We start from the raw sequence: 141,891 nt of genomic DNA, 5'->3' as shown, positions 1-141,891 counted from the left end.
CCCTGAAGCCCCCTATAAGACCCCCTGCAGCTCTCCACAGCACAGGGATTTCCTGGGAGACCCCCCCGAACCCAGGGAGCCCAGGTGTGTGGGGAGAAAGTAGATCATTTCCGAAGGATGGTACGCTCCCCAAAACCAAGAAAAAGGGGTCTGCACCCTGGCATGCAAAACTGTCTTCCTGCAGATGTGCGCGCGCGCATGTGTGTGTGTGTGTGTGTGAATGACTTGTGCATGTGTCTGTGTGCACCTACACATCCTGGTGCATGCTTGTGTTTCCAGTGTGAGCTTGCAGCGGGCTGCATGAATGGTGACCCCTGCTCAGAAAGACCACCGGTGTTTCCTCAAGAAAGGGAGTTGGCCCGCTGCCCCCTCCTGCACCTTGGCCCCTCACTATCTTGTAGGGCAGAGACAGTTCTACCAACTCAAAACTATTGTTTTCTACCTGGTCCTTAATAGAGTTGCTCAAGGATAGTAGTTAATTCAACTGGGAAAAAAAATCTAAGAAATCTGGGGAAAATCTTGGAAAAATGCAAGATCTGCAGCTGAGCATGCTGTTTCTTTCAATGGAGTCCAGATTCAGTCTCCTCCTCCTACTTGAAAAATTTCAGCCAAAGCCTCTGCTCTCTATGCTATCTCATTGTTTCCATTTCTACACTTTTGACTCCATAGTCCCACTTCATTTCACTCCTGGGTAGGGTTTTTTTGGATATATATTTTTACTTTTTATGGTATTTAATAGGCGCTTACTATGTGCCAGGCACTGTTCTTAGAGCTGCTAATCAGGTTGGGCACAGTTCATGTCCCACATGGGGCTCACGGTTTTCATCCCCATTTTACAGATGAGATAAATGAGGCCCAGAGAAGTGAAATAAATTGCCCAAGGTCACACAGCAGACAAGTGGCAGAGCGGGGATTAAAACCCAGGTCCTTCTGACATCCGGGTCCGTGCTCTAACCATTAGACACCCCCTCTGCCGTCTCATTCATCCTCCACTAACCCTGGTCTGGAAATCAGAACTGTTTTGTTCTCACCTGCGTATTCTTCCCCAGTGTTCAGTAAAGCGCTGCACACAGTAAAAATATATTAAATACCATTACCTCCATTTGGGTTCTAATCCTGGCTCTACCTGTAGCTGACAAAAGTCACCAAGCATCTTTCCTGCAGTTGGGCAGGTGATGTTCCTCTGCCTCAGTCAATCTGTCAGTCAGTCCAAGGTTTCTTATTGATGCAGAGCACTGTGGTAAGCACTTGGGAGAGGACAATAAAGCCTAGTTGGGAGAACCGTTCCCCGCCCACAACAAGCTTACAGTCTACAGGGAGGATTTTATAGATGAGGTAACTGAGGCACAGAGAACTGAAGTGACTTGCCCAAGGTCACATAGCGGATGTCGGGATTGGAACCCGGTTCTTTCTGACACCCAGACGCCTGGTCTATCTACTCACTATGCTCCACTGCTTCTAATCTGCTGTTGGTTTGGGGGTTGGGAGCCAGGGGCAAAGAGGGTGGGTTCAGAAACCCCAGTCTGAGAGGAAGAGGAGGAGGCCTTGGGGGGAATGGGGGGAGGGGTTGCCTAAAGTAAGGAAGGGGAGTGGGAAGCTGGGAAAACCTCTCTCCTCTCTCACTCACCGGGAAGACTTCCAAGTGTGTTGCCAGGTCAGCTTTCCTCAATTAAATTTTGACTTGGCTGAGTTGAATAGATTTAGATCCTTTCACGCCTCCCCATAAATCAGTTCCTCCGATTCACTAATTTTTTTAATGCCCGTCTCGTCTCAGGATTCCTTCCAGGATATTTCACTTAGGCAATTTATGCACAGCAGTCCTGCAGATTGGTTGATGATGCTGCGTCACTGAGCTCTCATCCATGTAACTGTCTTTGAAATGATAGCATCTTCCACCCAGGTTACACAAATGCCAAGTAGATGAAGACAATCCATCCATCAGCAGCCTTCCCATCCTTCCATCCAGCCACCTACCTACTGACTCATCCATTGTCCCATCCATCCGTCCATCCACCCACACTTCTATTCATCCATCCATTCACCCACCCACCCACCCAACTATTCATCCATCCACCCATCCACCCATCCACCCACCCATCCATCCATCCAACTACCCAACCTCCTATTCATCCATCCATCCACCTACCCATCCATTCATTCATTCAATCGTATTTATTGAGCACTTACTGTGTGCAGAGCACCACACTAAGCGCTTGGGAAGTACAAGTTGGCAACATATAGAGATGGTCCCTACCCAACAACGGGCTCACAGTCTAGAAGACTATTCATCCAACCATCCATCCAGCCTCCCACCTATTCAGTCATCCACCCACCCATCCATCCATCCATCCATCCATCCATCCATCCATCCATCCATCCATCCATCCATCCATCCATCCACCCACCAATCCAGCCAGCTAGCCACCACGTATTCTGCTTCCAAAAAAAGACACTGAAATATGCTTGATGAAGATAGGTAGATTGTAAATTTAAGAGAGTTTGTAAATTTCTCGAGAGGAGGGATCATGTCAATGAATTGTACTGTACTATCCCAAGAACATAATGCAGTTCTCAACTTATGGTAAATGCTCAACAGATATTATTGGTAATGATGATGATGATGATTATGGTGATTATGGGTTGGGATGGTTGCCCTCCTTGCCAAATGTCCTCATAGGATTTGAGTGCACCTACATTCCTGCTCCACAGTCCCCCCAGAAGGAAACAATTGGCCAAGGAATGAGGGAGAGAAAGATCTCGGCTATCCAAGGAAGGAAGTGAAGATGTGAGGGAAATCTAATATGCCTCAGATCAGTAGCAGAGCTAGGACTAGAACCTAGGCATTCTGAATCAGGAGTCCTGGATTCTAATCCCAGCTCTGTCACATGCCTGCTGTGTGACTGTGTGACTCTTAACTTCTCAGTGTGTCAATTTCCTCATCAGCAACATGGGGATTCGATACCTATTCTCCTTCTCCCTTAGACAGGGATAGAGACTGTGTCTGATATAATTATTCAGTTTCTACTCCAGGGTTTAGTACACTGCTTGGCACATAATAACCATTTAACAAATACCCCGATTATTATTACTTACTATTATCATTATCATTATTATACCATCTCTCCCTTCATTAATTTCTTGTCTCTCCCAACTCCCACACCATTAATCAACCAATCGATCAATTGTATTTAATGAGTGCTTATTTGCAGAGCCCTGAATTAAGCACTCAGGAGAGTACAATACAGTAAGTAGACATGATCCTTGCCCTTAAGGAATTTACAACCTAACAGGGGAGGCAAGCATTAAAATAAATTACAGGTAGGGGAAGCAAATAAGCGTGTCTTGTCTTATGCGGTCGAGTCACCTCCAGCCCAGAGTGATGCCATGAGCACTTCTCGCCCATAATGCCCCACCTCCATCTGTAATTATTCTGGTAGTGGATCCATTGAGTTTTCTGAGTAAAAATCTGGAAGTGGTTGACCACTGCCTCCTTCCACACAGTAAACTTGAGTCTTCATCTTCGACTCTCTCCCATGCTGCTGCTGCCCAGCACAGGGGAGTTTTGACACATAGCAGATGGCCTTCCACTCGCTAGCCACTGCCCAAGCTAGGAATAGAATGGGTAGGCCTCTGCTTGACTCTCCCTCCCGTAGTCGAGACTGGTAGAGGACAAGAAACCCTCCAGGTGAAACCCTGAGATGGGCAAACAAGTATAAAGATATGGAATACTCACAACTCCCTATAGCACTTATCCACCTATCTTGTACATCTGCTTATTTCCTTCACTCTCCCCTGCTAGGCTGTAAGCTCCTCAAGGGTAGGAATCATGTTTGCTCACTCTATTATACTCTCCCAAGCATCTAGTACACTGCTTGGCATCCAGTAAGTGCCCACTAAATGCTACTGATTGATTGCTTAGGCGATTGACTTGAGTCTCCAAATCATAGTTATAATTATCGCATCATAAAGGGGATTTGAGGGGTGAGGGGTGAGTGAGGGGTGTGGAATGAGACCTCAAGATATCATCACCTGAGCCAGCCCTACTCCTGGCAGGCATAATCTAAAAAGTGAGGCCCAGGTTGGTCACATCTCCTCCAAGAGGCCTTCCTGGATTTAACTCTCTTTTCCCCAGATCCCTTTCCTTTCTGCATTGGCTATGCCTTTGGTTATGTGATTTTGGGGCATTTGATATTCACCCTACCCTCAGCCCTACAATACTTAAGTACATATTGGTAATTTATACTGATGTTTGTCTGCCCCTCTAGACTGTATGCTCTCTGTGGGCAGGGCCATAATTATACATCCCCAAGTGCTCACTACAGTGTTCTACACACAGTATGCCCTTGGTAAATATCACTGATAATGATGACCATGATGAGGTGGGGCCGGTAAAACATTTTTTATTCAGAGATGCCTGTTTTCAAGCTGCTTTTATTGGGTTTGCTCAACATTGAAAAAAAAATTTCCCTCATCCGCTGAACTTTGTTTTTCATCATAGGCTCTCGAATGGAATTTGTGCAGTTTTTGTACTTTGGGGTTAATTATGATATACCAGTAGACAAATAATTTAAAATGAAAAAAATCCAGCTTGAAAATAAAAATTCCCATTCCAGAAGTTGCCCTCAGTATTGTCACATAGGTAGCCCTCTAGCCTGTAAGCTCATGTGGGCAAGGAACGTTTCTGCTAATTTCTCTTGTAATGTAGTCTCCCAAGAGTTTAGAACAGGGTTCTTACCTTGGCTCTGACGCTTGTCTGCTGTGTGACCTCGGGCAAGTCACTTCACTTCTCTGGGCCTCAGTTACCTCATCTGGAAAACGGAGATGGAGACTGTGAGCCCCACACGGGACAGGGACTGTGTCCAACCCAATCTGCTGTATCCACCCCAACACTTAGCACAGTGCCTGGCACATAGTAAGTGCTTAACAAATACCATAATTATTATTATTACTATTATTATTAACAGTGTTCTATGTGTAGTAAATGCTCAATAAATGCTACTGATTGATCGATTGATCCCGATTTCACTTCCCTGTCTCAACCCACAGGTCACCAAAATGCTGGCCGTGGTGGTGATCCTGTTCGCCCTGCTCTGGTTGCCGTACCGCACTTTGGTGGTGGTCAACTCCTTCCTCAACAGCCCCTACCTGAACATCTGGTTCCTGCTCTTCTGCCGGATCTGCATCTACCTGAACAGCGCCATCAACCCCATCATCTACAACCTGATGTCTCAGAAGTTCCGGGCGGCCTTCCAGAGGCTTTGCAGGCGCGATGGTGGGCGGCGGAGGCGGCAGCCCGAGACCCCGGCCCAGTGCGACGTCCCCGTCCTCTACAGCGTCACGAAGGGGGGTTCTCACCACAGCTCTGGCCACGACCTCCCTCCTGACCTCAAGGGGCCCGACGGCTTCCCGGAGACCACCCCGGCCGAGAGCCGGGCGTTCAGATAGGACGGAGCCCGGGGGGCCTTGGGGCCGGGGAGGGATGGGGTTCGTTGACCGTTTCCTTCCTCCCTTCCTCCCCCCTGTGCCGTCCCAAGTGAACCTGATGAATCCACGGAACGGTCCCCTCTCCCACCCTCCTCAACGGGTGAGCAGGAGCAGCATGGAAATGTATCTAATTCATGCATGAAATGAGAATGTCGGGGTTGGGGCTTTAGGGAGGTGGGAGGAAGGACTGTGGTAAAAAGGGTACGTTGGGTGACTGGGAGTCCCCTGTCAGTGTAAAATTTCCTTCTGGGAAGACCAGGGTGGGGTCAATAGGCAGGGAAGACCTCTATCTGTCCATTAATACGATCTAGTGGATAGAGCCAGGACCCTGGGAGTCCGAAGTTTTCGGTTCTAATCCCATCTCTGTTACTCACTTGTCTGCTGTGTGGCCTTGGGCCAGTCACTTAACTTCTCTGTGTCTCAGTTATCTCATCTGGGGGTTAAGAACTGTGAGTGCCATGTGGAACAGGGGCTATGTCCAACCTGATTATCTTGAACCTGCCCCAGAGCTCAGTACAGTTCCTGGTACACAGTAAGTGCTTAACAAATGCCATTTATTTTTATCAGTGTGCATTGCTGGATGATGCTGAGCAGTTTCTGAATAGACATCTTTCCAGTTGCAGAGGAGACTTGCAGTGATAGTAATGGTGGTGTTTGTTAAGTGCTTACTTCGTGCCAAGTGCTGTAGTAAGTGCTAGGGTAGATATACTAAAAGGAGATGGGACCTGCCCATGGCCCACACGGGGCTCACAGTTGAGGAGGGAGGGAGAATGGGTATTTTATTCCCATTTTACGGATGAGGTGACAGGCACAGAAAAATTAAGCGACTTGCTCAGAGTTCCACAAGTGGGCAAGTGGTGGAGCTGGAACCAGATCTCAGGTCTTCTGAATTCCAGGCCCGTGCTCTTTCCACTAGACCATGGTGCTTCCCGGCAGAGAGTAATCGATGCACTTGTTGACACGGAATCTGAGCAGAGGGGAATTCTTTCCGGCAGGGTCCAAGGGCCTATTTTCACTTCAACCTTCCTCCCTCTGAGGAAATCTCAAGAAGGCAGGGGAGTTACAGAATGATGATGGTATTTTAAAAGCACTTTCTATGTACCAAACACTGTGTTCAGCTCCGGGTTAGATATTAGATTCTTCTCTGCCTCCTGAAATTTCCTCAGAAATCTTTCACCAGATAAAGCAGACCAACTTTAGTCTTGTTGAGACCTTGAACAACTTCACCAGGGTCAGTACCCATAGATGCTAGTCCAGTAAAAGGAATGCTGATTGTCTTTTTTCTTTAAACTGTGTTCTATAAGCCTGCAAGGTTTTGGCAAATGGGTGGGAATTTGCACTGTGATGGCTAATTCAGATGTTTCTCTGCACGAAAATGGGGATAAAGGTCTGTCCTTTCATCCTTTGACCTAGAAAGGCTATATATATATATATATATATATATATATATATAAGCTCCTGTCTTCCTCCTTAGAAGGAATTCCTTTCAGTGGGGGTGAGAATTCCACAGATGAACCCAAGTTTGTTCAAACAGTAGTCCAGATTCTGAGCTCTGAAGGTCAGAGGGCCCTCTTGAACAAGAAGTAGTAGTAATAGTGGTGAGGGTAGTGGTTGTAGAATTAAACACTCACTGGGGGCAAAGCACTTTACTGAGCAGCACAAAACAAGTCACACATCTCCTGCTCACAGGGAGCTTACACTCCACTGGGAGAGACAGACAAAAATACTTACCGAGCAATCAAAATAAAGAATTGAACTTGTAATCGAATAAACTTGCATACCTGCCCTTCAAAGCCTTACTAAAAGGCACATCTTCTCCAAGAGGCCTTCCCCGAATAAACCTTCATTTCCTCTTCTCCCATTCCCTTCTTCATCACCCTTGTACTTGGATTTGTACCCTTAAATCACCCTCTTTCAGCCTCACAACACTTACTTACATATCGATAATTTATTTGTTTTAATGTCTGTCTCCCCTTCCAGACTGTAAGCTCAGTGTGGGAAGAGAACGTTGCGTGTTATCTTGTACTCTCCCAAGTGCTTAGTACAGGGTTCTTCTCAGAATAATTGCTCAATAAATATGATTGATTGACTTGCTCATATAAGTGCTAAGGATGAGTGTAAGTAGGTACAGAAATGCCAGAGTTGGCTGATGGGCTTGGGATGCTGGGAAGGGAGGGAGAAAGGCAGCATTTTTCACATCCTCATAGAAGATTGCAAGCTCCCTCAGGGCAGGGATTGTGTGCCTTTCTTCTCTTATTCTCTTCCAAGTGCCTAGTATAGTGCTTTGCACTCAGTAGGTGCAAAGTATATGTGCCAGGGATTGAAAAACATTTGGAGGACTTCAGAAATCAGTAACCTCAGCCCTGTGACTCTTGGGAGGAATCACAGCCAACAACAAAGAGGAACACTCTGAGTCTTTCTTAATAAGAAGACCTCATGGCAAGTGAACACCATCAGGTGCTGACCATGAAAATCTGGAAGGTTCTCCTTTAACCAAGCCAGAGGACACTTACCACTACCACTCGATAGAACCTCTCGACGGGACAATTGGCCACTTCCAGAGGGACAAGATTTTGGGACATGAAATCGCCGGATTTGAGAGTGGTAGATCGCTGGAGGACCAGACCTGAGATTAGGTGGTTGTTTCTAGACCGGTGGACCTTCTGGACCTTCTTACTCCCAGGCCTGGGCTATATCCACTAGGCCATGTCAGGGGGCTTTATCATGCCCCCCTAACCCTCCAGCTGGGGGGCTGAGTCCAGCAGCCACGGTGGTAAGGGCTGGGCCCGATGCCCACGGTCAGCGGCTGGCTCCCATCCAATCCTGCAACCCGTCGCCAGGAGCACCAAGTCAATTCACAGGGTCTGGCAGAAGCTCAGTGTCAGTAGCCCTCCCCCCTGCCACCCACGAGTGACCAGCCGCTCTTCTCCCGAGTCACCAGTGTCTTCCGGGCCAACTGGCCCTGTGGCTCCTTCTGGCCCATGATGGATTCGCTTGTGCAACGGCCAACCCGGGAACGGAGGGGTGGCCGGTATCGATCGGCAATTCATTAAGGTGCCTGTGAATCTGGCTCCGGGGTAGGAGGAGATGAAGATGGATGGTGTTGGGAGGTGAGGGTGGGGGAAGGTGAGGGGGGAGAGGGGAGAGAGTGAGGGGGATCTTCTAGTTCTTTCCCTGCTAATCCCCAGATGCCCCTGATCCTGGCTGACACTCCAGGGCTCTGAGTCCCAGAAGTCCAAGAAGCAGCGTGGCCTAGTGGAAAGAGCTCAGGCTTGGGAATTAGAGGACCTGGGTTCTAATCCCAGCTCTGGCAATTGCTCTGCCAATTGCTTGCTTGTGTGATCTCAGGCAAATCAGTTAACTTTTCTGAGAAGCGTGAGCAGTGTGGCACAGTGGAAAGAGCCCGGGCTTTGGAGTCAGAGGTCATGAGTTCAAATCCCGGCTCCGCCAATGGTCAGCAGTGTGACTTTGGACAAGTCACTTAACTTCTCTGGGCCTCAGTTACCTCATCTGTAAAATGGGGACTAAGACTGTGAGCCCCCCGAGGGACAACCTGATCACCTTGTAACCTCCCCAGCACTTAAAACGGTGCTTTGCACATAGTAAGCACTTAATAAATGCCATTATTATTATTATTATTATTACACTATGACAATATAACAGACATATTCCCTGCCCACAATGAGTTTATAGTCTAGAGCACTATACTAACGGATTGGAAGAGCCCTTAACAAAGTTGATAGAACAGTCTTGTCTTATTCTGTTGGGTCATCTCTGACCCATAGCGACGCCATGGACACATCTCTCTCAGAACACCCCACTTCCATCTGCAATCTTTCTGGTCGTGGATCCATTGAGTTTTCTTGGTAATAATCCGGAAGTGGTTTACCATCGCCTCCTTCCACACAGTAAACTTGAGTCTCCGCCCTCGACTCTCTCCCATGCTGCTGCTATCCAGCAGGGGTAAGTTTTGTCTTGTAGCAGATGGCCTTCCACTCGCTAGCCACTGCCCAAGCTAGGAATGGACTGAATAGGCCTCTGCTTGACTCTCCCTCCCATAGTCGAGACTGGTAGAGTACTGGAAACTCTCCAGGTGCGACCCTGAGAGGGGCTGACAGAACAGTGCTCTGCCCAAATACCTTGCTTTGGCTTCATCCCAAAGAGACTCTCTCTTCTCCTGATTCCTACCCTTCAGCTGGAGAGGAGTCAGGGGTCTGAGGGCCCAGCTCAAAAGGAGGCTGACTTGGGCTTGGTTCTGTGACTGTCACAAGAGCTTAGCACAATGCTCCGTGCACAATAAACGTTCAATAAATACCACTGTTTGGTTGAATGCCCCTGATCTCTTGGTCAGATGGGCTAATGGAAATGCCCCAGACCTGGAGTCCCTGACTGAGTCCTGGGCTCGTGTATCCAGTAGGCAGTTATGTGGCACCGTTGACATCTCCTCATCAGTCCCTGTCCAGTCTCCCTGCTGCCCCCCACCACCACCGGGGTGGGGTGGGGGCGATGGCATTGGATTCCTGGAATTGCCCATCCCTGGAGCTCCTACATCTGGGGATTCCCTTGAGAACAACCTGTCCGGAACTTCACTTTCACCACAGTCCTTATTTCCATAAGATGGAGGGGAAGTTTCCCCATTGCTGTGGTGCTTGTGTCTATCGAATTGTCCTCTCCCAAGCACTTAGTACAGTGCTCTGCACTGAGTGAGTGTTTGCTCAGTCCCACTGATTGATTTCAGTCTCCGTTATAGGCTGCCCTTTTCTCAATTGTCATCCCCCAGTTGTGGAGTGTTTGTGTGTGTGTTTGGTGGGGTGGGTCCATGCGCATTATGTGTTGTATGAAGCCGCACGGCTTCACAGCCGAACACAGACCTGCGAGTCAGAGGACCTGGGTTCTATTCCTGCCTCCGCCACTTGTCTGCTATGTGACTTTGGCTAATCCACTTCGCTTCTCTGCACCTCAGTGTCCTCCTCTGTAAAATGGGGATTCAGAGCCCTTTTTTTCCTCCTGCTGAAGACTATGAGCACCGTGGGGGTCAAGGACCGGGCCTGACCTGATTATCTTGTACCTAATCCCGCACTTAGCCCATTGCTTGGCAGCTTCCTCTGCTGCCCCTCCCAGCCCTGCACACACACAGAGAGAGAGAGAGAGAGAGAGAGAGAGAGAGAGAGAGAGAGAAAGCATTGTGCATGCAGTAGAGTGAGCAGGTAACTGTTTATTATTGCACATAATCCAGCAGAACAACGAACAGAAAGGCCAGGGCAGGTGTGGAGGCCCCCAGCCCTGAGCCCCAGGAGTTGACCAAAGTGCCTCAGTGGCTCAGAACAATGTGAGAAGCCCCTGGAAGGCTCCCCATCTCTGGGGAGGCCCCTGGGGCTGAGACCCCACAGCCTTGGCAAACAACCTCCCTGACACAGCTCTACTCTATGTACCGAAAATCCATCATGGAAAAAGCAAATCTACGTACTTCCTCAGAACATGGCGGGAAGGAGAGCTCCCCTCAGACTGCCTGTCCCCACCCTGTACACACAGCCCCACCCCAACCCTGGGTAGGGAACCCTCTCTGGCCCTCTGCAGCCCAACGCCTTCTCCAGCCCCCTCGCCAAGTCGGAGGCAGCCTGTCTCCTTCTGCGGAAATCATCTACGGGGACGTTTCAAATAAGCGACTGTCGGGGGAAGAGTGATCAGCTGCAACCCGGAGCCATGCGAAGCTGCAGAGGCGGCCAAGCCCCAGAGTTCAGGCTGACCCGACCAAACGCACGTCGCCGGGAGAGGAGAGAGAAAAGAGAAAATAACCCACAAGAAAAGCAACCTGCTCCCCCCTCCCAGTCTGTGGGGCTCCTTGGACACACAGTTCTCCTGTCTCAGTGCGGATACAGGATGGTGCCTCTCTACAGGCCCCAGAATCACTTCTCTGCTGCATTAAATACTCCTCAGGAACAGCAGCGCTCTGCACACAGTAAGCGCTCAATAAATACGATTGAATGAATGAATGGGGAGAGTCACTCTTCAAAATAAAAAGGGAGGGAGGAGTATGAGGTTCGGAAGTCAGATCATTCCCCCTATCTAAGGACTCATAAATTAAAGCTAAACTCTATCTACCCCCTCCCTATCCGGATAACCCATGCAAAGTTCCCTGGCTCGTCTAGCTCTGGTTAACCCCTTCAAATCTGCTCCTCTATCCCCACCCCACCTTAAGTGCCAGGTATCCCTGAGGACCAGATCAACTGTCTTGTTCTCCACCTCTCACTGTCCTTGCTTTTCTGGATATCTGCCCATTCACCCATCCATCCATCCATCCATTCATCCATCCATCCATTCCACCCTCCAATAGTATTTATCGAGTCCCTACTCTGAGCTTGATATGGACAGGGAAAGTACCAATTCAGTTGTATCACACTTTCCTGGGGATTTAGTACAGAGCTCTGCACACAGTAAACGTTCAATAAATAGCATATTGATTGGTTACCATGTCAGAGCACCTGGCTCTTCTCTCCCACTCCCTTTCCTGTGGGAAGTGATTTTTTAAAGGCTTAAAGGAAGGGGAAGGGTGTTGTCTCTAAAGCCCCAAGGAAACTCCCATAACTTCTCCTGAGTCACCTGGAATTCCCTGCTTGGACTCCCCGCCACTCCCCTCCACCCCTGGCTTTAGCCTGGGAAACATCTTATGGACATCTTCAGCTCTGGGGAGGATGGACCTCCCCTCTTGAGCAGGATGGCTAAATATTAACTTCCCACCCCATTTCTGGTCTGGCACTGACCTGGTGCCTCAGCCTGATGTGGACGGGGCCTTGGACCCTGGGAGGGACATGTATGGGCAGGTGAGCTCTGGAAGCTCAGCCAGTGGAGCGGTGCTACTGATCAAACAGGCCCAGAACAGCAGGGGTGAAATCTGGGCAGTGGGAGGAACTGGCTGTTGCAGAGAGGAGAGAGGGGAAAGAGAGAAGAGAGAAAGAGAAGAGAGGGGAGAGAGAGAAGTGAGAAAGAGAAGAGAGGGAGAGACAAGAGGAGAGAACAGAGAAAGAAGAGAAAGAGAGAGAGAAGGGGAGGGAAAGGAGAAAGAAGATGGGGAGAGAAGAGGTAGGGAAGGAGATGGAGAGAGGCATAAAAGGAGAGGGAGAGAGGAAGGAAAGAAAAGAGGGAGAAGGGAAGAAAATGAGAGAGGGAAAGGAGAGAGAGAGAGAGAGCAACAGAGAAGCAGAAGGGCAAAGAAACAGGAAGAAAGGAAGGGGAGGAGAGGGAGAGGCAGAGAAGGAGGGAAGCAGAGAGGAAGAAGGGGAGAAGAGATGGAGGTAGAGAAGGAAAGAAAGACAAGCAGAGAAACAGGGCGCAGAGGGGCAAAGAAACAGGGAGAGAGGGAGTGAAGGAGAGGGAGAGGAAGGAAGAGGGAGGGAGGGAAGAAGGGAGAGGCAGAGAAGGAGGGAAGCAGCGGGAGGAGGAGAGAGAAGGAAAGGGAGGGAGTGGAGAGATAAATAGAGAGGTAGAGGGTAAAAGCACAGAGGAAGAGGGGGAGGGAAGGAGGGAGGGACTGAGGAAGAGAGAGAGGGAGGGAAGGCGAAAGGAAGAGGCAGAGAGGGAGGGAAGGAGAGGAAAAGGCAGAGAGGGAGGGAAGCAGAGAGGGAGAAAGAAAGAGATGGAGAGAAAGAGAGGGAGGCAGTGGAGAGAGACAAGCAGGGAGACAGAAGGCCCAAAGCAAAGAGGAAGAGGGGGAGGGAAGGAGAAAGACAGAGGGGGGAAGAGAGGGAAACTAGGTACAGAAAGAAGCAGAATGAACGAATAGGAGGTGGGAGGGGGCTACAAGGTGGCAACTCCTGGGTGGTTGTCAGAGTTTCTCAACATCGGGCCTAGGGGCTTTTGTACCTTCGGTCTGATCCCAGCCATGAGGAGGTGTGGCTCTCCCACTCCCAAGAGGCACAAACATGTGGGTGGACCCGGATCGTGGGCACAACCGAGCCTTGCTCTGCTCTCACCGGGTGCCAGTCATTTTCCCCCACCAGGGCAGGAAGACACCAACCCCCAGGGAGGAGAGGAAGCCATTGGAGTTCGGCCTTTCGCCAGCCCCCCAAGCCTTGGAGAAGAAGTCTTTAACACAGTCGGGTTGGAGAGCGGAAGCAAAACCTGGATTCTGGGGAGAGGGGCCAGGGCCTCAGCTTGTCAGCCCGGCCTTGGCTGGCCTGGCAGAGGGCAGAGGCCCTGGTGATGAGGAATCTTTGGCTCTCGGTCATTTTCCTGGGCCCCCTGGGGTCCGTCCTGTGAGAGCCGCAGGATGGGTGCAGCCTGATAAAGGGGAAGGACGGGGGCTGGGAGGGGGCTTTTGGCTGCCTTGACCTGTCCCATTCCCTGCCCACTGGCAAGCCCCGAGCCCAGTGAGGAAACCGACACTTAAAGCAAGGAGGGTTTGGGCCAAAGAGGAGAACGGAGGACTGGCTCCCTGCTAGCCAGGCATGGGGAAGTTAAACATCTCCAGGCACTTCGGTTTGGGTCTGGGGGTGGAGGGGGGTGGGAGGGGAGGATGGGGGGGCCCGTCCTTAGCCCCTGTCCGAAGCCTCGCCCCCACGCAGCTGCATCCAGTCATTGCCAAGGGGTCTGCCATCTGCATCCGTCTGTCCGTGGGAACTCCTGTTGGGAGGGGGAGGATATCAGCAAGGGGGAAGGAGCTCCAGCAGTTGACTGCCCACCCCAGGTTGGGGAAATGGGGAGGGGGTCTCCCAACCACCACCACCACCACAGGCCTCATGTGGCTTCATTCCCCACTAGACAGAAAACTCCCTGAGGGCAGGGATCATGTCTTCTAGCACTCATGCTCTCCCGAGCGCTCCGTACAGCGCTCTGCACACCAGCAGCACTCAATAGATACTCCTCTCACTGATGGAAAGAAGACCGGCTTTCTGCTCTTAGTCCAGAAAAGAGGCGTTTCAAAGACAAAGCTCATCACGGCCTCTCTGCATCTCCTCCTGAGCCTGGCCCAGGGAACGAGTCTCGGAGAAGGGGCAGGAGGCAGTGTGGACTAATGGAGGGAGCACAGGACTGGGATTCAGGAGACCTGAGTTCTAGTCCCGGCTCTGCCACTTACCTGCTGTGTGAATTTGGGCAAATCACTTCACTTCTCTGGGCCTCAGTTTCCTTATTAGTCAAACGGGGACAAAATATCCATTCTCCCTCCCTCGCTGTGGGACAGGGACTGTGTCTGATCTGATCATCTCGCATCTACCCTAGTGCTTGGCACACAGTAAGTGCTTAACAAACACCATCATTTGTTTTGAGGGGGCAGGCGGGTCACTGAGGCCTTAGGCAGGGATGGCTGGGACCTATTTTTTCCACAGCAACAGTGAGAAGAGGCTTCAGGGATGCTTGACGGAGAAGGGTCCGACAGCAGGCCCTCTCTCCCACCCACCCAGACGGTTGATGTCCGTCTGAAAGAGCAGGCTCAACCCTCACCCCCCGTTCCTCCTTCCTTCCCCGCCCCACGTAAGACTTTGTCTGGAGGCCTGGAGGGAGAGGAGGGGGGGCTTCGCTGGCTGAGGTGCTGCCCCTCTCCGACCTCACCTGGGAGACACGTCAGGTCAGGAAATGCACAAAAAGGATGGCCAGGCCGATGTTCAACAGGATCACCATGCAGATCATGACAGTGTTGGGTCCCTGTGAGGGGGCAGACAGGGGAGGAGGCAGGGGAGAGAGCGGAGGACGGAAGCTGAGCATGCAGGACTCACTGGCCATGGGAGACCCTCTACACCCCTATTCCAGAGTACCCTAGATGACCCTTCCCTGTCCTCCACCTCTGGCCTCCAGGCCCTAAATCACATCCCCGCAATGGAGATCCAGCCTGTCCTTGAAAATATTCATGGAAGGAGATGCCACATGGTCCTTAGGTGGTGATTCAAGGGGTCTCATAAGCAGTGGGGCCGGGAAGTTCTTCCTGCTGTCTAACCTCAGTGCCTCTTGCTGCTCCTGCCGAGGTCCCCGGGCGAGATGCTCTTCCCAGACTGGGAGGAACCCAAGCCCGACTCTGACACTGTGTGGCCCAAGCCGGCCAGCGGTCAGGCCTCCCGGCCTGCAGAGTCAGACGTTCCCCGGGGCCCGGGGCGGTGGGCAGAAGGAGCCACTGAGGCTGCTGGGAAGGGCCTCAACTTGTCCCTTGTTCCTCTGCCAGGAAGTTCCCCAGGGCCCTTGGAAGCCCTGCCCCACTCTCTAGCTCGACTTATTTATTTATTTTATTTGTACATATCTATTCTATTTATTTTGTTAGTATGTTTGGTTTTGTTCTCTGTCTCCCCCCTTTTAGACTGTGAGCCCACTGTTGGGTAGGGACTGTCTCTATATGTTGCCAATCTGTACTTCCCAAGCGCTTAGTACAGTGCTCTGCACATAGTAAGCGCTCAATAAATACGATTGATGATGATGATGTGGGCAAGGAACCTGTCTGTTGATTGTGGTACTGTACTCTCCCAAGCGCTTAGTGCAGTGCTCTGCACACAGTAAGTGCTCAATAAATACGATTGAGTGAATGAATGAATACCCCCCGGGGCTTTCCCTGTAGGGGTTCCACCCTCAGACCCCCCCCCCCCAGCCCGCCCCAGGATGCGGGGATCCCTCGCTCCCGACTCCCCCAGTTCTGGCCCGTGTTGTGTCACCTCCTCTAATTCTGCCTCTGCCGTGGCCGCCGCCGCCCCTCGCCGGATCTTCCTTTTGGCCACCGCCTTGGCTGACCCCCGAGCCTCAGTCTTTCGTGCGGCCTTGGCCTCACTGGAGGGAGGCTGCTGCTTGGGCTCGGCCTTGGCCGGGGCTCTGGGCTCGGCCTTGGCCTTGGCGGTGGCCCTCCCGGACGACGGCTCCTCTCTGGGCATGCTGGGCAGGGGCCTGGCCGGGGCCGTGGGCAGCGGGGAGAACGGAGAGGAGGAGGAAGAGGATGGAGAGGACGGGGAGGGAGGGAAGAAAGCGGGGGATGGGGAGGACGGAGAGTAGGGCGAGGAAGGGCCTGAGGGGAGGTCTTCGTCCTCCTCTTCCTGAGGCGGTGGGACAGGCGTGTTGCGCACAGCGTAGCTGTGATAGCCCTGGTAGCGGGCCACCTCGGGCTCTGGGGTGGGCGCGGGAGAGGCCCGCAGGGGCTGGATCTCCATCTGCTCGGTGGGCACGCGGCCGGGAGCCAGGCCGGAGGCCGGGCCTGGGGTGGGGGTGACGGGCCGGCTGCCCTCCCGGCTCTGCTCGCCATTCCAGTCCCCGGGGCTCAGCAGGCCTTGGCCCCGGGTGGCCCCGGGCTTGGGGCGTTTAGACTCAGGGGGCGTCCCCACGGGGGTGTGGGCCGGCAGGGCCCCTCTGGGCGGCGGGGGTTCCCGCTCGTGCAGCTGAGGGCTCTCCGGAGGCGGCGGCTGTGGGAGGGCGGGACCCTGGGCGCCCCCCTCAGCGTGGTCCTGCTCGCTTTCCGCATCCTCCATCATCTCCTGGAGCAGCCGCCGCTTCTGGTACTCAGGGCCTGGAAAGAAGAAGGACTCAGGGGTCACCGGGGGTCCCCCCCTCTGGGCCCCGGCCTGGCCCCGGCTGGGGAGACTGAGGCAGAAGCAGCGTGGCCTAGTGGATACAGCCCGGGCCTGGGAGTCGGAAGGACCAGGGTTCTAATCTTGCCTCTCCCACTGGTCTGCTGTGGGATCTTGGCAAAGTCACTTCACTTCTCTGGGCCTCAGTTACCTCGCCTGTAAATGGGGGTGAAGACTTGGAACCCCATGTGGGACACGGACTGTGTCTTGCGTGATTAGCTTGTATCTCCCCAGCACTTACAACATAGTAAGCAGCGTGGCTCAGTGGAAAGAGCCCGGGTTTGGGAGTCAGAGGATGTGGGTTCTAATCCCGGCTCCACCACTTGTCTGCTGTGTGACCTTGAGCAAGTCACTGACCTTCTCTGGGCTTCAGTTCCCTCATCTGTAAAGTGAGGATTAGGACTGTGAGCCCCACGTGAGACAACCTGATCACCTTGCATTTACCCCAGTGCTTAGAACAGTGCTTGGCACACAGTAAGTGCTTAACAAATACCATCATTAGTATTATTAGTAAGCACTTAACAAATGCCATTAAAAAAAGAGGGGACAGGGGAAGGGCCAGGACCACAGATTAGAATGCTTCCCCCTTCCCCTACCATTTCCAATATCCCCTACAATCAGTTGGTGAAGCAACTACTGAGCATCTACTATACGCAGAGTTCTGTACTAAGTGCTGGGAAAGATACATGGATAAGAGTTAGATAGGTACCTTCATTCATTCATTCACTCAATCGTATTTATTGAGCGCTTACTGTGTGCAGAATACTGTATTAAGCGCTTGAGAAGTACAAGTTGGCAACATATAGAGACAGTCCCTACCCAACAATGGGCTCACAGTCTAGAAGGGGGAGAATAAAGCACAGTTCCAAGAGGTTACAAGGTGATCAAGTTGTCCTATGGGGGGCTCACAGTCTTAATCCCCATTTTACAGATGAGGTAACTGAGGCCCAGAGAAGTGAAGTGACTTGCCCAAAGTCACACAGCTGACAATTGGCGGAGCTGGGATTTGAACCCATGACCTCTGACTCCAAAGCCCATGCTCAGTGGAAACACTGAGCCACGCTGCCCTTTGCCCCCAAGAGCCTCTCAACAGAAGAACAGAAGGGGAGAAAAGACTGGCAACAAACACATACACTACAAGAGAATAAAATAAAATAAAATCTATACGGTTCCATGCTTAGGCTATCCCGAATAAGCTACATATGGAGATCCCCATCCTCTCACCATGATCCTTAAAACCCCCAGCAGGCTCATGGGTAAGAAATGCCCCCGAAGATGGCGGGAGAAGGTAGGGACGAGGGAATTGGCAGCGGTGGGTATGTCCCTAACCTCCTTACAGCTGAGCCGGGGAGGTCTCCCCATCTGCCCCCTTCCACATCCTTTCACATCCATCCATCCCACCCCCATTCCCCAGCTACTACCTACCTGGCTGGTAGAAGTCCGGCGATAGCTCCCTGGCCAAGGTCCGGGCGATGTTGGACTCGGTGCCCGCAGCCTGGGCGGCCTGCTCGGCCCCACCGGCCTTGGCTTTGGCATGGGCGGTCCTGCAGAGATAATGTCCTTGGAGTTCTGACCCTCTGCCATGGCCAGCCCGGTCTCCCCACCTCCTCGGGCAGCTGGGTGAAGGGCCGCCCTGGCTGAGGACGCGACCTGGCTCGGTTGGCTGTGTGGTGACCCCTGGACCAACAGCTCGAGGACCTCGGAACGCCCAGTCTCTCCCTGCCACCACCAACCCCACGTGGGGTGAGAGCACAAATAATAATAATAATGGCATTTATTAAGTGCTTACTATGTGCAAGGCACTGTTCTAAGTGCTGGAGAGGTTACAAAGTGATCAGGTTGTCCCATGTGGGGCTCACAGTCTTTATCCCCATTTTACAAATGAGGTAACTGAGGCACAGAGAAGTTAAATGACTTGCCCAAAGTCACACAGCTGACAAGTGGTGGAGGTGGGATTTGAACCCAAGACCTCTGACTCCAAAGCCCGTGCTTTTTCCACTGAGCCACGCTGCTCAGTTCCCAGAGTTCCTTCTATTCATTCATTCATTCAATCGTATTTATTGAGCATATACTATGCGCAAAGCACTGTAGCAACCGCACTATAACAATAAACAGACACATTCCCTGCCCACAATGAACTTATAGTCTACAGGATCGCAGCAGGATACCCAGTCTCAATCCCTTTCTGCTACCCTGGCAGCTAGGCCCTCTAGGGGTCTCCGGAGCTGAGAGATCACCTGACTCGGTCACTGCCCCAGATGCAGGGGTTCTGCACAAAACCCAAACAGCCTCCACCTCCTATTATCAGCTTTTCCCCTTGTTGGTCATGGAAACAGAAGCCCAGAGCCTTTTGGATACGGAATGTGTCTGCTAATTTTCTTGTATTGTACTCTCCTAAGCGCTTAGAACTGTGCTCTGCACATAGTAAGCACTCTATTAATATAATTGATTTTAGGAGAAGAAAATGAGGGAAGAGAAAATTGAGAAGTTGGGGTTTGCTGGGGTGTGGTTTGTGTCTATGCTTGTATGGGAGCAGGGTGGTTTTTTTTACATGATATTTGTTAAGTGCCTACTATGCACTAGGCACTGTACTAAGCTCTGATAGACACAAGCTAATCAGGTGGAACATAGTCTATGTCCCATATGGGGCTCACAGTCTTAATCCCCATTTTTTCAGATGAGGTAACTGAGGCACAGAGACTTGAAGTGACTTGCCCATGGCCACACAGCAGATAAGTCTATCCACTAGGCCATGCTGTTTTTCTGCTTGAAAAACTTAAGACTGTGAGTCCCATGTGGGACAGGAACTGTGTCCAACTTAATTAACTAGGGAAGCAGCATGGTGTAGCAGACAGAGCACCAAACGGGGACTCAAAAAGGTCATGGGTTCTAATCCCAGCTCTGCCACTTGTCTGCTGTGTGGCTTTAGGCAAGTCACTTCACTTCTCTGGGCCTCATTTAGTTCATCAGTAAAATGGGGATTAAGACTGTGAGCCCTAGGTGGGACAGAGGCAGTGGCCAACATGATTTTCTTGTTTCCACCCCACCGCTTAGTTCAGTGCCTGGAATATAATAAGTGCTTAACAAATGTCACAATTATTATTATTATCTACCCCAGTGCTAAGAATAGTGTTTGACACATAGGAAGCGCTTAACAAATACCGTTAGAAAAGAGCAGGAGCAGGGAGAAGGGGAAAGGGGAGAGGAGAAAGCCAGAGCTCTTGGGCTCCTAGAGGCGTCCAGAGGCATCCGATGCCCTGAGTGTGAAGAGAGGATGAGGCAGTCTCTGTGCGGAGAGACACTGCATCTCCTTTTTTGGTAACACAGGCCAAGAATCCCTCATTCCCCTGAGCCCGGAGGAGCAGACCTGAGGCAAATGAGTGGCTTCTCGTGCTTTACCCGTCCCACGGCTGCCTCAACTATACCCAGCCCAGAGAGTCCGCAAACCCCCTCACACAGGATGGAGGCTCCCAAACATGGGGGCTCAGGAAAAGGGCAGCCCCCAGACCTGTGGGTGGGACCTGTGGGTGAGGGGACCTCTGGAGAGGATGAGGAGGAAGTGGTTGGGCAGTCTGGCCCCTTTGGGATCCCCTGGGGCTTAGTGGCAGTGAGGGGGGCAACAAGGAAGCAGGGCCAGAGGCCACTGAATCCCCAGAGGGAACAGAAGTTTGGATGAGATACTGCTTCCCTCTAGACTGTATGCTCACTATGAGCGGGGAATGTATCTGCTTATTCTATTGTACTCTATCCAGCACTTAGTACAGTGCTTGGCACACAGTAAGCGCTGAATAAATGATTGACTGGCTGACTGGCCTTAGTTTGTGACCACCCACGTCTATCTAACCATCTGGAAGGTCCAGACCCTGGAGGTACAAGCCAGGGACAATCGGTGGCTGACCGGAGAGGGAGCCAGGGGGCATGTGTGTGTGGAGGGAGGGTGGTTATCTTCATTTCATCCAAGATTACCTCTCAGCACAGTTAAAAATAGCATCTGTGATTTGTGGAAATCAAGGGGAGTCTCTGTCGCTCCCTTCAAGTCCTGAAGAAAGGGACACAGGTCTTGGTCCTCAGGTTCCTCGCTCCCCTCCAAGGTCCCATCCCCACTGACCCCAGGAGGAACTCTGGTCAGAGGTCACCCAGAAGCCAAGCTACGATTGGAACTCAGAGCCCCAGGGTTTCCTGAGACGGCAAGGAATCATTGCATTTCTCTCCCCTCTACAAAAGGGCTGGGCCGGGAACTGGGGTGGTGGAGGAGGGAGACAGTGCTACTCTCTGCCAACGTTAGCAGCATGGCCACTCAAGATGCCCTCCCTGGGACTAGAGCCTATCCCCAGGCTGGCTGACCACTAAGCCACCGGGCCCCTGAAGTGCAGAGTCCCTCAAGACTGCTAGACTCTCCCCCTTGTCCCCCTCTCCATTCCCCCATCTTACCTCCTTCCCTTCCCCACAGCACCTGTATATATGTATATATGGTTGTACATATTTATTACTCTATTTATTTATTTTACTTGTACATTTCTATCCTATTTATTTTATTTTGTTGGTACGTTTGGTTTTGTTCTCTGTCTCCCCCTTTTAGACTGTGAGCCCACTGTTGGGTAGGGACTGTCTCTATGTGTTGCCAATTTGTACTTCCCAAGCACTTAGTACAGTGCTCTGCACATAGTAAGCGCTCAATAAATACGATTGATTGATTGATTGATTGCTAGAAGAAGGCCATGTGCAATGCCAATGCTGAGTTTGACCAATGGTTCATCCGGCTCAGGATCCTGTCTCCAAGGTGACAGGATGCTTGGTGGAAACGTGGTGATGGTGTGATCTCCTGTGTCATGCTCCTAACTGCAGCAGGACCCTTCTGCTCTGGGGAACCTGGTGCCCTGGTGCCCTGGAAAAGCCTACTGTGGGGCAGTGCCCCAGAGGCTGGGACATTTTGTTGCTGAGGGAATGGAAGACCTGAATCCCATGCTCTGGGGGAGCGGTAGCCCCAACTCCAGTGCTCTGAGAGAGCAGTAGCCCTGATTCAAGTGCTCTGGAAGAGTAGCAACCTCACCTCCATTACCCTGGGAGAGAGATAATAATAACAATTATTATTATCATTATGGCATTTCTTAAGCACTTACTATATGCCAAGCACTGTTCTAAGCACTAGGGTAGATACAAGGAAATCAGGTTATCCCACGTGGGGCTCACAGTCTTAATCCCCATTTTCCAGTTGAGGTAACCGAGGCACAGAGAAGTAGATTGATTTGCCCAAAGTCACACAGCTGACAAGTCGCGGAGCCAGGATTAGAACCCACAAACTGTGACTCCTCACTCTCGACTTCAAGGCTGTCCATCTCCTCGCCCCCTCCTACCTCACCTCCCTTCTCTCCTTGTCCAGCCCAGCCCGCTCCCTCCACTCCTCTGCTGCCACTAACCTCCTCGCTGTGCCTCATTCTCACCTGTCCCGCCGTCGTCCCCCAGCCCAGGTTCTTCCCCTGGACCGGAATGCCCTCCCTCCACACATCCGCCAAGCTAGCTCTCTTCCTCCCTTCAAAGCCCTACTGAGAGCTCACCTCCTCCAGGAGGCCTTCCCAGTCTGAGCCCCCTTTTTCCTCTCCTCCTCCCCATCCCCCCGTCCTACCTCCTTCCCCTCCCCACAGCACTTGTATATATATTTGTACAGATTTATTACTCTATTTTACTTGTATATATTTACTATTCTATTTATTTTGTTAATGATGTGCACATAACTTTAATTCTATTTGTTCTGACGATTTTGACACCTGTCTACATGTTTTGTTTTGCGGTCTGTCTCCCCCTTCTAGACTATGAGCCCATTGTTGGGTAGGGACCGTCTCTATATGTTGCCGACTTGTACTTTCCAAGCACTTAGTACAGTGCTCTGCACACAGTAAGCGCTCAATAAATATGATTGAATGAATGAATGAATGACTCCCAAGCCCGGGCTCTTTCCACTAAGCCATGCCCTAACTCCAATATCCAGGGAGAGCAGTAGCCCTGACTCCAATGCACTGATTAGCACTGAAGAGGAGAGGAGGAAGAAGGGAACCTTCCCATCACAGCAAGCCACTGGCTTCCTCTCTCTTCCTGCCTCTGAGGGTCACGGGCAAAGGGCAGGGCAAACTCTCTTGTCACGTCGGGAAGAGCTGCAGAAGAATTTAAGGCATCTTTCCATCGGGCACAAATTCATCTAGGGCCACAAGCCCCATGAGCATGTGTCGTTCCTTTGGCTGGGGGCGAGTCGCCCTCTGAAATCTTATCCTAGGCCCCAAATAGCTCCAACCCCCCAGGCTCTCCAGCGGAGGAACCCCCCAGAGGAACCCACAGCTGCTCCTTTTAAGATATTTTCCAGACAAGCTGCTGACTCCATCAGCCCTGCCCAGCCCTCTCTGAAGGCCTGGCTTGCCAGACTCACTTGGGTGGGCCTTAGAGACCCCACGTCCTGCAGGCTCAATGGGTCCTCACTGATTAACCAACCCTGCTGGCCGATGCTCAGGGGAACCTGCTGGCCAGTGCTCGGGAGCACCGGAGATTCTACATCAGATTTATTACTCTATTTATTTTACTTGTACATATCTATTCTATTTATTTTATTTTGTTAGTATGTTTGGTTCTGTTCTCTGTCTCCCCCTTTTAGACTGTGAGCCCACTGTTGGGTAGGGACTGTCTCTATATGTTGCCAATTTGTACTTCCCAAGCGCTTAGTACAGTGCTCTGAACATAGTAAGTGCTCAATAAATACGATTGATGATGATGATATTTACCGTTCTATTTATTTTGTTAATGATGTGCATCTAGCTTTACTTCTATTTATTCTGATGACTTGACACCTGTCCACGTGTTTTGTTTTGTTGTCTGTCTCCCCCTTCTAGACTGTGAGCCCGTTGTTGGGGAGGGACCTTCTCTATATGTTGCCAACTTGTACTTCCCAAGCGCTTAACACAGTGCTCTGCACACAGTAAGTGCTCAATAAATACGATTGAATGAATGAATGGCTCAATATCAGATGGGTCCTCTCTGGCTAGCCCCGCTGGCCGAAGTTCAGGAGCACCTGCTGTCCAGTGCTCAGGACATTAGGTAGCCCTGTGCCACCAACCCATTCTGCCACCACATGCCACTGCCCACTGCCTGGGCATCCTGGCTGCCAGAGCTGCCCAAGACTCCCTTGCCAAGGCCCAGCCAAGCCCTGGGCATCCTCCAGATAATAGTAATAATAATGATAGCATTTATTAGGTGCTTACTATGTGCCAGACACGATACTAAGCACCAGGGTGGATACGGATGCCCAGTGCAAGACGATCACCATCGATAGTCTTGTCTGAAAACCTGCCGTGTGCGGAGCACTGTGATAAGCCCTTGGGAGAGTACGGTCAAGTTGTAGACTCCAGGAGCTTACATTTTAACGTGGGGAAGGAGGTAGATGCAAACGTAGAGTGCAGGTAGGAGGGAGTACTATTACTAAATAGTACTTAGTAATAGTACTATAGTAATACTATAATATTACTATAATAGTAATACTAGTGCTACTACTCGTGGCACTTAATACTACTACTAAGATAGGTACCAGATAGGAAGAAGTACTATTAAGATAGATAACAAAGTCCTACGGGGGTTTGAATACTTATAATAATATTGGTATTTGTTAAGCGCTTACTATGTGCCGAGCACTGTTCTAAGTGCTGGGGTAATAATAATAATAATAATAATAATGGCATTGTTAAGCGCTTACTATGTGCAAAGCACTGTTCTAAGCACTGGGGAGGTTATAAGGTGATCAGGTTGTCCCCCATAGGGCTCACAGTCTTCATCCCATTTTACAGATGAAGGAACTGAGGCCCAGAGAACTTAAGTGACTTGCCCAAAGTCACACAGCTGACAAGCGGCGGAGCAGGAATCAGAACCCACGATCTCTGACTTCCAAGCCCGAGCTCTTTTCCACAAAGTCACCTTGCTAATTATGGGGGGAGGCCCAGTGTGGCCTAGTGGAAAGAATACAGGCCTGGGAGCCCGTAATCATGGCTCTGCCACTTGCCTGCTGGGTGACCCTGGGGAAGTCACTTAACCTCTCTGTGCCTCTGTTTCCTCATCTGTAAAATGGGGATTCAAAACTTGCTCTCCCCCCGCAGCCATGTGGGTCACAATCAATTAATCAATCAGTCCATTGTATTTATTGAGCACTTACTATGTGCAGAACACCGTACTAAGCACTTGGGAGAGTATAATACAACAGAGTTGGTAGACACATTCTTGGTCCACAAGTTGGTATGTGTGCACTTAACAAATGCTATTATTATTATTATTATTATTATTATTATTATTATTATTACATGGAGTGTTGAAGTGGCAGGTGGGGTATGAAGACTGTGAGCCTGTTGATGGATAGGGATTGTCTCTATCTTTTGCTGAATTGTACTTTCCAAGTGCTTAGTACAGTGCTCTGCACACAGTAAGCGCTCAATAGATACGATTGATTGAATGAACTGCTTAGTGATTGAGGCTGTGCGAATCTACTGATGTGAATAAACAAACCTGCAAAGCAGTGTGGCCTAGTGGATAGAACATGGTCCTGGGAATCAGAAGGACCTGGGTTCTAAACCCAGCTCCGCCACTTGTCTTTTGTACGTGCTTAGGCAAGTCACTTCACTTCTTCGTGCCTCAGTTACCTCATCTGTAAAATGGGGATTAAGACTGTGATCACCCCGTAGGACATGGATTGTCCAGTCTGATTAGCTTGTATGTAACACAGCACTTAGTACAGTGCCTGGCACATAGTAAGTGTTTAACAAATACCACAGTAAGCGCTCAATAAATACGACTGAATGAATTAATTAAAAAAGAACTACCTGGCCTCCTGCGATGTCCCCAGGATTGCATAAAAGTTGAGTAAGCCTCAACTTCCAACACACAGATCTTTGCCCCACCAAAGAACAGGTTAACATATTTAAGACAAATGCCTACCTCAGTTCTCACTCTCCTGTCCTCTTAGACTGGAAGTTACTTGTGGGCAGGGAACATGTCTACCCACTCTGCTCTATTGTACGTGGCATTTGTCCCCATGCCACACTGAGCTCTCCCTCCTTCACTTAAATGTCACTTCTTAAGCATTTTCTATGGGCTAAGTGCTGGGGTGGATAATATTAATAATAATGGTGGTGGTATTTGTTAAGCGCTTACTATGTGCTATGCACTGTTCTAAGTGCTGGGGTAGATACAAGGTCATCAGGTTGTCCCACTTGGGGCTCACATCTTAATCCCCATTTTACAGATAAGGGAACTGAGGCACAGAGAAGTTAAGCGACTTGCCCAAAGTCATACAGCAGACAAGTGGCAGAGCCGGAATTATTTAGCATCTAGCTTTATTTCTATTTATTCTGATGACTTGACACCTGTCCACATGTTTTGTTTTGTTGTCTGTCTCCGCCTTCTAGACTGTGAGCCCGTTGTTGGGTAGGGACCGTCTCTTTATGTTGCCAACTTGTACTTCCCAAGTGCTTAGTACAGTGCTCTGCACACAGTAAGCACTCACTAAATATGATTGAATAAATGAATGATTAGAACCCACAACTTCTGATTCCCAGGCTTGGGCTCTTTCCACTGAGCCATGCTGCTTCTCCTGCACTATCAGACACAGTCCCTGCCCCATATGGGGCTCACAGGATAAAAGGAAGGGAGAGTAGGGATTTCCTCCCCATTTTACAGATGAGGAAACTGAAGCCCAGAGAGGTTAAGTGACTTGTCCAAAGTCACACAGATGGCAAGGGTGGAGCCGGGGATTAGAACTCAGATCTTCAGACTCCCAGGGCCGCACACTTTCCACCAGATCACACCGATTCAGCCTCTTTCTCTCTGGCCCCTTCCAAGGAATCTTGCAGGAAGGGGGAGGAAAAGAGGATATCCCTAAATGTGGAGACCCCTCTCTAGGGGGGTCTTCCCCCACTGCAGGGTAGAGCGGGGCTAGATCATCGTCAGTGATACTTACTGAGCGCCTACTGTATGCAAAGCACGGTACTATGTGCTTGGGATAGTACAGAGTTGGTAGACTTGTTCTCTGCCCACAGTGAGCTTACAGTCTAGAGGGGAATGGGGAGGAGGAAGAGGGAAGGGTGACACACAATCCGTGTCTTATTTCCTCTCTCTCTCATCCCCCAAATTACTTCTCTGGATGATTTGTAAGGTTCCTTTCATTTTCTGATTCGCATCTCCTATGTTGCCAATTTGTACTTCCCAAGCGCTTAGTACAGTGCTCTGCACATAGTAAGCGCTCAATAAATATGATTGATTGATTGATTGATTGATCTTCTCCTTTCCGCGGCCCCCAGCCCAGAGATTTTCAAACCCCCGGCTCCTGATCCAGACACCTTCCTTCCCACCTCCTCTACCCTCCAGAATCCCATTGCTGGGAAGGAGAGAAAAGCAACCAATCAATCAATCAATAATCCAATGGTATTTATTGAGTGCTTGCTGTGTGCCAAGCACTGTACTAAGCGCTTAGGAGAGTACGATACAATGGAATTACTAGTCACGTTCCCTGCTCATAATGGTGGAAGATCCCCACCACCTCAAAAATCCAGGAACATATTCAAGGTGGGTCAGTGGGGCCGGGATTAGAACCCAGATCCTTCTTACTTCCACTCCCATGGTCTGCCCACTAGACCACACTGCTTCTCCCTTCTGCACCGCCCTGATATGTTCCCTTTATTCATCCCCTGCCCCATCCCCACAGCACCCATGTCCATATCCTTCATGTATTTATTTCTATTAATGTCTGTCTCCTCCTCTAGACTGCAAGCTCGTTGTGGGCAGGGAATGTGTCTGTTTATTATCTCATACTTAGTACAGTGCTCTGCACACAGTGAGCGCTCAGTAAATATGATTGAAAGAATTGATTGATGGATGGATTGAGGAGGGTGGCAGCTTTTCCGACACCCCTTGGGTTGAATTCCTCCGTCCACTCGACTTCCTCGGTGACAAGCAAATGAGACAGGACCATTTGGGAGTTTAAAAATAAAAGTCCGGCCCTTACCATCCGTGAAGTAAACACCCTGTTTCCTAAAATAGTCCCCCAAGGCAGCCGGGTCTTTGGATAGAACAGAAAGTCTTGGGGGAGGGGAGGGGTCTGAGGGTCTCTGCCTCTCACTCTCTCTCTCTCTTTTTGCCTGTACTGTCTTCCCAGGCCATCCTCTCCCCGGCATGTCAACCTTAAAGCCACTGAAAAGCTCTGCTCAGCACAGTCTTTGTCAATCAGTCAGAATTATTTATTGAGTGCTTGCCATGTGCAGACCACTGTACTAAGCGCTTGGAGGAGTGCAGGAGGACAATAAACCGACCCATTTTCTGCCCACAATGAGCTTACAGTCTAGAGGACAGCAAGGAAGTCTTGCAAAGATATAGATATTCAGACCCCAGCTCTGCCCCAATCCGCTGTGTGACCTTGGGCAAATGATCTATCCCCTCTGGACCTCCATTGGCTCATCTGTAAAATAGGGATAAGAAACCTACCCTCTCCACTTCATCATCAATCGTATTTATTGAGTGCTTACTATGTGCAGAGCACTGTACTAAGCGCTTGGGAAGTACAAATTGGCAACAATTTAGATTTGAGCCCTGGGGCAGGGATGGGGTTTTTATCCAATGAGCTGTATCGACCTCATGGTTCAGCAGCGTGCCAGCTGTTCTTCAATGGTACTCACTGAGCACTTACTATGTGCAGAGCACTGTTCTAAGTATTTGGCACTGTTCTATTCTCCTACTCCTTCCTTTTACTCCTCCCAAATCCACCTTGTAGTTGTTCCTCATTCTCAGCTTTCCCACCTCTATCCCCTCACTCCTGCCACTAACCCAGCTTGGAATTCCCAGATCTGGAAAACCACCATTCTTCCCATATACTCCAGGATACTCCTACTCCAGGAGGCCTTCCCAGACTGAGCCCCTCCCTTCCTCTCCCCCTCAACCCCCTCTCCATCCTCCCCATCTTACCTCCTTCCCTTCCCCCCAGCACCTGTATATATGTATATATGTTTGTACATATTTGTTACTCTATTTATTTATTGATTGATTGATTGATTGATTTTACTTGTACATATCTATTCTATTTATTTTATTTTGTTAGTATGTTTGGTTTTGTTCTCTGTCTCCCCCTTTTAGACTGTGAGCCCACTATTGGGTAGGGACTGTCTCTATATGTTGCCAACTTGTACTTCCCAAGTGCTTAGTACAGTGCTCTGCACACAGTAAGCACTCAATAAATACGATTGATGATGATGATGATATACAAATTCCTCCCAGCCCCCAACCCCAAAGCACTTCAAACACATATCTGTAATTTCTTTCTATTAACAGCTGTCTCTCCTTGTAGACTGTAAGCTCATTGTGGGCAGGGAATGAGTCTGTTTATTTTTATAGTGTCCTCTCCCAAGCGCTTTGCACAGAGCTCTGCGAACAGTAAGTGCTCAATAAATACAACTGACTAACTCTTAAAATCTCACCTCCTTCAGCCAGCCTTCCCCAATTAATTTTGTAATGCCTTGAGTCAAGAGTCCATCAGCCAGTTATAGCATTTCTGAATTTAGTTAGACCCACCCTCAGCACTAATGATCATCGTTAATGGTATTTATTGGTCGCTTACTATATGCAGAGCACTGTACTAATGTCTAACTCCTCTTCTAGACTGTATGTTCTCTTAGAGTCTTTTAGACTGTGAGCCCACTATTGGGTAGGGACTGTCTCTATATGTTGCCAACTTGTACTTCCCAAGTGCTTAGTACAGTGCTCTGCACACAGAAAGCGCTCAATAAATACGATTGATGATGATGATGTTCATTATGGGCAGGGAAAGTGTCTGCTAATTCTGTTGTATTGTACTCTCCCAAGAGCTTAGAACAGTGCTCAGCACATAGTGAGTACTCAATAAATATCACTGACTGATTGATTGATTGGTTGCTGGGTGACCTTGGGCAAGTCACTTCACTTCTCTGTTCCTGTTACCTCATCTGTAAAAATGAGGATTAAGATCGTGAGCCTCATGTGAGACACGTACTGAGTCCAACCTGGTTAGCTTGTATCTACCCCAGTGCTTAATTCAGTGCCTGGCATGCTGTAAGAGCTTAGCAAATACCATTTTAAAATAAATAAATATCTTATAATTATTTACACTGTATATTCAGCGAAAGTCCACTACTCTATGGAACTGCCGCATGCAAGCGAGAGACTATGTCCAACCAGATTATCTTGTGTCTACCTCAACACTTACTACAGTGCTTGACAAACGGTAAACACCTAACAAGAAGCAGCATGGCTCAGTGGAAAGAGCGCGAGCTTTGGAGTCAGAGGTCATGGGGTCAAATCCCGGCTCTGCCACTTGTCAGCTGTGTGACTCGGGGCAGGTCACTTAACTTCTCTGTGCCTCAGTTACCTCATCTGTAAAATGGGGACGAAGACTGTGAGCCCCACGTGGCACAACCTGATCACCTTGTATCCCCCCCCAGCGCTTACAGCAGTGTCTTGCACATAGTAAGCACTTAATAAATGCCTTCATTATTATTATTATTATAAGAATAATAATTATTGTGGCATTTGTTAAACGATCACTATGTCCAAGGAACTGTTCTAAGCGCTGCGGTGGATACAAGCAAATCAGTCCTTCTCCCACATGGAGCTCACAGTCTTCATCCCCATTTTACAAACGAGGTAACTGAGACACAGAGAAGTGAAGTGGCTTGCCCAAGGACACCCAGCAGACAGGTGGCAGAGCTGGGATTAGAACCCAGGTCCTTCGGATTCCCAGGCCCAGGCTCTAGCCACTAGGCCACGCTATGGACAGGGAATGTGTCCGTTATATCATCATCATCATCAATCGTATTTATTGAGCGCTGACTATGTGCAGAGCACTGTACTAAGCGCTTGGGAAGTACAAATTGGCAACATATATTATATTATATATATATTAGTTGTATTCGCCCAAGCACTTAGAACAGTGCTCATTCATCCTCCCTCTCATCCCCACAGCATATATGCATAGATCTGTTATTTATTTATTCATGTACATTAATGTCTGCATCCCTCTCTAGATTGTGAGCTCATTGTGGTCAGGAAATGTGTCTGTTTGTTGTTGGATTGTGCTCTCCCAAGCGCTTAGTACAGTGCTTTGCACACAGTAAGCACTCTAAAAATATGATGGAATGATTGAACGAACAACAGCAAGTGCTCAAAAAATCCGAATGATTGACTGACTGACTAAAAGCAGCATGGCATAGTGGGTAGAGCCTGGGCCTGGAAGTGAGAAGGTCATGAGTTCTAATCCCTGCTCCTCCACCTTTTTTTTTTGATGGCCTTTATTAAGCAGTTACTATGTGCAAAGCACTGTTCTAAGTGCTGGGGAGGTCACAAGGTGATCAGGTTGTCCCACGGGGGGTTCACAGTCTTCATCCCCATTTTACAGATGAGGGAACTGAGGCACAGAGAGTTAAGTGGCTTGCCCAAAGTCACACAGCTGACAATTGGCGGAGCCGGGATTTGAACCCATGACCTCTGACTCAAAAGCCCATGCTCTGTCCACTGAGCCATGCTGTCTGCTGCATGACCTTGGGCAAGTCACTTGACTGCTTTGGGCCTCAGTTACCTCATCTGTTAAATGGGGATTGAAACTGTGAGCCCCTCATGGGACAAAGGACTGTGTCCAACCCAATTTACTTATATTCAACCCAGCGCTGGCACACAGTGAGCGTTCAACAAATATCATTATTATTATTAAAAGTGATATTAATGACGATACAGCAACAATAATAATAGTAATAATAATAACCTGTGGCCACCCAAATTGGACCCAGGGCTGGGAGAGTCAGGGCTTTATCAGTCTGGCATAGCCGGCCTGTCGCTGCTGCCTCTCGATTTGTCCGCGTCCTCTTTGCAGGAGCAGGAACGTTGGGCCCAGCCATTCCGGCTCCTCTGCAACTCTATCTGGGAGTTGCTGCCCCTCCGGGAACAGACACCGTCTGACATGATTTGCATCCCTGCTCCATAAGCATTCCTACTGGCAGCAGGACAGAGACCAGGCTGCCTTCCCCGGGGGTCTCTAGCAACCTGCTCTTACAGTGAACCTCGGGAAGACCCTCCAGAGAGGGGAAGTTGCTTGAATGATCTTTTATTATTATTATAATAATGGTATTTGTTAAGCACTTGCTACGTGCCAGACACTGGGGTAGATTCAAGGTAATTGAGTGGGTCCAGTCACTTGCTACGTGCCAGACACTGTACTAAGCACTGGGGTAGATTCAAGGTAATTGAGTGGGTCCAGTCCTTGTCCCACGTGGGGCTCACACTCTTAATCCCCATTTTACAGATGAGGGAACTGAGGCACAGAGAGATGAAGTGATTTGCTCAAGTTCACATAGCAGACAAGTGGCAGGGTTAGGATTGGAACCCAGGTCCTTCTGACCTCCAGACTCGCGCTGTATTCACTAGCCTATGCTGCTTTGCAGAGCTTTTACTTTCCGCAGAGCTTGGTACAGTGCACCAGATTCAATAGGCACTCTATAAGATCTACCATTAGTACTACTACTACTAATAATAATAATGGCATTTATTAAGTGCTTACTATGTGCAAAGCACTGTTCTAAGTGCTGGGGTGCTTACAAGGTGAGCAGGTTGTCCCACGGGGGGATCACAGTCTTAATCCTCATTTTACAGATGAGGGAACTGAGGCAGAGAGAAGTTAAGTGACCTGCCCAAAGTCACACAGCTGACAAGTGGTGGAGCCAGGATTTGAACCCATGACCTCTGACTCCAAAGCCCAGGCTCTTTCCACTCAGCCACGCAGCTTCTCACGTGTAGCAGCAGCAGCCACGCTGCTACTACTATTACTATTGCTACTAGACAGTTACTCTCCCCTCCTTCAAAGCCTTATTGAAGGCCCATCTCCTCCCAGAAGCCTTCCCTGACTAAGCCCCCCCCTTCCTCTTCTCCCACTCCCTTCTGCGTCACCCTGACTTGCTCCCTTTGTTCTTCCCCACTCCCGGCCTGGGGTAGATACAAGCTACTCAGGTTGGATCCAGTCCCCGCCCCACGTGGGGCTCACAGTCTTAATCCCCATTTTACAGATGAGGGAACTGAGGTCCAGAGAAGTGAACTGACTTGCTCAAGGTCATACAGTAGACAAGTAGCAGAGCCAGAATTAGAACCCAGATCTTTCTAATTCCCGGGCCCATGGCATTCCACGACATTTCTAACTCTGTTACGTTGCTCCCAGGCTGGAACATCCCTCCTCCTCAGCTCCAGGAAATCGGTGGCTCTGTCCTTCAAAACCTCCCTGCAAAATCACTTCTTCCAAGAGCCATTTCTCTGTCACCTTCCTGACCATCCCATCAGCCCCCTCAGAATTCACACTTGGTTTATTTAACTGCCTACTTGTATTTTTCATCATTTGTCGTTCTTTTGTCCCCGGTTGCCTCCCTCATTAGACTGTAAGCTTCTTGAGGGCGGAGACCACATCTTTTCTACTATGTGTCCTCCAGGCACTCGACACAATGTCCTGCACACTGCGGCCTTGAAAAATCTGGTTACTAATGCTAGATGATTCCCAGGAAGTCAAGAGAATCAAGAATGTAACAGGGAAATGGCCCGGAGGCCACAGAGTTGGATAAATCACTTAATTAGTGGTATTCTTCTAGACTGTTAGCCCATTGTTGGGTAGGGACTGTCTCTATATGTTGCCAACTTGTACTTCCCAAGTGCTTAGTACAGTGCTCTGCACACAGTAAGCACTCAATAAATACGATTGATTGATTGATTGATGTTTTGAGTGCTTATTCATTCATTCAATTGTATTTATTGAGCGCTTACTGTGTGCAGAGCACTATACTAAGCGCTTGGGAAGTACAAGTTGGCAACATATAGAGACGGTCCCTACCCAACAACGGGCTCACAGTCTAGAGGTGGGAAACAGACAACAAAACAAAACATGTGGACAGGTGTCAAGTCATCAGAATAAATAGAAGTAAAGCTAGATGTACATCATTAACAAAATAAATAGACTAGTAAATATGGACAAGTAAAATAAATAGAGTAATAAATCTGTACAAACGTATATACAGGTGCTGTGGGGAGGGTGGTGGGGATGGGGAGGGGGAGAGGAAAAAGGGGGCTCAGTCTGGGCCAAGTCTGGGCTTGTATGCCAAGCACTGTGCCAGGCTGTAAACTCGTTGTGGGCACGGAATGTGTCTGTTACATTGTTATATTGTACTCTTTCAAGCGCTTAGTACGGTGCTCTGCACACAGTAAATGCTCAATAAATACAATTGGCAGACTGAGTGACTTCAATGGGCTGGGTAGACAGGATTCCTGCCCTCAAGAAGCGTACAGTCCAGGGAATAAAGGCCGCCTATTTGCTGGGGGTTTTCCATAGCAGGGGTAAGCTCCTTGATAACCAAATGATCCACATCCTCTGTCATTACTACAGGCAGGAAACAGGGAGTTTGGCATCACCGGGGAATTGCAGAACCCAAGAGGTGATTTGCTTCCTCTCTCTGCCTCACTGCCCCCCGCTACCACCTGGAAGATGGGTTTCTTAGTCTGTGGGTCGGGGTCTTGTCCACTAAGGAGCCCCTCCAGTCCACCCCCAGACCAGTCGGAGTCAAAGAAGCCACCCTCATTGGTCAGCAGGGCCTAGAGGAAAGATCCCGGCCCTCGGAGTCAGAGACCTGGGTTCTAATCTCAACTCTGCCTCTTGTCTGCTGTGTGACCTCAGGCAACTTGCTTAACTTCTCTGGGCCTCATCATCTGTAAAATGAGGAGTCAAAGTCTACCTAAAATGCGAACCCCAAATGGGACAGAGACTGTGTCCGGCTCCATTATTGTATATCTTCCCCTTAGTGTGATGCTTATAACAATAATAATAATAATAATAATGGCATTTATTAAGCGCCTACTATGTGCCAAGCACTGTTCTAAGCGCTGGGGCGGTTACAAGGTGATCAGGTTGTCCCACGTGGGGCTCACGGTCTTAACCCCCATTTTACAGATGAGGTAACTGAGGCACAGAGAAGTTAAGTGACTTGTCCCAAGTCACACAGCCGACAATAGGCGGAGCCGGGATTTGAACCCATGAACTCTGACTCCAAAGCCCGTGCTCTTTCCAGTGAGCCACGCTGCTTCTCCATTCATTCATTCAATCATATTTATTGAGTGCTTAGTGTGTGCAGAGCACTGTACTAAGCGCTTGGGACGTACAAGTCAAGTACAAGCACATAGAAAGTACCTAACAAAAACCTTAATTATTATTATCACTGTCTGTTCCTCCCCTGGGACAAGACAAACAAAGACCCCAACGTCAGGGGGCCTACAGCCTCCTCTACTAATCACTCAAGCAATCGGCACTATTTACTGAACGCCTACTGTGTGCCGGGCATTCATTCATTTTTTTTTTCATTCAATCGTATTTACTGAGTGTTTACTGTGTGCAGAGCACTGTACTAAGCGCTTGGGAAGTACAAGTTGGCAACACATAGAGACGGTCCCTACTCAACGTTGGGCTCACAGTCTAGAAGGGGGAGACAGAGAACAAAACGAAACATATTAACAAAATAAAATAAATAGAATATGTACAAGTAAAATAAATAGAGTAATAAATACATGCAAAAGATCACTATGGCTTAATTATGAAGTAGGATTTGTGCCCTGCCAAGCACAAAATGAGAGTTAAAGGTCATAGTGGAGAAGCAGTGAGGCCTAGTGGAAATACTAAATGCCTGAGAGTCAGAGGACCTGATCCCAGTTCTGCCACTGGTCTGCTGTGTGACCTTGGGCAAGTCACTTTACTTTTCTGTGCCTCAGTTACCTCATCTGTAATATGTGTTCTTGGATGTCCTCCTGTCACCTCAAATTTAGTAAGGGCACTGTAGGAAGAGGCTGAGGGAGTGCCCTGGGGAGAGGAGACATGATCCTTGCCCACACAGAATGGACAGTTGAGAGCAATGGGGACAGATGAGAACTAAATTGCAGAAAGAAGGAAGAAGAGAAGGGAAATAATAATAATAATAATAATGGCATTTATTAAGCGCTTACTATGTGCAAAGCACTGTTCTAAGCGCTGGGAAGGTTACAAGGTGATCAGGTTGTCCCCTGGGGGGCTCATAGTCTTAATCCCCATTTTACAGATGAGGTAACTGAGGCCCAGAGAAGTTAAGCGACTTGCCCAAAGTCACACAGCTGGCAATTGGCGGAGCCAGGATTCAAACCCATGACCTCTGACTCCAAAGCCCATGTTCTTTTCCACTGAGCCACACTGCTTCTCAGTGGATATATAGATGAGTAAGTGCTTAAATAGTAGGGTGTGTAAGTGGATATGTTCAGCAGGGAGGGTGTGATATCGTGAAGGACGAGTGGAAACAAAAGTGCTGAGAGGGGAGTTGTGAGTGTGTGACCAGGTGAAAAGAAAAATGAATTGGGGAAAGCCTCCTGGAGTAGGGATTTTTTTTTTTTTAGAAGATATTTGTTAAGCGCGTACTATATGCCAGGCACCGTACTATGTGCTGGGGTAGATACAGCATAATCAGGTTGAACACAGTCCATGCCCCATATGGGGCTCACAGTGCGTGGCTTAGCGGAAAAAGCCCGGGCTTGGGAGTCAGAGGTTGTGGGTTCTAATTCCGGCTATGCCACTTGTCAGCTGTGTGATCTTGGTCAAGTCACTCAACTTCTCTGTGCCTCGGTTCCCTCATCTGTAAAATGGGGATGAAGACTGTGAGCCCCCCGTGGGACAACCTGGTAACCTTCTATCTCCCCCAGAGTTTAGAACAGTGCTTGGCACATAGTAAGCGCTTAATAAATGCCATTATTATTATTATTATTATTATTATTCTCTGTGCCTCAGTTACCTCATCTGTAAAATGGGGATGAAGACTGTGAGCCCCCCGTGGGACAACCTGGTAACCTTCTATCTCCCCCAGAGCTTAGAACAGTGCTTGGCACATAGTAAGCACTTAACAAATACCATCATCATCATCATCATCTTAATCCTCCTTTTAATCCTGCCCCACCCCGGGACTGCAAACTCGTCGTGGGCAGGGAATGTCACTGTTTATTGTTGTGTTGTCGTAATAATGACGGTATTTGTTAAGCGCTTACTACGCACCAAGCACTGTTCTTGTACTTTCCCAAGCACTTAGTACAGTGCTCTGCACACAGTAAGCACTCAATAAATATGACTGAATTGAATTTTAAAGATGAAGTAACTGAGGCCCAGAGATGTTAAGCGATTTGCCCAAGATCACCCAGCAGACAAGCGGCGGAGCCAGGATTAGTGCTCAGGTCCTTCTGACTCCTAGGCTCTGTGCTCTGTCCACTAGGCCACACTGCTTCTAGGAAGGATTTGGACCGGTAGATTTGAGGGGGAGGGAGTTCCAGGGAGGAGGAGGATCTTGAGAAAGGGGTTGGAGGGAGAGAAGAGTGCGAGCTGGGGTGTGGTGGTAGAAGAGAGTGGGACAAGTAGGATGGAAAGAGCTACCTGAGTAGCTTGAAGCCAGTGGTCAGGACTGTGTGGGGAGGGATGAATGACCACTGGAAGTTTGTGAGGCACTTATGTACATTTCCAACTGTAATTTATTTTAATGTCCTCCTCCTCTCTAGACTGTAAGGTCCTTGTGGGCAGGGATCACTCCTATCTACTCCAATGTAGTGCCCTTGCCCAAGTGTTTAGTATAGAGCTCTATACACCGTAAGTGCTCAATAAAAGCCGTTGAGTGAGTGGGGAGATGGATGCAGCACAGCATAATAAAAAAAGGTCTTGGCAGCGGAGTAAAGTAAGGATGGAGAGACAGAGAGACTGGAGGCAGGGAGACCAGTGAGGAGGCTGATACAAAGGGTCTATTTAAGGGGGATGTGGAGCATTTGTTGCCAATTTGTACTTCCCAAGCACTTAGTACAGTGCTCTGCACACAGTAAGCGCTCAATAAATACGACTGAATGAATGAATGAATTTGGTGGAGAGAATGGGGTGGATCTTGGAAATGTCCTGGAGGACAACCAACAGGATTTAGCGGCACATTTAGCTCTTCGGAAAGGTCTCTGGCTCCCAGAGGCCCCTGGCCCTGACTCTTGCAGAGGGCATAGCAGAGGGGTCCTAAAGGTGGACAGACAGGAAGTCCCTCTCCGACCCAGACCAATCTGCCTCGTTTTCCTGTCCTCCTCCTCCTCCTCCTCCTCCTCCTCTTTTGATTTTAATGATGTCTTTCGCTCTTACTATGTTCCAGGCACTGTATTAAGTACTGGGATAGATACTAGCTAATCAGGTTGGACACAGTCCCTGTCCCACATGGGGCTCACAGTCTGAATCCCCATTTTACAGATGAGGTCACTGAGGCCCAGAGACGTGCAGCAACTTGCCCAAGGTCACAAAGCAGGCAAGCGGCAGAGTTGGGATTAGAATCCAGGTCCTTCTGACTTCCGGGCCCGTGCTCCACCAACTAAGCCATGTTGCTCCTCTTCTTCTAACCCCTTAACCGGGAATGACCTGAAGACTCCATTCTGACTGCACTCATCATCATCATCATCAATCGTATTTATTGAGCGCTTACTGTGTGCAGAGCACTGTACTAAGCGCTTGGGAAGTACAAGTTGGCAACATATAGAGACAGTCCCTACCCAACAGTGGGCTCACAGTCTAACTCATCTCCTTAAACACACTCTTTCCAGGAGGTTGGCTACAATGGCCACTTCTCTACAGGTGGGCTACCTCTCTAGTCCTACCCAGAGTCCAGTTCCTGGCCTCGCCAGGGAGAGAGAGAGAGAAAGAGAGAGAGAAGGAGAGATTGAATCTCACTTTCAGCTGCCCCCTCCCTGCTCGGTCTCTGAGATGTCTCAGATAGCGGGGAGGGAGACTCAGGGGGCTGGTTCTGGACAAAATTCCTGGAATCCCAAAGCCGAGTTGCACCTGGGGGGAGGAGGGTTAGGGGTGGCATTTATGGGCCAAGAGGCGCGGGCCTGGGCGTTCAGCTGTTGCATTCTCCAGCCGCTCTGGTAAACCTCCGCTGCTCCTCTTTGCCTTATTTGGCCAGGGAATCTCTGCTGACCCCGGGCCTTTCGGGACGTCACAGGCACCAGACACCGCTGTCCCAGGGCAAGGCTGGGCAGGGCCTCGTTCCTCTGCCGCCGGGCGCGGGGAAATGCTGAGCACACAGAGCGGCTAAGCCCTGTGTGGGCAGGAATGCCAGAGGGCCGCGGTAGGCCTCAGGAGGAGCCGGATCCCAGAGGGGCTGCGATAGGCTTCCCGGGAGGAGTCTCTCAGCTGCTTCCCAGCATGACCCCGGCCCAGGCCTGGACACGAGGCCCCAGGGAAGAGAGATGTCCGGCTGGGACGCAACGGACATGGGGGCTGACCGGAGGGGAATCCCACCCGAGGCCACATTGAGGCTGCAGATGTGTGGTGGCCGGGAAAAGGAAGAGACAGAGAAAGAGACACACAGAGACTGAGAGAAGTAGGAGGGAAAGAGGAGGATGGAGGGAGAGAAGAAGAGACAGAAAGAGAGTGGGAGAGAAGAGGGGAGAGAAAGGGGGAGAGGGAGAGAGAAAGACACAGAAGGAAGGAGAGAGACAAAGAAGAAAAAGGGTGGGAAGGCAAGAGGGAGAAAGAGACAGAGAAAAGGATAGAAGGGGGAGGGAAGGAGGAAGGAGAGAGTTACAGGAGGGAAGGAGAGAGTGATGGAGGGATGGAGGGAGAGACAGAGAAAGAGAGAGGGAAGGGGAGAGAGACGGAGAGACTTCATGGTTCAAACACCATCCACCTAATGCATCGCCTCTGGAGGGTACAAGTCCGGGTGACCCCCAAAACTTCCCAAAAGCTTCTCCGATATTTCCCACAGTGTAGACCTGGAGGTCACTGGGGCTGAAAGCTTCAATCCATCAATGGTATTTCCAGAGCACTTCCTGCGTGCAATGAACTGTACTAAGAGCCTGGGAGGGTACAGCTGGGTTGGGAGACACGATTGCTTCCCTTAAGGACCTTACAGTCCCTGGGGTCAGCTTGGCCCAGTGGAAAGAGCATGGGACAGGGAGTCAGGTCACCTGGGTTCTCCCAGTCCCGTGCCTTTTCCACTAGGCCATGCTGAGGGTCTCTGCCCTGTGCCAAAGACACCTTTTAGGTGAAGAAACTTTCCGTGCCTGCTGAGTGAATAAGTATGGGGCTGTTCTCATGTGCGCGTGCGTTTGTGTGCACGTGTATTTCTCTGCATTTCTCTCTTGTCTCTGCTTCAGTGGTTGCCTATTCCACTGGACACAGAGCAGAAACTCCTGAGTTAAGGCCCTCCATCAGTTCTCTCCTCCTCCTCCTCTATGCTCACTCCTCTCCCACTAAACCTCAGCTCGCACACTTCGCTCCTCTTGAGCCAACCTACTCACTGGGCCTCGTTCTCTTTCCCCTGCCAGCCTCTCATTCACACTCTCTCTCCGCTTCCCAGAAATCCTTCCCCCTTTACATCTGGCAGCCCTCTGCATCTTCAAAGCCCTACTAAAAGCCAATCTCTTCCAGGAGGCCTTCCCTGACTAATCCCTCATCTTCCCACCCTATTTCCCCCACAGCTGTCACTTCACTTCCACATCACTTAAGCATTTAGGTTCTCATTCCTCTACCCCCCAGATTCCTTATATATATAACTTTATGCTCTATTGCATCCCACTAAGAATAATTTAGTTTAGTGTCTGTCTCCCCTACTAGATTGCAAACTCCTTGAGGACAGGGTCCTTATGTACTTTCTCTATGTTATTCTTGCAAGTGGTGAGCACACCGCCTTGTTCGCAGTAGGTGTTCAATAAATACCCCTCGTCAATCAAATTTTTTAACGGTATTTGTTCGGCCAGGCACAATACTAAGAGTTGGGGTAGATACAAGATAATCAGGTTGGACACACTCCATTTCCCACAAGAGGCTCACATTCTTGAATCCCCATTTTACAAATGAAGTAACTGAGGAACAGAGAAGTTAAGTGACTAGTCTAAGGTCACACAAGCAGACAAGTGGAGGACACCTTGGTCTTCCGACTCCCAAGTCCATGCCCTTTCCACCAGGCCACAACGCTTTTCAACTGGCTGAAATTTTTTGTCACAGGGAGAAACCTGGAAGAAGTGAGGAGTATCATGGTGGAGCAAGGTGGATGAAGCCCAGTGGAGACCGCATGGCTCTATCTCCCCTCGCGGGAATTCCGGGCTGTGGGGTTGGGGCCGTTCTTTGTGACTCTCTGCCGTTTGACCCGTTCCACTCAGCAGCACCCAAGGAGAGCTGTGGGGGAGAAAGCCCCTGAGGAAAATGGATGGAATATCATAGTTCCTCCGGCTCCAGAGTTTCCTTAAAAGGAAATTCATCCCTGACTCAGACAGCAAGCATTGCCATTCCTGGGCAGATGAAAATTCAGCCTCTTCTCCTCCTCCTCCCCAGCCCAACTGCACCACGGTTAATGGGAGTTTGAGGAAAGGAGCCAGTGAGGAGAAGAGAGGACAGACCAGACCAGTTCACTTTCCTTTCGGGCTCTCTCTCCTCCCTCTGAATGGAGACCTGTTAAAACTGTTCCCAACTCCCTCCCCCCGAAGCCTTGGGGGTGCAGAGAGGTTCTAGTCCTGGCTTCGCCACTTTGCTGCGTGACCTTGGGCAAGTCACTTCACTGCTCTGTGCCTCAGTAAACACATCTGCAAAATCATCATCAATCGTATTTATTGAGCGCTTACTGTGTGCAGAGCACTGGACTAAGCGCTTGGGAAGTACAAGTTGGCAACATATAGAGACAGTCCCTACCCAACAGTGGGCTCCTAGTCTAAAATGGGGAATGAGACTGTGAGTCCCATGTGGGACAGAGACTGTGTCCAATCTGATTTGCTCGTATTGCCCCAGCACTTAGTACAGTGCCTACCACTGTAGCGAGCGCTCAACAAATACCACAATTATTATTACTCCACACCCATTGGGGAGTACTGCCAGAGCACCGCTCTCTCCTTCTTCAGAGGTTCCCAATTGGAGAAAGTCCTCCCGAGCACCATCTCCTCCAGGAAGCCTTCCCTGATTTCTTCCCGACATTCCCCCAAGTCACGCCAACCCAACAGCTACTGTCAGTACCTACGCATTCAGACCCAACTTTGGGCTCCAGCTTCTCCCCTTTCATTCATTCATTCAATCGTATTTATTGAGCGCTTACTGTGTGCAGAGCACTGTACTTAGCGCTGGGGAAGTCCAAGTCGGCAACATCTAGAGACGATCCCTACCCAACAGCGGGCTCACAGTCTAGAAGGGGGAGACAGACAACAAAACAAAACACATTAACAAGATAAAATAAATAGAATATGTAGAAATAAAATAAATAGAGTAACAAATAGGTTCCAACATATATCCAGGTGGTGTGGGGAGGGGGCTCAGCGTGGGAAGGCCTCCCGGAGGAGGGGAGCTCTCAGCGGGAGGGATGGAGGGATGGAGGGAGGGATGGAGGGGTCCCCCCACGTCCGGGTCCCCTTCTTCAGTCCACGCTCCTCCTTCAGTCCAGTCCCCCGATCATCTTCTGAAACGTCACTCAGCAATCACATCCTCCCATCTCCTCAAGGCCCTCCAAGGGTGGCCCATCTCCCTCCACATCCACCCAAGACGTCCTCCCCCTTGCCCTCAGGGCTGTCCACCCGCCACCTCCACCAGACTTACCGTGGAAAACCCCGAAGCCTTTTGCGTCGAGGTCAATGGGTATGTAGTGAAATCTTTCCTACGTCCCCTTGAGTGTTCTCTCTCTGCTCTCCTCCCTCTCCCCCCACATGCCAAGCCCCCTAGGTGAGTGGCATCTAAGGCAACCCCGCTGGAGGTGACAAAATCCCGGCCAGTCAAACAGTTTCCCGCCCTCCCAACCCAATCCACGCAGGGAACCGGTTGGATGGATGGATGAGAAGCAGCGTGGCTCAGTGGAAAGAGCCCGGGCTTTGGAGTCAGAGGTCCTGGGTTCGGATCCCATCTCCGCCAACTGTCAGCTGTGTGACTTTGGGCAAGTCACTTCACTTCTCTGGGCCTCAGTTCCCTCATCTGTAAAATGGGGATTAAGACTGTGAGCCCCCCCGTGGGACAACCTGATCACCTTGTGACCTCCCCAGCGCTTAGAACAGTGCTTTGCACATACTAAGCGCTTAATAAATGCCACCGTTAGTATTATTATTATTACGGGGACCAGAAACCCGGTGTGTCCTACCTGGAGGCGGCGATCTCCGACTTCTGGCGGGCGATGGCGGCGGCCCTCTGGGCCCCCTCGATGCCGCGGTCCACCTTCTGGCGGATCTTGGAGCTCTTGAGGGGGATGACCCTCTTCTTCATGCCCTTGACCAGCACGTTCTGGCGGTACTTGCCCTCCTCCTTGCGGCCGTCGGGCAGCGTGGTGCAGCCGTAGCCGTGCCGCAGGTTGTCCAGCCACTCGCCCTCGTACCTCAGCCCGCTGGACCGCTCGCTGACCCCGAAGCCGGACCTCTTGTCGTTCTTCCACTCGCCCATGTAGGTCTCGGTCGTGGTGGCGTCGATGTCCGACTCGAAGGGGGCCGGCTCCTCGCCCTCGGCCCCCTCGCCGAGGCTGGCCGTGGAGGCCGCGTCGCTGGCCGCCGAGCTCAGGTCGCTCCTGAGGAAGCTGACCCGGCTCCTCTGGCTCCCCAGGGAGCTCCGGGAGTCGGAGCGCCTCAGTTTACCCAGCAGGGAGCCACGCCGGAACAGGCTGCCCACGCCGCCTTTCTGGAGCTGGCCTGCGGCCTCCACGTTGGCCAGCAGACTCAGGGCGAAGCCGCCCCGGGGGATGGTCGGGGCCGGGGCTGGGGGTCCACCGTCGGCGGCGGGGTGCGACGGGGGGTGGTCCTGTTGGGGCAGGGTCCCATTGCTGTGCTCGCTGCGCAGGGAGGAGAGGGAGGTGCGGAGCGGGGAGCGGACCACGACGGCCATGCCGTAGGGGACGCTCTGGCGGATGCCATAGCCGTGGCGCATACCGTTGGTGAACTGGCCCTGGTAGGTTCCTGCCGGGGAGGGGACAGAGAAGAAGGAGCCACCGGTCAGCGGCAGGATGGCCTAATCGATAGAACCCGGGAGCCTGGCAGTCTGGAGGACCTGGGTTCTAATTCATTCCTTCATTCAATCGTATTTATTGAGCGCTTACTGCGTGCAGAGCACCGCTTGGGAAGTCCAAGCGGGCAACTTAGAGAGACGGTCCCTACCCGACAACAGGCTCACAGTTCTAGAAGGGGGAGAAAGACAACAAAACATGTGGACGGGTGTGAAGTCGTCGGAACAAATGGAATTAAAGCTAAGTGCACATCATTAACCAAACAAATAGAATAGTAAATATGTACAAGTACGACAGAGTAATAAATCTGTACAAACGTATATACAGGTGCTGTGGGGAGGGGAAGGAGGTAAGGCGGGGGGGATGGGGAGGAGGGGGAGAGGAAGAAGGGGGCTCAGTGTGGGAAGGCCTCCTGGAGGAGGTGAGCTCTCAGTAGGGCTTTGAAGGGAGGAAGACAGATAGCTTGGTGGATGTGTGGAGGGACCAGCCCCTCTCCCCCAACACATCAGCTTTCCTCTAGCCAGAAGCAAACCCCAAAGGGCTCTGGTTTAGTCAGAGGCCTGAGACCACCCCCTGCTATCCTCCTCTAATGCAGTCCTTGGTGCTGGCGACTTCTGGCAGTGCCCCTAATCCCACCTCTGCCGCTTGTCCGCTGATGACCTTGGGCCTGTTATGCCACAACTCTCGGCCTCGGTTCCTTTATCTGGAAAATGGGGATTAAGACGCTGAGCCCCAGGTGGGACAACCTGATTAGCTTGTATCCACACCAATGCTTAGAACAGTGCTTGACATATAGTAAGCACTTAAGAAATACCATCATTATTCTTCTTCTCTGTGCCTCGGTTCCCTCAAGTGGAAAGTGGGGATTAAGACGGTGAGCCATACGTGGGACAAGGACTGTGTCCGACCTGATTTGCTTGTATCCACCCCAGCGCTTAGAACAGTGCTTGACACATAGCAAGCGCTTAACAAATACCATCATTATTATTATTCTCTGTGCCTCGGTTCCCTCATCTGGAAAATGGGGATTAAGACGGTGAGCGCTGTACTGTGTGTCAAGCACTGTACTGAGCGCTGGGGTGGATACGAGCAAATCAGGTCGGACACAGGCCCTGTCCCATGTGGGGCTCACAGTCTCAATCCCCATTTTACAGATGAGGTAACTGAGGCACAGAAAAGTGACGTGCCCAGAGTCACACAGCACACCAGTGGAAGAGTCGGGATTAGAACCCAGGTCCTTCTGATTCCTAGGCCCATGCTCTGTCCACTAGGCTATGCTGCTTCTCTGAGTGTTGGGGAAACTGTAGAGATGGGCAACGCCTCTTAGCACACAACAGATCAATCAATCAATCAATCGTATTTATTGAGCGCTTACTATGTGCAGAGCACTGTACTAAGCGCTTGGGAAGTACAAATTGGCATCACATAGAGACAGTCCCTACCCAACAGTGGGCTCACAGTCTAAAAGGGGGAGACAGAGAACAGAACCAAACATACCAACAAAATAAAATAAGTAGGATAGAAATGTACAAGTAAAATAAATAAATAAATAAATAAATAGAGTAATAAATATGTACAACCATATATACATATATACAGGTAATCAGATGATCACTTTCTCCACCTTCAAAGCCTCCCTGAAGGCCCACCTCCTCCAAGAAGCCTTCCTCGACTAGGCCCTTATATCTTCTTCTCCCGCTCCCTTCTGCATCTCCCTGGCACTTGGATTTGCTCCCTTTATCCACCCCTCCCTCAGCCCCACAGCACTTAAGTATATATCCGTCGTTTATTTATATTAATGCCCGTCTCCCCCTCTAGACCGTAAACTCGTTGGCAGGGAACGTGACTACAACTCTGCCGCCTTGTACTCTTCAAAGCGTCCTGCACACAGTAAGCGCTCAATAAATATGATCGTTTGGTTGATTGATTGCCCAGAAAATAGGGGACCTTGGCGGGTCTGCCTGGAAACAGAACCCAGAGCAGAGGAAATAGGTTGATTCTTGTTCTTCAGGGGTGAATTGCTCTTCCCCTCCGCCCTCTGACGCTGTTCTGCCTTGCCTCGGAAATTGGCAAACGGCCCGAAACAATGGCCACTCTCGGCTGCGGCCCCAAATCCCTAGCCTGCCTCCCCCTCAGTCTTCTAGGGGCAACACAAAGGTAGGATGGAGACCCCCTACCTTCCCCCCAACCCCCCAGCACGCCCTGCCACCTACCCAAGGAGCAGCCGGACAACAGACCATTCCCTCAATCAATCAATCATTCATCAGCTGTGTGACCTTAATAATAATAATTAATAATAATGATGGTATTTATTAAGCACTTACTATGTGCCAAGCACTGGGGTAGATAATTGGCAATCAGGTTGTCCCACGTGGGGCTCACAGACTTAATCCCCATTTTCCAGATGAGGGAACTGAGGCACAGAGAAGTTAAGTGATTTGCCCAAGGTCACGCAGCAGGCAAGGGGTAGAGCCAGGATTAGAATCCATGACCTCTGACTCCCAGGCTTGTGTCCTGTTCACTAGGCCACGCTGTTTCCACAATACGTTTAGAACGGTGCTTTGCACATAGTAAGCACTTAATAAATGCCATTTAAAAATATACCTGTTCTGATAATAATGATGGTATTTGTTAAGCACTTGCTATGTGCCAGGCACTGTACTAAATGCTGGGGTGGATACAAGCAAATCAGGTTGGACACGATCCCTGTCCCACATGGGGCTCACAGTCTCAATCCCCATTTTCCAGATGAGATCACTGAAGCCCAGAGAAGTGAAGTGACTTGACCAAGGTCACCCAACAGACAAGTGGCAGAGGCGGGATTAGAACCCATGACCTTCTGGCTCTCAGGCCCGTGCTCTATGCACTCGGCCACGCTGTTGTTCTTCCTCCCAATTTAAGATTATGAGCCCCAGGTGGGAAAGGGACTGTGTCTGATCCAATATCTCATTCCTAACCCTGTGCTTAGTACAGTGCAAGCACAATGTAGGCGCTCAACAAATACCATGGTTATTATGGCCCATGAACCTCAGCACTCTGGCCTGCAGCCAGACCATGGGGCCAGGCCTCTTTGGGAATGGGACGTCAATCTTGGAGCTGAGCTTGGAATTTCCTTCTGGAGCCAGGACATGGGAGCTGGGAGAGCAGAGCACACTTTGTGCGGTTGGTGACATCATCTTTCCGGTATGAAAAATGTCTGGACTTGAAATACGGTATTCCTGGGAGATGAAGCAGGAACCAAAGGGAAAAGGAGTGGGATATGGGGAAGAAGTGAATAGGCGGGATGGGACCGGAGGCATCCGGATGGAGCCTCAAGGGGGAGGGCCGTTCTAGGGGCCGGGATCGGATTTTCTCCCGGTGCTGTCCCGGGGGGCCAGGATTGGGATACAGAGGAAGGGGAGTGGGGTCTTCTGGAGAAACAGCATGGCAGAGTGGATAGGGCCCAGGCCTGGAAATCCGAAGGTCACGGGTTCTAATCCCAGCTCCTCCATTTGTCTGCTGTGTAACCTTGGGCAAATCACTTCACTTCTCTGAGCCTCAGTTCCCTCATCTGAAAAATGGGGATTGAGACTGAGAGCCCCGCATGATTCAGGGGACTATGTCCAACATGGTTTGCTTGTGCCCACCCCAGCGCTTACAGTGCCTGACACATAGCGCTTAACAAACACCATTATTATTATTATCATTAATCCAGAATCAATCAATCAATCATATTTATTGAGTGCTTACTGTGTGCAGAGCACTGTACTAAGCACTTGGGAAGTACAAGTTGGCAACATATAGAGACGGTCCCTACCCAACAGTGGGCTCACAGTCTAGAAGGGGGAGACAGAGAACAAAACATATTAACAAAATAAAATAAATAGAATAGATATGTACAAGTAGAATAAATAAATAAATAGGGTAATAAATATGAACAAACATATATACATATTTACAGGTGCTGTGGGGAAGGGAAGGAGGTAAGGCGGAGGGGGAGGAGGGGGAGAGGAAGGAGGGGGCTCAGTGTGGGAAGGCCTCCTGGAGGAGGTGAGCTCTCAGTAGGGCCTTGAAGGGGGGAAGAGAGCTAGCTTGGCGGATGTGCGGAGGGAGGGCATTCCAGGATGTAGGGATATACTAATAATAATAACGATGGTGGTATTTGTTAAGCACTTACTATGTGCCAAGCACTGCTTGGAGGAGATACAAGGTAATCACTTTGTCCCATGTGGGACTCACAGTCTTAATCTCCCTTTTACAGATGAGGTAACTGAGGCCCAGAGAATCAATCAATCAATCAATTGTATTTATTGAGCGCTTACTGTGTGCAGAGCACTGCACTAAGTGCTTGGGAAGTACAAGTTGGCAGAGAAGTGAAGTGACTTGCCCAAAGTCACACAGCTGATAAGTGGCGGAGCCGGGATTAGAACCCACGACCTCTGACTCCCAAGCGTGGGCTCTTGCCACTGAGCCACGCTGCTTCTCATGTCGGGGTTCATATCGGGGGGCATCTGGAATTCAGTCTGGACAGCCTGCCTTTGCTGGGGACATGGAAAACCGAGTCAAATGTTCCTTCAAGGTCTGCAAGTGGAAACCTGACAGAAAAATGTCCCTGCAGCCATCCCAGGCAGACTAGAATACCACCCCTGAAATCACCTCAGGCCCACACGCCCCCAAACCTATAATCATCATCCCCATCAATGAAATGGCAACTACTGCTCTGAAAAAAGGAAAGTCCCCATGCTTAGATACCAAGCATATGCCTATCCAGAAAATCAATCGATCAATCGTATTTATTGAGCGCTTACTGTGTGCAGAGCACTGTACTAAGCGCTTGGGAAGTACAAATCGGCAACACATAGAGACAGTCCCTACCCAACAGTGGATTCACAGTCTAGAAGAACGGGCTCAGTCTAGAAAACTGGGTTACCAAATTTTTGGTTGTGATGAACATTTACAGGGGTGTGCTATTTATATTCAAGTCACTACGTATATATGTTTGTACATATTTATTACTCTGTGTATTTTACTTGTACATATTTATTCTATTTATTTTATTTTGTTAATATGTTTTGTTGTCTGTCGCCCGCTGTTGAGTAGAAACTGTCTCTAGATGTTGCCAACTTGTACTTCCCAAGCGCTTAGTCCAGTGCTCTGCACACAGTAAATGCTCAATAAATACGATTGAATGAATGAATGAATGAAATGTGTCTGTTTATTGTTCTGTCGTCCTCTCCCTAGCGCTCAGTATGGAGCTCCGCACACAGTAAGTGCTCAATAAATACGATAAAAGACCGACTAAGCGCTTAACCGGGACAGCAAACTCTCCCAAGGCCTTGATCCCATGAGATGGGGCTCGGTGTCTGTCCCCCCCCGGGGATATGTGATGTAAGGAGGAAGAGCATAGGTATTTAATCTCCATGTGTGGATGAGGAAACTGAGGCACAGGGAAGCTAAATCACTTGCCCCAGGGTCACACAGCATGGCATAGATTAGGAACCTGGCAGTCAGAAGGTCATGGGTTCTGATCCTGCGTCACTCACTTGTCTGTTGTGCGACTTTGGGCAAGTCATTTTATTTCTCTGTGCCTCAGTCACCTCATCTGTAAAATGGGGATTGAGACTGTGAGCCTCCCATGGGACAGGGGACTCTGTCCAACCTGATTTGCTTGTATAATAATAATAATGGCATTTATTAAGTGCTTACTGTGTGCAAAGCACTGTTCTAAGCACTGAGGCTAATTACAAGGTAATTAGGTTGTCCCTGCTCTTTCCACTGAGCCACGCTGCTTCTCCCAGCGCTTAGTAAAGTGCTTGGCACATAGTAAGTGCTTAACAAATACCATAATTCTTCTTATTATTATTACAGCAGGGCCAGGATTAGAATCCAGGTCTCCTGACTTCCAGACCTGAGTTCTTTCCACAGGGTGTCCCAGGAAACTTCCCGGGATTGAAAAAAAAGCTTGTTCTGGATAAATAAGAGTCATAAAACTATGGACAATTAAGAGCGTCATCCCTGACACCAAGCAGTTATTTGCTAAATCCTCTTCTCATGCTTCACCAAACCAGGTCCCTCTCCTCCTCAGAAAAGCAGTATGGCTCAGTGGAAAGAACCCAGGCTTTGGAATCAGAGGTCATGGGTTCAAATCCCAGCTCCGCCAATTGTCAGCTATGTGACTTTGGGCAAGTCACTTCACTTCTCTGGGCCTCAGTTCCCTCATCTGTAAAATGGGGGTGAGGACTGTGAGCCCCCCATGGGACAACCTGATCACCTTGTATCCCCCCAGCACTTAGAATAGTGCTTTGCACAGAGTAAGCACTTAATAAATGCCCTCATTATCATCATCATCATCCTCCAAACCACCTCCTATGTGAAGCTATCCTTCCTCTTTCGGGGACCCCCCGTCATCTATTTCAGGCCCCCCAGAATTTGTGCTTCTCCTAACTGTACATTTCGGGTTTTACTGGGCTCCTTGGGGGCTGTGCGCTTCCTCTTCTTCCTCCCCGCTCCAACCCCTTGTCCATCTTCCCCCCCATCAACCTCTCCATCACTCTCCTCCTCATCCCCTAAATCTCTCAACTCTTCTGTAAGTCAGTCTGACTCTCTCTTCCACTCCCTGATTACCTTCTTCTAGAAAATGGGGATCAAATCAATCAATACATCAATCATATTTATTGAGTGCTTACTGTGTGCAGAGCACTGTACTAAATGCTTGGGAGTGTACAATATGACAGAGTCTGTAGACATATTCACAGCGAGCTGCAATCCTCCTCCCTTCAACTTAGACTGTGAGCCCCATGTGGGACAGGGGTTTTGTCCAGCCTGATAATCTTGTATCTATTGCAGCGCCTAGTACAGTGCTGGGTACATAGTAAGTTGTCACGATTACCATTATAATTATTATTACCCGTCTCTCCCGATCTACTTAGACCTTTCTGTTCTACTACTCTCTCTGTCCTTCTGGCCACCTCCCATCATAGAGAGGCAGCGTGGCTCAGTAGAAAGAGGCCGGGCTTGGGACTCAGAGATCATGGGTTCAAATCCCGGCTCAGCCACTTGTCAGCTGGGTGACTTTGGGCAAGTCACTTCACTTCTCTGGGCCTCAGTTTCCTCATCTGTAAAATGGGGATGAAGACTGTGAGCCCCACGTGGGACAACATGATCACCTTGTATCCTCCCCAGTGCTCAGAACAGTGCTTGGCACATAGGAAGCACTTAACAAATGCCATCATTTATTTATTTTTATTTATCTTTTCCCTTCCCTTCTCTCATTTCCTCCATCCCTTGATGGCTTTCTCTGTGGGTCACTTCTTTCATTCAGCTGCATTTACTGAGCACTTACTGTGTGCGGAGCACTGTGCTAAGCTCTGGGGGAGAGCACTTGAATAAAGGATCAATAAGATTCCATCACTGGTCCCAAGGAGCTCCTTGCTGCAAACCTTGTCTCTCTTTATATCCCCATTTCTCTAAAATCAATCAGTCAGTCAATCAATTGTGATTATTAAACACCTACTGGGTGTAAAGCATGAAACTAAGAACGTGGGAGAGAATAATAGATGAAGAAAACATGATTCCTGCCCTCCAGGAGCTGAACAGTTCAACATCTTGCAACTTTTTGGAGATTCTGTCCCTCTCCCCTCTGCCTGCTTTTTATCAGGGAAGCAGCATGGAGGTCGTGGAAGTCAGAGGATGTGGGTTCTAATCCCGCCTCTGCCACTTGTCTGCTGTGTGACCTTAGGCAAGCCACTTAATTTAACTGTGCCTCAGTTACCTCATCTGTAAAATGGGGATTAAAACTGTGAGCCCCACGTGGGACAATCTGATCACCTTGTCTCTACCCCAGAGCTTAGAACAGTGCTCGGCACATAGTAAGTGCTTAACAAATACCATAATAATAATAATAATAATCCTCCAGGCCCTCTGTTTTTTTGTTTTCTTTGGTCTAGGGGTTGGGAGTTAATGGTATTTCAATTATGTACTATGTGCCAAGCACTGTAATAGTAATAATAATAATTATGGTAGTTGTTAAGTGCTTACTATGTGCCAGGCACTGTACTAAACGCTGGGGTGGGTACAAGCAAATCAGGTTGGACCCAGTCCCTGTCCCACATAATAATAATGGTATTTGTTAAGCGCTTACTATGTGCCAAGCACTGTTCTAAGCGTTGGGGTAGATACAAGGTAATTAGGTTGTCCCATGGCTCACAGTCTCAATACCTATTTGACAGATGAGAGAACTGAGGCACAGAGAAGTGAATTGATTTGCCCAAGGTTCCACAGCAGACAAGTGGAGGAGCTGGGATTATAACCCACGACTTTCCTACTCAATCAATCGTATTTATTGAGCACTTACTGTGTGCAGAGCACTGTACTAAGCGCTTGGGAAGTACAAGTTGGTAACATATAGAGACAGTCCCTACCCAACAGTGGGCTGCTCGCTCACTCACTCAACCGTATTTATTGAGCGCTTACTATGTGTAGAGCACTAAGCACTTGGGAAGTACAATTCAGCAATAAAGAGAGAATCCTGCTCACACGCCATGTTGCTCCTTGGCTGCCAACCTGGGGTTGTTTCTCCACCAAAAAGCATTTGAATCCGACCCGGAATCGCGTCCTTCATCAGTGATACTGAACCAGGGCACGCCTGTGCTCTGCCCATCCAGACAATAGGGGCAACTGAGGATTTGGGCAGACAGATGTGGCTCAGTGGAAAAGAGCCCGGGCTTTGGAGTCCGAGGTCATGAGTTCAAATTCCGGCTCCGCCAACTGTCAGCTGTGTGACTTTTGGCAAGTCACTTAACTTCTCTGTGCTTCAGTTACCTCATCTGTAAAACGGGATTAAGACTGTGAGCCCCCCGTGGGACAACCTGATCACCTTGTAGCCTCCCCAGCGCTTAGAATAGCGCTTTGCACAGAGTAAGCGCTTAATAAATGCCATTATTATGATGATGATTATTATTATCTGCAGGGCTGGTCTAAAAATCTCTTCCCATCCCTACAAGGCTGTGCGACTTGAGTTCGTCCACTCTCCCCTTTCCAGAGACCTCTGCGTGGCCGCCCAGAAAACCAAGTCTGGCTTCAGTTATTTATAGCCCCCAAGTGACAAGGATCCCGTTGCTAAGGGAGCAGGGCTCAGGAGGACATTGTCCCGGCCGGCGACTCGAATCCAGGAGGCCTGGTGAATCCACCGCACCTCCTGGGTGGACCGTTTTGGGATTTGAGGGGGGCATTTGTTAAGTGCCTACTAGGTGCCAGGCACTGTACTTGCTTCGAAGTCCGTCTCCCTGCTTCTAGACTATGAGCCCGTTGTTGGGCAGGGATTGTCTCTCTTTGTTGCTGAATTGTACTTTCCTAGTGCTTAGTACAGTGCTCTGCACACCGCAAGCGCTCAATAAATAATAATAATGGCGTTTGTTAAGTGCTTACTACCTGCAAAGCACTGTTCTAAGCACTGGGGAGGATACAAGGTGGGGTTCTCAGTCTTAATCCCCATTTTACAGATGTGGTAACTGAGGCCCATAGAAGTGAAGTGACTTGCCTAAAGTCACACAGCTGACAATTTGCGGAACTGGGGTTTGAACCCATGACCTCTGATTTCCAAGCCCGGGCTCTTTCCACTGAGCCACGCCGTTTCTCCTATAAATACCAGTGAATGAATGAATGCTGAGGTAAACGCAAGGCTGGACACATTCCAGGTCCCATGTAGAAGTAGCGTGGCTCAGTGGAAAAAGCATGGGCTTGGGAGTCAGAGGTCATGGGTTCAAATCCCAGCTCCACTGCTTGTCAGCTGTGTGACTTTGGGCAAGTCACTTAACTTCTCTGTGCCTCAGTTCCTCCTCTGTAAAATGGGGATTAAGACTGTGAGCCCCACGTAGGACAACCTGATCACTTTGTATCCTCCGCAGTGCTTAGAACAGTGCTTTGCACATAGTAGGTGCTTAATAAATACCAAAATTATTATTATTACGTGGGGCTCGCAGTCTTAATTCCCATTTTACGGGTGAGGCCCCAAGAATTGAAGTGACTGGCCCAAGGTCACACAGCAGAGAAGTGGCAGAGCCGGGATTAGAACCCGGGTCCTTCTGATTCCCAGGCCCAGGCTCTATCCACTAGGCCACACTGCTTCTCTGATTTAGGGAGGTGGTTTGTCCACCCTTGCTGCTTCCCTGAGGCCTTGTCGGGCTCCTGGACTGGACAGGGAGGCCACCTCGGGCCCCGGGCTTGCCGCCGGGAGGACGGACAGGAAATGCTGAAGGGATAACACCAAAAATCCTCAATTCCCCTGCCACATAAAAATAATAATTGTGGCTTTCGTAAGCGCTGACTATGTGCCGGGTACCGTTCTAAGTGCTGGGGTAGACACAAGGTAATCAGGTTGGACACAGTCCCTGCCCCACACGGGGCTCTCAGTCTTAATCCCCGTTTTACAGATGAGATCACTGAGGCTGTGAGCCCGTTGTTGGGTAGGGACCGTCTCTATATGTTGCCGACTTGTACTTCCCAAGCACTTAGTACAGTGCACACAATAAGCACTCAATAAATAATAATAATAATGATGGCATTAAGTGCTTACTATGTGCAAAGCACTGTTCTAAGCGCTGAGTAAATACGATTGAATGAATCAAAGAGGCCCAGAGGAGTTAAGTGACTTGCCCAAGGTCACACAGAAGGCATATTACTCTATTTATTTATTTATTTTACTTGTACATATCTATTCTATTTATTTTATTTTGTTAGTATGTTTGGTTTTGTTCTCTGTCTCCCCCTTTTAGACTGTGAGCCCACTGTTGGGTAAGGACTGTCCCTATGTGTTGCCAACTTGTACTTCCCAAGCGCTTAGTACAGTGCTCTGCACCCAGTAAGTGCTCAATAAATACGATTGATTGATTGATTGATTGATTGATTGATTGATGCGGCAGAGCCAGGATTAGAACCCCCGTCCTCTGACTTCCAGGACGGTGCTCTTTCCACTAGGCCACACTGCTTCTCAACCAGTTCAGCAGAGGACGGTTCACTCTTCCCCCAAAGACGTTAGGACTCAACAGCCTCTCTTGGAACCAGACACCTTCGAATCAATCAATCAATCAATCGTATTTATTGAGCGCTTACTGTGTGCAGAGCACTGTACTAAGCGCTTGGGAAGTACAAGTTGGCAACATATAGAGACGGTCCCTACCCAACAGTGGGCTCACAGTCTAAAAGGGGGAAGGTCAAGGCTGGTTCACCTGCCTTGTCTTGGCGACTTCTGGGCAGCGTGGCCAAGTGGACAGAGCACAGGCCTGAGCATCAGAGCCCTGGGTTCTAATCCTGCCTCCGCCACACACCTGCTGGGCGACCTTGGTCAAATCACTTCACTTCTCTGAGCTCGTGGTGGACAGGGTGTGCATCTGTCATATTGTTGCGCTGTCCTCTCCCAAGTTCTTAGTACAGTGCTCTGCACACAGTAAGCGCTCATTAAATATGATAGATTCTCCGGGCCTCAGTTCCCTCACCTGCAAAATGGGGATTCAATCCCCATTCTCCCTCCTCCTTAGAATGTAAGCCCCACGTGGGGCTGGCTATCTTGCATCTACCCCCGCGCTTAGCATAGTGCTTGGCACTTATTCATTCATTCAATCATATCGTGAGAAGCAGCGTGGCTCAGTGGAAAGAGCCCGGGCTTTGGAGTCAAAGGCTATGGGTTCAAATCCCGGCTCCGCCAATTGTCAGCTGTGTGACTTTAGGCAAGTCACTTAACTTCTCTGGGCCTCATCTGTAAAATGGGGATTAAGACTGTGAACCCCCCGTGGGACAACCTGATCACCTTGTAACCTCCCCAGCGCTTAGAACAGTGCTTTGCACATAGTAAGCGCTTAATAAATGCCATTATTATTATTTATTGAGCACTTACTGGGTGCAGAGCACTGTACTAAGTGCTGGGAAAGTACAATTCAGCAACAGATAGAGACAATCCTTACCCAACAACAGGCCCATAGTCTAGAAGGGGGGAGACAGACAACGAAACAATACAAGTAGACAAGCATAAGAAGTGCTTAACAGATACCACAGTTATTATTGTTGTTATTTTTATAATAATTGTTATTAGTAATAATAACAATAGTAGCAGCAGTGGTAATAATAATAATAAGATGAGCTCTAGGTGCTTTTCCCAATCCTGATGACAAAGCCAGGAATGGGCTTCTTGCTGAGTTACTCTCGAGGAGGAAGAGATGGCAGAAAGCCAGGCGTCTCCCTGTCTTGGCTCTCGAACTCACTCCTGGCACCAGGGAGGAGGGGAATAATAATAATAATGATGGCGTTTGTTAATCAATCAATCAATCGTATTTATTGAGCGCTTACTGTGTGCAGAGCACTGTACTAAGCGCTTGGGAAGTACAAGTTGGCAACATATAGAGACAGTCCCTACCCAACAGTGGGCTCACTCTGTGCAAAGCACTGGTCTGAGCAACTCTCGAGGGTCTCCATACTGACCTAAAATCCCTGGACGGGGAAGGGCAGTTTCTCCCAATAAGAGTAATAATTGTGGTATTTATTAAACACTGTCTAAACACTGCGGTAGATACAAGATAATCAGGTTGGACACAGTCCCAACATGGGGCTCACGGTCTAAAAAGGAGGGGGGAGCAGTATTTCGTCCCCATTCTACAGCTCAGGAAACTGAGGCAGAGAGAAGTGAAGCGCCTTCTCTGCCCGGCACCCCACAGCCTCTTGGGAGCCTGCTCTCCTGGAGGTCGTTGGCTTGACAACTCAAGAAAGTGAACTCAAGAAAGGATCCAAATAAAGGCCGATTTATTGTTAGTTTTGCTTTCAACTTCTCCCAAGTATTTGGGGGAGCCGAGGGGGAGGGTGCCTTCGGCTGCATTATCTTTAAGAGAAGGAGCCAGGGGACGGAAGGCTGTGACCTCTTTTTGGACAGAGTTGGTCTATGCATATTTTTTTTTGTATCGTCCTCTCCCCAGCGCTCAGTACAGTGCTCTGCACACGGTAAGCACTCAAGCTCTTAGTACAGTGCTCTGCACACAGTAAGTGCTCAATAAATACAATTAAATGAATGAAATACGATCGAATGAATGAATGATGAAGCTGAGCGCCCCTCACAAGCGTCAAAGCGAGAGGAAGGGAGACCGTATGGAGCTGAGGGGGCGAACTCAACCATCCTGCCCCTCTGGCACCTGTTTTTTTAAAATGGTATTTGTTAAGTGCTTACTAGGTGCTAGGCACTGTACTAAGTGAACGTAAGGTTGGACACAGCCCAGGTCCCATGTGGGGCTCACAGTCTTCATCCCCATTTCACAGATGAGGGAACTGAGGCCCGGAGAACTGAAGTGACTTGCCCAGGGTGTCACACAGCAGACAAGTGGTGGAGCCGGGACTAGAACCCAGGTCCTTTTGACTGCGGGGCCCAGGGTCTACTCCCCAGGCCGTGCCGCTTCTCCTCCCAAAGAAAATTTCCAGGGAAAATGTTCTGGGAAGGAAAGACTGAGTCCTGCGATTGAACTGTATAAACCACAGGGTTTTACATAGTTCTTGGCACTTAGCATTAAACAAATACATTTATTTATATTAATGTCTGTCTCCCCTTCTAGACCGTAAGCTTATCATGATGGGGAAATGTGTGTACCAACTCTATTATACTGTACTCTCCCAAGCGCTCAGTACAGTGATCTGCACATAGAAAGTGCTCAATAAATATGATTGATTGATTGAAAGAACTTAACGAATACCATTATCATCATTATTTTCCTCAGCTGCTACCCACCCAGACCTTTAAAGACAGCATTCATAATAATAATAATAATAATAATAATAATAATAATCATGGTATTTGTTAAGCATTTGCTACGTGCCAAGCAGCGTGGTTCAGTGGAAAGAGCCCGGGCTTTGGAGTCAGAGGTCATGGGTTCAAATCCCAGCTCCGCCAATTGTCAGCTGTGTGACTTTGGGCAAGTCACTTCACTTCTCTGGGCCTCAGTTCCCTCGTCTGTAAAATGGGGATTAAGACTGTGAGCCCCCCGTGGGGCAACCTGATCACCTTGTAACCTCCCCAGCGCTTAGAACAGTGCTTTGCACATAGTAAGCGCTTAACAAATACCATTATTATTACAATTATTATTAAAGACAGCATTCATAATAATGATAATATTCGAGGTACTTGTTAAGCACTTGCTACGTGCCAAGCATCGTTCTAAGCACTGGGGTAGATACAAGCTAATCAAGTTGGACACAGTCCCTGTCCCACATGGGGCTCACAGCCTTAGTCCCCATTATACAGATGAGGGAACTGAGGCCCAGAGAAGTGAAGTGACTTGCCCAAAGTGACACAGCAGACAAGAGGTGGAGTCAGAATTAGAACCCAGGTCCTTCTGACACCCAGGCCTGGGCTCTTTCCACTAGGCTGCACTACTCCAGGTTTCTACAGTTTGACCTGACCAGATAATAATAATAATAATAATGTTGGCATTTGTTAAGCGCTTACTATGTGCAAATCACTGTTCTAAGCGCTGGGGGGGGGATACAAAGTGATCAGGTTGTCCCACGTGGGGCTCACAGTCTTAATCCCCATTTTACGGATGAGGTAACTGAGGCTCAGAGAACTGAAGTGACTTGTTCAAGATCACACAGCAGACATGTGGCGGAGCCAGGATTCGAACCCATGACCTCTGACTCCAAAGCCCGGGCTCTTTCCACTGAGCCACGCGGGGTGGGAGGGGCAGGACGGGGTGGGGGGTGTCCTGCGAACCCCAAAGTGGGGGGTCCTGGGGGGTCCGGGAATCCCTCAGCTGGCATCGAGAGAAACCCGAACCAATTTGGAGGTTAAAGAGGCTTAGAGTGGGCGAATTGGAGTCTGGAGGGGGTAAATCCTTGCCTGTATCCACCTTAGCGCTCAGTACAGTGCCTGGCATTGACGTGACTTACCCAAGGCCACACAGCAGACAAGGGGCCGAGCTGGGATTAGAACCCTTGGCCTTCTGACCCTTAGGCCATTCATTCATTCAGTTGTATTTATTGAGCGCTTACCGTATGCAGAGCACTGTACTAAGCGCTTGATGCCTGTCTACTTGTTTTGATTTGTTGTCTGTCTCCCCCTTCGAGACTGTGAGCCCCTTGTCGGGTAGGGACCGTCTCTATGTGTTGCCGGCTTGGACTTCCCAAGCGCTTACTACAGTGCTCTGCACACAGTAAGCGCTCAATAAATACGATTGAATGAATATAGCTATAATTCTATTTATCCTGATGGTTTTGACACCTGTCTACGTGTTTTGTTTTGTTGTCTGTCTCCCCCTTCGAGACTGTGAGCCCCTTGTCGGGTAGGGACCGTCTCTATGTGTTGCCGGCTTGGACTTCCCAAGCGCTTACTACAGTGCTCTGCACACAGTAAGCGCTCAATAAATACGATTGAATGAATATAGCTATAATTCTATTTATTCTGTTGGTTTTGACACCTGTCTACGTGTTTTGTTTTGTTGTCTGTCTCCCCCTTCTAGACTGTGAGCCCCTTGTCGGGTAGGGACCGTCGCTATATGTTGCTGGCTTGGACTTCCCAAGCGCTTACTACAGTGCTCTGTACACAGTAAGCGCTCAATAAATGATTGAATGACTATAGCTATAATTCCATTTATTCTGTTGGTTTTGACACCTGTCTATGTGTTTTGTTTTGTTGTCTGTCTCCCCCTTCTAGACTGTGAGCCCCTTGTCGGGTAGAGACTGTCGCTATATGTTGCCGGCTTGGATTTCCCAAGCGCTTACTACAGTGCTCTGCACACAGTAAGCGCTCAATAAATACGATTGAATGAATATAGCTATAATTCTATTTATTCTGATGGTTTTGACGCCTGTCTACGTGTTTCGTTTTGTTGTAAGTCTCCCCCTTTTAGCCTGTTGTTGGGTAGGGACCATCTCTATATGCTGCCGATTTGTACTTCCCAAGCGCTTGGTACAGTGCACGGGAAGCGCTCAATAAATACGATTGAATGAATGAATGAATGAATGGCACATAGTAAGCACTTAGCAAATACCATAAATATTATTATTATTATTGAATCCAAGCCATCAAAGATCACTTCCCACTGATGTTGAGGACTCTGGGAAACGGCCCCCACCGGGCCTGATCCCCTTTTCCGCCCACCCGTCCCCGGCCCCACCGCCCTGCCCCGGACAGAGGCAGCAGCTGTCCCGGCCGGGGACGTTTCCTCCATCCAAGCTCTCCCCACCAGCCCGGCCGGGCGCTCGGGGGATAAAAATGGAAGCACCGTAACCGTTGGCGCGGGGCCGACCTCTGACGGCGGATGGGCCGTTCAGAGCTCTGCTCTCTGCGGGCAAGTCGGGAGGGATGGAGGGCAGGGCCGATTGGAGCCAGGGGTCACAGCTCTCACTCCTCTCTGCCACCTCCTCTGCCACCACCGGTGCCATGCTAAGCTGCTTCCCCGGCCCACCGCCCCCGTCCAAAGGGTCCGGAAATCGGAGGCCAAGAAGTGATCCGGGCATAAAGTGGGGGCAACCGGGGCGTTTCCGGCCACTTTGCCCGCTGCCAGAGGGAGGGGGTGGCTCTGCCAGGCACCCTGGACGTCGTCGGTGCCCGAGAAGGCCCAAAGGCAGGCAGGAACTGGGGTGGGGAGCTCTGCCACCGTTCGGAGTGACTTTCCAAGTCAGAGGGGGTAGCCGACACCCAACGAGTCACTGTTGGGTCGGGACCGTCTCTATATGTTGCCAACTTGTACATCCCAAGCGCTTAGTATGGTGCGCTGCACACAGTGATGATGACGATGGCATTTATTAAGCGCTTACTCTGTGCAAAGCACTGTTCTAAGCGCTGGGGAGGTTACAAGGCGATCAGGTTGTCCCACGTGGGGCTCACGGTCTCAATCCCCATCTTCCAGATGAGGTCACTGAGGCCCAGAGAAGTGAAGTGACTCGCCCAAAGTCACACAGCTGACATTTGGCGGAGCCGGGGTTTGAACCCATGACCTCTGACTCCAAAGCCCGGGCTCTGCTCCACTGAGCCACGCCGCTTCTCTAAGCAGCTGCTTCTTCAGTAAGCGCTCAATAAATACGATTGAATGAATCGGGACTTGGGCTGCGAGTTCCGGGGGCGGCATCGGGTACAGGCCCGTTCCCTGCCCGCCCCCCGAACTGGCGGCTACATCACCTTGCCATTTTAGAGAAGCAGTGTGGCCTAATGGATAGAGCACCAGCCTAGGAGTCAGATAAGTGAGAAGCAGCGTGGCTCAGTGGCAAGAGCACGGGCTTTGGAGTCAGAGGTCATGGGTTCGAATTCTGACTCTGCCACATGTCTGCTGTGTGACCTTGGGCAAGTCACTTAAATTCTCAGAGCCTCAGTTCCCCATCTGTAAAATGGGGATGAAGACTGTGAGCCCCACGTGGGACACCTTGATCACCTTGTATCCCCCCCCCAGCGCTTAGAACAGTGCTCTGCACATAGTAAGCGCTTAACAAATACCATCATCATCATAAGTTCTAATCCCCGCTCCGCCACTCGTCTGCTGTGTGACCTTGGTCGAATCACTTCCCTTCTTTGTGCCTCCTTTCCCTCATCTGTAAAATGGGGATTAAGACTGTGAGTCCTATTGTGGGACAGGGACTGTATCCAACCTGTTTATCTTGTTTCTACCCCAGTGCTTAGAACAGTGCCTGGCACACAGTAAGCCCTTGACAAATACCGTGATTATTTTCCAGACAGTAGCAGCTGGCTGAGGCTGACTCGGATGGCCTCGAGCAAATAATATTAATAATAATGATGGCATTTGTTAAGCGCTTACTACGGGCAAAGCACTGTTCTAAGCGCTGGAGCGGATACAAGGTGATCAGGTTGTCCCACATGGGGATCACAGTCTTAATTCCCATTTTACAGATGAGGTAGCCCATTCCCTCCCTGGCCCGCCTGGAAAAAGCCCCAGCACCCCCCAAATATCTGGACCCCCAAGCCCCCCTACCTATCCATTCCCCTAATACACTATGCTCCTATCACTGCCCTCACAGTCTCTCCCTCCAACACCCACTCAAACGTATTTATTGAATGCTTCCTGTGTGCAGAGCACTGTATTAAGCACTTGGGAGAGGACAATATAACAATAAACAGGCATATTCCCTGCCGACAACGAGCTTACAGTCTATCCCCAGCACCTCGGCAGTCACTAGATAGATGCACAACTCCAGATTCACACCCAGAGTCAGATAAACACTCCCCCTTCTAGACTGTGAGCCCGTCGTTGGGTAGGGACCGTCTCTATATGTTGCCGACTTGGACTTCCCAAGCGCTTAGTACAGTGCTCTGCACACAGTAAGCACTCAATAAATACGATTGAATGGATGAATAAACAGCGCACACGCAAATCCAGGCAAATGCTGATTGTAATGATTGTAGCATTTGTTAAGTGCTTTTTGTGGACCGGGCACTGTGCTAAGCACTGGGGTAGATCCCCGAAAAGCAGATAGGACTCGGTCTCCGTCCCACATGGGGTTCACGGTCCAAGGGGGAAGGAAAACAGGTATCAAATCCCCCTTTGACCGATGAGGAGTAATAATAATAATGATTATGGTGTTTGTTAAGCACTTACTGTGTGCCAGGCACTGTTCTAAGCACTGGGTAGACACAAGTTAATGACGTTTGGACACAGTCCCCGTCCCACGTGGGGCTCACGGTCTTCATCCCCATTTTACAGATGAGGGAACTGAGGCCCAGAAAAGTGAAGTGACTTGCCCGAGGTCATGCAGCGCGCTTAGTACAGTGCTCTGCACATAGTAAGCGCTCAATAAATACGATTGATGATGATGATGATGCAGCAGACACGTGGTACAGGCAGGACTGGAACCCAGAACCTTCCTACTCCCAGGCTGGTGCTCTATCCACAGGGCCGCAGTCGCCCACACAGAGCGCTTAGTACAGAGAAACACTTAGAGAAGCAGCGTGGCTCAGTGGAAAGAGCCCGGGCTTTGGAGTGAGAGGTCATGGGTTCTAATCCCGGCTCCGCCAATTGGCAGCTGTGTGACTTTGGGCAAGTCACTTAACTTCTCTGTGCCTCAGTAATCTCACCTGTCAAATGGGGTTAAGACTGTGAGCCCCCCGTGGGACACTTGCAATCCCTCCAGCGCTTAGAACAGTGCTTTGCACATAGTAAGCCCTTAATAAATGCTATCATCATTATTATTATTATTATTATTACAGTGCCCTGCACGGAGTGAGCGCTCGATGAATCCCATCGATGGGTCAGGGGGCGGACAGATGGACGGGCGCAAACGTCCGCCCACTCCCCGCCGGCCCCCACTCCCCTCCCCGTGCCCCCTGAGGGCATCCCCTCCGGGGCCTCACCTCCATCGGCGTAGGTCTCGGTGCCGTAGCCATCCTGGAGCCCGTTGTTCCAGGTGCCCTCGTACTTGGCCCCGCTGTTGGAGCTCTGCCGGATCCCGTAGCGCCCCTTGAAGCCGTGCGTCCACTCCCCCTTGTACAGCCAGTGGCCCTTGGTCTCTACGCCAAGCCCGTGCCGCTTCCCCTGGCACCAGTAGCCCTCGTAGGTGTTGCCGCTGGGCCACGTGTAGATGCCCACCACCTCGAAGCCGAAGTTCCAGGAGCCCGAGTACTCGCCCTGGCCCTTGGGGCCGGTGCACAGGCCGTGGCCGTGGGCCTTCCCGGCCTCCCAGCCGCCGCAGTAGGCCCCGCCATCGTCAAAGTCGAAGCGCCCGCCGCTCGTCTCCCCGTCGCCCCCGGCCACCTCCCCGCCCTCCAGGGCGGATTAGGGGTGAGCCCTCGGCCACCCCCCGCGCCCCCAGCCTCGCCCGCCGGCCACGGGGCCGGGGAGACGGTCCAGAGGCGCCCTGACCTCTGACCCGCCGGTCGGACAGGCCCGAGACTTTGACGTCTCCGCAGCGTCCCGGCTCCCACCTCGGCTCGGAGCGGCGGGGGGGGTTCCCTTTAAGGGGTCCGGACGTGGAGGGGATGATGGAGGGGACCCCGGCCTTCTCCAGGGAAGGGGGGAGGCCCCCCTCGGGATCACCTCAGCTCTGCCCCAGAGCAGCGCCGCCGCCTGAGCCACCCAGCTGGCTCCCGTCTCAGCTCCACAGCGTGTGTGTGTGAGTGCGTGGGTGAGTGTGCGTCCGTCCCTCTCTCCCTCCACTGCAGCCCCCGCCCCCTTCTCCCGTCCCTGCACTCCTCCTCTCCAACGGAAAGGTCAGCTCTGCCCTAACAAGGCCATCGGATCCCAGGCCCGGCTCCCAAAATAACCCCCCAGCCTCTCTGGGCCCCTCGCATTTGGGAAGAGAGAGAGAGTCTCTCCGGTCCTCCCTCCCTCCCTCCTCCTCCTCAGGCCAGGAACCAAAGAGCCACAGCCCCAGGCCGAGCCGAGCACCGCCTTGGCAACTCAGACAGGCCCTTCTTGTTGGCACAGAGACCCGCTCTAGACCTCGGAGACACCAGGCCTGGGCAGAGAAGGGGCAAAGGGGAGGAATGGGGAGCCCAGAGGCTCAATGGACTCCTCTGATCTAACCAGATAATGATAATGATATTTGTTAAGCGCTTACTACGCGCCAAGCACCGTTCTAGATACAAGGTAATCAGGTTAACCCACGTGGGGCTCACCGTCTTCATCCCCATTTTACAGATGAGGGAACTGAGGCCTAGAGCTGACAAGCGGCGGAATCAGATGTTTGAGCACGTTTCGGCTGGGCTCCCTTTCCACCCCGTACTGTGGCCTCAGGCCCGACAAGGGGGCTTCTCCCTCCCTCGACTAGCCCCGGGTGGTCGATGGCCTTTCTGATAATAATGAGAATGATGGCATTTGTTAAGCGCTTACTATGTGCTGGGCATCGTGTGAAGCATCGGCGAGGATGGAAGCAAATCGAGTTGGACGCAGTCCCTGTCCCTCGCGGGGCTCACAGTTTCAATCCCTATTTTACAGACGAGGTAATTGAGGTGCAGAGAGAAGTCACACAGCAGACAAGAGGCAGAGCCAGGATTAGAACCCAGGTCCTTCTGACTCCCAGGACCAAGCTCCACTACTCCATGCTGCTTCTGGGGGCTAGGAGCCCCACCAAAGACCCTCGGTTGGATGAGGAGAGGGACGGGTATTCAAAACAATCTGCCAACTCCCAGAGTCAGTCGATCATATTTATTGAGTGCTTACTGGTGCAGAGCACTGTACTAAACCCTCGGGAGAGTACAACAAGAAAACATAACAGACACATACCTTGTCCACAGTGAGCTTACAGTCTAGAGAGGGAAACAGATGTGAATATAAATAAATAAAGTACGGAGATGGACGTAAGTGCTGGGGGCTGGGAGGGGGGATGATAAAGGGAGCGAGTCAGGGCGACGCAGAAGGGAGTTGAAGGAAAGGAAAATAGGGCGTAGTCAGGGAAGGCCTCTTGGAGGAGATGGGCCTTTGATTAGGCTTTGAAGACAGGCAAAATTTAGGAAGGAAGCAGTGAGCAGAGTACCACCCTGTCACCTCCTCCATCACTATCAGCTCTCACTAGCTTCCAGTCCAGATTTCTTCCTCAGAGACGGTGGGGAGGGGTGGAATAATAATGATACGCGTGCTGCTCGTTAAGATCACACTACATGCCAAGCACTGTACCAAACTCTGGAGTAGATACAAGGTCATCGGGTCAGGCCCAGTCTCTGTTCCACACAGGACTCACAGTCTAAGAGGGAGGGAGAACAGGTGTTGAATCCCCATTTTGAGGGAGGGAGAACAGGTGTTGAATCCCCATTTTACAGATGAGGAGACGGAGGCCCAGAGATGTTAAGCAATTTGCCTAACGTCACACAGCAGGGAAGTGGCGGATTAGAACCGGGGTTCCCTGACTCTCAGGCCAATGTTCTTTCCACTAGGCCACACCGCTTCTCCGTGATAGGGCCATCTTTGATGCTTTAGAATTTGTTTTTCCCAATCAATCAATCGATGGTATTTCCTGTTTACTATGTGCAGAGCACTGTACTAAGCACTTGGGTCAGTACACTACAAAAGTTGGCAAACGTGCTCTCTGCCCACAATGAGCTTACAGTCGAGAGGGGCATATTTACATCAGGTTCTGTGAGAATGGGATAACTATCAAAGTGCCTAAAGGATTCGCAGCCAAGTGAATTAGTCGACGCAGAGGGCTCAGTCAGGGAAGGCCTCTTGGAGGAGGTGTAATTTTAGGGGGGTTTGTTAGTGTCGTGACACTATCATCCCCTGAGCGGTTTTGCACTGGAAGAGACCTCAAAGCTCCAAGCAGCTCCCATTACTTTTCAGAAATCATCATCATCAATCGTATTTATTGAGCGCTTACTGTGTGCAGAGCACTGTACTAAGCGCTTGGGAAGTACAAGTTGGCAACATATAGAGACTGTCCCTACCCAAAAGTGGGTCTGAAAGGGGGAGACAGAGAACAAAACCAAACATACTAACAAAATAAAATAAATAGAATAGATATGCACAAGAAATCCTCAAAGCAGGTACAAGGGGGGGGGATAAGTGAAACACAGCTCCGCTGCGTGCTCCGATCGGAAATCAGTAACCCCCGGGTAGTTCTGCTCTTCTGAAGCAGATGCTTGAGTTACCCAGGGTTATGTTCCTTGAAAACAAAACACATTAGCGTTCCCTAAAACTTTATTAGCGGTCCCAAGAAACCCGATCCCGGCCACTTAATCCAATTGGCTTTCAAGTTTGACTGAATTTCCCCACCTCGGCCCTCTTCCCGCCAGCAAGCGTCGGTCATAAAAATGGGCAATATAGCTCACACCTCCCGCTTCCTTGAAACCAATCCCCAAGAGCAAGGCAGCCTAATGAACAGCCACTTTCCCAAGATACGTAACAACTAAAAGTTGCGGTATTTGTTCAGTGCTTACTACGTGCCAAGCACTGTACTGAGCGCTGGGGTAGACACAAGTTGATCAGGTCCCCGCCCCGGGGCTCACAGTCTAAGTAGGAGGGAGAACAACGTGCATAATGTGAAGAAATCCTATTTTTGTTTATTAATCCGGGGATTTTTTGGGCATACATATAAAAAAAAGGAGGCTTTTTCGAGTTGTGCAGGCAGTTGCTAGATAAATCTAAAAGATCCACTGTCACCTCCCAAACCTAGCTCTTTGCCTTCTCGAGACCTTCCCAAATAAGGGAGTTTTTAGGGAAAAAAGATGGAGACCACATTCCAGGAGAGGATTTTCTACATCTCAAACGGATGAACAGAAATCATGGCTAGGAGAGACAAGCTTTGATGTCTGATTTATCCGATTGATGTTTCTGGCTTGACTCCTTCCCCCCAAATCTCTCCGATCACTCTGGTCCTTGCGTAAGCTCTTTTGGGTAGGGAGTCTATCCACCAGGTGTATTGTATTGTACTCTCCCAAGCGCTTAATACAGTGCTTTCCACGTGATAATATTGTATTGTACTCTCTGAAGCGCTTAATACAGTGCTTTCCACGTGGTAAGTGCTCAAGAAATATCAAGCAATGGTATTTATTGAGCACTTACTGTATGCAGAGCACTGTACTAAGTGCAGAGTTGGTTTACATGTCCCCCACCCACAAGGAGATTAATCGTATTTATTGAGCGCTTACTGTGTGCAGAGCACTGTACTAAGCGCTTGGGAAGTACAAGTACAATCAATTACCACTGATTCACTGATGGAGCCCCTTGGCTTCAGTGCTTAATGGTATTTTTCTTTTCAAAGAGCAGCTATTCCAAATGGGGTGTATATATATATATATATATATATATATATATATATATGTATATACATATATATGTGTGTGTGTGTGTGTGTAAATAATTAAAAAAATATACATAGTTTTTGTTATTACTATTATTGTACTTGTCAAGTGCTTTCTATATATCAAGCACTGTTCTGTGTGTGGGCGTGTATGTGTACGTATGTATGTATAAACATATATATACATAATTTTAAAAAATACATAGTTTTTGTTATTATTATTATTATTGTTGTATTTGTCAAGTGTTTACTGTTTTAAGCACTGGGGTGGGTACAAGTCAATCAGGATGGAAACAGTCCCTATGCCACATGGGGCTCACAGTCCGAGTCGGAAGGAGAACGGGTATTTAATCCCCATTTTCCAGTTGAGGAAACTGAGGCACAGAAAAGTGAAGTGACTTGCCCAAGGTCACACGGCAAGCAATCGGCAGAGCCGGGGTTGGACGACTCCCAGGCCTGTGCTCTTTTTCAATTGCTCAATTGTACATTCATTTACGGACCGATCTGTAATTTATTTATATTAACGTCTGTCTTCCCTTGTAGACTGTAAGCTCATTGTGGACAGGGAATGGGCCTGCTTACTCTTTTGCACTCTCCCAAGCGCTTGGTACAGTGCTCTGCACACAGTAAGCGCTCAATAAATACGACTGAATGAGTGAATAAATTGGACTGGATGAATGAATTGATTGTGATTACTCTGCTTTTACATCTGCCTGCCTCATTAGCGCGGAAAGTCCTTGACTGAGACACCACCTGCTGCTCTTGTTCTCCCCATAGCACACCGTGGGTGCTCAATAAATGCTACTGCAACTTCAAATCTCCAAGCGTGGCCTAGTGGATAGAGCACGGGCCTGGAAGTGGGAAGGATCTGGGTTCTAATCTCGCTCCGCCAAATTTGCTGCGTGACCTAGGGCGAGTCGCTTCACTTCTTCGCTTGGGGATTGAGTCTGTGAGCCCCACATGGGACAGGGACTGTGTCCAACCCAATTTGCTTGTATCTACCCCGGCGCTTAGTACAGTGTCTGGCACATAGTAACCGCTTAAAAAATACCACAATTATCACTTTTCTGTGCCTCGGTTCCCTCATCTGTAAAATGGGGATTAAGAGTTTGAGCCCCACGTGGGACCGGGACTGTGTCCAACCGGATCAACTTGTATCTATGAGAAGCAGCGTGGCTCAGAGCTCGGGCTGGGGAGCCAGAGGTCGTGGGTTCTAATCCCGCCTCCGCCACTGGTCAGCTGGGTGACCTTGGGCAAGTCACTTCACTTTTCTGGGCCTCAGTTCCCTCATCTCTAAAATGGGGATGAAGACTGTGAGCCCCACATGAGACAACCTGATTACCTTGTATCTACTCTAGTGCTTAGAACAGTGCTTGGCCCATGGTAAGCGCTTGACAAATACCAACATTATTATTATTATTATTATTATTATTATTATTATTATTATTATTATTATTTGTTGTCTGTCTCTCCCTTCTAGATTGTGAGCCCGTTATTGGGTAGGGACCATCTCTATATGTTGCCAACTTGTACTTCCCAAGCACTTAGCACAGTGCTCTGCACACAGTAAATGCTCAATTAGTACAGTTGAATGAACGAATGAATGGAACAGTGCTTGGCACACAGTAAGCGCTTAACAAGTACCACAATTATTATCATTATTATGATTATTCCTTCATCTGTAAAAATTGGGGATTAAGACTGCGAGCCCACATGGGACAGGGACTCTGTCCAACCCGGTTTGGACAGAGTAGGCGTTCAATAGACTGTTAGACTGTGAGCCCACCGTTGGGTAAGGACTGTCTCTATATGTTGCCAACTTGTACTTCCCAAGCGCTTAGTACAGTGCTCTGCACACAGTAAGCGCTCAATAAATACGATTGATGATGAATAAATAGGACTGAACGACTGAACGAATGGATTACGTCCAACCCCGGCGCTCAGTACGGTGCCCGGCACAAAGCAAGCATTTGACAAATACCGCAATCACCACCACCCTAAAGAACCCCCCGTTTGTTCCCTCGCCTCAAGATTGAACTTGTCACTAGCAATTGTTGGACAGGGCTGACGCGGGCTGCAAGCTGCCGGTGATGGAGACCACATTTCGCTCATACTTCGATTTAACATGGGACTGGGCCGAGGGCCCGAGGAAACCAGCCAACTCCGAGAATTTCTAGGGCGGTGGAGCCGGTAGCGTCCTGGGGCTTAACGGTTTCTCCTTCCCAGCTGGCAACGGGAAGGAGAGCAGCCTATCCGGCCTGCCCACTGAGCAGCAAGCTATCTGGAGGGTCAGCCAATAAATAAGCCCCCGGCGACGGTAATAATAATAGTGATGATAATTGCGGTATTTGGTAAGTGATAATAGCGGCGGTATTTGTTGAGCGCTTATTACGTGTCAAGTTTTAAGCACTGGGGTAGATGCAAGTTAATCAGGCTGGACGCAATCCCTTTCCCACGTGAGGCTCACCGTCTTAATCCCCACTTTGCAGATGAGGTAATTGAGGCACAGAGAAGGGAAGCGATTAAAAATCTCCAGTGGTGGCTCATCAACCTTTGCATGAAGCAAAAACTCCTCACTCTGGGCTTCAAAGCTGTCCATCCCCTCGCCCCCTCCTACCTCACCTCCCTTCTGTCCTTCTCCAGCCCAGTCCGCACCCTCCGCTCCTCTGCCACCTCCTCACCGTGCCTCATTCTCGCCTGTCCCGCCATTAACCCCCAGCCCACGTCCTTCCCCTGGCCTGGAATGCCCTCCCTCCGCACATAATAATATTAATAATAATGATGATAATAATAATAATGGCATTTATTAAGCGCTTACTTTGTGCAAAGCACTGTTCTAAGCGCTGATCATGCTATCCCAAGGGGGGCTCGCGGCTTTACACCTCTGCCAAGCTAGCTCTCTTCCCCCCTTCAAAGCCCTACTGAACGCTCACCTCCTCCAGGAGGCCTTCCCACACTGAGCCCCCCTTGTCCTCCGCTCCCCCTCCCCATCACCCCCGACTCGCTCCCTTTACTCTACCCCACCAACAACACTTGTACATACGTGCACATATTTATAATTCTGTTTCTTTATACTAATGATGTGTATATAGCTATAATTTTATTTATTTATAACAACGCTACTGATGCCCGTTTACTTGTTTCGATGCCTGTCTCCCCCCTTCTAGACTGTGAGCCCGTTGTGAGCAGGGACTGTCCCTGTTGCTGAATTGTAATTTTCAAGCATTTAGTACAGTGCTCTGCACAGAGTAAGCGCTCAATAAATACGATTGAGTGAATGAATGACTTGCCCAAAGTCACCCAGCAGACAAGTGGAGGAGCTGGGATTAGAAGCTAGGTTCTTCTGACACCCAGGCTCTGCCCATTAGGCCATGCTGCTTTCCTGAATGATTACAACGTGGCAAACACTGTACAAAGTCTTGAGGTAAATACAATATACACCAACTGGACAGAGTCCCTGTCCCACACGGGGCTCCCAGTCCAAAGGGGAGGGAGAAGAGGCATTGAATCCCCATTTTCCAGATAAGGAAACAAAGGGAGGAGTAGAGAAGTAGAGAGCAAGAATGGAAACAGCACAGGCTTGGAGTCAGAGAACTGGCTTCTAATCCCACTTCTGCCAATTGTGTGACCTTGGGCAAATCACGTAGCTTCTCTGTGCCTCGGTTATCTCAGTCTGTAAATGGGGATGAAATCCTCCTTCCCCCAGTTTAGGCTGTGAAGCGCCGTGTGGGACAGAGCCCACGTCCAACCTGATAAACTTGCCTCTACCCCAGCAATCAGAACAGTGCTTGACACATAGTAGGTGCTTAACAAAGACTATAAAAAAGCGACAACCAAAATCACAAAACAGGCAAGTGGTGGCATCAGGATTAAAACCCACACCTCCCGACTTGAGACTGAAACCCTCCCCGCTTTCCATTTGAAAGCAAACTAGAGAATTGATTCCCACTGATTTATCCTATTTGTCCAAATATTCGGTACATTCTGAACAAGACAGACCTTCCACCTGAGAGACTTGCAAAAGACTCAACAAATTTGTTTTTTCCAAACAATCTGTCCCAGAGAAGTTTGTCCTCTTCCTCCAGTGAGTTTTTTAAACCAGATCCTGTTGGAGAGGACACAATCCATCAATACCTGTAATTTGTCTATTTATATTAATGCTTCATCCATTCATTCAATCGTATTTATTGAGCGCTTGTGTGCAGAGCACTGTACTAAGCGCTTGGGAAGTACAATGTTTGTCTTCCCCTCTAGACTGTGAGCTCGTTGTGGGCAGGGAATGTGTCTGATGTTACACTGTATTCTCCCAAGCGCTTAGTATAGTGCTTTGCACACAGTAATCACTCAATAAATGATTATTATTAATAATAATAATAATAATTAGCATTTACTGTGTGCAGCACATTGTATTAAGCGCTTAGGAGAGTACAATAAAGTTAGTAGATACAAGCCCCATCCTCAAGGAGCTTACAATGTAGTCGGGGGAGACAGACACTCACATACTTTATAGACAGTATAAGCCCCGCTTTTCCTCTGCTTCCCATCCCCAACGCCCCGACTCGCTCCTTTTCGTCTACCCCTTTCCCTGCCCCACAGTACTTACATATATATGTACATATTTATAATTATAATTCTATTTATTTGTATTAATAGTGTGTATATATCTATCTAGAGAAGCAGTGTATGGGGATTAAGACTGTGAGCCCCACGTGGGACAACCTGATTACCCTGTATCTACTCCAGCACTTAGAACAGTGCTCGGCACATAGTAAGCGCTTAACAAATACCAACATCATTATTATTATCTATAATTTTATTTATTTATAATGATTCCACTGATGCTTGTTTCCTTGTTTTGATGTCGGTCTCCCCCTTCTAGACTGTGAGCTCATTGCGGGCAGGGATTGTCACTGAACTGTACTTTCCAAGCACTTAGTTCAGTGCTCCGCAGACGGTAAGTGCTCAATAAATTCAATTGAATGAATGAATGAAAGAAGGAAGGAGAGGTGGATTTGTATGAGTGTTTAAATAGTATTATAATTATTGCATTTAAACGCTTACTATGTGTGAAGCACTGCTCTAAGCGCTTGGATAAATACAAGTTAAACAGGTTGGACAGCATCCTTATCCCACATGGGGCTCATAGTCTAAATAGGAGGGAGAACAGGTATTTAATACAGTTCCCCCAATTTAATTTAGTAGGGTAAGTCAGTAACCCACTGGGAATGAGACTGTAAACTCATCGTGGGCAACAAATCTGTCTATTCTATTGTTTTCTCATACTCTCCAAGTGCTCAGAACAGTGCTCGGCACTCAAATACAATTGATGGCATAACTGCCCTTTGATCCTATCGACAAGCTCTATTGTACTCTCCCCAGTGCTTGATAATAATAATAATAATAATAATAATAATAATAATAATAATAATAATGATAATGGCATTTGTTAAGGTATTTGTTAGGTTCGAATCCTGGCTCTGCCACTTATCAGCTGTGTGACTCTGGGCAAGCCACTTAACTTCTCTGTCCCTCAGTCACCTCATCTGAAAAATGGGGATTAAGAATGGGAGCCCCAGATGGGACAACCTGATTACATTGTAATAATAATGATGGTATTTGTTAATCGCTTACTACGTGCCAAGCACTGTTCTAAGCGCTGGGGTAGATACAAGGTCATCAGATTGTCCCACGTGGGGCTCACAGTCTTCATCCCTGTTTTACAGATGAGGTATCTGAGGCTCAGAGAAATGAAGTGGCTTGCCCAAGGTCACACAGCAGACAAGTGGCGGGGCCGGGGTTAGAACCCACAACCTCTGGCTCCCAAGCCTGGGCTGTTTCCACTAAGCCACGCTGCTTGTATCAACACCAGAGCTTAGAACAGTGCTTGGCACATAGTAAGTGCTTAACAAATACCATCATCATCATTAATAACAATAATAATAATAATAATGGTATTTGTTAAGCACTTACTATGTGCAAAGCACTGTTCTAAGCACTGGGGAGGTTACAAGGTGATCAGGTTGTCCCACGGGGGGCTCACAGTTTTAATCCCCATTTTACAGATGAGGTAACTGAGGCCCCGAGAAGTGAAGTGGCTTGCCCAAAGTCACACAGCTGACAGTTGGCGGAGCAGGGATTTGAACCCATGACCTCTGACTCCAAAGCACGGGCTCTTTCCACTGAGCCATGCTGCTTCTCTAGTAAGCGCTTACTCTGTGCCAAACACTGTTCTCAGCGCTTAGTACAGTGCTCTGCAAAGAGCAAGGACTTTTACAAATCCGGCATTAAGACGGACGATCGCCCGTGAGACTGTCCTTTGATCCCTGCGAGAGCAATTGGAGAATAAATTGATTTCTGTGGATTAAACCAGTCAACCCCAGACCTTCGCCTATTGATCCTGGGTTTGCGGTTTGGCTCTGAACTAGGCAAAAGGCTGGGGGTGACACCTTGTGGACAGACTTTTCTCTTCTGAGATCTCTTAGCTGACTCCGGAGAAACTAATTTTCATTTTTCCTCCAAAAGAGAAGTTCTGCCTCAGCTGAACGTCAACATGGGGCTGTGAAGATGCCAGACCGTACGCTCGTTATGGGAAGGGAGCGGATCTGCTGATCCTCTTGCCGGGTGCTTACTGCAGTGTTCTGCATACAGTAAGCGCTCAGTAAATACCACCGATTAATTGATACTACAGGATTTTCCAATTTTGGGTGGCGTCCCCGCTTTTTTTTTATATTTGTTAATCACGCTATATACCGGGCCCTGTACTAAGCACTGGGGTAGATACAAGGTCGTGGGTTCTAATCCCGGCTCCACCACTTGTCAGCTGTGTGACTTTCGGCAAGCACTTCTCTGTGCCTCAGTTACCTCATCTGGAAAATGGGGATTAAGACTGTGAGCCCCACATGGGACAACCTGATTGCTTTGTATCTACGTAGAGCTTTGAACAGTGCTTGGCACATAGCAAGCGCTTACCAAATACCATCATTATTCTACATGCTAAATTGGACCCATTCCATGTCCCACATGGAGCTCACAATCTTAATCCCCATTTTACAGATGAGGCAACTGAGGCACGGGAAAGTTAAGTGACTTGCCCGAGGTCACACAGCAGCCATGTAGCAGAGCCAGGGTTAGAACCCAGGTCCTTCTGACTGTCCCCAACCTGTTCTCTATGCTGTTTCTCACTTCCCACTTGCCCACTCCCCTCACTCCCAGATTTCCTCCTGCTGCTCCTAGGTGGATCCAGCATTCCTCCTTCCCTGATCCTTTGCCACGGAAGGCCATTCCGATCCTTTTAACTGCAGGGCCTTCATGGTTTCACATGAAGCCAGAGATGGAGGAAGCCAGGGTTAGTCCAGTGCTTCGCACACAGTAAGCGCTCAATAAATACAACTGACTGAATCAATAACTACCCTTTGAAGCGAGGAGTGAGGTTGCCCAGGGAAACACGAGTCGCTGTCTGGAGGGGTTATTTGAAAAATACAGGAGTCAGAATTCCATTTCAAGTGTGGCCAGGAATTCTGCAGTCCTAAGTCAACAATCTTGCAGAATCCTGTCTGAAAGGGGCATTCACCAAGGAGCAGACTGCAAGAGAAGCAATGTGGCCTAACAGAAAGAGCAAGGGCCTGGGAATCAGAGGACCCAGGTTCTAATCCCAGCTCTGTCACCTGCCTGCTCTGTGACCCTGGACAGGTCCCTTAATTTCTCTGCGCCGCAGTTTCTTCATCTATAGAACGGGGATGGGGACCGTGTCCGACCTGATGAACTTGTAGCTACCCCAGCACTTCGAACACTACTTGACTTGCAGTAAGTGTTTAATAAAAGGGAGAAGGAATAGACGGAGAAGAGGAGGAGGAGGAAGAGGAGAAGGTGGAGGACAATGAGAAAGAGGAGGACAAGGATGAGGACAAGGTAGATACAAGCTAATCAGGCCAGGCACAGTCCGTGTCCCACATGGGACTCACAATCTTAATCCCCATTTCACATATCAGGTAACAGGCACAGAGAAGCCAAGTGATTTGCCCAAGGTCATACAAGCAGACAAGTTGCAGAGTCAGAATTAAAACCCAAGTCCTTCTGATTCCCATTCCCACGCTCTATCCACTGCACCATGCTGCTTCTCAAGCTTGGAACTTCCTCCCACCCCGTAACAAATAGACCCCAGTTCTCCCCACATTTAAAACGTCTAGACTGTAAGCCCACTGCGGGCAGGGATTGTCTCTCTTCATTACTGAATTGTACTTTCCAAGCGCTTAGTACAGTGCTCTGCACAGAAAGCGCTCAATAAACACGATTGAATAAATCCCTCCTAAAATCCTGCTTTCCATGATGAATTTCCTAGCCGCTTTGAGCCATTTTGCCCCTCGGCCATCTCCAGCGTTCATCAGAATTTCTTACACCGTCCTTAGACGCATATACATCTGCTCCATTTCTTCTTACGTTTGTCTTCCCCGCGAGAATGCAAGCTCCTTGCAGGCAGGGAACGTGTCACTTGGTTATTTGGTTACAGCGTCCTGCATCTGGTAGATGCTCGGGAAACGCTCCTACTACTTTTGAAACTTCAAATAACCCTTCCAATATTACGCAGTGTTTGGAAGCAAAACAAAGACCATTGAAAGAATTGTTAGTCAAGAGGCTGAAAGATTGGGGATGCCATTCTCAGCCTTATTTGCTCTGTCACCTTCCCGCACAAGTCGGGTGAATTTTCCCCCTCGTCTCCCAAATCGACACTCAAACTAGAGCTCGGAAACAAGTCGGCGTGGACCGAAACACAGGATCCCTCTTGACTGGCTAAGGCCCAACTCTGTTGCCTTCCCGGGGCTTGGATAGCAAGATGGACCACGGCCAGGTGGTCAGCCCTTGAATCAAAAAAGAACCAGAAGGTCCATTCGAGCCAGCTCCGCACAACGGGGGGCTCCTATAAATATCCCCCCCGCCACCCCGCTCTGGACAAGCTGCGTATTTCTGAAGCCGTAGGACCCAGGGCAAAGGTTCAACTTGCCCAACAGCCCCGGGGGACGCTTAGCAGACAGTCTTCTGTTGAGTGTTTCGATCGAGAGGCGTTACAAATGTCAAATGGCAGCCAAGAAGCCTCATTAAACGCCCATAAAATCCGGCCCCGTCTTTCGGAGCGGAAAAAGGGGACGCTGAAACTACGCCGGGATCGAATCGCCCGCCGCTTACCAAAATCCGTCCCCGTCTTTTGGAGCGGAAGAGGGGGATGCTAAAGCTACGTCGGGATCGAATCGCCCGCCACTTACCACACCTTCTCGTCTGATTTTCTCGAGACACACCACTCCGTAAGCAGATCTGAAAAGGGACGGAGTCCTCTGACAGAGAGAGCTTTCCCAAAGACCCACCCACCCCTCCTCTCCCTCAGGCTGCTTTCCCCTCCTTAACCCCCTCCGGGAGCCTCCGCAGGGTCCCTCGACGGCGCGCTTTTCTCGGGGCGAGGACTTAGTTCACGACACGAAGGTGAGCTGGGATGCCAAGAGACGTTTTTATTGCAAGCGCAGTGAGCAGAGAGAGGTGTTTGCCCCGCACGGAGAGAGATCGCAGAGGTGTCCGCCGAGGGCCGGGTGGTCCCTTGCCGGCCCCACCGTGGGTCTTACGGCGCAGTGGGCTCGCGGGCCGGTGGCTTTCAGGTGTACATCATCTCCGCCATGTGGGACATTTTCTTGGGGATGTACAAATAGTATTCCATGTAGCCCGAAAGGTCTTCGATAGTCACATCGTCCACGTAGGCCCTGGCCTGCTCGGAACAGGAACGCGGGGAGCCGGCGGCCCCCAGGCCGGATGGAGTTCTGCCGTGTAAAGACTGCGAGTGGTCCTCCAGGGGACCTCTTCTCTCCGCCGCCAAGGGAGGGACGTTCTGCAGGCCCGAAAAGGAATACACCTCCATGTCCTGCCACCGCTGGCACTGGCACTCCCGCCCCGCGCAGGCACACGGCCGGCCCTGGTTCAGCTCGGACACGGACCGGAAGTCAGAGAGGTCACGGCCTTGGGAGGCCAGGGCGGAGGCCGGGGTCTCCTGGGCGTCCTCGACGGCCGCGGGGCCGCCCGCCGGGGCCTCGGGGGCGGCGAGGGGTGCCACGGGGTGTTCGCTCGGGCTGAGCTCTTTAGGGGCGGGGATCCCTAGCCGGCTGGCGCCGCTGTCCGCAGGGTCGCTTTGGCTTTTGTGCTTGAGCTGGCTGCTTGGGGAAGAAGCCTTCGTGCCGCAGTGGATGAACTTCGGAGGGTGAAGGACGGGAGACTTGGAACGCCGACGCCGCTGGGTTCGCGCGGTTCCTCTGGAGGCTTTCCTCGTTGACCTGAGGGAGGGGGACATACCGGGAAACGCTGAAACGGAAGGCTGACCTACTCGAGGCCGCCAAAGGGAGGTGGGAGACTTAGCTGGGGCCCGTTAAGGACGGGGACTGTGTCTGTTTATTGTTGTATTTGCATCGTGTGGACCCGAAACACAAGATCCCTCCTGAACGGTGAAGGCCCGGCTCTGTTGCCTTCCTCGGGTTTGGATAGCAAGCTCGACCAGGGCCGGATGGTTCACCCGTGAATCAAAAGAGCTCTGAAACAGAGCCAGAGGGTTCTGCTCTCCCAAGCGCTTCGTACAGTGCTCTGCACACAGTAAGCGTTCAATAAATACGACTGTCTGTCGCCCGGGACACGATGCAAGTGAAATGCAGGCCGGGCATTCCCAGATTCCAAGATTCAGTCAGGGCTTCAACTCGATCGAGTTCATTGTTCAGACATAAATAAAAAAAGTACCTGGACGAAGTGGAGGGATAGAGGGTCATACTCTTGGTTTAAGGAGAAACGAGTCAGGCGAGAGAAACTCAAAGCACGCTCACCCATGCCAGCTGTCTTTCGGGGCACACACGGTTTTGGGTTTGCTCTCGTCCGGAGCCGTTCGGGCTGATGTTCGGACGCTCGTCCCCTCTCCGACGGGAAGCGAGGCCGTTGACCTGTGAGGTGAGGATAAAAGTTGGTGCTGGAGGATGCTGAGTGATCAGGAATTTCAGGTGCTTTGGAAAAAGCCACTACCCTACTCGGGTCTGTTCACCACCACTCAACTGTCACAAATTCAAGAGTGTGAAAAGGAACTCTAGGATACACATTCCGGCCAGAAAGTGATGTTTCAGAGGAACTGGAAAACACGGTTGCCCTCGCAGGGTTACGATTCGGCTATAGTGTATTCTCAAGCAGTTGGGAGGATCACGTTGGCACTTGCCAGAGGTTTGTTAGCCTTTAAAAGGGAACCAACTGCAAATATTTAAAATTCATGGTTTACTGGAAAACAACCTGAAGCATGTGCAAATTGATCCCCCCCAACACACACTCAAAAGGAGCTAACAACTACTGATAAGTATGAAAGAAAGAGACATCAATGCAGGCAGCTTGAAACAAACTTTAAAAGCCTTTTTCATCTGCCACAACCTTTCTGAATTTCCCCATATGACAGAAGTCAGGGACTAGTTCCCTTAAAAGAGAATTACCACAAGTTCCCTAAAAATCCTCACTTTCCAGAGCCCCAGAGTTAAAACAGAAATTCCTAATTAAAAATAGGCTTTGACGGTTTTCAGGTAGTTCACCTAATCACACCAGGTCCTGAGCCCACGAAGCACACAAACGGTTTGAACTCTAGTAGTGAGCAATCTAGAGCTGCAGTGTAGCTGCTTTTAAGAGACTGACTGATTTAGAACATGGACTGGCTCTGGATTCTGGCTCTGATCCTAATATCTAAGTTACTTATTAAGCACTTACTCCACGCTAAGCACTGGGGTAGACACAGGGTTATCAGACCAGATACAGTCCCTGTCAAACAGAGGGCTCATAATCTACTTTATCCCCACCTTACTGATGGGGAAATTGCAGCATAGAGAATTTAAGGAACCTACCTAAGGTCACCCAGCAGGCTGGGACAGAGCCGGGACTGAAACCCAAGCCTCCCGATTCCCAGCTTTTGGCTCGTCCCACTACACCACACTTGGATCGGAAATACTTTCATTAACCTCTCCTTAGAAGTGACAGATACGGCTTCCTTCCTAGTTAATAATAATAATGATAACGGCATTTCTTAAGCACTTGCTATGTGCAAAGCACTGTTCTAAGCGCTGGGGAGGTTACAAGGTGATCAGGCTGTCCCACAGGGGGCTCACAGTTTTAATCCCCATTTTACAGGTGAGGGAACTGAGGCCCAGAGAAGTTACGTGACTTGCCCAAAGTCACACAGCTGACAGTTGGCGGAGCCTGGATTTGAACCCAGGACCTCTGACTCCAAAGCCCGTGCTCTTTTCCACTGAGCCACGCTGCTTCTCCAGTTAATGATCATCTAGTTAATGATGGTATTTGTTAAGCGCTATGTGCCAAGCACCGTTCCTGGTTCTACTTCAAGGAGATGTTGAGGCCACTGGGGAGAATCTCCAAAGGACGCTGGGCCAAAAAGGCTATAATGCCTTGAGATAAATCATCATTCCCAGAATTTACCGAGTGGCTGCTTGGTGCGGTTGAACTGAAACCCGCTCCGAGTTTTTCAGCCTAACTTTCCTGGAAAAAAACATTCGGGTCTCTCAGTTTCACCGAGGTGTTCGGTCTCATTTAAAGTCGGCTAATGATATAAGGCCATCAGGAATGTTTGATGTAATAGTCTCAGTCTGCTTAGTCAGAGCAATGACTCACCCTTTCCACTCCATCGTGGCCTTCCTCAGTCCCTCCCCTGTCCATTTTCTAGAGGACGAGGCCTCAGAGAGCTCATCCGTTATGGTAGTGCCGTACTTCTGGAAGGAGATACTATTCCAAGACCGAATCCAATGTTGCTCAGAGGCTGCAGACTGAAACCTTTTAAAAAGGCCCCGAGTGTTATTTTTAGGAACACCAAAGAGCTCTCCAAAGCCCCGGCTTTCTACAGCAGCATGAAACAAACGTTATGCTCACAATCAAGATATTGTGTTATGGCTCATCTGAAAGAACTCATTAATATCGCAGCAAGGATAGGTGGTTCTACTATGGTTAATAAGTTTTTACTTAGAGAGAAATCACATTTTATTAATCCAGGCTTCTCAAAGGACTACGTAGCAAGGAATTCAGAGTGTGAGTACTTTGCTTTGATTCAATTCTGTTGCATTGTGCTCTCCCAAGCACTTAGCAGAGTACTCTGCACACAAGTAAGCGCTCAATAAATACAATTTAACCAAACCAGCCCGACTTAAGATCTGGAGCGAGTCCCAACTGCTAATAAACCGAGGGTCGCGCTCTGTGCCCACTAAAGATTTACTGCTACTGGGTCACCCTGACTTGTTTCTAAATTGTGCTAACAAGACCGTGCTCTATCTAATAATAAATACTGTGGCATTTGTTAAGCGCTTACTACATATCACTATACTAAGCGCTGGGGTAGATAAAAGGAAAGTAGGTTGGACACAGTCCCTATCCCAGCTAGGGCATACAGCCTTAATCCCCAATTTACAGATGAGGTAACTGAGGTCCAGAGAAGTGACTTGCCCACGGTCACACAGCAGACAAGTGGCGGAGCTTAGATTAGACTCCCAGGCCTGTGCTCTATCCTCTGGGCCACACTGCTTCCCCTAAAGAGTTAAAAAAGAAAAGGTCAACTACCTGGGAGTCAGGAGACCTGGGTTCTAATCCCACTCTGCCCTTTACCTGCTGTTATGACCTTGGGAAAGTCAGCTGGTTGGACCTCAGTTTTCTCATCTGCAAAATGGGGAAAACCTCCCTCAATCAATCAATCAATCAATCAATCGTATTTATTGAGCGCTTACTATGTGCAGAGCACTGTACTAAGCGCTTGGGAAGTACAAATTGGCATCACATAGAGACAGTCCCTACCCGATAGTGGGCTCACAGTCTAAAAGGGGGAGACAGAGAACAGAACCAAACATACCAACAAAATAAAATAAGTAGGATAGAAATGTACAAGTAAAATAAATAAATAAATAAATAAACAGAGTAATAAATATGTACAACCATATATACATATATACAGGTGCTGTGGGGAGGGGAAGGCGGTAAGGCGGGGGGATGGAGAGGGGGACGAGGGGGAGAGGAAAGAAGGGGCTCAATCTGGGAAGGCCTCCTGGAGGAGGTGAGCTCTCAGGAGGGACTTGAAGGGAAGCCTCAAGCCTCAAGCCTCAAGCTGTGAAGCCCATGAGAAACAGGGACTGTCCAAACTGACTGTATAATGTTTGGCACACAGTAAGTGCTTTAACAAATACCACTGTTATGCAAAACTTTGGAATGCCTCCTAATGTGACCTGGGTGGGGGTGAGGAGGGGCTGGGTAGAAGATGCCCTACATATGACAATGCCAAGACACCTGCATTCAAACAGCAGCTGGCCTGCAAGTGCACTAATTACTCTGACCAGAGCATCCAAGATAATTGATATTGGTGGCAGGATTCATTCATTCATTCAATTGTATTTATTGAGCGCTTACTGTGTGCAGAGCACTGTACTAAGCGCTTGGGAAGTACAAGTTGGCAACATACAGAGACGGCCCCTACCTAACGGGCTCACAGTCTAGAAGGGGGGAGACAGACAACAAACCAAAACATGCCAGAGGTCATGGGTTCAAATCCTGGCTCTGCCAATTGTCAGCTGTGTAACCTTGGGCAAGTCACTTCACTGGGCCTCAGTTCCCTCATCTGGAAAATGGGGATCAATCAATCAATCGTATTTATTGAGCACTTACTGTGTGCAGAGCACTGTACTAAGCGCTTGGGAAGGACTATGTACCACGGGGGGCTCAACCCGATCACTTTGTAAGCTCCCCGGCGCATAGAACAGTGCTTTGCACATAGTAAGTACTTAATAAATGCCATTAGTATTAGTAGTAGTAAAACAAAACACGTAGACAGGTGCTTTCCAAGCTCTTAGTCCAGTGCTCTGTACACAGCAAGTGCTCAATGAAGATGATCTTTTTATGGCATTTATTAAGCGCTTACTATGCGCAAAGCACCGCTCTAAGCACTGGGGAGGTCACAAGGATCCTACTGACCAAAGGTTTCCATCGTGACTGGCTCACCACAGAGTCTGTCGGGGCCTGAAATGAAGTCCGAGGGGCTTATGCAGAATTTCGCTGGGGCAGAGCCAAGTTAATCAGGTCAGGGATAGTCCCTGCCTCACATGGGGCTTCCCAAGCTAAGTAGGAGGGAGAAGAGGTACTGTCTCCCCATTTGGCAGATGAGAAAAATGAGGCACAGAGAAGTGAGGTCGTCACACGGCAGGCAAATGCCAGAGCTGGGATTAGAACCCAGGTCCTTGAGGTCATGCTGCTTCCCAAGATCATTTTAGGGAACGATCTTGGAGCTTCCTTGAGCCTTAAAAAGTAACGATACCCCTATCAGATGATCTTTAAGACACATTTTCTATGCCACTTTTCTATGCCACTTATTTAGAGACAACGAGAACGATCAATCCTGGGACTCTGGAACCTCGTGGAACGTACGTACACCTGGGAGGCCAATTCAGACAGAATTTAAAGTCTCCTTGTTCAAATTCATTCATTCATTCAACGGTATTTATTGAGCGCTTACTGTGTGCAGAGCACTGTACTAAGCGCTTGGGAAGTACAAGTTGGCAACATATAGAGATGGTCCCTACCTAACTAACAGTGGGCTCACAATCTAGACGGGGGAGACAGACAACAAAACAAAACATCTAAACCAAATAAAATAAATAGAATAAACATGTACAAGTAAAATAAATAGAGTAATAAATCTGTACAAACATATATACAGGTGCTGTGGGGAGGGGAAGGAGGTAAGGTGGAGGGGTGGGGAGGAGGAGAGGCTGATGTAAACCACTCATTCTTACTTGACAATCTGGGTCAAGATGCTGTTCTACATCCTCATCACCCTGGAAGCCCGTTGTTGGGTAGGGACCGCCTCTATACGTTGCCAACTTGTACTTCCCAAGCGCTTAGTACAGTGCTCTGCACACAGTAAGTGCTCAATAAATACGATTGAATGAATGAATGAAAAATGGGGAGGGGGAGTAGGGGGAGAGGAAGGAGGGGGCTCAGTCTGGGAAGGCCTCCTGGAGGAAGTGAGCTCTCAGTAGGGCTTTGAAGGGAATCCATAATAATATAATGATGGCATTTATTAAGCATTTACTATGTGCAAAGCCCTGTTCTAAGCGCTGGGGAGGTTACAAGGTGATCAGGTTGTCCCACAGGGGTCTCACAGTCAATCCCCACTTTCCAGATGAGGTAACTGAGGTGCAGAGAAGTGAAGTGACTTGCCCAAAGTCACGCGGCTGACCGCTGACGGAGCCGGGATTTGAACCCATGACCACTGACTCCAAAGCCCAGGCTCTTCCCACGGAGCCACGCTGAAATCCACGCTACCTCTTCTCTCAGTTCCTTCGCTATGAAGGGAAATCAGGAAGAGCCCTGCAGTATAACATCAAGGTTGACATCTCCCATGAAAAATGGAAGAGCCCTTTCGTAGACAAGCTCTTCAATCAATCAATCGTATTTATTGAGTGCTTACTGTGTGCAGAGCACTGTACTAAGCGCTTGGGAAGTACAAGTTGGCAACATGTAGAGACGGTCCCTACCCAACAGTGGGCTCACAGTCTAGAAGAAAGTCTTCACAGTCTTCAGAGAAAGCGTTGTTCTCAAAACAACACCGCCCGCTACTCTAGAGCACTCGAACGGAATTAGGCTACGGTCGCCTTGGAGTGCAAAATTCTCGCTCGCAATGTGCTGCACTGCTGCCCGCCCACTTCCTTGTTGCCCCCACTGCCCCAGAGGGAACACAACTGACTGATAGGGGCACAAGAGGGTAGGTGATCTGACACATCAGCAACACTAGAATCAATTCCTTCGGGCCGGGTTCCTGGTCCCAGAATAATAACAATAGTAACTGTGGTATTTAACTGCTTACTATGCACCAGGCGCTATACTAAGCATTGAGGTGGATACAATTCTAGACTGTGAGCCCGCTGTTGGGTAGGGACCGCCTCCATATGTTGCCAACTTGTACTTCCCAAGCGCTTAGTATAGTGCTCGGCACACAGTAAGCGCTCAATAAATACGATTGAATGAATGAATGAATCAAGCAAATCTGGTTAAATGCAGTCCCCGTCCCACGTGCGGCTCACAGTCTTAATCCCCATTTTACAGATGAGGTCACGGAGGCACAGAGAAGTGAAGAGACTTGCCCAAGGCCACACAGCAGACAAGTGGACTAGAACCCATTAATTAATTAATGATGATGGCATTTGTTAAGCCCTTACTACATGCAAAGCACTGTTGTAAGCGCTGGGGAGGACACAAGGTGATCAGGTTGTCCCACGTGGGGTTCACAGTCTTAATTCCCATTTTACAGAAGAGGTAACCAAGGCACAGAGAAGTGAAGTGACTTGCCCAAAGTCACACAGCTGACAAGCGGCGGAGCCGGGATTAGAACCCATGACCTACTGACACCTAGGCCCGTGCTCTAGCCACTGGGCCACGCTGCTTCTCTAGCCTCGTGAGCAGGACGTCCCTCGTCCTTCAGGAAGGGAGACTAATCCATCCGGCGGGTGTTTACTCACCCGGCCGCGTCCACTCTTAGCTTCTTGAAAGCAGTCTGCAGGCTCTCCTCTTCTGCGTCCTTGGCTTCCGATTTCATGGTGGGATGTGTTCCGCCGCCACAGATGTCCGTTGTTAATGCTGAGAAGGAAACAGTGAAAATAAAATTAAGAGAGAAAACACCAGCAGGTGCTTTTGGGCACTTCCCGATTCCGCAAGACCAAGGGGGGTTCAGATTTCAAAACGTGCAGGTTGGATTTTATTTGGGAGTTGGACTTTATTTCTTGGGAGAAAAAATTGAAGTGATATAAAATGGACTTCTTATTCATATTCATTCATTCAGTCGTATTCATTGAGCTCTTACTGTGTGCAGAGCACTGTACTAAGCACTTGGGAGAGTACAGTACAACAATAAAAAGGCACACTCCGTGCCCACAATGAGCTTGCCCCGTGGGAGACTGGGACTGTGTCCAAACTGATTGTCTAAATCTGCTGCAACACTCAGCACAGTGCTTTGGCAAGGAGGAAGCATGTTATAAATACCATCATTATTAATTATTATTATTATTATTATCCCAGTGGCTGAACCAAGCTGACCTTGCAACGTTACTCCCTTATCAGTTAAAATCCAGAAACAAATCACTTGTCCCTCTCCTTGCTTTCCACTCACTAATGATATAACTTCCTCCCAGCTGATAAAATGACTTTCCCCCTCGGGAATAACTGCTAGACGTTTTACAATAGACAACATTTTCATTCATTCAATCATATTTATTGAGCACTTACTGTGTGCGGAACACTGTACTAAGCGTTTGATTATTTTGGTACTTGTTAAGCGCTTACTATGTGCAAAGCACTGCTCTAGGCGCTGGGGAGGATACAAGGTGATCAGGTTGTCCCACGTGGGGCTCACAGTCTTCATCCCCATTTTACAGATGAGGGAACTGAGGCCCAGAGAAGTGAAGTGACGTGCCCAAAGTCACAGAGCTGACAAGTGTTGATTTAACACAAACAAGTTATATGTTACCAGCTTGTACTTCCCAAGTGCTTAGTACAGTGCTCTGCACACAGTCAGCGCTCAATAAATACAATTGAATGAATGAATAAATGAAAGTGGCAGAGCCGGGATTTGAACCCATGACCTCTGACTCCCAAGCCCGGGCTCTTTTCACTGAGCCACACTGCTTCTTTCATTCCGAGGGCTGCCGTTTGCCTCATTTTACTGGTTTAAAAATCCTTCCGATTCCAGGAAACTGGGGGCTTTTCCCCTACCATCCTCTTGAAGCTCCAGGTTAGCTGAATCAAAACATTAATAAATAAAAATGAGCTTCAAAACAACTAAGAGATGCTGCTCGTTATTAAGCCAATAGCACAACAAGAGGGTTGAAAACACATTTCGGCATCTGCTGATGTACACCACTCATTCTTACTTGACAATTTGGGTCAAAATGCTGTTCTACATCCTAGAAACCTCCATCAATCAATCGTATTTATTGATTGTTAATTTATTGTTATTTATTGTTATTTGCCTCTAGGCAAATAACAGTCTAATGAGGGCTAACCCAGCCCTCATTAGGGGTCTAAAGGTTTATAGGTCATCAAGTGGCCAAGTTTATTTTGGCTTTAACACTTCATTAATTCATTCATTCAATCGTATTTACTGAGCGCTTACTGTGTGCAGAGCACTGTACTAAGCGCTTGGGAAGTACAAGTTGGCAACACATAGAGACGTCCCTACCCAACAGCGGGCTCACAGTCTAGAAGGGGGAGACAGCCAACAAAATAAAACACGTGGACAGGTGTCAAGTCATCAAGACAAATAGAAAGAAAGCTAGATGCACATCACTAACAAAGTAAACACCTCCCGCTTCTAACTAGGAAGTGTTTTGACTGACTTGAATAGAGTGATTAGGGCCCATCTGGATTTAGTTTAAATAAACTGATGGGTCTAATTAGCATAGACTGGGCCCCCGGCTTGCAGTAGAGTGACACTGCCACGAAAAACTGCCTGGCTACTTTGTTTTCCAACTGGTTCCCTAAACGACTGACTTCTAACTTAATGTGTGGTTTTCCTCTTGTTGCTCTAAAGGTCAGATCGCCCCGCCTTTTATTTAGACAAAACTACACCGAACACTCCAGTTTCGTGCACCCCATTAACTGCCTACACCGAACACTCCAGTTTCGTGCACCCCATTAACTGAGTTCAGCAATAACTGAATAAATAAATAATAAACAGCAATAACTGTTTATAAATAACTGAATCAAAAACAGTCCTCAGTGGACTCGCCCCAGATACGCCTGGAGGATGACAAATCAAACAAACGTTCCAGTCAAGCTCCCTAGAATTACAGAACAGCAACATGTGTGACCCAGGCACACAAACGATTATTATTGTTGTAATTGCGGTATTTGTTAAGCGCTATGTGCCAAGCACTGCCCCAAGTGCTCAGCACTGTTCTAAATTGGCAGTTTAAGGACTAGAGCAGGTCATAACTGGAGAAACACCCGGATTCAGCGGAACAGGACAAAAGGGCCTACACACATGAGGACACACACGCACACAAGCACCACAAACAGGGAATTGTTCAAGCAAAGAATAGACGGTTTCACGTACCTACTCCCCCCCACCGCCCATCCCACCCCCAGCTCTCTGAAGCAGCGCCTCTGTTCTTTAACTTCCCATCTCTGTGTTCCTCAGCAATGGCTGGATGCTATTATGAGACATCTGATGTTCCAAATGTTGGGGTGGGGAAGGGGCGGCGGGGGGGGACGGGGAGAAGAGTGTCAAAATGTTGGATATTCTGTTGAAGGCAGGCAGAATCAAGGACCACCATTGTTCCTGACCACAGGCAGCTGTAGCTGGGGAACGAATCAGAAAACATAACTTTTGACTACTACGTTGAACAGATCAGCCTCCTTTGTTCGGGACTGACCGAAGAAATGTCAGGAATAGAGTCCCTTCACCGCCGAGCAAAAACTCGGGGAGCCAACTTCATGGTTCTAACTCTCCGGATGATCCGCGCTGCCTTTACCTTGCATGAGTTTTGATTTATTTAAAGTCCAAGAGCTGCCGAATGTGAAGATTAACCTCTGGGGGCTCCAGAAGTGGCAGTGATTTCAAGATGATTGCTTAGGGCCCTATGCAGGGGCACTAAATGAGATTGGCTAGTGGCATGGGTTTTATCGGAAAGGTCCACTTAAAAGGCTGTTACTATTTACAGGAATGTAGTTCCCCCAGACCTCAACATGAATAAAACTGAAAAACTGAACGGAAGGGTCAGTTTTGCACTGTTTTCCGAAAACAGAACAGTGGTGTGGCCTAGTCAGAGGATGGGCCTAGGAGTTGGAGAACCCGGGTTCATCATCATCATCAATCATATTTATTGAGCGCTTACTATGTGCAGAGCACTGTACTAAGCACTTGGGAAGTACAAATTGGCAACATATAGAGACAGTCCCTACCCAACAGTGGGCTCACAGTCTAAAAGCTCCAATCCTGATTCTGCCGCTCGCCAGCTGTTCGACCTCGGCCAAGCCACTTCACTTCTCTGGGCCTCAAGTTTCCTCGCCTGTAAAATGGGGGTTCGATTCCTGCTCTCCCCTGCTACTCAGGCCGTGAGTCCCGTGTGGGACGGGGGACTGTGTCCGACCCTGATTATCGTCTACTCTACCTCTGAGTAGAGGAGTCTACTCCACCTCTCCCCCTCCTCCCTCACCTCCTTCCCCTCCCCACAGCACCTGTATATATGTTTGTACGTATTTATTACTCTTTATTTTATTTGCACATATTTATTCTATTTATTTTATTTTGTTAATATGTTTTGTTTTGTTCTCTGTCTCCCCCTTCTAGACTGTGAGCCCACTGTTGGGTAGGGACCGTCTCTATATGTTGCCAACTTGGACTTCCCAAGCGCTTAGTACAGTGCTCTGCACACAGTAAGCACTCAATAAATACGATTGAATGAATGAATGAGTACAGTGCTCGCCACACAGTAAGCGCTTAAACATCACCATTTTTATAACTTGCTTCCTTAGATGATTCAACTTCTCCCTAGGCTTTTCAGGACCTGGGGGGTTTTCTCAGATGACTAGGGGCAGCGTGCTTGTCAGAATTTAAAAAGGGTAAATTCCTCATTTCCTCTTCGTATTTGAGGGAAACCCTAGCGGGTTGACGTTTGTCTTCTGTCAACGTGACCACCATGGTGGACTGGCTGACCACAAACCCCCAGATGCTGTTACTGAGTCCTATTTTCCCTTCAACCGTGAGCCCTGGGAGGAAAGTAAGTTCGCCCTCTCGATTTTAAGCTCCTGGTGGGCAGGGAACACATCTTGGCTACCTACTCTGTTGTACTGCACTCTCCCAAGTGCTTAGTACAGTGCTCTACACACAGTATGCGCTCAAGCAGCAGGGGCAAGGGCCCGGGCTCAGGAGTCTGAGGACGCGGGTTCTAATCCCGGCTCCGCCACTTGTCTGTTGTGTGACCTTGGGCAAGCCACTTCACTTCTCTGTGCCTCGGTTATCTCATCTGTAAGATGGGGATTAGGACCGTGAGCCCTAGGTGGGACAACCTGATCACCTTGTATCCACCCCAGCGCTTAGAATGGTGCTTAGTAGTAATAATAATAATAATAATGGCATTTGTTAAGCGCTTACTATGTGTCAAGCATTATTCTAAGCGCTAGGGTAGATCCAAGGTGATCAGGTTGTCCCACGGGGGTCTCACAGTCTTCATCCCCATTTTACAGATGCGGGAACTGAGGCCCAGAGAAGTGAAGTGACTTGCCCAAAGTCACACAACTGACAATTGGCGGAGCCGAGATTTGAACCCATGGTCTCTGACCCCAAAGCCCGGATTCTTTCCACTGAGCCATGCTGCTTCTCACGCTGCTTAGCCCATAGTAAATGCTTAACAGATACCATCATTATTAATAAATACCATTGATTGACCTAGGTAGGAGGGAGGACAGGGTATTGTACTTTCCCAGCGCTCAGTACAGTGCTCTGCCCACAGTAAGCGCTTAATAAATACTATGGAATGAATGAACTGAATCCCCATTCTACAGATGAGGATCCGATTATCTTGTATATCAAGTACCACAGTACTTGGATATATTAGTCAAACTTATTTACTGAGCACTTACTGTATGCAGGGCACAGCGCTGAGCCCTTGGGAGGGCACAACAGAGTTGGTAGACACGTTCCCTGACCACAAGGAGCTAACAGCCTTGAGGGGGAAGAGAGACATTAGAATAAATTTCTGATATGTACACAAGTGCTGTGGGTTGAACAGAGGGTAGAAACCCAAGTATAACAACAAGGCAGAAGGAAGAGGCAGCAGGGGAAATAGAATAATAATAATGATGGCTTTTGTTAAGCGCTTACTATGTGCCAAGCACTGGTCTAAGTGCTGGGGGGGGATACAAGGTAATCAGGTTGTCCCTTGTGGGGCTCACAGTCTTAATCCCCATTTTACAGATGAGGGAACTGAGGCCCAGAGAAGTTAAGTGAGTTGCCCAAACTCAGACAGCTGACAAGTGGCAGAGGCCGCATTAGAACCCATGACCTCTGACTCCCAAGCTTGGGGTCTTGCCACTGAGCCACTCTGCTTCTCTATATAGCACCAAACAACTACAACAATTATTACAATCACTATTATGAGGGTCTCACTAGATGGTGGACGTTATCCTACCAGGGGGCAAGCAAAACTCTCTTCTTAAACACACCAATCGGTGCTTTCTGTGTGCCGATCACTGTACTAAGCACTTGGGAGAGGACGCCACGACAGAAGTGACAGAGCCCTCCCCATCAGAAAAATCGGGATGAAGTACCCTCTCTCCCCCTTGGTCTTGTGGGCCCGGTGCTGTGCCCACCCTGATTGAGGGGGCTGACCCAGGGTGACTACGGCATAGGAGAGTGGGCCAATTAATCGATCGACCAATCAATCCTATTTATCGTCCGGCAGGACAGCTGACCGGGCACCCCCAGAACTTACGTACCCATCGTTAAATTGTATATTATAAACTACTTATTTATTCATATTAACGTCCATCTCCCCCTCTAACCTGTATGCTCACTATGGGCAGGGAAAGAGTCTGTTGTAGCGAACCCTCCCAAGTGCTCAGTACAGTGCTCTGAGCACAGTAAGCGCTCAATAAATACCAATGATTGATTTCTTGCAGGGGTGCCCTGCCGTCGCCCTGCCGGGGGTCACCCCAGAAGTCCAGCTGCCCCCGGGGTCACCCGGGGTCTGGTGGGTGCAAACAGGGTCTGGGAACGGGAGGCTGAAATCAAACAGTCATTCATATTTATTGAGTGCTTACTATCAATCAATCAATCGTATTTATTGAGCACTTACTGTGTGCAGAGCACTGTACTAAGCGCTTGGGAAGTACAAGCTGGCAACATATAGAGACAGTCCCTACCCAACAGTGGGCTCACAGTCTAGAAGGGGGAGACAGAGAACAAAACCAAACATACCAACAAAATAAAATAAATAGAATAGATAGGTACAAGTAAAATAGAGTAATAAATACGTACAAACATATATACATATATACAGGATATATATTACTATGTGCAGAGTGTTGTACCAAGCTAGGGACCGTCCCTATATGTTGCCGACTTGTACTTCCCAAGTGTTTAGTACAGTGCTCTGCACACAGTGAGAGCTCAATAAATACGATTGAATGAATGAATGAAGGAATGAATGAGAAGATAATATAACTACAGACACACTCCCTGTCCACAGCAAGCTTACAGTCTAGAGCAGAGGGAGACAGACATTAATATAAATACAATTACAAATATGTAAATTCCGAGCACAGCACTGTACTAAGTGCTTGGGAGTGTACAATATCACCTTCCTCATCCACAACGAGCTTACAATTTAGAGCAGGGAAGACAGACACTAATATAAATAAATAAAATTACAAATAAGGACATAAGTTGTGTGGGGATGAATAAAGGCAGCAAGCCAGGGCCATACAAAAGGGAGTGGGAGAAGAGGAAAGGAGGGCTTAGTCTGGGAAGGCCTCTTGGAGGAGATGGGCCTTCACTAAGGCTTTGAAGGGGTGTGCAGAGCACTGTACTGAGCACTTGGGAGAGAGCTTGTTGTGAGCAGGGAATGTGTCAAGTTTGTTGTTGTAGTGTATTCTCCCAAGCACTCAACAGAACACTATACTAAGCGCTTGGGAGACAGCTTGTCGTGGGCAGGGAATATGTCAGTTGTAATAGTGTCCTCTCCCAAGCGTTTAATAGAGTACTGTACTAAGCACTTGGGAGATAGTTTGTTGTGCACAGGGAATGTGTCAAGTTTATTACTGTAATAATAATAATGATAACGATGGTGGTATTAGTTAAGCGCTTACTATGTGCGAAGCACTGTTCTAAGCACTGGGGGGATACAAGGTGATCAGGTTGTCCCACAGGGGGGCTCACGGTCTTCATCCCCATTTTACAGATGAGGGAACTGAGGCCCAGAGAAGTGAAGTGACTTGCTCAAAGTCACACAGCTGACAAGTGGCGGAGCCAGGATTAGAACCCATAACCTCTGGCTCCCAAGCCCGGGCTCTACCCACAGAGCCACGCTGTTGTGGTGTCCTCTCCCAGTGGTTTAGTGGAGCACTGTACTAAGCGCTTGGGAGACAGCTCGTTGTGCACAGGGAACCTGCCAGCTGCTGTAGTAGTGTCCTCTCCAAAGCACTTAGTCCAGTGCTCTGCACATAGTGAGTGCTCCATACATATGGCTGACTGAATGGAGAAGGTAGCAGCCACATTCCCACATGGGTTCTAGTCCCAGCTCTGTCACTGAGTCTGCTGGGTGACCTCAGGCAAGTCCCTAGAGAAGCAACGTGGCTTAATGGAAAGAGCCCGGGCTTGGGAGTTAGAGGTTGTGGGTTCAAATCCCGGCTCCGCCACTTGTCAGCTGTGGGACTCTGGGGAAGTCGCTTCACTTCTCTGTGGCTCTGTTGCCTCATCTGTAAAATGGGGATTAAGACTGTGAGCCCCACATGGGACAACCTGAGTACCTTGTATCTATCCCAAGGCTTAGAACAGTGCTTGGCACATAGTAAGCACCTAATACCATTATTATTATTATTATTTCTCTGGGCCTCAGTTCCCTCATCTGTCAAATGGGGGTGAAGACTGTGAGCCCCGCGTTGGACAGGGACTGTGTCCGTCCTGACACAGCGCTTAATACACAGCTTAATCCACAGACACAGTGGACACAGTGGACACAGTACCCACCCCAGCGCTTAATACAGTACCTGGCCCACAGTGAGCGCTTACCAAAAACAAATAGAAGCTGCAGAGCTTAGTGGAAAGAGCCTGGGCTTGGGAGTCAGAGGTCGTGGGTTCCAATCCCAGCTCCGCCACTTATCAGCTGTGTGACTGTGGGCAAGTCACTTCACTTCTCTGGGCCTCAGTTCCCTCGTCTGTCAAACGAGGATGAAGACTGTGAGCCCCACATGCGACAACATGATTAGCTTCTATCTCCCCCAGTGCTTAGAACAGTGCTTGGCACACAGTAAGCGCTTAATAAATGCCGTTATTAATATGAAAGAATCCAGCGCTTCGAACAGAGCTTGGCACATAGTAAGCGCTTAATAAATGCCATTATTAATATGAAAGAATCCAGTGCTTAGAACAGTGCTGGGCACATAGTAAGCACTTAACAAATGTCATTATTATTATGAGAGAATTCAGCGCTTAGAACAGTGCTTGGCAACTAGTAAGCGCTTAACAAATGCCATTATTATTATTATTATGAGAGAATCCAGTGCTTAGAACAGTGTTTGGCACATAGTAAGCGCTGAACAAATGCCGTTATTATGAGAGAATTCAGCACTTGGAACAGTGCTTGGCACATAGTAAGTCCTTAATAAATGCCATTATTAATATGAAAGAACCGAGCGCTTAGAACAGTGCTTGGTACATTGTAAGCGCTTAACAAATGCCATTATTATTATGAGAGAATTCAGTGCTCAGAACAGTGCTTGGCACATAGTAAGCACTTAACAAATGCCATCATTATTATGAGAGAATTCAGCGCTTAGAACAGTGCTTGGCACCTAGTAAGCGCTTAATAGATGCCATTATTAATATGAAAGAATCCAGCGCTTAGAACAGTGCTGGGCACATAGTAAGCGCTTAATAAATGCCATTATTATTATGAGAGAACCCAGCGCTTAGAACAGTGCTTGGCACATAGTAAGTCCTTAATAAATGCCATTATTAATATGAAAGAATCCAGCGCTTTGAACAGTGCTTGGCCCATTGTAAGTGCTAAACAAATGCCATTATTATTATGAGAATCCAGCGCTTAGAACAGTGCTTGACACATACTAAGCGCTTAACGAATGCCATTATTATTATGAGAGAATCCAGCGCTTACAGCAGTGCTTGGCACCTAGTAAGCGCTTAACAAATGCTGTTATTATTATGAGAGAAGGCAGCGCTTAGAACAGTGCTTGGCACATAGTAAGTGCCTAACAAATGCCATTATTGTTATTATTATGAGAGAATTCAGCGCTTAGAACAGTGTTTGGCACATAGTAAGCGCTTAACAAATGCTGTTATTATTATGAGAGAAGTCAGCGCTTAGAAAAGTGCTTGGCACCTAGTAAGTGCTTAATAAATGCCATTATTAATATGAAAGAATCCAGCGCTTAGAACAGTGCTGGGCACATAGTAAGCGCTTAACAAATGCCATTATTATTATGAGAGAATTCAGCACTTAGAGCAGTGCTTGGCACCTAGTAAGCGCTTAATAAATGCCATTATTAATATGAGAGAATTCAGCGCTTAGAAAAGTGCTTGGCACCTAGTAAGCGCCTAACAAATGCCATTATTATTATTATGACAGAATTCAGCGCTTAGAACAGTGCTTGGCACATGGTAAGTGCTTAACAAATGCCGTTATTATTATGAGAGAATTCAGCGCTTAGAACAGTGCTTGGCACACAGTAAGCGCTTAACAAATGCCATTATTATTATGAGAGAATTCAGCGCTTAGAACAGTGCTTGGCACCTAGTAAGCGCTTAACAAATGCCATTATTAATATGAAAGAATCCAGCGCTTAGAACAGTGCTGGGCACATACTAAGCACTTAACAAATGCCATTATTATTATGAGAGAATTCAGCACTTAGAGCAGTGCTTGGCACCTAGTAAGCGCTTAATAAATGCCATTATTAATATGAGAGAATCCAGCGCTTAGAACAGAGCTTGGCACACAGTAAGCGCTTAACAAATGCCGTTATTATTATGAGCAAATTCAGCGCTCAGAACAGTGCTTGGCACATAGTAAGCGGTTAACAACAAATGCTGCTATTATTATGAGAGAATTCAGCGCTTAGAACAGTGCTTGGCACCTAGTAAGCGCTTAATAAATGCCATTATTAATATGAAAGAATCCAGCGCTTAGAACAGTGCTGGGCACATAGTAAGCGCCTAATAAATGCCATTATTATTATGAGAACCCAGCGCTTAGAGCAGTGCTTGGCACATAGTAAGCGCTTAACAAATGCTGTTATTATTATGAGAGAATTCAGCGCTTAGAAAAGTGCTTGGCACATAGTAAGTCCTTAATAAATGCCATTATTAGTATGAAAGAATCCAGCACTTAGAACAGTGCTTGGCACATTGTAAGTGCTAAACAAATGCCATTATTATTATGAGAGAATCCAGGGCTTAGAACAGTGCTTGGCACCTAATAAGCACTTAATAAATGCCATTATTAATATGAAAGAATCCAGCGCTTAGAACAGTGCTTGGCACATAGTAAGCGCTTAACAAATGCCGTTATTATTATGAGCAAATTCAGCGCTTAGAACAGTGTTTGGCACACAATGAGCGCTTAACGAATGCCATTATTATTATGAGAGAATTCAGCACTTAGAACAGTGCTTGGCACCTAGTAAGTGCTTAATAAATGCCATTACTAATATGAAAGAATCCAGCGCTTTGAACAGTGCTTGGCACACTGTAAGCGCTAAACAAATGCCATTATTATTATGAGAGAATCCAGCGCTTAGAACAGTGCTTGGCACATACTAAGCGCTTAGCAAATGCCATTATTATTATGAGAGAATCCTGCGCTTAGAACAGTGCTTGGCACATAGTAAGCGCTTAACAAATGCTGTTATTATTATGAGAGAATTCAGCGCTTAGAACAGTGCTTGGCACATAGTAAGTGCCTAACAAATGCCATTATTATTATTATGAGAGAATTCAGCGCTTAGAACAGTGCTTGGCACATGGTAAGCGCTCAGTAAATGCTATTATTATCAATAAATGCTATTATTATCATTATTAATGATAAATGCCATCATTATCACCGTCTTCTGTGCGCCTCTGGGCAGTCACTTCACTTCTCTGGGCCTCAGTTTCCTCACCTGTCAAACGAGGACGAGGCCTGTGAGCCCCCCCCCGTGGGACCACCTGATCAGCTTGTATCTCCCCCAGCGCTCAGCACAGTGCTTGGCACCTCGTAGGAGCTTATCAAATATTGCTATTATTATGATTATTATTACTATTGGGAGAGGTCCGGGGAGGCGGAAGGCGGGCGGGGGGCGGGGCGTCCTGAGGCGACGGAAAAAGGGCGGGAAAGGGCAAAGGGCGGGAAAGGCGCCGGCTGAGGCGAGGCCCAGGCCGGACCCCACCGGTTCGGACCAGACCGGCTGGGGGGGGGCGCGCGAGAGACGGACCGCGCCGGCGCGAGACGGCCTGCCCCCGCGCATGCGCGCTTGGGGTGAGGCGCGAGGCCGAGCCCCGACCCTCTGAGGGGGCCCCGCGACGCCGCCTGGCGCTTCATCCCGTCCGGTCCGCGGACTCACTCACCCGCTCGCGGCGGCCCGTCCCGGCCTCCGTCCGTCCCTCCCTCCCTCCGCCACGGCCGCCCGCTCAACCCGGAGCGGACCCGCCGCGCAGGCCGCCCCACTTAACCGCCCCACCCCCGCCGCATCCCGTGACTCGGCGGCCAGCGCGCGCGCGCGCGCGCGCGCCCCCCGGCGCAGGCGCAGGCGCGGCTGAGGGCTTCGCCCGCCTCCCTGGGTGCACGTGCGCGTGACGTCACGTCCTGTTATTCTCTCCCACTTCCCGATCGCGCGAGAGGGGGGCGGGGGGGGCGTGGTCGGCGGCGCATCTCCTTCCTGCTTCCGCTCCCCCCGTCTCCATGGAGACGAGGCTCCAATCCGCTCGCTGGGTCCGGGGTCTCCATGGAGACGAGGCCCTGAGCCGTTCGCTGGGTCCAGGATCTCCATGGAGACGAGGCTCGGGCTCGTTTGCCGTATCCGGGGTTTCCGCGGAAACGAAGTTCTGATCCATTCGGTGGGTCCAGGATCTCCATGGAGACGAGTCTCGGACCTGTGGCTGTTTCCATGGAAACGAGGCGCTGAGCCATTCGCTGGGTCCGGGGTCTCCATGGAGACGAGGCTCTGAGCCACTCGCTGGGTCCAGAATCACCATGGAGATGAGGCTCGGACGCGTTCTTTGTATCAGGGGTCTCCGTGGAGACGAGGCCGTGATCCGTTCGTTGGGTGCAGGATCTCCATGGAGACGAGGCTCGGGCCCGTTCGCTGTATCCGGGGTTTCCGCGGAAACGAAGTTCTCATCCATTCGGTGGGTCCAGGATCTCCATGGAGACGAGTCTCGGACCTGTGGCTGTATCCATGGAAACGAGGCGCTGAGCCATTCGCTGGGTCCGGGGTCTCCATGGAGACGCGGTTCCGATCCGCTCGCTGGGTCCGGGGTCTCCATGGAGACGAGGCCCTGAGCTTTTAGACTGTGAGCCCACTGTTGGGTAGGCACTGTCTCTATATGTTGCCAACTTGTACTTCCCAAGCGCTTAGTACAGTGCTCTGCACATAGTAAGCGCTCAATAAATACGATTGATGATGATGATTCGCTGGGTCCAGGATCTCCATGGAGACGAGGCTCGGTCCCGTTCGCTGTATCCGGGGTTTCCACGGAAACGAAGTTTCTCATCCATTCGGTGGGTCCAGTGTCTCCATGGAGACGAGTCTCGGACCTGTGGCTGTATCCATGGAAACGAGGCGCTAAGCCATTCGCTGGGTCCAGGATCTCCATGGAGACTTGGCTCGGACGCGTTCTTTGTATCAGGGGTCTCCGCGGAGACGAGGCTCTGATCCGTTAGGCTCGGGCCCGTTTGCTGTATACGGGGTTTCCATGGAAACGAAGTTCAGATCCATCCGATGCGTCCCGGATCTCCATGGAGACAAGCCTCGGACCTGTGGCTGTATCCATGGAAACGAGGCACTGAGCCATTCGCTGCGTCCGGGATCTCCATAATGATAATAATAATGATAGCATTTATTAAGCGCTTACTATGTGCGAAGCACTGTTCTAAGCGCTGGGGAGATTACGAGGTGATCAGGTTGTCCCACAGGGAGCTCACAGTTTTAGTTCCCATTTTACAGATGAGGGAACTGAGGCACAGAGAAGTTAAGTGACTTACCCAAAGTCACACAGCTGACAATTGGCGGAGCCAGGATTTGAACCCCTGGCCTCTGACTCCAAAGCCCGGGCACTTTCCGGGAGACGAGGCTCGGATCCGATAGCTGTATCAGGGGGTCTCCATGGAGACAAGGCTCCAATCCGTTCGTTGGGTCCAGGATCTCCATGGAGATGAGGCTCGGACCCATTCGCTGGGTCCGCGGTCTCCATGGAGACAAAGTTCTGATCCATTCGGTGGGTCCTAGATCTCCATGGAGATGAGGCTCGGACCTGTATGCTGTATCCGGGGTATCCATGGAAACGAGGCTCAGACCCGTTTGCTGTACCCGGGGTCTCCATGGAGATATCACTTAGGACCGGTGCCTTGCTCTGGGTCTTTCTGACGCCGAGGTGCAGGCTTGTCTCCCATCTGAGTTCCTTCAGGTTAGATGGTGGTGTCCCCTCTTGGATGCCGGGACTTTTTAAGCTCTTTATTAAGCACTGTGGGCCAGGAACTGTACTAAGCACTGGGGTAGATCCAAGTTTGGTCACAGTCTCTGTCCCACATGGGGCTCACAATCGTAATCCCCATTTTACAGATGAAGTTAAGTGTCTTGCCCAAAATCACATCCCCTTCCACTTCTATTCTCCATCTCCATCAATGCATTCCCTTTGAGAACGCATTCATTCACATGACTTCAACTACTACCTCTACGCAGATGATTCCCTAATTTCTCTTGCTCTGTGCAGTCTCTCATTTCCTCCTGCTTTCAAGACGTCCTCCCTTCACCTCAGGCTTAACGTGTCTAAAACAGAACTCCTTATCTTCCCGTCCACAATCTGTCCTCTCCCTGACTTTCACATCACTGTAAACGGCACCACCATCCTTCCCATCTCGCAAGCCCATGACTTTGGTGTTATCCTTGACTCCTTTCTCTCTTTCAACCCACGTATTCATTCCATCACTAAATCCTGTCGGTTTGACCTTCACTACATCGCTAAAATCCTCCCTTTCCCCTCCATCCAAACTTGCTACCACATTAATACAGTCACTTACCCTCTCCCGCCTGGATTACTGCATCAGCCTCCTTGCTGACCTCCCAGCCTCCTGTCTCTCCCCACTGCTCTCCATACTTCACTTTGCTGCTTGGATCATCTTTCTACGAAAACATTCAGGCCATGTTTTCTCACTCCTCGAGAACCTCCAGTGGTCGCCTCACCACCTCCACATCAAACAGAAACTCCTCACCATTGGTTTTAAAGCCCTCAATTCCCATGCCCCCTCCTACCTCACCTCGTTACTCTCCTACTATAGTAATAATAATAATAATGGTAGTTGTTAAGCGCTTACTATGTGCAAACCACTGTTCTAAGCGCTGATCAATTTGTCCCATGGGGGGGCTCACAGTCTTCATCCCCATTTTTCAGATGAGGGAACTGAGGCCCAGAGAAGTGAAGTGACTTGCCCAAAGTCACACAGCCGACAGTTGGTGGAGCCGGGATTTGAACCCATGTCTTCTGACTCCAAAGCCCGGGCTCTTTCCACTGAGCCACGCTGCTTTTCTAACCCAGCCCGCACACTTCACTCTTTTAATGCTAACCTTCTCACTGTACCTCAGTCTTGTCTATCTCACCACCAACCCCTCACCCACATCCTGCCTCTGGCCTGGAATGCCCTCCCTCCTCAAATCTAATAGACACTTGCTCCCCCCGACCCCCTTCAAAGCCTTATTGAAGGCACAATTCCTCCAAGCATTCCTCCCTAAGCCCTCTTTTCCTTTTCTCCACTCCCTTCTGCATAGCCCTGTTTGCTCCCTTTCTTCATCCCCACCAACCCTCACAGCATTTCTGTCCGTATAGGTTATTTATTTAATAAACAAAAATGATAAATACAATTTAAATTGTATTTAATAATAAAATGATTAATAAATAAATCAATTAATGCCTCTGCCCCCCTCTAGACTGTAAGGTCATTGTGGGCAGGGAATGCGTCTGTTATATTGTTGTCCTCTCCCAAGTGCTTAGTCCAGTGCTTTGCATACAGTAAGCCCTCAATAAATAAAATTTACTGATTGACCGACTGACGGTACAATGACCGTTCTTCAGTTCAGTGTGTTTGCACTGTGCATTTCATACAGACCGCAACAGCCAAATCCCAGACTGTCTTTTCAACAATGCGCATTTGGATTCAGTGCAATGCAGTGTTGGGAAAAACAGCTGCGAGCATGTGTTTGGCTTTGGTGAGAACTGCAGTCCAAGGTTGGGTTTTGGTGGGGGGGGGGGGGGGGTTGTTTTCTAATAGTATTTTTGAAATGTTTCCTTTGTACCAGGTACTATACTTAGCGCTGGGGTAGATACAAGGTAATCAGGCTGGACACAGCCGAAGTCCTACATGGGGCTCACAGTCTTAATCCCCATTTTGCAGCTGAGATGATAAAGGCCTGTACAGAGAAATTAAGTGACTTGTCCAAGGTCATGCAACAGACAAGGGGCGGAGCCGGGATTAGAACCCAGCTCCTCACCCTTGGTTTTAAAGCAGTCCACCGCCTTGCCCCTCCTATCTCACCGTGCTTCTCTCCTACAATCCAGCCCACACACTTGGCTCCTCTGATGCTAACCTTCTCACAGGCCTCGCCGCTGATCCCTGAACCCCATCCTGCCTCTGACCCGGAATGCCCTCCCTCCTCAAATCCCACAGACAATCGCTCTCCCCCCGACTTCAAAGCCTTATTGAAGGCCCATCTCCTCCAAGAGGCCTTCCCTGACTGAGCCCCACTTTTCCTCATCTCCCCCTCCCTTCTGCGTCACTCTGACTCGCTCCCTTTCCTCTTCCCCCGCTCCCAGCCCCACAGTACTTAGGTCCGTATATGTCATTTTATTTGTACTGATGTCTGTCTCCCCCACCTAGAATGTAAGCTCATTGTGGGCAGGAAATATGACTGTTTACTGTTGTACTTCCCCAAGCGCTTAGTCCAGGGCTCTGCACACAGTAAGTGCTCAATAAATATGACTGACTGAATGACTTCCAGCTGCGTAGTAAATATTATTTACTAAGCACTTACAGGTTGTAGAGCATTGTACTAAGTGCTGGGAGAGAATACCCAGGAGGGGATTTAACATGCTCCCTGTCCCTTGGGGACTCGCACGAGTTTCTGCAAGAACCCAACCCCCGCTTAACGGAGGACCAATTTATTTCCAAATAAATCGACTGCTTTTTCCCACGGGATCTTTTAAAATTCCACTTCTTTTTCTTCGTCGTTCCCAACCCTCGATGCCAAACCAAAAATCAACCTATCGTTCGTTCAGTGGTATTTATTGAGCACTTACTGCATGCGGAGCACTGTACTAAGCACTTGGGAGAGTTATAAAAAGATGGAAGGGGGAAGCTCTCTGTCACTGAGATAATTTACCTCAGGAACATAAACAAGTGACCCTGGAAAATACTGCGTTCTATGGGGAAGTGTGATTCATCACCCATGCGGGGGCTAGGAGTATAGAATATTTGCACAACGAGCGATGTAGTGGATATTCTGCCATCTGGCGACCTGCTTCATCTGATGTAGGACAGCTTCTCATCTACTGTGTGACCTTGGGCAAGTCATTTAATAATAATCATAATAATAATAATAGCATTTATTGAGCGCTTACTATGTGCAAAGCACTGTTCTAAGCGCTGGGGAGGTTACAAGGTGATCAGGTTGTCCCACATGGGGCTCACAGTCTTAATCCCCATTTTACAGATGAGGTAACTGAGGCACAGAGAAGTTAAGTGACTTGCCCAAAGTCACACTGCTGACAATTGGTGGAGCTGGGATTCAAACCCATGACCTCTGACTCCAAAGCCCGGGCTCTTTCCACTGAGCCACGCTGCTTCTCTAACTTCAATTTAACTTCATTTTAAAGCAGTCCACCACTTTGCCCCTCCTATCTCACCTCACTTCTCTCCTTCTCCAATCCAGCCCGCACACTCCACTCCTCTGGTGCCGCTAACCTTCTCACTGTGCATCGTTCTCGCCTTTCATCATCAATCATATTTATTGAGCGCTTACTGTGTGCAGAGCACTGTGCTAAGCGCTTGGGAAGTACAAGTTGGCAACATATAGAGACGGTCCCTACCCAACAGTGGGCTCACAGTCTAAAAGACTCGCCATCGACCCCCGGCCCCCGTCCTGCCTCCGGCCTGGAATGCCCTCCTTCCTCAAATCCCGCAGACAATTCCTCTCCCCTCCTTCAAAGCTTTACTGAAGGCACTTCTTCACACAGGCCGATACAGTTACCTCCTCCGTAAAGTGAGGATTGTGCCCCACATGGGACAGGGACCACGTATCCACGCCAGCGCTTAGTACAGTGCCCGGCACATAGTATGCGCTTAACAAATACCACAATTATTATTATTGTTCCGGTTATACACGGGCCTACCAGCATGAGCCTTTTAGCAGGGTGATGTCAAAAGGTGTGCAAGAAGCTGGGAGATGCAAAGGAAACTGGAACTGCCTCCAGCATCTGGAGGGTGTGATATTTTGGCCTTAATTATGTACCACCCTCCTGCAGTGCCTTTTACGTGGGCGTTTCATGCACCTTTACTGACGTTAATTAATGCTTTCAGTGCCCTTTGATCAGCTAGTAATAATAATAATAATGGTATTTGTTAAGCGCTTTCTATGTGCAAAGCACTGTTCTAAGCGCTGGGGAGGTTACAAGGTGATCAGGTTGTCCCACAGGGGGCTCACAGTCTTCATCCCCATTTTACAGATGAGGTAACTGAGGCCCAGAGAAGTGAAGTGACTTGCCCAAAGTCACACAGCTGACAAGTGGCGGAGCCGGGATTTGAACCCCTGACCTCTGACTCCAGAGCCCGGGCTCTTTCCACTGAGCCACGCTGCTTCTCGTACTTCCAGCCCTCCCTTTCAGTTGAGAAAAGAAGACTTTTTTATGATATTCATTGTGTTTATTATGCACCAGGCACTGTACTAAGCGCTGGGGTAGATACAAGTTAATCAGGTTGGACATAGCCCCGTCCCACTAAGGGCTCACAGTCTTCATCCCCATTTTACAGATGAGGTCATTGAAGCCCATAGAAGTGAAATTACTTGCCCAAGGTCACCCAGGAGACAGGTGGCGGCACCAGGATTAGAACCCAAGTCCTTCTGACTCTGCCACACTGCTTCTCTTTATTCATTCAATCATATTTATTGAGAGCTTACTGTGTGCAGAGCACTGTACTAAGCACTTGAGCACTGTACTAAGCGCTAATGACTGTATCCACAGAGCATTATACTAAGAACTTAGAAAAGCACAGTCTATCAGAGTAGGTAGTAGTAACCTCTGCCCTTATTTCCAAAGACACCCCGAATTCCCGTGGTTCTTATCGGGGCAGATATTTCTTATTGCTATCTTGAATTTATACAGTGCACTTTCATTTTCCACTGCATTTTCATAACAGAAATATCATTTTCGTCCTCACAACCTACCAATTTACAGATTTGTTTTCGGCGCAACGGAAAGTTGGGGCGGAGATATCGTTTTACTGGGTGTCTCGTTTTGAACTTAGCAGGAGCCAGTTAGAAAACGCCATTTCTGAGCTCTAGGTGTAATGGACGCCACCCGTGAAAGACAGGCAACGAAAGGTAGGCTTGGCTAGCTGGCAAGAGAAAATTGGAAAACTCACCTAAGGGAGGAAAACGGGCAAAAGCATTAAGAGTTATTGTTCCGAAGCCAACAGGAAATTGGGCCGGCTAAAAAAAATAATCATCTGAAAAAACCTTACAAGGGATGCCGTTGTTAATGACAGGGACCGTGTCTACCGACTTTGTTACATTGTCCTCTACACGCACTAGGTGCTCAATAAATAGCATTAATTGATTGATCGATGGACGAAAGAGTCTTCAAGTACATCAAAATCTAGAAGCATCTTGGGAATCAAAGGGCCCACTTGACTTTAAGGGGTAAAGGGGGCTCTTGGGGGAGGGAAGGAAGGACAGAGAAAGAGAGAGACAGAGAGGAGAGAGTGAGTGTGTGTGTGTGTGTTCCCCAAATAGCCAGTGGCTACCTAAGGTAAAAAGCAACTGGCCACTGGTAAGTGTAGTCTGTCACTCAGGTGATAATAATAATAATAATGTTGGTATTTGTTAAGCACTTACTATGTGCCAAGCACTGTTCTAAATACTGGGGAGGATACAAGGAGATCAGGTTGTCCTACGTGAGGCTCACAGTCTTAATCCCCCTTTTACAGATGAGGGAACTGAGGCCCAGAGAAGTGAAGTGACTTGCCCAAAGTCACACAGCTGACAAATGGCAGGGCCGGGATTAGAACCCATGACCTCTGACTCCCAAGCCCGGGCTCTTTCCACTGAGCCACCGCTGCTTCTCTAATGGTATTTATTAATGCCAGGCACTGTACTAAGCGCTGGGTTAGATCCAAGCTAATCAGGTAAAACACAGTCCCTGTCCCACGTGAGGCTCACAGTCTTAATCCCCATTTTACAGATGAAGGAACTGAAGCAGAGTGAGTGCTCAATAAATACATTATAAATAATAAGTAAATAAAAAATAAATACGATTAACGGACGGACTGCCTGGCTGACAGGGCACCAGGAGCGGGACTGTGGCTCCAGACTGGAAGCCGCTTGTGGGCAAGGATCGTGTCTGGAAGCAGTGTGGCCTAGCGACTAGAGCCCGGGCCTTGGAGTCAGAAGGACCTGGGTTCTAATCCTGATTCTGTCACGGGCCTGCTCGGTGACCGGAGGCAAGTCACTTCATTTCTCTGGGCCTCAGTTTCCTCATCTGTAAAATGGGGATAAGAATGTGAGCCCCATGTGGAACAGGGACTGGGTCCAACCTGATTACCCAGTGCTTAGAACAGTGCTTGACACATAGTAAGCACTTAACAAATACCATCATTACCATTGCCACTGTTATTATTCTGGTTCCACCACTTCTCTGCTGTGTGACCTGGGGTAAGTCACTTCACTTCACAGTAATTATTGATCACTCTTCCCAAGCGCTTAGTACAGTGCTCTGCACACAGTAAGCGCTCAATAAATTCGATTGAATGAATGAATGAACTTACTGTGTGCGGAGCACTGGACTGAGCGCTGGGGCGAGGACAATACAACAATAAGCAGACATATTCCCTGCCCACAACGAGCTTACCGTCCAGAGGGAAAACTCTCGCATTGGCTGCGAATCAAGCCCGGGTCAACTGCTTGGCAGAAAGCTACGCTAAGCACTAGCCCACTAGCACAGGCTCTCTGGGGGAGCTGATGGGACCCCCCTCCCTAAAATCCTGCTCTTTCTCCTCCTCTCCCCACCAGAGCCACCCCCCAGATCAGCTTCTGTCCATGGGGTTCAGGTGATGCTCTGACACCACACCCCAAACCTCTTCCCTTCTCCTTTCTCCTTCTTCCCTCCTCCTTTCTCCTTCTTTTCTCCTCCTTTCTCTTTCTTCCCTCCTCCTTTCTCTTTCTTCCCTCCTCCTTCCTCTTTCTTCCCTCCTCCTTTCTCCTTCTTCCCTCCTTTCTCCTTCTTCCCTCCTCCTTTCTTCTTCTTCCCTCCTCCTTTCTCTTTCTTCCCTCCTCCTTTATCCTTCTTCCCCTCCTTTCTCCTTCCCCCCTTCTCCTTCTTCCCCTCCTTTCTCCTTCTTTCCTCCTCCTTTCTCCTTCTTCCCTCCTCCTTTCTCCTTCTTCCCTCCTCCTTCCTCTTTCTTCCCTCCTCCTTTCTCCTTCTTCCCTCCTCCTTTCTCCTTCTTCCCTCCTCCTTTCTCCTTCTTCCCTCCTCCTTCTTCCCTCCTCCTTTCTCCTTCTTCCCTCCTTTCTCTTTCTTCCCTCCCCCTTTCTCTTTCTTCCCTCCTCTCCCTCCCTCCTCCCCTTCTTCCCTCCTCCCTCCTCCCCCCTTTCTCTTCTCTCCTCCCACCCTCCCTCCTCCTCCTCCTCTTCCTCCTCCTCCTCCTTCTGTCCTGGGGCTCAGGTGATGCTCCGACACCTCCCCATCCCTCTTCCCTCCTCCTTTCTCCTTCTTCCCTCCTCTCCCTCCCTCCTCCCCCCGGAGCAGCTTCCAAGACCCCTCCACCCCCCCATCCGTCTTTCCCTCCTCCTCCTTTCTCCTTCTTCCCTCCTCTCCCTCCTCCCTCCTCTGTGGTCCCTCCTCCCTCCTCCCACCTTCCCTCCTGCTGTTCCTGCTGCTGCTCCGGCTCCTCCATCCCCGGCCGGGGCCCGGGGTCCGGCCCGGGGTCCGGTTGTCATGGCGACCCCCAACAACCTGCCTCCCACCCAGTGCAGCTGGTGGCCCATTTCGGGTGTGGACCTGTCGGCGGGCCGAGGGCCGGAGCCCCCCGAGCCCCCGGACGCCGGGCCGGGGCCCGGGCCCGGGCCGGGGCCTGGGCCGGGGTCCGCCCTGCGCCCCCACGACGGGCTGGTGCTCTACCACTGGACGCAGTCCTTCAGCTCCCAAAAGGTGGGCGCCGCCAGGGCTGGGACCGGCCTGGGGGCTCGGGCGGGGCCGGGGTGAGGGGGGGAGGGGGAGGCCGGAGCCTGCAGGGTTGGGGGCCCGGGTATGTAGCCGGCCATCTGGGGGATGGGAGGGCAGCCCAGGGCAAAATGACAGCAGGATGGCCCTCTCCCATCCTCTCTCAACCTCTCCCACCCTTCCCCATCCTCTTCCATCCTCTCCCACCGTCGTCCATCCTCTCCCACCTTCTTCCACCCTCTCCCACCTTTTCCCATCCTCTCCCACCCTCTCCCACCTTCTCCAACCTCTCCTGTCCTGTCCCACCCTTTCCCATTCTCTTCCATCCTCTCCCACCTTCTCCCACCCTCTACCATTCTCTCCCACCTTCTCCCATCCTCACCCATCTTCTCCCATCTTTTCCCATCCTCTTCCATCCTCTCCCACCTTCTCCCATCCTCTACCATTCTCTCCCACCTTCTCCCATCCTCTCCCCATCTTCTCCCATCTCTTCCCATCTTCTTCCATCCTCTCCCACCTTCTCCCATCCTCTCCCACCTTCTCCCATCCTCTCCCACCCTTTCCCATCCTCTCCCACCCTCCCTTTCTGCCCCGCCTGCAGCCCCCCAATGGGTGGTCTGGGCCGGGGACCGCGGTCAGACCTCCAGCTGCAATTCTGGGGGGTGGGGGAACATATGGCTGGGGACGGTCGGACGCTTGGGTTCCCGGGCCTGGGAGAGGTCGTCGTGCCGCGGAGGACAAGGCTAGACAAAGGAAGCGGCAAGGAAATGCAAGCAGCTCCCAGAGGCCTGCTGGAAAAGGGGGATGGAGGGAGGAGGAGGAAAGGAAGAAGAGGGGCAGGAGGAAGCCGCTAACCGTGTGCCGGTCACCATTTTTAAGCAAACAGCTGGGTGGGCAGGGGCCTCCCTCTCCCCGACCCCTCCTCAGCGCCTCCAAAGCCTGCAGCCCAGCTCTTGGCAGTCGGCTTTCTCCTCCCAGGCTGTAGAGCAGCCCCAAAAGATGCCACAGGCCAAGCCATCCACCCTGTCCACCCCCAACCCCATTCCCATTCCCATCCCCCTTCCCATCCTCATCCCTCATCCCTCTCCCCCTCCCCATCCCCATACCAGGCAGATAGGGGCAGCCCAGCCTGTCAGCATCCCAGACTCTCCCACCACAGCTTCACCCTCCTCGGGATCCCCCGAGGGCCCAACTGCCTCTAAGAATAATAATGATAATTAATAATAACTGTGGGATCTGTTAAGCACTTGCCGTGTGCCAAGCACAGTGCTAAACTCTGGTGGTGGGGAGATGCAAGGAAATCGGGTTGGACCCAATCCCTGTCAATCAATCAATCAATCGTATTTATTGAGCGCTTACTGTGTGCAGAGCACTGTACTAAGCGCTTGGGAAGTCCAAGTTGGCGACACATAGAGACGGTCCCTACCCAACAGTGGGCTCACCGTCTGTCCCACGTGGGGCTCACGGTCTCCATCCCCCTTTGACGGAGGAGGGAACTGAGGTACAGAGAAGCGAAGTGACCGGTCCAAGGTCACACAGCAGACAAGTGGCGGAGCCGGGATTAGAACTCATGACCTTCCGACTCCTGGGCCCGTGCTCTATCCGCTACGGCACGCTGCTTCCTAGTAATGGCATTTGTTAAGTGCTTACTGTGTGTCCATCCCCGTTTGAGAGGAGGGAACTGAGGCACAGAGAAGCGAAGTGACTTGTCCAAGGTCACGCAGCAGACAAGTGGCAGAGCGGGATTGGAACTCATTGTCTTCTGCCTCCGGGGGCTATGAGCTAGACATTGTGCCGTGCTTCTACTTGGCCGGATTCCTTAGTAGGCCTGTGGGACCAGCAGGGAAACTTCCTTCATCGACCCTTCTCCCTCTCTCCCTTCTTCCTCCTCCTGCAAGGCCTCCTGCCCCAATCCTGGGAGGGGAGGAGGGGGATTTCCCAGCTCTCTTGTCCCACTAAACCCCTTCAGAACCAAGCCTCCACAACTGCGTAGCTCAGCGGACAGAGCCCGGGCTTTGGAGTCAGAGGCCATGGGTTCAAATCCCAGCTCCGCCACTTGTCAGCTGTGTGACTTTGGACGAGTCACTTCACTTCTCTGGGCCTCAGTTACCTCATCTGTTAAATGGGGATTGAGACTGTGAGCCCTGCGTGGGACAACCTGATCACCTTGTAACCCCCCCAGTGCTTAGAACAGTGCTTTGCACACAATAAGTGCTTAATAAATGCCATTATTATTATTATTATTTAAAGCCCCAGACCCCATCTGGGGTAGGGGAAGGGGAGCAGGGTGGCTTGGTGCCAGAGACCGGGAGCCAGGAGATCGGGAATATATTCCCAGCTCTGCCGCTTCCCTGCTAGGTGACGAGAAGTAGCGTGGCTTAGTGGAAAGAGCCCGGACTTGGGAATCAGGGGTCAGGGGTCCTAATTCTGGCTCTGCCACTTGCCAGCTTATGAATTTGGGCAAATTAACTTCTCTGTGCCTCGGTTACCTCATCTGGAAAATGGGGATTTAGACTGCACGTGGGACAACCTGATTACCTTGGATCTACCCCAGTGCTTAGAACAGTGCTTGGTGCCTTGTAAGCGCTTAAAAAATACCATCATTATTATTATTATTATTATTATTGGGGCAAGCCACTTAACCTCTATGTCCCTCAGTTTCCTCATCTGTAAAATGGGGAGAAAGAATCTATTTTCCTGCTCTCTTAGATTGGGATTCCTGTGTGGGACCGGGACTGTGTCCAATCCTATTAGCTTGGATCTACCTCAGTGCTTAGCACAGCTCTTGGCACACAGTAAGCACTCAGTAAATTATTGGGGCAAACCACTTAACCTCTATGTCCCTCAGTTTCCTCATCTGTAAAATGGGGAGAAAGAATCTATTTTCCTGCTCTCTAAGATTGGGATTCCTCTGTGGGACCGGGACTGTGTCCAATCCTATTAGCTTGGATCTACCTCAGTGCTTAGCACAGCTCTTGGCACACAGTAAGCACTCAGTAAATACCCTTTGGTATTATTATTAGTAGTAGTAAGTCAGTCAATCATATTTATTGAGGGAGAAGCAGCGTGGCTCAACGGAAAGAACACGGGCTTTGGAGTCAGAGGTCATGGGTTCAAATCCCGGCTCCGCCAACTGTCAGCTGTGTGACTTTGGGCAAGTCACTTAACTTCTCTGTGCCTCAGTTACCTCATCTGTAAAATGGGGATTAAGACTGTGAATCCCCCATGGGACAACCTGATCACCTTGTAACCTCCCCAGCGCTTAGAACAGTGCTTTGCACATAGTAAGCCCTTAACAAATACCATCATCATCATCATCATCATCATTATTGTGTGCAGAGCACTGTACTAAATGCTTGGGAGAGTAGAGTATAACAATAAACAGACATATTTCGTGCCCACAGTGAGTTTACGGTCTAGAGGAGTAGTAGTAGTGGTAGTAGTCATTCATTCATTCATGTATTCATTCAATCATTTAATGAGCACTTACTGTGTGCAGAGCACTGTACTAAGCGCTTGGAAAGTACCATTCAGCAGCAGAGACAATCCCTGCCCACAACGGGCTCACAGTCTAGAAGGGGGGAGACAGACATCAAAACAAGTCAACAGGCATCAGGAGAAATAGAATTAGAGAGAAATATACGCATCAGAACAAGTAAACAGGCATTAATATAAATAAATAGAACTATGGATATGTACATCTATACACGTACTCGGGGCGGGGAAGGCGGTAGGGATTGTGTCCAACCCTATACACTTTGTATCTACTCCAGTGCTTAGAACAGTGCTTGATACATAAGCGCTTAGTACAGTGCTCTGCACACAGTAAGCGCTCAGTAAATACGATTGATTGATTGATAGCACTTAAATACAATAGTAATAATAATAATAATGATGATGATGATGATGATAAGTCAACTAATCATCTCCTCCCTTCTCCAGCTGTAGATCGAAAACTCATTAAGGACAGGGAATGTATCTGTTAATTCTGTTGCATTGTACTCTCCCAAGCGCTTAGTACAGTGTTCTGCACATAGTAAGTGCCCAATAAATACCATTGATTGACTAAAGGTCACCAGGTAACCTGCCCAAAACAATCCCTCCACCCCCCAGAGAAGAAGACTGCCCCAGAGAAGCAGCAAGGACTAGTAGTGAGGGCACGGGTTTGAGAGTCAGAGTTCAGAGGTCATAGGTTCTAATCCTGGCTCTGCCGCTTGTCTGCTGTGTGACCTCAGGCAAGCCACTTCACTTCTCTGGGCCTCAGTTCCCTCATCTGTCAAATGGGGATGGAGACTGTGAGCCCCAAGGGGGCCAGTGGCCGCATCCAACCCCATTTGCTTGTACCCTCCCAAGTGCTGAGTAGAGCGCAAGGCACAGAGTGAGCGCTTAACAAATACCACAGTTGTTATTATCAGCATGGGCCCGGTGCCCAGGTGGCTCCTTTTCATTCATCATCATCATCATCATCAATCGTATTTATTGAGCGCTTACTATGTGCAGAGCACTGTACTAAATGCTTGGGAAGTACAAATTGGCAACATATAGAGACGGTCCCTACCCAACAGTGGGCTCACAGTCTAAAAGGGGGAGACAGAGAACAAAACCAAACATACTAACAAAATAAAATAAATAGAATAGATATGTACAAGTAAAATAGAGTAACAAATATGTACAAACATATATACATATATACAGGTGCTGTGGGGAAGGGAAGGAGGTAAGATGGGGGGATGGAGAGGGGGACGAGGGGGAGAGGAAGGAAGGGGCTCATTCATTCATGAATGAGTATGAACTCATGAATTCATACATTCATTCAATCGTATTTATTGAGCGCTTACTGTGTGCAGAGCACTGTACTAAGCACTTTGGGAAGTACGAGTTGGCAACATCTAGAGACGGTCCCCACCCAACAACGGACTCACAGTCTAGAAGCCATTTCTGGCCTCGAAGATGCCTCCACTTCTGTCCCCTGGGCTGGGGGAGGGAAGTTAGAGCCGAAGCGATGCTCTTTGACATATCATCTCCGTCCTCCCCGAGTGTAGTGGTCCCTCTCCCCAGCCGAGCCTGGCGACCGCCGTCTTCCCCCCGACCGTGCCCTGGCCCCCCTTGCCCCCATCGCCCCGGACCTGAGCCCTGAGCCCGGACCTGAGCCCTGCCCTCTGCTCCCGCCAGGTTCGGCTGGTCATCGCCGAGAAGGGGCTTCCGTGCGAGGAGCGGGATGTCAGCCTGCCCCTGAGCGAACACAAGGAGCCCTGGTTCATGCGGCTGAACCTGGGGGAAGAGGTCCCCGTCATCATCCACCGCGACAGCATCATCAGCGACTACAACCAGATCATCGACTACCTTGAGCGGACCTTCGCCGGGGGTGAGGTTGGACCCGGCTCCGGAGGCGGGGAGCGGGCCGTGGGGGAGGTGGACGTGTCTCGGGAGGCGGTCGCCTTGCTTCTCTAGGCCTCAGTTACCTCATAATAGTACTATATTATATAATGATATATAATATGATATAATATAAATATTACTCTATATAATGTTACTCTATATCATGATATATATTAAATAATATAAATATCACTCTATTATAATGATATATAATATTATATAATAATATATCACCCTATTTAACTTGTACATATTCTATTGATTTTATTTTGTTAATATGTTTGGTTTTGTTCCCTGTCTCCCCCTTCTAGACTGTGAGCCCACTGTTGGGTAGGGACCGTCTCTATATGTTGCCAACTTGGACTTCCCAAGTGCTTATTAAAGTGCTCTGCACACAGTAAGCGCTCAATAAATACGATTGAATGAATGAGTGAATAATAATAATATCAGCGCTTACTACGGTGCTCTGCACACAGGGAGCGCTCAATAAGTACGAATGAATGAATAATACTAGTGGTATTTGTTAAGTGCTTACTGTGTGGATACGAGCAAATCGGGATGGACGCGGACCCTGTCCCACGTGGGGCTCACAGTCTCGATCCCCATTTTTTTACGGATGAGGGAACTGAGGCCCAGAGATGTGAAGAGATGTGAAGAGCCAAATCTCCCCCTTCTAGACTGTGAGCCCGTTGTTGGGTAGAGATTGTCTCTCTCTGTTGCCGAATTGTACTTCCCAAGCGCTTAGTACAGTGCTCTGCACATAATAAGCACTCAGTAAATGCGACTACAAGGTAATCGGGTTAGATTTATCCATGTCTCACATGGGGCTCGCAGTCTTAATCAGTAAATGCGACTGAATGAATGACTGATTAAGACAGTGAACCCTATGTGAGACATGGATATATCTAACGTGATTACCTTGTATCTACCCCAGCGCTTAGTACAGTGCCTGGCACATAGTAAGCGCTTGACCATATATGAGAAGCAGCATGGCATAATGGATAGAGTGAGAGCCTGGCAGTCCGAAAGTCATGGGTTCTACTCCCAGCTCTGCCACATGTCTGCTGCGTGACCTTAGGCAAGTCACTTCACTTCTCTGGGCCTCAGCTCCTCTGTAAAAAATGGGGATTAGGACTGTGAGCCCAGTGTGAGACAGGGACTGTGTCCAACCTGATTAGCTTGGATCTACCCCAGTGCTTAGGACAGTGCTTGGCACATAGTAAGCCTTTAACAACGTTGAGAGGCAGTGTGGCTCAGTGGAAAGAGCCCGGGCTTTGGAGTCAGAGGTCTTGGGTTCAAATCCCGGCTCCACCAACTGTCAGCTGTGTGACTTTGGGCAAGTCACTTCACTTCTCTGGGCCTCAGTTCCCTCATCTGTAAAATGGGGATCAAAACTGTGAACCCCCGGTGGGACAACCTGATCACCTTGTAACCTCCCCAGCGCTTAGAACAGTGCTTTGCACATAGTAAGCGCTTAACAAATACCATCATTATTATTATTATTATTAACAAATATTGTAATTCATTCATTCATTCAGTCGTATTTATTGAACGCTTACTGTGTGCAGAGCACTGTACTAAGCGCTTGGGAAGTCCAAGTTGGCAACATATAGAGATGGTCCCTACCCAACAGTGGGCTCACAGTCTAGAAGGGGGAGACAGACAACAAAACCAAACATATAAACCAAATAAGTTATCATATACATGTATAAAGTGACTAGCTTGAGGTCTTACAGCAGGAGCGAAGATTAGAACGCAGGTTTCCTGAGCCCCATTCAGTCCTGGGCTCCCTCCACGAGGCCTACGCTGCTCAGTGCTTAGAACAGTGCTTGGCACATAGTACGCATTTAACAAACTCATTCATTCATTCATTCAATCGTATTTATTGAGCGCTTAATCAATCAATCAATCAATCATATTTATTGAGCACTTACTGTGTGCAGAGCACTGTACTAAGCGCTTGGGAAGTACTAGTTGGCAACATCTAGAGACAGTCCCTACCCAACAGTGGGCTCACAGTCTAGAAGGGGGAGACAGAGAACAAAACCAAACATACTAACAAAATAAAATAAATAGAATAGATATGTGCAAGTAAAATAAATAGAGTAATAAATGTGTACAACCATATATACATATATACAGGTGCTGTGGAGAAGGGAAGGAGGTAAGATGGGGGGGATGGAGAGGGGGACGAGGGGGAGAGGAAGGAAGGGGGTCAGTCTGGGAAGGCCTCCTGGAGGAGGTGAGCTCTCAATCAATCAATCAATCAATCATATTTATTGAGCGCTTACTGTGTGCAGAGCACTGGACTAAGGGCTTGGGAAGTCCAAGTTGGCAACATATAGAGACGGTCCCTACCCAACAGTGGGCTCACAGTCTAGAAGGCGGAGACAGAGAACAAAACAAAACATATTAACGAAATAAAAAAAAAATAGAATAAATATGTACAAATAAAATAAATAAATAGAGTAATAAATACGTACAAACATATATACAGGTGCGGTGGGGAGGGGAAGGACGTACATTTTTGGAGCAGGGTTGGGGTGGGAGGGTCCCGTGGGGTCCTTCGCTGTCCGGCACGTTGAGGCCACCACCTCAGGCCATGGGTCAGAGCAGAGACCTGCTCGGCCTGGGGCCGAGACCAGCAGCGGCACAGAGCCAACCGCTCCTCTTCCTGGCCCTGCGGGTGCCCTGCCTGAACCTTCGGGCCCGCTTCTCTCTCCCCCGGCCGCAGACCCCGTGGCCCAGCTGATCCCCGAGGCGGGTAACCCGCTCCACGCCCGAGTCCTGCAATATCGAGACCTGCTGGACTCCCTGCCCATGGACGCTTATACCCACGGCTGCATCCTGCACCCGGAGCTCACCACGGACTCCATGATCCCCAAGTACGCCACCGCCGAGATCCGCAGTAAGTGGACCCCTGGGGCCGGCGTGGCGGGGAGGGCGGACCGCAGGGGGCACAGGCCCCGCACCCCCGTCCAGCCCTCTTCCTATCCAACGGACAATTCCCATCTTTCTCCCAGGCTGCCTTTCCAGGGCCTTTCACACCCAGCTGCTTGCCATTGGCCATCTTACCCATTCATTCATTCGTTCGATTGTATCTATTGAGCGCTTATTGTGTGCAAAAGCACTGTCCTGAGCGCTCGGGAGAGGACGACAGAACAACAAACGGACACATTCCCCGCCCACGACGGGGTCACAGTCTAAAGACAGTGCTCTGCACATAGTAAGCGCTCAATAAATACGATTGATGATAAAGACGAGCCCGCAGTCTAAAGGAGAATCTCCTGGCCTCCGCTTCCCATCAACCGAGTCAGTTTCCCAAGTCCTGAGGTCAAAGGCCAAATGGTCAAGGTCAAGCGATTAGGTGTTCGACCCCACCCAAGGTCAACAGGCCTGCTGCTCACCCTCCTCTCCTTCCCCCTCCAGTTTTAGTAGTGACCTTTCACCCGGGCCATCGGCAAACGTTTGATTCAGGAGTGGAAGTGGAAAGCAGATCATCATCATCATCAATCGTATTTATTGAGCACTTACTGTGTGCGGAGCACTGTACTAAGCGCTTGGGAAGTACAACATGGTAACATATAGAGACAGTCCCTACCCAGCAGTAGAAGTTGTAGAAGGTGCAGGAGCATGGCCCAGTGGAGAGAGCCCGGGCCTGGGCATCAAAAGGTCACAGGTTCTAATTCCGGCTCTGCCACTTTTCTGCTGTGTGACCTTGGGCAAGTCACTTCACTTCTCTGGGCCTCGGTTACCTCATCTGTAAAATGGGGATTGAGACTGTGAGCCCTATGCGGAACAGGGACTGTGTCCAACCTGATTAGCTTGTGTCCACCCCAGTGCTCAGTCCAATGCCTGGCACAGAGTAAGTGCTTAACAAATACCATTATTATTATTATTGCATTTATTTAGCACTTACTATGTGCAAAGCACTGTTGTATATGCTGGGGAGGTTACAAGGTGATCAGGTTGCCCCACGGGGGGCTCACAGTCTTCATCCCCATTTTACAGATGAGGGAACTGAAGCACAGAGAAGTGAAGTGACTTGCCCAAAGTCACCCAGCTGACAATTGGCGGAGCCAGGATTTGAACCCATGACTTCTGACTCCAAAGCCCGGGCTCTTTCCACTGAGCCATGCTGCTTCTCTCTCTCGATCCCCGAGAGGGCCCGGAACTAGCTGTTGTCTGGGGCTCGGATGACTGCCTGAGGTGCAAGAGATGCGACTCTTGACCTTCAAACATTCATTAAACATTGAAGATGCCAAATATAGCCCAGCAGCAGAAGACGGGACTGTGGCTTCCGGAACCTGCCGCCTGCGGAGCCAGAGACCGAGACACTAAAATATCCCTCCTTCCGACTTGTCCCAGCCCCATGGATTGACCCCTCCTCCCGGAGATGGATTCATTCACTCATTCAGTCGTATTTATTGAGCACTTACTGTGTGCAGAGCACTGTATCCCAGCCCATTCCGGCCACGGGCCACCAACCAGTCCCAGCCACACCCAACTCCTTCTAGACTGGAAATTCATTGTGGGCAGGGAATGTGTCCATTTATTGTTCTTTTGTACACCCCCAAGCGCTTAGTACAGTGCTCTCCACACAGTAAGCGCTCACTAAATACGATTGACTGACTGACTTCCCCAGACTTGAGCCCCAAGGCTTCTCCAGCACTTTGGTGGCAATCAATCAATAAATCAATCATGTTTACTGAGCGCTTACAGCATTCAGAGCACTGTACGAAGCGCTTGGAAGGGTACAAAGTGACATTATGCCAGAGTTGGTAGGCACGTTCCCTGGCCTCCGTGGGCTTACGGTCTAGAGGGGGAGATGGTCATTGATGTAAATCAATCATGTTTACTGAACGCTTACAGTGTTCAGAGCACTGTACTAAGCGCTTGGAAGGGTACAAAATGACACTATACCAGAGTTGGTGGGCATGCTCCCTGGCCACCGTGGGCTTACGGTCTAGAGGGGGAGATGGTCATTGATGTAAATAAATAAATTCTGGATACAGAGGTAAGTTCTTTGGGGCTGAGGGAGGGGGTGAATAAAGGGAGCGAGTCAGGGCGGCGCAGAAGGGAGCGGGAGAAGAGGAATTGAGGGATTAGTCTGGGAAGGCCTCTTGGAAGAGATGGGCCTTTAATTAAGCAAAGGCGGCAAAGGACCTCGTGGGGATTATCTCTGATCTCAGGGGGAGAAAAGTGGGCCCTTTTCTGGGGACCCAAGGGAGACGGGAGAGGATGGACGGGGGCTGGGTGGGATGTGTTCTGGGTAAGACTGTGAGCCCCACATGGGACAACCTGATCACCTTGTATCCCACCAGCTCTTAGAATAGTGCTTTGCACATAGTAAGCGCTGAACAAACACCATCATTATTATTATTGAATTTTATCATATTGAATTCAGTCGTATTCACAGAGCACTTACTGTGTGCAAAGCACCATACTAAGCGCTCAGGAGGTCCCAGTCCAACAGCAGACGGACGGATTCCCTGCCCGCAATGAGCTCACGATCTACGGTTGGGCGTCTTTCCCCAGGGCACTTAGCTAATGCCACCACAGACCTGATGAAGCTGGATCACGAAGAGGAGCCCCCGTTGTCAGAGCCGTACCTCTCCAAACAGAAAAAACTCATGGTGAGTGCCCCCCTCCAGCCCCCAGCCCCTGCCATTCCTCACACCCCCTGGAGGAGGGAGACCCCCAGGGACTGTCTCTATATGTTGCCGACTTGTGCTTGTAGAGAAGCAGCGTGGCTCAGTGGAAATAGCCCGGGCTTTGGAGTCAGAGGTCATGGGTTCAAATCCCGGCTCTGCCAACTGTCAGCTGTGCGACTTTGGGCAACTCACGTAACTTCTCTGTGCCTCTGTTACCTCATCTGTAAAATGGGGATGAAGACTGTGAGCCCCCCGTGGGACAACCTGATCACCTTGTAACCTCCCCAGCGCTTAGAACAGTGCTTTGCACATAGTAAGCGCTTAACAAATACCATCGTTATTATTATTACTTCCCAAGCGCCCCTAACAGGATCTAGCCCAAGGAACATTCATTCATTCACTCAGTCATATTTATGGAGAGCTTACTGTGTGCAGAGCACTGTACTAAGCGCTTGGAAAGTACAATTCAGCAATAGAGACAATCCCTGCCCACACCGGGCCTACAGCCTAGAAGTGGGGAGACAGACATCAAAACAAGTAAACAGCATCAATATAAATAAATAAAATTATAGATAGAGGCACGCCAACATTCATTCGGTTGTATTTATTGAGCGCTTGCTGTGTGCACAGTGCTGTCCTAAGCGCTTGGGAGAGTCTTGTCTCGTCTCATGCCGTTGAGTAGTCTCTGACCCATGGCAACGCCATGGACATATCTCTCCCAGAACGCCCACCTCCATCTGCAATCGTTCTGGTCATGGATCCATATGGTTTGGGAGAGTATAAATTTGGGAGAGTATACTGTAAAAATAAAAGGATACGTTCCCTGTTCCTGGGGGGACTGCAATTTTGGGGAGGCAGAGTGGTTTTCTCCTCCGGATAGCCTGGAGGGGAACTTCCATTTTGGCAAGTCCTAGAATCCCCAGGGCCCCCAGCTCCCGTCAGGACACCGGGCCTCCTCCTGGGGCTCGGGAAATGGGCCACAGAAAGATTTCCACCACAAAGTCTGGAAACACCACCCCAGGGGTAGAGTTTGGGATGGGCTCAGGGGGCTCGGGAGCTCTGCCCATTGAGCTCCTGCCTCTGACGTCCATCAGGCCAAGATTCTGGAGCACGACAACGTGAACTATCTGAAGAAGATCCTGGGCGAGTTGTCTATGGTGCTGGACCAGATCGAGGCCGAGCTGGAGAAGAGGAAGCTGGAGTATCAGGGTAGGAGCCCTGGGAGGAGGGGGCTCTTGGGGCAACTCTGGGAAGATGGGAGAAGAAACCCCTATCTCATAATCCTAAGTGCTTACCGTGTGGCCTAGTGGAAAGAGCATGGGTCTGTACTGGAAAGAGCGTGGGTCTGGCGGGTCCTAATCCCAGCTCTGGCACCTGTCTGCTGCGTAATCTTGGGCAAGTCACTTAACTTCTTTGTGCCTCAATTACCCCACCTGTAAAATGGCAATTTTTTTTATGGTATTTGTTAAGAGCTTACTATGTGCCAGGCACTGTACTAAGTGCTGGGGTAGCTACAAGTAAATCAGGTTGGACACAGTCCCTGCCCCACATAGGGCTCACAGTCTCAATCCCTATTTTACTGGTGAGGTAACTGAGGCCCAGAGAAGTGAAGTGACTTCCCAAGGTCACCCAGCAGACAAGTGGCAGACCCGGGATTAGAACCCAGGTCTTTCCGATTCCCAGATCCGGGCTTTATCTACTAGACCACGTTGCTTCTCCAGCATGGAGAATCCTTCTCCCGCCTACAAAGACTTTGAGCCCTATGTGGGACAGGTGTATCTATTTCACTGTTTAGAACAGTGCTTGGCACATAATAAGTACTTGACAAGTATCATTATCATCATCATCATCCTTATTATTACTATCATTATTATTTTTTATCATTATTATCATCAGACCAAACTAAGTCCCAATCCCACTCGGGGCTCCCAGGCTAAGGAAGAGGTAGACCAGGAATTGAATCCCCATTTTAAAGGTAAGGAAACTGCGGTGCAGATAACTTGTTATCTCCAGATAACAGATAACTCCAAAGCCCGGGCTTTGGAGTCAGAGTTCATGGGTTCAAATCCCGGCTCCGCCAGTTGTCAGCTGTGTGACTTTGGGCAAATCACTTAACTTCTCTGTGCCTCAGTGACCTCATCTGTAAAATGCGGAATAAGACCGTGAGCCCCCCGTGGGACAACCTGATCACCTTGTAACCCCTCCAGCGCTTAGAACAGTGCTTTGCACGTAGCGCTTAATAAATGCCATTATTATTATTATTATTGCTAATAATGATGATGATAATCATACGAATAATATATTTACTTTGTGCCAAGCGCTTTACTAAGCACTGAGGTCGATAAAAGATAATCAAGTTGGACGCAGTCCCTGACCCTCAGCTTGCAGTCAAAGAAGGAGGGAGAACAGCTATTGAAGCCCCATTTTGCCGGTGAGGAAACTGAAGCCCAAAGAAGTAAAGTAACTTGCCCCAAGTCATGCATCAGGCAAGTGGCAGGGCCGGGATGAGATCCCAGATGTCCGGAATTCCGGGCCTGTGCCATTCCCTGGCTGACGCCGTTTCTGGCTTCCATGTGGCCTAGTGGAAAGCACACAGGAGTGGGAGTCAGAGGACCTGGGTTCTCATCCCGGCTCTGCCACTTGCCTGCTGTGCGACCCTGGACAAGACACTTTACTGCTCTGTGCCTCAGTTTCCTCAACTGCAAAATGGCGATTCCATACCTGTCCTACTTAGTCATGGGGGGACATGGACTCTACCCAGCCTGTAAATGTACCGTGCATTTACCCCAGTACTTAGAACGGTGCTTGACACATAGTAAGCGCTTAACAAATACTATAGAAAAAAGGAGCTTAAAGTTATTTCTAGATTCTCCCTCATTCCTTCCCACAAGATCCCCAAGCAGCCACTGTTCTGGATGGATGGAGGCCCTCCGGTTCCCTGGCAAGTCTAGGGTGGAGCCAAATCTCCAATCCAGGATACCTGGATCCTGGACTCTGAGCATCGCCGGTCGGGGAAGGAATGTGGCGCTGCCAAGAAGCAGCGTGGACTCACAGAAGGGAGAAAAGGAGGAAAAGGAGGAGGAGGAAAAGGAGGAGGAGGATGAAGAGGACGAGGGGGAGGAGGAAAAGGAGGAGGAGAAGAGAGGAGGAGGAGAATGAAGAAAAAAGGAGGAGGAGAAGGGAGAGGAGGAAGGAGGGGAGAAGGAGGAGGAGGAGAATGGAGAGAAGGAGAATGGAAAGGAGGAAGAGGAGGAGAATGGAGAGAAGAAAGGAAAGGAGGAAGAGGAGGAGGAGCTCGCTGAGACATAGCTCTTGATGGAGCCAAGGCCCGAGCTCCTTCCCGGGGCCAAGAGGGAGGGTTGGGGTGGGGGGCTCGGTGGTGGGGATGAGGGATGGGGCTCCCGGCCCGGTCTGAGGCGTTCCTCGCCCGCTCGGTTCCCCCAGGACAGAAGTGCGAGCCGTGGCTGTGCGGGCGCCCGTTCACCCTGGCTGACGTCCTGCTGGGAGCCACCCTGCACCGCCTCAAGTTCCTGGGTCTGTCCAAAAAGTACTGGGAGGACGGCAGCCGGCCCAACCTCAAGGCCTTCTTCGACCGGGTCCAGAGGCGCCCCGCCTTCCGCAGGGCCCTGGGGGACATTCACACCACCCTGCTCTCCGCCGTCATCCCCAACGCCTTCCGGCTGGTCAAGCGCAAACCGCCCTCCTTCTTCGGGGCCTCCTTCCTCATGGGCTCCCTGGGCGGGATGGGCTACTTCGCTTACTGGTACCTCAAGAAAAAGTACATCTAGAGGCAGATGGCGGGGGCAGCTGGGGTGGGAGGCGGGCACCTCGCCGGCCCCCGGCCGGTGGGCCTTCGGTCTCACGAAAACCTCCCGGGGAATGACCGACCCCGATGGGAGTTATTATTGTCCGTGTGAAAACATTCCATAGTCTAGAAGTAGAAGCGCCGCGGCCCAGAGCCGGGCTGACGACGCCGTCAATTAAACCCGTAACAAAAATGCCTTTTCCTTTGACTTTAGGTTTCCACGCTGAATCGTGGCGACCGGGCCGGTGTCCTCTGCCGGCGGGTCCGGGGCCGGAGTGGTTCTGGTGGCTGGGAGGTAGCCCGAACTCTGGCTTTCCCTCGCCCCCAGGGAACGCTTCCGAGCCACTGAGCAGACTCGCTCTTTCGCCCCTTTGGGGGCTCGGAGACCGCGGCCGGGAGTCCCCCGAGGGGAGGTGGGACTTTCTCCTTCTGAGCTTAGCATTGCTCCTTGGGCCGTGGAGGGGGACGAGCCCGGGCCCGGGGGCTTCAGGGAGAGAGGCCCCCCCGGCCCCAACCTGGCCCGCGGCCCTCCTCTGGCCCAGTCCCGGCCCCACTCGGGGTCGACATCGAGAACGCGTCCTCTCATTTTTCTATTGCTTTCATTAAAGTTGATATTTTTTATTGAGTTGTTTTTATTTGGGGTTGCTTTTTGCCCCCTTTCCTTCTCCACGTTAGGTCTCCTAGTCGGCCCCAGGGTCATTTCCCAGGGGGCCGTTTCCAGGCCCGGGACCCAATCAGATCCAGCCAAGGTCAGCCCTGTGTCTCCCCGTGACCTCCCCTCACCAGACTGTAAGCTCGTTGCGGGCAGGGAATGTCTCTATTGTTCTACTGTCCTCTCCCAAGCGCTTAGTTCAGTGCTCTGCACACAGTAAGCGCTCTACAAATACGATTGACTGACTAGAGGGACTTCCCGGGGTCCTCGCAGGCCTCTCCCTGCGTGCCGGCTAGTTCCGGGTCACGCCGCTGAGGTCCTCTCTCTCCCCGGAGATCCGGGGTCCCCGACTTCCGTGTGCCTTTTGCATGTTGAAAACGATTCCAGATGTCGCTGGCTGCCGCTCGTGCTTCCGGAAGCCCCGAGAGCTCCGCAATAAACCATGCAGGAGGATCACAACCGCTTCCGTTTCTAACCCTGTGTTACCCCGACCGGCTTTCGATCCCCTCATCCCTGAGGAGCGACGGTGTAGGCCTGCTTCCTTCGCTGAGCAGGACTGCGTTCTGTGCTCCCATCCCGGGACATATGATCCCCCTTCCCCTGCTTCCCTGGGAGCCCGGGGGCTCCTTCCAGCTGCCCCAAAGGGAGAAATGGCATGGGTTAGAAACTCCAAGGGTCAACATTAAAGGCACGTTCCCACGATGAACGTTGTTGCCCCTGGGGCTCCGCTGTCTCAGGCCTGGAATACCCCAGGATGGAGGGAATCCAGGAATGGGAGCAGGATTCCCTGGGATGGGAGATGACGGAACTGGGAAATGGCCCATGGCTCTCTGAAAGAAGGGCCTCAGGGCTCTCGGCCCCCTGCCTGTGCTCTATCCATTAGGCTACGCTGCTTCTCAAGAAGCTGACTTGCCCAAGGTCACACAACAGGAAAGCCGTGGAACTGGGAGTAGAACCCGAGCCTTCTGGCATTCCCGTCCCGAAGTCTTTCCGCTAGGCCAGGCTGCTTCTCTAGAACCCTCCTCCTGTTAGCACTAGAGCAGTGTTTTTTTAATGGCCTGAAACTGTGCAAAGAAATCATCTTTACGTTCTGCCTCCTCAAGGGCTCCCGGGGGACATTTCAAGGCAGAAGTTCCTGCCAGGGAGTCAGACCTTTGAGCTCGACAGCCCACGGGGGCAAAGAGCAGAGCGGAGAACTCGTGAAGGGATACGAGCCTGGCAGAACGGTCGTGGGTTAGAGACTCTGAGGGGCAACATTAAAGGCAAGGTTACCAGAATGAACGTCGATGCCCCTGGGGCTCCAATGCCTCAGACCTGCCCCAGGATGGAGGGAATCTGGGAATGGGAGCAGGATTCCCTTCGGTGGGAGTTGAGGCACAGGACGTGGGAAATGGCCTACAGCTCACTGAAAGAAAGGGCTCTGGGCTCTTGCCCTCTGCCCAGTGGGGAGAGAAGCAGTGTGGCCTAGTAGACAGGGTTTGGGCCTGGGAGTCGGAAGGACCTGGGGATTAAGACAGAGCCCCACGTGGGACAACCCACTAACCCTGTATCATCATCATCATCATCAATCGTATTTATTGAGCGCTTACTATGTGCAGAGCACTGGACTAAGCACTTGGGAAGTACAAATTGGCAACATATAGAGACAGTCCCTACCCAACAGTGGGCTCACAGTCTAAAAGGGGGAGACAGAGAACAAAACCAAACGTACTAACAAAATAAAATAAATAGAATAGATATGTACAAGTAAAATAGAGTAATAAATATGTACAAACATATATACATATATACAAGTGCTGTGGGGAAGGGAAGGAGGTAAGATGGGGGGGATGGAGAGGGGGACGAGGGGGAGAGGAAGGAAGGGGCTCAGTCTGGGAAGGCCTCCTGGAGGAGGTGAGCTCTCAGCAGGGCCTTGAAGGGAGGAAGAGAGCTAGCTTGGCGGATGGGCAGAGGGAGGGCATTCCAGGCCCGGGGGATGACGTGGGCCGGGGGTCGATGGCGGGACAGGCGAGAGCGAGGTACAGTGAGGAGATTAGTGGTGGAGGAGCGGAGGGTGCGGGCTGGGCAGTAGAAGGAGAGAAGGGAGGTGAGGTAGGAGGGGGAGAGGGGATGGACAGCCTTGAAGCCCAGGGTGAGGAGTTTCTGCCTGATGCGCAGATTGATCGGTAGCCACTGGAGGTTTTTGAGGAGGGGAGTAATATGCCCAGAGCATTTCTGGACAAAGATAATCCGGGCAGCAGCATGAAGTATGGATTGAAGTGGAGAGAGACACGAGGATGGGAGATCAGAGAGAAAGGCCTCAGGGATAGATAGATAGACTGTATCTATCCCAGTGCTTAGAACAGTGCTTGGCACATAGTAAGCGCTTACCGAATACCATTATTATTATTACAATTCTACTGTGTGACCTTGGGCAAGTCACTTCATTCCTCTGTACCTCAGTCACACCCCCCCTTGCCGGGCCCCGCCACAGACTCTTCTGAACAGTAAGCCTGTCCTAGTCCAACAACGATACTCATTGAGCACTTACTCTGTGCAGAGCACTCTAGTACCACCACGCTAATAATAATGGTATTTGTTAAGCGCTTACTATGTGTCAGGCACTGCTCTTAGAGCTGGGGTAGATACAAGATAATCGGGTTGGGGACAGTCCCCGTCCCACGTGGGACTCTCAGTCTTAATCCCCATTTTATAGATGAGGGAACCGAGGCGCTGAAGTGAAGTGACTTGCCCAAGGCCACACAGCAGACAAATGGCAGAGCCAGAATTAGAACCCACAACCTTCTGACTCCCTACGCTCTATCCACCTGGGAGAATACGGTAAAGTTATTGTCCTCAATCTAGTGGGGAGATGAAATCCCAATCCTGCCTGCCCACCATGCTTTTTTTCTACCATTTTACCTTCGTTTTCATTTATTTCTGAAATTATCAGATAAGTCCATCCATTTTCTAGATAACATCAGGTTGGCAGAGGAAATCCTTCCTCCTCAAACTGAACTCTCCTACCTGAGAGGCCGCATGACCTAGTGGAAAGAGCACGGGCCTGGGAATCAAAGGACCTGGGTTCTAATCCTGACTCTGCCACTTGTACGCTGTGTGACCTTGGGCAAGTCACCTAACTTGTCCGTGCCTGTTACCTCACCTGCAAAATGGGGATTAAGTCTGTGATTCCCCATGTGGGACAATGGACTGTGTCCAACTTGATTAGCTTGTACCTAACCCAGCGCTTAGTACAGTGTCTGGCCCATAGTAAGCGCTTAAAACATCATTAAAAAAAATACAAAAAAACCCCAAAACTGTAACCCTCATATCTTAGAACAGTGCTCAGTGCTTACAACAGTGCCTTGCACATAGTAAGCACTTAATAAATACCATTATTATTATTACGTTGCATCTTCCTAGTGCTTAGTACAGTATTTGGCACAAAGCAAGTGCTTAAATGCCACCATCACGATGATTAATACGCTGCCCCCGACCAAAATAACTCCACAAAGAATTTTCCGTCATCTCCCTGTTTACTTACTAATTATACAATCAATCCCAAACCTAAGTGCCTATAAACATTTGAACTCGCCCCAGGTCCAAATCCCGGAAAGATCCAGAAAGCAAAAGCGGGGCAGAGCAGAGGGGGCCGGGGACAAAATGTTCCAGAAATGACACCCAGTCACAACCAAGCCCTCCCTCTGTGGCCTCGTTCCAGTGAATGAACGCCTTCCAAGTTTCCAGGTCTGAAAACCACGGACGTGAAACAGAGATCCACCTACTCTCGAGTGTTGCAAGAAAGAAAAAGAAAAGGGAAAAAAAAACAGAGAAGATCTGCCGTTTGGTGGGCAGACGTATTGGGTACCGGGTCATCCCGAGAGGGAAGAAGAATGAAGACACTGATAACTGGATGTCAGATGCCGTTATCCTTGGTTAACTTTCACTCTGTTGTTTACGCAAGTGACCGACTGCATATAAAACCGGGGCAGGAGTCATACTCTAAACGCAATCTGGTGGTTGCCAACTTGTACTTCCCAAGCACTTAGTACAGTGCTCTGCACACAGTAAGCGCTCAATAAATACGATTGATTGGTGCCCGGACTAAATCGGACGCTTGTGGAGGAGCGATTCCAGGGAAAGACAAGGAAATGGAGATCTGGGATGACCGCTGCCTCTGGAAACGTCTCCCTCCGCATCCCGGGGTGACCGATAAACGGTTGGTTGGCTGACCAGAGGCCCAAATTCTAAGGGCAGCGCAGTGAGGGGCGGGAGGCGTGGGGTTAGCGTGCGGCCCAACCCGGCGGCCGAAGAGGACGGACGCGCTTCGAAGACTCCGTCTTCGCCACTTTCTCTCCAGAGCGGTGAAGAGCCCCGGGCATTCGGCCTGGAGGGGGACTCCCCCCAAAAAACAAAGGAAGGGGAAGATAAACACATTCCGATCACGAGGACGACGCTTTTCCCGTCGTCCCTAAGGAGGGTGAGGTGGGTTTGACGTGGCTCGGTCAATTTGCTGCTCAATTTAAACCCCAAATTATCAATCACTGGTATTGACAGTCCCTGGTTAGTGGGAAGCTTTCCTTGCAGACACACCTGTTGTCCCATGTTCATTCATTCATTCATATTTATTGAGCGCTTACTGCGTGCAGAGCACTGTACTAAGCGCTTGGGAAGTACAAGCTGGCAACATAACATGTGCAGTCTTAACCGTGACTCCACCTGACGAGTCTGGAGCCTCACGAGTCAATTGTACTTACTGAGGGCTTACAAGGTGCTCAGCACTCTACTAAGCGCTTGGGAGGGTACAACAGAATTAGCAGACACGTTCCGTGCCTGCAACGAGTTTACAGTCTATCTCAGTACCCAGATGCCCTGAGTCAAGAATAAAGCATCTCTCCACCTTCTGATTTAAAATCCCGAAGCCAAACTTGAGGAGAGATTCCTCAATCTGACCCACGCAAAGAGTAGAGATCAACCGGGCTTCTAAAGACTTCAGGAAAGAAACTCTTTTGGCTGAAAGTTTCACCTAGCCTGTGTACTGGCAGATTTTTCATCCCTAACCTCCCCCGGCCAGGGTTTCACACATCAATCAATCAATCGTATTTATTGAGCGCTTACTGTGTGCAGAGCACTGTACTAAGCGCTTGGGAAGTACAAGTTGGCAACATATAGAGACAGTCCCTACCCAACAGTGGGCTCACAGTCTAAAACATCAGCTTCTTTCGTCAACACCGTTTGACGAAAATCCTGGGATTCCAAAATATGAATATTTTCAAATCCATCGGAACACAGGATTTCTTTCCAGGTGCTCAAGAATCCCAACCGCCCGAGCCCGCTGGCAGCCTGGCCCGCGTAGGGTTTCTCTGGCTTTCGACACTCTGGCTGAATTTATATTCCGGGAGCTTCTAGGCTGGTCTCACAAAGAGCACTTTGTTTGGGGGGCCGAGGGGGTTATGAAGGGCTGGGGAAAGCGGGGGGTTCCTGTGCATAGGCTGGCCTCTTGGCTTTCAAAGCCAGAGGAAGAACCACGATGGAATTAGATTAGCGCTTAGTACAGTGCTCTGCACACAGTAAGCGCTCAATAAATACGATTGATGATGATTAGCGATGCGGAGACGTCAGGCTAAGGCTCGAAGCAGAGTTTCGGCCCGTCGGCAACAGAGGAAGCAGGCCCCAAAGCCCGAATTTAGCCTGGGCGTTTTCTAAAACTCACTTGGAAACAGGGTGTGAATGTGGAGGCTTTCTTTCGGTACACTGTCCCAGTTCTCATTCATTCAATCGTATTTATTGAGCGCTTACTGTGTGCAGAGCACTGTACTGAGCGCTTGGGAAGTACAAGTTGGCAACAAATAGAGACGGCCCCTACCCAACAGTGGGCTCACAGTCTAGAAGTTCTGACTGAAAATGACCAACCTCAAAGCTTCTGGTCACAAATGTCCAGTTAATGGGTTTGCCACGTTAAGCTCTTGGAATCTCCTCTCCATGCCATCCAAGGGTACTGAAGAAAATTCAGTTTGGGAGAAAATACACAGTCCGCAAAGTATGGCTTTTAAAAACAGCTAGACGCCTCTTGGTTCATTCATTCAATCGTATTTATTGAGCGCTTACTATGTGAACAGCACTGTACTAACAGCTTGGGAGAGTACGATACAACAATAATAATAATAATGGTATTTGTTAAGCGCTTACTATGTGACAAGCACTGTACTAAGCGCTGAGGGAGATACAAGGTGATCAGGTTGTCCCATGTGGGGCTTACAGTCCTAATCCCCATTTTACAGATGAGGGAACTGAGGCACAAAGCAGATAAGTGACTTGCCCAAAGTCACCCAGCTGGCAAGTGGCGGAGCCGGGATTAGAACCCACAACCTCTGACTCCCAAGCCCGGGCTCTTTCCACTGAGCCATGCTGCTTCCCCATAGCAGATACCGTAATTATTCTTTATATTAGTATTACATCTGATGAGTCTGGGGCCTCACGACTCAATCAGCTTGTATTTACTGAGCACTTACTGTGCCTTACAATAGACACATTCCCTGCCCACAACAGGTTTAGAGTCTAGAAAATTTAAATGGTTGATCTGAATGAGTCCACCAGCTGTTATATTTTTATATTGTAGTCTCCCAAGAGCTTAGTTTGGTACTCTGCACATAGTAAGTACTCAATAAATACAAACTGATTGACTTGTGAGGCTCCAGAATCATCAGATGTAATAATAATACCAAAAATAATTATGGTAATTGCTAAGCGCTATGTGCCAGGCACCGTACGAAGCGCTGGGGTGGATACCAGCAAATCGGGTAGTAATGGCTGACACTCTACGAGGGACAGCATTCATTCAATCGTATTTATTGAGAGCATGCGTGTCTGCAAAGAAAAACACCCCAAACAGGGAATCTCAACGCCCTGAAAGAAAAGATCAGCCTAAATTCAAGAGCTCCATTGATAAGGGTTCAGAGCCAATGAATGTCACAATTATCATTGCTGAGTTCTGCCCCAAAAGCCCAGCACCCTCATGTCACAAAATAATAATAATAATGCTGATAATAATAGTGATTTTAGCTAATATTAAGCATTTACTACCCATCAAACACTTTACTAAGCGCTGGGATAAATACCAGTTAATCAGGTCGGATGCAGTCCCTGTCCCACACGGGGCTTACGGTCTAACCAGGAGGGAGATCAGGTATTGAATCCCCACTTTACAGATGAGAAAACAGGGGCAGAGAAGTTAAGTGACTTTGCCCAAGGTCGCCCAGCAGGCAAGTGGCTGGGTCAGGATTAGAACCCGGGTCCTCTGACCGCTCAGGACCGTGTCCTTTCCAAATGAACGGAGGGAGATGCATCATCCGAAACACTTGAAAAAATAGCTAACGCTTCAGTCCACAAGGAACTCCAGCTCTAAAAGGTGTTTTGAGTCTCCGTTTAGCAGCCTTTTACGGGATAATTTCCCATCCTGCTGGATTAGAACCCGTTTTACAACAAGAATATGTAGCTGTCAGTTTGTTTCTCTAGGACCGTCTGCCTGAAATAAACCTTAGGGGCAGTGAGGCAGAGACAAATATTCAGGTGGAAAAGACGACTGGCTTTTAAAACCAAACGTCAAGATGCCCAGAGACGGTGTCAGGGGACAAAACTCGCCCTCGGAGGTCCGTCTCGGACACGTCGCCTCCACGGTCCGGTCCAAAGGGAGGGGAAATTAGGGATCCGGCCTAAGGGGGCAGGAGGGCGATTTGGGGGGCGACGGGGACCGGCCCTCCCCACCCCCGTTCCCCGGCGAGGACCACCACCAGAGTTGGATCTCCTCTCGGAAACACCGCACGAGCAAGGGACCCGACCGGAGCCGAAGCAACGGAACGGCCCGGTCCTTTCCTCCTCGGCCTCCTACTCCTTGAAGCCGTCCTGCTTCGGGCCGGAGCCGGGCTGTCGCGGGGGAAGTCCGGGAGAAAAAGGTCTCCGGTACCAGTAGCCGTAGGTGGCGTACCAGCCCAGCAGGCCGAACAGGGTGCCCAACACCTTCTGCGACAAGTCGTGGAAATAGATGGCCGTGCAGAGGAACATGCCCACCCACACGAGGGCCAGGAAGCCCAGGGCCACCACCAGGACGCTGAGGGCCACGTGCAGGCCCTGGCCCCGGTCCGTCTTCACCTCGGGCAGCACGGCCATCTCCTCCACGATGACCAGCGTGCAGAAGGACAGCAGGAAGGAGTGGCCGGAGATGTCGAAGCCGTGCCAGAACCCGCCGCCCCCATGGCACTGCTCCTTGCTGGCCCCGGGCTCCTTGCGAGCTGCCTCGTCCGGGACGGCCGACTGGTAGCAGCCGCCGGTGAGGTGCTCCACCTGGGAGAAGACGTTGGTGCAGACGTACCAGATGGCCGTGCCCACCAGCAGAGAGCTCAGCCGCCGCAGGACCGCCCACCTGCTGCCCGTCAGCTGGTAGTTGGTCAGCGCGATGAATGGCAGCAGGAGCCAGAACGTCCAGCCCCAGGCCACTTTCACAAAATACCTGGGGGGAGATGGAAAGGGGGGCGGAGGAGAGGCGGGTGGGGGAGAGGGGAGACGGACCGGGCCGTGGGGAGGGGAGAGACAGGCGGGGGAGGGGAGAGACAGGCGGGGGAGGAGAGACAGGCGGGGGAGAGGAGAGACAGGCGGGGGAGAGGAGAGACAGGCGGGGGAGAGGAGAGGCAGGCGGGGGGGGAGGAGAGGCAGGCGGGGGAGAGGAGAGGCAGGCGGGGGAGAGGAGAGGCAGGCGGGGGAGAGGAGAGGCAGGCGGGGGAGAGGAGAGGCAGGCAGGCGGGGGAGAGGAGAGGCAGGCGGGGGGGAGGAGAGACAGGCGGGGGGGAGGAGAGACAGGCGGGGGGGGGAGGAGAGACAGGCGGGGGGGAGGAGAGACAGGCGGGGGGGAGGAGAGACAGGCGGGGGGGGAGGAGAGGCAGGCGGGGGGGGAGGAGAGGCAGGCGGGGGGGGAGGAGAGGCAGGCGGGGGGGAGGAGAGGCAGGCGGGGGGGAGGAGAGGCAGGCGGGGGGGGAGGAGAGGCAGGCGGGGGGGGAGGAGAGGCAGGCGGGGGGGGGAGGAGAGGCAGGCGGGGGGGGAGGAGAGGCAGGCGGGTGGGAGGAGAGGCAGGCGGGGGGGGGAGGAGAGGCAGGCGGGGGGGGAGGAGAGACAGGCGGGGGGAGGGAAATGGGTTGGGGAGAAGAGAGATGGGTGGAGGAGAGACAGACAGCAGGGGAGGAGAGACAGGTGGGGGAGAGGAGAGACGGACAGCGGGGTAGAGGAGAGATGGACAGCAGGGAGGAGAGGAGATACAGGGTGGGGGAGAGGAGAGATAGACAATGGGAAGGGGAGATGGACCATGGGGAGGAGAGACGGGTGGGGGAGAAGAGAGACGGGTGGGGGAGAAGAGAGACGGGTGGGGGAGAAGAGAGACGGGTGGGGGAGAAGAGAGACGGGTGGGGGAGAAGAGAGACGGGTGGGGGAGAAGAGAGACGGGTGGGGGAGAAGAGAGACGGGTGGGGGAGAAGAGAGACGGGTGGGGGAGAAGAGAGACGGGCAGAGCGGAGGAGAGATGGGGAATAGGAGAGATGAGTTGGGGGAGAAGAGATGAGGAGAGGGGTGAGGAGGAAGAGGGGAGAGAAAACAGACGGAGGGCAGAAGAGGGCAGGGGGTGAGGAGGGAAAACAAAAATCAAATGATGACATTTTAGCACCCTGGGGGACAAATGAATAAATTGGGCGAGCCACTACAGAGGGTGATTTCGACAACAACTCGGGAGAGATGAGAGCTAGAAAAGGCCTACTGAGGCATCTGACCCAATCCCCAAGGACGGTCGCCACAGAGGTCAGCGGCCAAGAGGCCGGCTGCAGGCCGGAGCCCGGCCCGGCCCGGCCCGCACCGAGGCCTCTGCTTCCCAACCAAGGTGGAGGGTCAGGGGGACACGGGTGCGGTGGAAAGTTGGGAGCCACTTTCACAATCTATTCTTAGATCGGCTTCCCAGAAGGAGCCGCAATCCAAGAGCACAGGGCAGGACAAGGGCAATCAATCAATCAATCGTATTTATTGAGCGCTTACTGTGTGCAGAGCACTGTACTAAGCGCTTGGGAAGTACAAGTTGGCAACATCTAGAGACAGTCCCTACCCAACAGTGGGCTCACAGTCTAAAAGGGGGAGACAGAGAACAAAACCAAACATCCTAACAAAATAAAATAAATAGAATAGATATGTACAAGTAAAATAAATAGAGTAATAAATATGTACAAACATATATACATATATACACGTGTTGTGGGGAAGGGAAGTACAAGTACAATAGAGTAATAAACATGTACAGAAACTCTTTTTCGGGTTTGAAAGTTTCTCTGGGGTTTTTCTGTATTTAAGTGCTTGCTATATGTTTGAGGCATTGTACTAAGCGCTGGGGTAGATTCAAACTAATCAGGTTGGATTAGTTTGAGAGTATAATAGTTTAAGACTATTAAGTCTTAAATTATTAACTATTAGGACTAAGTTAAGGCTATTAAGCTCATAGTCTTAATCCCCATTTTACAGAAGTGGAAATGGAGGCACGGAGAAGTGAAGTGATTCTTCCGAGGTCACACAGCAAGCAAGCGGCAGAGCTGAGATTAGGTTTTAAATGTTTCACTAAAACTCGGAACCAAACCGGTACCTTCCCCACAACACCGTCCAGGACTGATTTGCCGGCAGCACTAAATATTAACTTAATAATAACGATGATGGTACTTGCATGTGCTTACTATGTGCCGCGCACTGCTCTAAGCGTTGGGGTAGATACAATAATAATAATAATGGCATTTGTTAAGCACTTACTATGTGCAGAGCACTGTTCTAAGCGCTGGGGGGATACAAGGTGATCAAGTTGTCCCACGTGGGGCTCACAGTCTTAATCCCCATTTTACAGATGAGGGAACTGAGGCTCAGAGAAGTTAAGTGACTTGCCCAAGGTCACACAGCTGACAAGTGGCGGAGCCGGGATTCGAACCCCTGACCCCTGACTCCAAAGCCCGTGCTCTTTCCAATGAGCCACGCTGCTTTAATCAGGTTGCACCACGCGGGGCTCACAGTCTCAATCCCCATTTTCCAGATGAGGGAACTGAGGCCCAGAGAGGTCAAGTGACTTGCCCAAAGTCACACAGCTGACAAGTAGCGGAGCCGGGATTAGAACCCGTGACCTCTGACTCCCAAGCCTGGGCTCTTTCCACTAAGCCACGCTGCTTGCCGCAACAGCAATTAGGCCGTTTATAAATCAATCATATTTACTGAGCGCTTCGTGTGTGTAGAGCACTGTACTAAGCGCTTGGGAGAGGACAATACAAGAGTTGGCAGGCATATTCCCCACCCACAGCGACCTCAGAGTCTACAAAGCAGCGTGGCTCGGTGGAAAGAGCCCGGGCTTTGGAGTCAGAGGTCATGGGTTCAAATCCCGGCTCCGCCAAGTGTCAGCTGGGTGACTTGGGGCAAGTCACTTCACTTCTCTGGGCCTCAGTGACCTCATCTGGAAAATGGGGATGAAGACTGGGAGCCTCCCGTGGGACAACCTGATTACCTTGTAACCTCCCCAGCGCTTAGAACATTGCTTTGCACTTAGTAAGTGCCTTCATTATTATTATTATTATTAGAGGAGGAAATCACAGTCTAAAGCTATTACCCACCGGCCCCAGGGGGAGAAAGTTCAACTGATTAAAAACAGAATGAAAGTTTGGCTTTTTAAAGCCAATATTATTACTGTTGTTGTTATTATGGTATTTGTTAAGCGCTTACTATGTGCCAGGCACTGTTCTAACGCTCTGTGTGGGCTACAATCTGGGCAGAAATGGCTTTGAAGAGTTCAGGCTGCTGATTTTCTTTTTTCAGAAGCTGCCCTGACTCACTCAGAAATGCAGTTTAGACGGGCTGGGTGATTAGCGAGGTGTGGGAGGAAAATCCAGGGGAAAGGTCGATGGCTTCTGGACTAGGGCTGGGTGGCTCCAAAGGAGTTCACACCACCCAAGGGAGTTTAGGAGAAAGGGCGCGGGCCCATAGAAGGCCAAAGAGCCAGGTTCTAATCCTACCTACCTGCCGGGTGACCTTGGGCACATCGCTGACCCTCTGGGAACCTCAGAACCCTCCCCTGCAAAATAGGGATTAATCAAGCAAGGGTATTTATTGAGCGCTTACTCTTGTGCAGGGCACAGTCCGAAGCCTTTCTCTGTGCCTCGGTGACCTCATTTGTGAACGTGGGACAACCTGATCACCTTGTAACCTCCTCAGCGCTTTCGTCCCCCTCTCCATCCCCCCCATCTTACCCCCTTCCCTTCCCCACAGCACCTGTATATATGTTTATACATATTTATTACTCTATTTATTTATTTTAGTTGTACATATCTATTCTATTTATTTTATTTTGTTAGTATGTTTGGTTTTGTTCTCTGTCTCCCCCTTTTAGACTGTGAGCCCACTGTTGGGTAGGGACCGTCTCTATATGTTGCCAACTTGTACTTCCCAAGCGCTTAGTACAGTGCTCTGCACACGGTAAGCGCTCAAAAAATACGATTGATTGATTGATTGATTGATTGATTTGTGAACATGGGACAACCTGATCACCTTGTAAACTCCTCAGCGCTTAGAACAGTGCTTTGCACCTAGCGTTTAATAAATGCCATAAAAAAGTGGGGATCATAATAACAACGATGGTATTTGCTAAGCGCTTACTATGTGCCAAGCACTGTTCTAAGCACTGGGGGAGATGCAAGGTAATCAGGTTGTCCCACGTGGGGCTCACAGGCTTCATCCCCATTTTCCAGCTGAGGGAACTGAGGCTGAGTAAGCACTCAATAAATACGATTGATGATGAGGCCCAGAGAAGTGAAGTGACTGGCCCAAAGTCACACAGCTGACAAGTGGTGGAGCCAGGATTAGAACCCACAACCTCTGACCCGTGCTCTTGCCACTGAACCACGCTGTTTCTCAATTAACCCCTTACTATTCATTCATATAATCATATTTACTGAGTGCTTAGTGGGTGTAAAGCACTGAACTAAGCGCTAAGACGGTTAGCCTCAAGAGGGACAGGGACTGTGCCCACCCCAGTGCTTAGAACAGTGCTTGGCACATAGTAAGCGCTTAACAAATACCATCATTATTACTCTCTGTGCCTCAGTTCCCTCACCTGTCAAATGGGGATGAAGACTGTGAGCCCCGTGGGGGACAGCCTGATCACATTTATCTCCCCTAGTGCTTACAACAGTGCTTGGCACATAGTAAGCGCTTAATAAATACCATCATCATCATCATCTGCTGTGTGACTTTGGGCAAGTCACTTCACTTCTCTGGGCCTCAGTTCCCTCATCCGTCAAATGGGGATGAAGAGTGTAAGCCCCCCGGGGGACAACCTGATCACCCTGTATCCCGCCCAGTGCTTATAACAGTGCCCAGTGCTTAGAACAGTGCTTTGCACATAGTAAGTGCTTAATAAATGGAATTATTATTATTGGCACATAGTAAGCGCTTAACAAATGCCAAAATGATGACGATGGTTATTATTCAGAGAAGCAGCTTGGCTCAGTGGAAAGATCCCGGGCTTTGGAGTCAGAGGTCATCAGTTCTAATCCCGGCTTCGCCACTTCATTCATTCATTCAATCACATTTATTGAGCGCTTACTGTGCCAGCTGTGTGACTTTGGGCAAGAAACTTAGCTTCTCTGTGCCTCAGTTCCCTCATCTGTCAAACGGGGATGAAGCCTGTGAGCCCCACATGGGACAACCTGATGACCCTGTATCTACCCCAGCGCTTAGAACAGTGCTTTGCACATAGTAAGCTCTTAATAAATGCCATCATTATCACCCCAGCGCTTAGAACAGTGCTTGGCACAGAGGAAGCCCTTAACCAATACCATCATCATCATTGTCAGCTGTGTGACTTTGGGCAAGTCACTTCATTCATTCATTCATTCAATCGTATTTATTGAGCGCTTACTGTGCGCAGAGCACTGTACTAAGCGCTTGGGAAGGACAAGCTGGTAACATCGAGAGATGGTTCCCTATTCATTCATTCAATCGTCTTTATTGAGCGCTAACTGTGTGCAGAGCACTGTACTAAGCGCTTGGGAAGGACAAGTTGGCAACCTATGAAGTTGGCAACTTCACTTCTCTGGGCCTCAGTGACCTCATCTGTCAAATGGGGATGAAGCCTGGGAGCCCCTCATGGGACCACCTGATCACCTTGGAGCCTCCCCAGTGCTTAGAACAGCGCTTGGCACAGAGTAAGCGCTTAACCCAATTGTCAGCTGGGTGACTTTGGGCAAGTCACTTCACTTCTCTGGGCCTCAGTTCCCTCATCTCTCAAATGGGAAGCAGAGAAGCAGCGTGGCTCAGTGGAAAGAGCCCGGGCTTTGGAGTCAGAGGTCATGGGTTCAAATCCCAGCTCCACCAACTGTCAGCTGTGTGACTATGGGCAAGTCACTTCACTTCTCTGTGCCTCAGTTACCTCATCTGTAAAATGGGGATGAAGACTGTGAGCCCCACGGGGAGACAACCTGATCACCTTGTCACCTCCCCAGCGCTTAGAACAGTGCTTTGCACACAGTAAGCGCTTAATAAATGCCATCATTACTGTTATTATGGGGATGAAGACTGTGAGCCCCCTGAGGGACCACCTGATCACTTCTCTGAGCCTCAGTTCTCTCATCTGTCAAATGGGGATGAAGACTGTGAGCCCCATGGGGGGACAACCTGATCACCCTGTCACCTCCCCAGCGCTTAGAACAGTGCTTTGCACATAGTAAGCGCTCAATAAATGCCATCATCATCATTATTATTATGGGGATGAAGACTGTGGGCCCCTTGATGGGCAACCTGATCACCTTGTCACCTCCTCAGCGCTTAGAACAGTGCTTTGCACATAGTAAGCGCTCAACAAATGCCATCATCATCATTATTATTATGGGGATGAAGACTGCGGGCCCCCTGAGGGACCACCTGATCACCTTGTCACCTCCCCAGTGCTTAGAACAATGCTTTGCATATAGTAAGCACTTAATAAATGATGTCATTAGAGAAGCAGCGTGGCTCAGTGGAAAGAGCCCGGGCTTTAGAGTCAGAGGTCATGGGTTCGAATCCCGACTCCGCCAGTTGTCAGCTGTGTGACTTTGGGCAAGTCACTTCACTTCTCCGGGCCTCAGTTCCCTCATCTGGAAAATGGGGATTAAGACTGTGAGCTCCCCGTGGGACAACCTGATCACCTTGTAACCTCCCCGGCGCTTAGAACACGGCTTGGCACCTAGTAAGCGCTTAATAAAAGCCATTACTAGAGAAGCAGCGTGGTTTAGTGGGAAGAGCCCGGGCTTGGGAGTCAGAGGTCATCGGTTCGAATCCCAGCTTCGCCAATTGTCAGCTGTGTGACTTTGGGCAGGTCACTTCACTTCTCCGGGCCTCAGTTCCCTCATCTGGAAAAGGGGGATGAAGACTGGGGGCCCCCCGTGGGACAACCTGATCGCCTTGTATCCTCCCCAGTTGTTAGAACGGTGCTTTGCACATAGTAAGCGCTTAATAAATGCCATCATCATTATTATTATGGGGATGAAGACTGTGAGCCCCCCGTGGGACCACCTGATCACCTTGTCACCTCCCCAGCGCTTAGAACAGTGCTTTGCACATAATAAGCGCTTAATAAATGCCATCATCATTATTATTATGGTGATGAAGACTGTGAGCCCCCCGTGGGTCAACCTGATCACCTTGTCACCTCCCCAGCGCTTAGAACAGTGCTTTGCGCATAGTAAGCGCTTAATAAATGACGTCATTAGAGAAGCAGCGTGGCTCAGTGGAAAGAGCCCGGGCTTGGGAGTCAGAGGTCATGGGTTCAAATCACGGCTCTGCCAGTTGTCAGCTGTGTGACTTTGGGCAAGTCACTTCACTTCTCCGGGCCTCAGTTCCCTCATCTGTAAAAGGGGGATGAAGACTGGGGGTCCCCCGTGGGACAACCTGATCACCTTGTAACCTCCCCGGCGCTTAGAAGACTGTGCTTGGCACCTAGTAAGCGCTTAATAAAAGCCATTATTAGAGAAGCAGTGTGGCTCAGTGGAAAGAGCCCGGGCTTGGGAGTCAGAGGTCATGGGTTCGAATCCCGGCTCTGCCAAGTGTCAGCTGTGTGACTTTGGGCAAGTCACTTCACTTCTCCGGGCCTCAGTTCCCTCATCTGGAAAAGGGGGGTGAAGACTGGGATCGCCTTGTCACCTCCCCAGCTCTTAGAACAGTGCATTGCACATAGTAAGCGCTTAATAATTGCCTTCATCATCATTATTATGGGGATGAAGACTGTGATCCTCCTGTGGGACAACCTGATCACTTCTCTGGGCCTCAGTTCCCTCATCTGTCAAATGGGGATGAAGACTGTGAGCCCCATGGGGGGGGACAACCTGATCACCTTGTCACCTCCCCAGCGCTTAGAACGGTGCTTGGCACGTAGTAAGCACTTAATAAATGCCATCATCATCATTATTATTATGGGGATGAAGACTGTGATCCTCCTGTGGGACAACCTGATCACTTCTCCGGGCCTCAGTTCCCTCATCTGTCAAATGGGGATGAAGACCGTGAGCCCCATGGGGGGGACAACCTGATCACCTTGTCACCTCCCCAGCGCTTAGAACGGTGCATTGCGCATAGTAAGCGCTTAATAAATGCCATCATCATCATTATTATTATGGGGATGAAGACTGTGCGCCTCCTGTGGGACAACCTGATCACTTCTCTGTGCCTCAGTTCCCTCATCTGTCAAATGGGGATGAAGACTGTGAGCCCCATGGGGGGGACAACCTGATCACCTTGTCACCTCCCCAGCGCTTAGAACGGTGCTTGGCACGTAGTAAGCACTTAATAAATGCCATCATCATCATTATTATTATGGGGATGAAGACTGTGATCCTCCTGTGGGACAACCTGATCACTTCTCCGGGCCTCAGTTCCCTCATCTGTCAAATGGGGATGCAGACTGTGAGCCCCATGGGGGGACAACCTGATCACCTTGTCACCTCCCCAGCGCTTAGAACAGTGCTTGGCACATAGTAAGCGCTTAATAAATGCCATCATCATCATTATTATTATGGGGATGAAGACTGTGATCCTCCTGTGGGACAACCTGATCACTTCTCCGGGCCTCAGTTCCCTCATCTGTCAAATGGGGATGAAGACTGTGAGCCCCATGGGGGGGGACAACCTGATCGCCTTGTCACCTCCCCAGCGCTTAGAACGGTGCATTGCGCATAGTAAGCGCTTAATAAATGCCATCATCATCATTATTATGGGGATGAAGACTGTGCGCCTCCTGTGGGACAACCTGATCACTTCTCCGGGCCTCAGTTCCCTCATCTGTCAAATGGGGATGCAGACTGTGAGCCCCATGGGGGGACAACCTGATCACCTTGTCACCTCCCCAGCGCTTAGAACAGTGCTTGGCACATAGTAAGCGCTTAATAAATGCCATCATCATCATTATTATTATGGGGATGAAGACTGTGATCCTCCTGTGGGACAACCTGATCACTTCTCCGGGCCTCAGTTCCCTCACCTGTCAAATGGGGATGAAGACTGGGAGCCCCCCGTGGGCCCACCCGATCGCCTTGTCACCTCCCCAGCGCTTAGAACAGGGCTTGGCACCTAGTAAGCGCTTTAACAAATGCCGTCATTATTATTGTGGGGATGCTGACGACGGTTGGGAGCGGGCGTGGCACGTGGCGGGGGGGCGGCGGGGTCACCGGGGGGTCACGGGGAGGTCACCGGGGGGTCACGGGGGGGGCCCTCACCGGTTGAGGAGGTTCCCGCTGTCGCTGAGGTAGGAGCGGGGCAGCGGCCCGAGGGCCTTGAGCAGGGAGCCGCCCAGGGCCGCCCCCGACAGCGCCCACGCCAGCAGCCCGCGCCGCAGCCGCACCGCGCCCAGGCACACGCGCACCGCACCCGCGCACGCCTCCAGCGCATCCATGCGCGCGCAGGGCACAGCGCACAGCGCAGGGCACAGCGCACAGGGCACCGCGCAGGGCACCGCACCGCGCGGAATGGACCCTCCCGCCCCCACCGTCCGACCTTATAGCTCCGCCCGCGCCGGCCTGCGCACGCCCCCTCCCGGCCGCCGGCCGCCCTGATAGCTCCGCCCCCCTAGTGCCCGGACCGGCCCGCGCACGCCCCCTCCCGGACACCGGCAGCACTTACCTACGCCCCCTCCCGGCCGCCGGCCGGCCACTTAGCTCCGCCCCCTGCCGCCTCCGCTCAACCGCGCACGCCCCCTCCCGGACACAGGCCGCCCTTATAGCTCCGCCCCCTAGTGCCCGGACCGGCCCGCGCACGCCCCCTCCCGGACGCCGGCCGCCCTGACAGCTCCGCCCCCTAGTGCCCGGACCGGCCCGCGCACGCCCCCTCCCGGATACAGGCCGACCTTAAAGCTCCGCCGGCCCCGGCCCGCGCACGCCCCCTCCCGGACACAGGCCGCCCTTGTCTCCGCCCCCTACTGCCCGGACCGGCCCGCGCACGCCCCCTCCCGGCCGCCGGCCACTCTTAGCTCCGGCCCCTGCCGCCTCCGCTCAACTGCGCACGCCCCCTCCCGGACACAGGCCGCCCTTATAGCTCCGCCCCCTAGTGCCCGGACCGGCCCGTGCACGCCCCCTCCCGGCCGACGGCCACCCTTACCCCCGCCCCCTGCCGCCTCCGCTCAACAGCGCACGCCCCCTCCCGGCCGCCGGCCGCCCTTTTACCTCCGCCCCCGCTCAACCCCGCACACGCCCCCTCCCGGACACTGGCCGCCCTTATAGGTCCGCCCGGACCGGCCCGCGCACGCCCCCTCCCGGACGCAGGCCGCCCTTATAGCTCCGCCCCCTACTGCCCGGACCGGCCCGCGCACGCCCCCTCCCGGACACCTGCCGACCTTGTCCCCGCCCCCTAGTGCCCGGACCGGCCCGCGCACGCCCCCTCCCCGACACAGGCCGCCCTTATAGGTCCGCCCGCACCGGCCCGCGCACGCCCCCTCCCGGACACCGTCCGCCCTTACAGCTCCGCCCCCTAGTGCCCGGACCGGCCCGCGCACGCCCCCTCCCGGACACCGGCCGCCCTTTTACCTCCGCCCCCTCCCGGACACCGGCCGCCCTTACCGCCGCCCAATCCCGCGCACGCCCCCTCCCGGCCAGCGGCCGCACTTTTCGCTCCCCCACCGCCCCCCCGCCGCCCGGACTGTCCCGCGCTCGCCCCCTC

General features: G+C 50.2%; 5 protein-coding genes and 1 non-coding gene across 10 annotated transcripts in view; 2 read left to right on the top strand and 4 right to left on the bottom strand.

Annotated features, from left to right (window-relative positions):
• Nucleotides 1-5,773, top strand: part of LOC119931562 (thyrotropin-releasing hormone receptor-like) — a 7,525-nt gene extending 1,752 nt beyond the window's left edge. Inside the window, exon 2 of the mRNA XM_038750334.1 lies at nucleotides 5,047-5,773. Coding sequence (XP_038606262.1) covers nucleotides 5,047-5,445 — 399 coding nt within the window. The 3' untranslated portion in view covers nucleotides 5,446-5,773. The remainder of the gene's footprint in view (nucleotides 1-5,046) is intronic.
• A 3,684-nt stretch (nucleotides 5,774-9,457) lies between these two features.
• On the bottom strand, nucleotides 9,458-9,595 carry LOC119931946. Its single transcript, XR_005452242.1, has one exon. It is a non-coding gene; the product is annotated as a small nucleolar RNA SNORA7 (small nucleolar RNA).
• A 4,386-nt stretch (nucleotides 9,596-13,981) lies between these two features.
• JPH2 (junctophilin 2) lies at nucleotides 13,982-65,914 on the bottom strand. The gene is made up of 8 exons (XM_038750703.1): nucleotides 65,893-65,914; nucleotides 63,884-63,966; nucleotides 63,369-63,777; nucleotides 43,214-44,015; nucleotides 18,441-18,559; nucleotides 16,116-16,954; nucleotides 15,031-15,123; nucleotides 13,982-14,103 (listed from the first exon to the last, which is right to left on the bottom strand). Exons 1-7 carry the CDS (start codon nucleotides 65,912-65,914, stop codon nucleotides 15,043-15,045), a joined length of 2,355 nt encoding a protein of 784 aa, XP_038606631.1. The 3' UTR covers nucleotides 13,982-14,103; nucleotides 15,031-15,042.
• An 11,310-nt stretch (nucleotides 65,915-77,224) lies between these two features.
• OSER1 (oxidative stress responsive serine rich 1) lies at nucleotides 77,225-97,215 on the bottom strand. Of its 5 annotated transcripts, none has more exons than XM_038750577.1 (4): nucleotides 97,116-97,215; nucleotides 85,297-85,414; nucleotides 78,592-78,705; nucleotides 77,225-78,054 (listed from the first exon to the last, which is right to left on the bottom strand). In XM_038750577.1, the coding sequence occupies exons 2-4, from the start codon at nucleotides 85,371-85,373 to the stop codon at nucleotides 77,385-77,387; spliced, it is 861 nt and encodes a 286-aa protein (XP_038606505.1). In that variant the 5' UTR covers nucleotides 85,374-85,414; nucleotides 97,116-97,215; the 3' UTR covers nucleotides 77,225-77,384. The 5 variants fall into 5 exon arrangements, with proteins under 5 accessions (XP_038606505.1, XP_038606510.1, XP_038606506.1 ...); XM_038750582.1 differs by lacking the exon at nucleotides 97,116-97,215 and adding an exon at nucleotides 96,614-96,630; XM_038750578.1 differs by lacking the exon at nucleotides 97,116-97,215 and adding an exon at nucleotides 93,564-93,590.
• Nucleotides 97,216-106,894: 9,679 nt separating this feature from the next.
• GDAP1L1 (ganglioside induced differentiation associated protein 1 like 1) lies at nucleotides 106,895-122,651 on the top strand. Its single transcript, XM_038750324.1, has 6 exons — nucleotides 106,895-107,180; nucleotides 112,365-112,557; nucleotides 115,306-115,479; nucleotides 118,110-118,207; nucleotides 119,320-119,434; nucleotides 121,670-122,651. Exons 1-6 carry the CDS (start codon nucleotides 106,968-106,970, stop codon nucleotides 122,011-122,013), a joined length of 1,137 nt encoding a protein of 378 aa, XP_038606252.1. The 5' UTR covers nucleotides 106,895-106,967; the 3' UTR covers nucleotides 122,014-122,651.
• Nucleotides 122,652-129,777: 7,126 nt separating this feature from the next.
• On the bottom strand, nucleotides 129,778-140,632 carry FITM2 (fat storage inducing transmembrane protein 2). The gene is made up of 2 exons (XM_038750702.1): nucleotides 140,457-140,632; nucleotides 129,778-131,167 (listed from the first exon to the last, which is right to left on the bottom strand). Exons 1-2 carry the CDS (start codon nucleotides 140,630-140,632, stop codon nucleotides 130,546-130,548), a joined length of 798 nt encoding a protein of 265 aa, XP_038606630.1. The 3' UTR covers nucleotides 129,778-130,545.
• Nucleotides 140,633-141,891: the final 1,259 nt, after the last annotated feature.

The sequence above is a fragment of the Tachyglossus aculeatus genome, chromosome 8 (genome assembly GCF_015852505.1).
Source record: "Tachyglossus aculeatus isolate mTacAcu1 chromosome 8, mTacAcu1.pri, whole genome shotgun sequence".
NCBI lineage: Eukaryota > Metazoa > Chordata > Mammalia > Monotremata > Tachyglossidae > Tachyglossus > Tachyglossus aculeatus.
The sequence above is the reverse complement of the archived record's forward strand: the minus strand, read 5'-3'. Positions and strand labels throughout refer to the sequence as shown.

Excerpts from the sequence above, each read along its gene's own strand:
- JPH2 (XM_038750703.1), bottom strand. The coding sequence starts at position 65,914 with ATGGCCCTATCACGGAGAAGCG. Across the intron at positions 63,967-65,892 it reads GGCCCTATCACGGAGAAGCG|GGAACCCCCCCCGCCGCTCC; the intron begins GTGTGGCCTAGT and ends GACCCCTTAAAG. Across the intron at positions 15,124-16,115 it reads CAGAGGCAGAATTAGAGGAG|GGACCCAACACTGTCATGAT; the intron begins GTGACACAACAC and ends GCCCCCTCACAG.
- GDAP1L1 (XM_038750324.1), top strand. The coding sequence starts at position 106,968 with ATGGCGACCCCCAACAACCTGCCTCCCACCCAGTGCAGCTGGTGGCCC. Across the intron at positions 107,181-112,364 it reads AGTCCTTCAGCTCCCAAAAG|GTTCGGCTGGTCATCGCCGA; the intron begins GTGGGCGCCGCC and ends TGCTCCCGCCAG. Across the intron at positions 115,480-118,109 it reads CGCCACCGCCGAGATCCGCA|GGCACTTAGCTAATGCCACC; the intron begins GTAAGTGGACCC and ends GTCTTTCCCCAG.
- OSER1 (XM_038750577.1), bottom strand. The coding sequence starts at position 85,373 with ATGAAATCGGAAGCCAAGGACGCAGAAGAGGAGAGCCTGCAGACTGCT. Across the intron at positions 78,706-85,296 it reads CTAAGAGTGGACGCGGCCGG|GTCAACGGCCTCGCTTCCCG; the intron begins GTGAGTAAACAC and ends CTCACCTCACAG. Across the intron at positions 78,055-78,591 it reads CCGAAAGACAGCTGGCATGG|GTCAACGAGGAAAGCCTCCA; the intron begins GTGAGCGTGCTT and ends CCCCTCCCTCAG.
- FITM2 (XM_038750702.1), bottom strand. The coding sequence starts at position 140,632 with ATGGATGCGCTGGAGGCGTGCGCGGGTGCGGTGCGCGTGTGCCTGGGC. Across the intron at positions 131,168-140,456 it reads AGCGGGAACCTCCTCAACCG|GTATTTTGTGAAAGTGGCCT; the intron begins GTGAGGGCCCCC and ends ATCTCCCCCCAG.